Genomic DNA, 144179 nt, shown 5'->3' with positions numbered 1-144179 from the left:
AGATGATGAGACTTACCAAACAAAAGCGCTGGCAGGTCGATAGACACACGAACAAACACAAACATACACACAAAATTCTAGCTTTCGCAACCAACGGTTGCCTCGTCAGGAAAGAGGGAAGGAGAGGGAAAGACAAAAGGATATGGGTTTTAAGGGAGAGGGTAAGGAGTCATTCCAATCCCGGAAGCGGAAAGACTTACCTTAGGGGGAAAAAGGACAGGTATACAATCGCACACATACCCATATCCATCCACATATACACAGACACAAGCAGACATGTCTTATTATATTTCAATTATTTAACAGTTACATTGCAGACCCATATACATTCCCTGATACACTTACACATGGAATAACCTATCTGAAACCTAAAGATCAAGCAGACATAGCAAACTCAGCTAAATATCGCCCCATAACATGCCTACCAACAATCTACAAAATATTAACTTCAGTCATTACACAGAAATTAATGACACATACAACACAGAACAAAATTATAAATGAAGAACAAAAAGGCTGCTGCAAAGGAGCACGAGGATGTAAAGAGCAACTGATAATAGATACAGAGGTGACATATCAAGCTAAAACTAAACAAAGGTCACTACACTACGCATACATTGATTACCAAAAAGCTTTTGATAGTGTACCCCACTCATGGTTACTACAGATATTGGAAATATACGAAGTAGATCCTAAATTGATACAGTTCCTAAACATAGTTATGAAAAACTGGAAAACCACACTTAATATCCAAACAAACTCTAATAATATCACATCACAGCCAATACAGATTAAGCGTGGAATATACCAAGGAGACTCGTTAAGTCCTTTCTGGTTCTGTCTTGCTCTGAACCCACTATCCAACATGCTAAATAATACAAATTATGGATATAATATTGCTGGAACATACCCACACAAAATCACACATTTGCTATACATGGATGATCTAAAACTACTGGCAGCAACCAATCAACAACTCAACCAATTACTAAAGATAACAGAAGTATTCAGCAATGATATAAATATGGCTTTTGGAACAGACAAATGTAAGAAAAATAGCATAGTCAAGGTAAAACACACTAAACAAGAAGATTACATATTGAATAACCACAGTGACTCCATAGAAGCGATGGAAAAAACAGATGCCTATAAATATCTAGGATACAGACAAAAAATAGGAATAGATAATACAAATATTAAAGAAGAACTGAAAGAAAAATATAGACAAAGACTAACAAAAATACTGAAAACAGAATTGACAGCAAGAAACAAGACAAAAGCTATAAATACCTATGCTATACCAATATTGACCTACTCATTTGGAGTAGTGAAATGGAGTAACACAGACCTAGAAGCACTCAATACACTTGCACGTTCACAATGCCACAAATATAGAATACATCACATACATTCAGCAACAGAAAGATTCACATTAAGCAGAAAGGAAGGAGGAAGGGGATTCATCGACATAAAAAACCTACATTATGGACAGGTAGAGAATTTAAGAAAATTCTTTCTAGAACAAGCAGAAACTAGCAAAATACACAAAGCAATCACTCATATAAATACATCGGCTACACCACTGCAATTTCATAACCACTTCTACAACCCTTTAGATCAAATAACATCAACAGATACGAAGAAAGTAAATTGGCAAAAGAAAACACTACATGGCAAGCACCCGTATCATCTAACACAGCCACACATCGATCAAGACGCATCCAACACGTGGCTAAGAAAAGGCAATATATACAGTGAGACGGAAGGATTCATGATTGCAATACAGGATCAAACAATAAGCACCAGATATTACAGCAAGCATATTATTAAAGATCCCAATACCACAACAGATAAATGCAGACTTTGCAAACAACAAATACAAACAGTAGATCACATCACAAGTGGATGTACAATACTAGCAAATACAGAATACCCCACAAGACATGACAATGTAGCAAAAATAATACATCAACAGCTTGCCTTACAACATAAACTTATAAAACAACACGTTCCCACATACAAGTATGCACCACAAAATGTACTGGAGAATGATGAATACAAATTATACTGGAACAGAACCATTATAACAGATAAAACAACACCACATAACAAACCTGACATCATACGTCTTTTTCGGTACCAGACCCCAACAGGTGTCCCTGGTGTTAACATCCATGGCGTGCTCTCTAATGATGCAAACACCATACAGACTTGGGAAGGTGACGTATGGCACCCAATGGTCGACACATATCTCTCCCAACACTCCTGCTTCTGTCGTTTTATAAGCACGCGAACACAGGCACGAAGCTGCTTAAAGGCTACTAGGTGCTCTAGGGAAGGGTGGCACTTATGTCACTGTAGAGCCCACCGACGCTCTTTAATTGCCTCAGTGACTTCCAGCGACCACCAAGGGACTGTCTTTCACCGGGGGAACCCTACAGAATGAGGGATCACGTTTTCTGCTGCAGAAATTATTGTTGTAGTGATCTGCTCATTCACAACATCAATAGCATCACATGGGGAAGATTCAACAGTGACAGCAGAAGTGAAGGCTACCCAGTCTGCCTTGTTTAAAGCCCATCTGCGTAAGCGTCCGTTGACATGACACCGGGGGAATGACAGGAAGATGCGGAAGTGGTCACTACCACACAGGCCATCATCTGCTCTCCAGTGGACAGATGGGAGGAGTTCTGGGCTGCAAATTGATAACTCAATGGCCGAGTAACTACCATGAGCCGCACTGAAATGTGTAACGGCTCCAGTATTTAAGAGGCACAGGTTGAGTTGGCATAGTAATTTTTGACATCTCTGCCACAGCCAGTAAGCATAGTGCTACCCCTCAAGGGCTTATGGGAATTAAAATCTCCCAAAAGTGGGAAAGGTTAAAGGAGTTCATCAATCAGTACAGCCAATACATTCAAGAGTACCACACCATCCTGAGGGAGATAAACGTTGCAGACGGTTACATCCTGTGTCGTCTGTATCCTGACAACCACAGCTTCAAGAGGAGTTTGATGGAGCACAGGTTTACTACAAACCGAGTTCAGGACATAAATGCAAACTCCATCTGACACTCTATTACATTTGCTACGGTTCTTGTAATATCCCCGGTAGCCGCGAAGGGCAGGGGTCCGCATTGCCAGGAACCAGGTTTCCTAGAGGGGAATGCAGAAAGCAGGTGTAAAAGCTTAACAGTTGCTGTAGTTCAGCCAGGTGGTGGAAAAAACCGCAGCAATTCCACTGGAGGATGAAGTGATCATGAGACTGGGAAGGCATGAAACACTCAATGAGGCAGTCTCAGGGTCACCTACTGCCACCAACTTATTTCATGAACAGGTTATATCCATTTTGTCTGAGGGTCTGGTGAGATCTACATCCTCAGCGGACCCCAGAATCTTCACCTCATCCTCAGATGCAGAGCTTGTAGGCAGCGGTGGTGTGGGTGCCACCGCAATTCCCTTGGTCTTGGGGGTCTTCTTTCTGGATTTCTCTCACTGATCCTTGGGTTTCTCTAGCTGGGAGAGCTTCACTGATTCAGTCTCCGGGACTGAGGATGATCGTGAAGCCCTATGACCAGCTGCTTTTGGGCACTTCAGCCACTGACGGGTGTCATCTTTACCACTAGAAGAAACCTGGGAAGGGAATGACCCAAGGGACCCCTTCCTAGTGAGAGGAGCCAAAGAAGACCTTTGCTTCTCCAGCTGAGGTGTGGTTGGGGGAACAGTGCTCCCGAGGTAGGTGGTGTGGGAGCAACAGGGAGGGAAGTGCCCCCCCCCCCCCCACCATCAAGGGGGCAGGTGTAGTCTTCTGGTTCTGAGAGCCAACTGGAACTCGCAGAACTGATTGGGCTACAACTGTTCTCATAGTGGCAGCATAAGAGGAGGTCATAGCCACAGGATGTAGACACTCAAACTTCCTCTTGGCCTCAGTGTAGGTCAGTCAGTCCAGGGTCTTATATTCCATGATTTTCCTTTCTCACTGTAAAATCCTGCAGTCTGGTGAACAAGGGGAATGATGCTTTCTGCAGTTGACACAGATGGGAGGTAGGGCACATGGGGTATTGGGATGGGATGGACGTCCACAATCTCGACATGTGATGCTGGAAGTACAGCGGGAAGACATATGGCCGAACTTCCAGCACTTAAAGCATTGCGTTGGGAGAGGAATATACGGCTTGACATAACAGCGGTACACCATCACCTAGACCTTCTCGGGTAATGTGTCACCCTCGAATGCCAAGATGAAAGCAGCGTTGGCAACCTGATTAACCCTCGGACCCCGATGGATGCACCGGATGAAATAAACACCTCGTCACTCTAAGCTGGCATGCAGCTTGTTGTCAGACTGCAAAGGAGGTTCCCTGTGGAATGTAATACCCTGGACCATACTTAAGCTATTATGAGGCGTGATGGTAACAGAAACATCCTCCAGCTTGTCACAAGCGAGTAATGCCTGTGACTGGCCAGAGGATACCGTTTTCATCAAGACTGACTCTGACTGCATTTTGGACAAGCCCTCCACCTCCCCAAACTTGTCCTCTAAATGCTCTACAATAAACCGAGGCTTCATCAATACAAAGGAGTTCCCATCAGCTCTCGTACATACGAGGTACCGGGGCGAATAAGGTTAGCTGCCACCCTTAGCCTGGCATTCCTTCCATGGTGAGGCCTGGGAGGGGAACAATTTAGGATCATACTTCCTTGCATTGTACGGAGACTTGGAACGCTTAGAGACTGCTGGTGTTTGATCACCAGCAAGTGACGACATGGTATGCTTCATCACGTCATCCACCGTGATGCCATCCACTCCGACACGGGGCCCTCTCCAAGGGCGCCACCCAGCTGCAGCAAATGCCTCCTGGCAGGATGGCCATAGCCGGCAGTCCCAATGCCCCAAGGTGATGGGCATCTACTCCTTAGCGTACGTGGGGAGTTAACGGCGCAGGCATCAGCACAGTGATCCTATGTAGTCATGGGGCTACAACCAACAGGGAACATGGCAGCCCCACCACAACAGACTGGCTACCGTGCTCGATATGAGGTGCAAAGAATTCCAGGTCATTGTCGGCACAGAAAACAAATGGTATCATATGGCGATCAAGTTAAATTCTACAGGCCTGGTTAATGTCAGAAGGGAGAAGTGGATATGAGGCAGATTATTTGTGGGTTACATGATTTACTGGCAATTGGTAGCCTGCTACAAATCAGTGACAAGTTTCTGGGAACCACGTTATCTTGCTGTTAGTTGTGGAGAAGCAACAACTGTTGTGCCTGCACAGTTTGTTTAGCTGTTCAAGACAGTGTCCAGTGATGCTGCTGCCCTTAGATCACACTTGTCTAGTTGCACTGGGATTACTGGCAGTCAGGTAAGCCATAGTCTGGCTGCTTCAGGATTTCAATTGCCTCCTTTACTTAATGAGTACACATCTGTAGCTGTCTTGTAATTATTTGTACTTCTTGAAACCTGTAACTTACTCACAATTGAAATGACACTCCACTAGTGCCGATCTACTGTGTTATCCCAACCAAAAGTAGTGCTCATATTTTGCTATGCTGGTGCTAGCGAGCCTTCTTGTAGGTGGTACCATGCTCACAGTGTATCTTGTACACACCTGTAACTGTCATAAATTAACTCAGTTTTAGAGTTTGCTAACATCTATAATCAACAGCACGTTTTAGGAAACTAGTAATTTCTACTGCAGGTTTGTGTGTTTTCTAAAAAGTCATTTTTGTGTCTGCTACAATTATTGTAGGCAATTAGCAACTTTTTAGTTCAACAGATTGAAAGATAATCGTAGTTTTAATTTAAAGTTCTTTGTTCACTGCCTTGTAATACATTGCACCAGCCAAAATACAGCCCCACTGTGAATGCTCTTCTCAAACACAGAATAAGTTGCTTGAGGTCCATAAGCAACTGGAAATTACCCTGACTGTCAAATGACTGACAGCTGCTGCACATTAGTGCGTGAGAGTCGTGTATCTGTGATACTGGTACCAGAGGTACCTCAAGTACTATCCTCTCCTGTAGATCCTGTCTCCTCTACAGAAAGTACGGGTTCTGTCATTACCTGTCCACTTGACTATGAGTGGTGTGTTAGTGGTAAATCTCTGTATCCTGTACAGATTGGATGGGGACCAGGGAGGACTCAGGGTGTTGTACCAATCCCCGTAACCAATGAGTTTGAAGTGCTGTCTTTCACTGAAACTGAAACTGAGCCTGTGGGACTCGTTTCACCTGTCTTGGGGAAATATGTTTTGTCCAGTGTCAGGAAAAGGCAAACGCAAAAGGGTATGGGTCTATTAATCATTGGCAGTTTATGTTTTGTCCAGTGTCAGGAAAAGGCAAACGAAAAAGGGTATGGGTCTATTAATCATTGGCAGTTCAAATGTATGACAAATGATGGTACCCCTTAGGGAAATGGCAGGAAAGCACGAGGCGCACTCTATGGGGGGGCCTCATTCAACATGTTGAAGAGCTTATTCCAGCAGCCATTGAGGGGAACAGGAGCAACCAACTGCAGATTGTGCTGCACATTGAAACAAATGATGCCTGTCATCCGGGCTCCAATGTCATTCTTTGGTCATTCCAGCGACTGGCAGAGAAGGTTGAGAAGACGAGACTTGTGCATGGAGTTTCAACATGTCTCACAAGTTGCAGCATTGTCCCCAGAACTGATCATGGCCCTTTAGTTCTAAGTAGAGTGGAAGGACTGAACTAGAGACTTCCAAAGTTCTGTGACAACCTAGGCTGTGATTTCCTGAACTTGCACCATAGGTTTGAGAGCTGTAGGGTCCCCCTATATAGGTCAGGTGTGCACTACACATCAAAGGCTGCTGCTGACTGCGTTTGGGGCACACACAAGGTTTTTTTTTTTTTTTTTTTTTTTTTTTTGATAAGATGACTCTCCATTCAATCCCGCTGTAGGAAACCTAGAAGTATCAGTGTAATATCAAAAGAAACACCTCCAACAGGTAATAGTATTAACATACTAATGGTAAACTGCTGAAGCATTTGTAACAATGTGCCATGAACACAATGTGCACTCATGAAAAGCAATGAAGAGTACAGAAAGCTGGTTGATACCTGAAATTGATAACAGTGAGATTTTTAGGAAAATTTTAAGTATTTATTGAAATGATAGGCAAATGTGTAATTGAGGCAGTGTATTTGTCACAGCAGACAAGAAGAAACTCAAGTTCATGAGACAGAAATTGAAGCTGCATTTAGATTGTTTGGGCAAGGCTCAGAATAAGGGCTGGGCATAAAATGATAATTCAATCCTCCTATCGGCCACCAGACTCATCTCCTGATGTAACCCAGAAGTGCAGAGAAAACTTCAGTTCACCTGTACATAAGTTCCCCAATTATACTGTAATCATCAGTGGAGACTTTAATCATCCAACATTTAACCGGGAAAATCACGGTTCTGTTAGTGGTAGGCATGATAAGACATCCTGTGAAACATTACTAAATGCCTTCTCTGAAAACTACCTAGAACAGATAGTTAGGCACCCCATTCATGATGGAAATATATTGGATCTAATGGTTACAAAGAGACTTGACCTCTTTGAGGATGTCTACGTCGAAACAGGTATAAGTGATCATGGCACAGTTGTGGTAACAGTGATCACCAAATTACAAAGGACAACTAAAACAAGCAGAAAGATAAATATGTTCAGTAAACTAGATAAAAAATCAATATTGTCACATCTCAGTGAGGGACTAGAGCAGGAGCACATGCAGGAAGTATGGTTCAAGTTTAAAAGAATAATTGACCATGCACTGGACAGACATGTACCCAGTAGAACAGTTCATAATGGGAGGAACCTCCATGGTATACAGTCACTGTAAAGAAACTTCTAAGGAAACAGAGATTACTGCATAATACATGTAAAACAAAGTGTAGGGCTATAGACAGAGAGATGCTGAATGAAATGCATGATGCCTTCAGACGTCAAGTCCCCCACCACCTCCCAAAGTCTCACCGCCTGGCCACAGAGCAGTATTCCCCTCGTAACCCAGGACCATCCAGGACTGGAGCAACTGAATTACATTCTCTGCCAGGGTTTCAGTTACCCTTTGTTGTGCCCTGAAATGAGAAATGTCCTGCCCACTATCTTTCCCACCCCTCCCACAGTGCTATTCTGCCATCCACCGAAACTACACAATATACTTGCCCATCATTACACAATCCCTGCTCCCAATCCCTTGCCTCTTGGCTCATACCTGTCCCATACACTCTCCTACCACCACCTACTCCAGTCTGGTCACTAACATCACCTATCCCATCAATGGTAGGGCTACCTGTAAAACCAGTCATTTGGTCTACAAGCTAAGCTGCAACCACTGCGCTGCATTCTATGTAGGCATGACTACCATCAAGCTGTCTGTCCACATGAACAGCCACCGACAAACTGTGGCCAAGAAACAAGTGGACCACCCTATTGTTGAAAACGTTGCCAAACATGATATCCTTCATTTCAATGATTGCTTCACAGCCTGTGTCATATGGATCCTTCCCACTAACACCAACTTTTCTGAATGTGGAGGTGCGAACTTTCCCTGCAGTACATCCTACATTCCCGTAACACTCCTGGCCTCAACCTTCATTAGTCACTGTCCTCACTCATCCAGCCCCTTCCCTGTTCCCATTCCAGCACAACAACAACTGTCATTCCATCACCACACCCTGTCTTTTTTTCTCTCCTTTTCCGCTGCTTCCCCTCCTCTTCCCTGCCCTCCGTCTAATCTACAGCATTTCACTGTCCACTACCCCCACCATACTATCCCTCCCCTTCCCTGCCCTGTCAAATACCTTGGCTCAGAAAGTGAAATGTGGCTCTTTCAATTCCTGTTTGACATTGTTTTCTTCAATGATATTGTGGGCTCAGGTGGTCAACATGTGTAGGATGGAACACTTCTGAGCTGGATGATGATGGGATTTGACATGTAGGTATCAGTTGGTGCAGGTACATTCCTGGTAAACTTTGCATCCCAGTTGCCTTTGGCAGTTCTGTAGACCTCCTTGTCCAAGGACAGACTCACTCTGAAACTTCCTGACAGCAAGTGCTCTACTTGCCCATGAAAGGCAAAGGTCCCGAGTTCAATTCTCAGTCCAGCACACAGTTTTAATCTGTCAGGAAGTTTCATATCAGCACACACTCTGCTGCAGAGTGAAAATCTCATTCTGGAAACATCCCCCAGGCTGTGGCTAAGCCAAGTCTCTGCAATATCCTTTCTTCCAGGAGTGCTAGTTCTGCAAGGTTCGCAGGAGAGCTTCTGTGAAGTTTGGAAGGTAGGAGATAAGGTACTGGCAGAATTGAAGTTGTGAGGACAGGTCGTGAATCATGCTTGAGTAGCTCAGTTGGTAGAGCACTTGCCCGCGAAAGGCAAAGGTCCTGTCACTAATATGCCATCCACATATCAGAGCCAACAGTGTGAGTGAAACTGCACAGGATTTCAAGTAGTTTAATCAAATGTTTGCATGAAGTTGTCCTCAGTTATTGGAGGAGACAATCAAATTTTGTTACCCCATCCATTTGCTCATGGTATTTACCATGCCAGGTGAAAAAAATTGATGACAAACATAACTGCACTAAGGCTCAGATATTGGGAGGTATTTGTTCCTGAATGACATTCATTGTTTCTTCTATCAGTATGTTGGTGAAGACCTTGGTGAAGCAGAGCTGCATCAATTCTGTTAGCATATTAACATCTTACATTGGAACATTCAGTTAAGGCTAGAACGGGAATGAAAAGGAATGATTCTGTTCTTGGACATGGAGGTGTGCACGACTGCCATAGGTACATTGGGATGCAAGGTCTACTACAAATGCACCCACACCAACTGATACCTATATGCTGAATTCCACCACTATTCATCTCGGAAGTGTTCCACCCTACAAACATTAACCACCTGGGTGTATCACATCAATGATGAAAACAATATCAAACAAGAACTGAAGGAGCTGCATTTCACCTTCTGAGACAATGTACACTGAAGAGCGAAAGAAACTGGTACACATGCCTCATATCGTGCAGGGCCCCGTGAGCACGCAGAAGTGCCGCAATATGACATAGCATGGACTCAACTAATGTCTGAAGTAGTGCTGGAGGGAATTGACACCATGAAACCTGCAGGGCTGTCCATAAATCCGTAAGAGTACAATGGGGTGGAGATCTCTTCTGAACAGCACATTGCAAGGCATCCCAGATATGCACAATAATGTTCATGTCTGGGGACTCTTGTGTCCAGCAGGAATATTTAAATGCAGAAGAGTGTTCCTGGAGCCACTCTGTAGCAATTCTGGACCTGTGTTGTGTCGCATTGTCCTACAGGAATTGCCCAAATCCGTTGGAAAGCACAATCGACACAAATGGATGAAGGTGATCCGACAGGATGCTTACATATGTGTCACCTATCAAGAGTCGTATCTAGTCATATCAGGGGCCCCATAGCACTCCCAGTGCACATGCCCCGCATTATTACAGAGCCTCCACCAGCTCGAACAGTCCCCTGCTGACAAACAGGGTCCATGGATTCATGAGGTTGTCTCCATACTCGTACACATCCATCCGCTTGATACAATTTGAAACAAGACTCATCCAACCAGGCAACATGTTTCCAGCCATCAAGATTCCATTGTCAGTGTTGATGAGCCCAGTCATCAAGAGTACACGAGTGGGCCTTCAGCTCCGAACACCCATATCAATGATGTTTCACTGAATGGTTTTCACGCTGACACTTGTTGATGGCCCAGCATTGAAATCTGCAGCAATTTGTGGAAGGTTTGCACTTCTGTCACATTGAACAATTCTCTCCAGTTGTCATTGGTCCCATCCTTGCAGGATCTTTTTCCTGTCACAGCCATGTTGGAGATTTGATGTTTTACCGGACTCCTGAAATTCACAGTACACTTGTGAAATGGTCATACAGGAAAATCCCCACTTCATCACTACATCGGAGATGCTGTGTCCCATCACTCATGTGCCGACTATAGCACCACATTCAAGCTCACTTAAATCTTGATATCCTGCCATTGTAGCAGCGCTTCTTCAATGGCATTGATGAAAGATCATATTGGCAATGTCTTTGGAGTGGGGATAAATTTAACCATTTACTTAAGACAGAAAATGTTGCTTTGTACAGATCCTTACATGTCAAATTTACAACAGGATGGCTAACAACAGAGTCCACCTGAGGAGGCTGGTCTACTTGGCAGTACTTGGCAATCTCTTTTGTTGTAGCCTCTTTGTGAACCCAGTCACACTTCACCCATGTCGTGCCATCAATCCAGTTCCATGAATCAGGAGACATATCACCTGCTACCTTCAAATGCAAATGATACAGGTGTTCAGAAACACTGTCCAATCCTTTCTTTAACAATAGCAGAACCAGCCCTATGTAAAGTTCTGTTAACTGCAGCATTCCTGACAAGGTAAACCAACCTAGGAAATTTTAGAACAATTCCATGGCCCCAGCACTTCAGTAAGAAACTCAGAGAACTCAACAGTCTTGCTCTCTGGTGGTGTAATTTCACCAAAGGGTGGACACATAAAACCATCTCGTCCCCAAAGAGGTACCTGGTGGGCGTTTTCAACTTCTCATGGCGTAATGAGTAACCCATTAAATTTCAGGCACGCAGCCATGCAAATACTATTTCTTCCACTGATATTTCAGCCATGTACAGCCCAACCATCCTCAGAGTAAGTCACAAGACTGACAACAAATTGCCATGCATGAACTTACTTATTTTTCCGCACTGGTACTGCACTTGTTGGTCACAAATGCTTGTCGACAGTAGAGAGGTACACTTATCCATGCAGCACCTGTGGTGAAAGCATTCAGATATTCAGTTCACTTATTGATGTATGTTCGGCTAAAATAAAAGGCTAAATTTTGCCTCCACTCCATAGACATTGCTGACATCGTCTATCACCAGTGCCACTGAAGGAGCTGTTCAACTGCTTTCACATGATTCAGCTGAAGAAATCAGGCTTGAAAGCTGCCGAGCAATTATGAAACATCATCCACAAAGAAGTAATATTTCTAAGGAAAATAGATTTGCAATATGAAAGTTGCATGAGGATACTGACATGGTTATACTACGCTACTGTTCTATTGCCTCAGGAAGTCTATAAGGAAAAGATATATACTCTACTAAGATCTGTTGCATACAGGAAAATTAACAAAGATAGTGTCAACAAGGTGACAATAAGGATTGCTGCCTTACTGAATGCTTCATTGCTGTCAAAGGAAGTTATAAGAAGTTTAAAAGTGTGAGGTGCAGTACCAATGAGATTTAATGGGCTTCTGAAAGTTCACAAGATGGATAATGATGAGTGTCAAGAGGATTTGTATGTGGCCAATAATGAGCACTACTGGTTCACCAATGTATCTTTCTGTCATATATTTAGCTTCATTATTAAAGCCACTGATAGGAAAATGTAGTCACCATTACCATAACTCTATTGATTCTATTCAGAGACTTACTAACCTCAGGTTAAATAGTACAGATGTGTATGATGGTTTGGACATTGCCAACATTTTGACAAAAACATCACGGCCTTATTTAAGCTTGTACTACTGTCATCTTATTTTCAATTTAATGGTAAATTTTATGAGCAGATTGATGGAGTTGCTATGGGGAAGTCCCTCTTCCACAGAGAGAGCAGCCATTTGTTCCCTGAGGAATGATGATGATGCAGTTGTTTTACCAGCTGACAAGGTGACCACAGTTGTAATGACATGGGATGATTACATCCTAAAAATGAATTTACTACTCAATGACCTGGCATACAGAAGACTATCTAGTGACCCCACAGAAAGAATTCAGCACAAAAAAAGATACTTTCACCGTTGAAAAAGAGTTCGTTGTCTGAAGATTTATGTAAGAAACTTCATCCTGCCATTCCGCCTAGGCTGTATGGTCTGCCTAAATCACATAAGAAAGGGGTTCCTCTGCGCCCTATTGTTAGTAACTTGGGTGCACCCACTTATAACCTGGCAAGTATTTATCATCTCTTCTCAGTCCATATGTTGGCAAGTGTGAACACCATATCTCCAATTCGGTGGATTTTACTCGACGACTTAAATCTTTAAGGCTGAGTCCTTCAGATCTATTAGTGAGTTTTAATGTGGTATCTCTGTTTACACGAGTCCCTCTGGAAGAGTCCCTTAGTTTGATTAGTGAAATACTGGATGAAGTGTTGGTGAAGCTTTGTCACCATGTGCTGACATCCACATATTTTCTATTTAACAGCAACATTTTTGAACAGAATGACAGATTGGCTATGGGTAGTCCTTAATCACCCATAGTCGCCAATTTATTTTATTGTTTTATTTATTTTCACATCAAGCTCCATAGGATCAAATTGAGCAGCAAATTTCCAAGATCATGGAACATGTCAGTACATGAAGTTACAACATAAAAGTAACAGCAGATAAAATAAAATGTTTATGAATCCATAAGTTTAAGTAAACGCAATCAACAACACAACAAGAATCAGCTTAATTTTTCAAAGAACTCCTTGACAGAATAGGAGTGACTCATGAGGAAACTCTTCAGTTTCGATTTGAAAGTGCGTGGATTATTGCTAAGATTTTTGAATTCAAGTGGTAGCTTATTGAAAATGGATGCAGTAGTATACTGCACACCTTTCTGCACAAGAGTTAAGGAAGTCCGATCTAAATGCAGGTTTGATTTCTGCCGAGTATTAACTGAGTGAAAGCTGCTTATTCTTGGAAATAAACTAATATTGTCGCAGAAGAAGCTGTGTAGTACCATGGTGCAGTGGTTATGATACTCAGAATAATGTCACGTAGAAGAAGGCATAGTTATATGAATGACGAACACTCACTTCACTTAACGAAGGTTTATTCAGCACTTGCACATACAAGAGCGCGGAGCAAACTGCCTCCGGCCAGAACACATACTGTATATATACAGCTACAGAACATTCCAGTACAATGATTCTTGACAGTTGTGGATACTTCTAGAATGTACTTGAACTGAATATAGAAATTAAAATTGTACAGTCCAGGTAAGTTTTGAACTCACAACCCTCCATGCAACAGTTAAGTATCACAACCACTACACCACGATGCTACTCAGCTTCTTCTGCGACAATATTGTTAACAAGAAATGACAGTAAGGAGTACCTATATTGAGAGGCCAATGTCAAAATACCCAGACTCGTGAACAGGGGCCGACAACAAGGTTCGTGAACTTACACCACTTATTGCCCAAACTGCCCATTTCTGAGCCAAAAATATCCCTTTAGAATAGGAAGAGTTGCCCCAAAATATAATACCATACGACATAAGCAAATGAAAATAAGCAAAGTAGACTAATTTTTGCGTCAAACGATCACTCACTTCTGATACCATTCGAATAGTAAAAATGGCAGCTTTTAAGTCTTTGAACAAGATCCTGAATGTGGGCTTTCCACAACAGTTTACTATCGATCTGAAAAGCTAGAAATTTGAAACTGTTCAGTTTCACTAATCATATGCCCACTCTGTGAAATTAAAATGTCAAGTTTTGTTGAACTGTGTGTCAGAAACTGTAAAAACTGAATCTTACTGTGATTAAGCGTTAGTTTATTTTCTACAAGCCATGAACACAGGTCCTGAACCGGGACAATGTTGCGCACAACATCCTTTACTACCAAGCTAGTGTCATCAGCAAACAGAAATATTTTAGAGTTACCCGTAATACTAGAGGGCAAATCATTTATATAAATAAGGAACAGGAGTGGCTCCAGCACTGATCCCTGGAGCACCCCCCACTTGACTGCACCCCACTCAGGCCCCACATTACAGCCATTCTCAACATTGTGAATAACGACCTTTTGCTGTCTGCTGCTAAAGTAGGAGGTGATCCAATTGTGAGCTACTCCCCATATTCCACAATGGGCCAACTTCTGGAGCAATATTTTGGAGGACTTCGAGGATATGGCACTGAGGAGTTTGGCTTTGCAACCAATGTGCTTCTGGAGATATGTGGATGATACCTTTTCATCTGGCCACATGGATGTGATGCTCTTAATAGATTTTTGGACCACTTCAACTCTCTTCATCCCCGCATTAAATTTACCATGGAGGTTGGAAGTGATGGGATGCTTCCATTTTTAGATGTTATGATTCATAAAAACCAGATGGTACTTTGGGCTATAGTGTTCACTGAAAGCCAATGCACACAGATCGGTATCTGCATTCTAAGAGTTGTCATCCACCACACCAACGCAGTGGCGTCCTTAGGACTTTGGTATGCAGAGCATATGCCATTGCTGATGCGGACTGCTTAACCCAAGAACTTGCACATTTGATGGCTGTTTTTAAGGAAAATGGATACTCTGAAAAGCAGATTCATTGGGCTATGGGGACCATCACTGGAGGTGCATGAAGAGGAACATAGATCGGTGGCCTTCATCCCTTATGCTGGAGGCACATCATTTAAGACAGGAAGAATTTTAATGAATTTTAACATTAAGAGGGTGTTCCATCAACCTTCTAAGATTAGGGCACTACTCGGCTCTGTGAAAGCTGATTTGGGGCTTAGGAAACCCGAGGTATACAAAATTCCGTGTCAATGTGGGAAGGCTTACATCAGCCGTTCAATTCACACTGTTCATGACAGGTATGTGGAACATTGCCATCATATGAGGCTATAACAGCTGGAAAAATTGGCAGTAGCAGAACACTGCTTAAATGAGGGACACGGTATTAAATTTGACGAAACTGTGATATTGCCAACACTTTCCAGTTTTGGAACAGTGTCTACAAAAAAGCAATTGAAATTAGGTTGCCAGATAATTTAATTATCATAGACAATGGGTTTCCTCTTAGCAAGACATAGAATCCCGTACTATCCTGCATCAAAACAGAATGTTCTTCAGTGTGGCCAGGCCGAGTATTCGAATATTGTTCCTGTGTGCAATATATCATTGCCCCCATGAACCATGGACCTTGCCGTTGGTGGGGAGGCTTGCGTGCCTCAACAATACAGATAGCCATACCGTAGGTGCAACCACAACGGACGGGTATCTGTTGAAAGGCCAGACAAACGTGTGGTTCCTGAAAAGGGGCAGCAGCCTTTTCAATAGTTGCAGGGGCAACAGTCTGGATGATTTACTGATCTGGCCTTGTGACACTAACCAAAACGGCCTTGCTGTTTTGGTACTGTGAACGGCTGTAAGCAAGGGGAAACTACAGTCGTAATTTTTCCCGAGGGCATGCAGCTTTACTGTATGATTAAATGATTATGGTGTCCTCTTGGGTAAAATATTCCGGAGGTAAAGTAGTCCCCCATTCAGATCTCCGGGCGGGGACTACTCAAGAGGACATCGTTATCAGGAGAAAGAAAACTGGTGTTCCACGGATCGGAGCGTGGAATGTCAGATCCCTTAATCTGGCAGGTAGGTTAGAAAATTTAAAAAGGGAAATGGATAGTTTAAAGTTAGATATAGTGGGAATTAGTGAATTTCGGTGGCAGGAGGAACAAGACTTTTGGTCAGGTGAATACAGGGTTACAAATACAAAATCAAATGGGTAATGCAGGAGTAGGTTTACTAATGAATAAAAAAATAGGAGTGCGGGTAAGCTACTGCAAACAGCATAGTGAACGCATTATTGTGGCCAAGATAGACATGAAGCCCACACCTGCTACAGTAGTACTAGCTCTGCAGATAATGAAGAAATTGATGAAATGTATGGTGAGATAAAAGAAATTATTCAGGTAGTGAAGGGAGACGAAAATTTAATAGTCATGGGTGACTGGAATTCGACATTAGGAAAAGGAAGAGAAGGAAACATAGTAGGTGAATATGGATTGGGGCTAAGAAATGAAAGAGGAAGCCACCTGATAGAATTTTGCACAGAGCATAACTTAATCATAGCTAACACTTGGTTCAAGAATCATGAAAGAAGGTTGTGTACATGGAAGAACCCAGGAGATACTAAGAGGTTTCAGATAGATTATATAATGGTAAGACAGAGATTTAGGAACCAGATTTTAAACTGTAAGACATGTCCAGGGGCAGATGTGGACTCTGACCACAATCTATTGGCTATGAACTGTAGATTAAAACTGAAGAAACTGCAAAAAGGTGGCAATTTAAGGAGATGGGACCTGGATAAACTGAAAGAACCAGAGGTTGTACAGAGTTTCAAGGAGAGCATAAGGGAACAATTGACAGGAATGTGGGAAAGAAATACAGTAGAAGAAGAATGGGTAGTTTCGAGGGATGAAATAGTGAAGAAGCAGACGATAAAGTAGGTAAAAAGACAAGGGCTAGTAGAAATCCTTGGGTAACAGAAGAGATACTGAATTTAACTGATGAAAGGAGAAAATAGAAAAATGCAGTAAATGAAGCAGGCAAAAAGGAATACAAATGTCTCAAAAATGAGATTGACAGGAAATGCAAAATGGCTAAGCAGGGATGGCTAGAGGACAAATGTAAGGATGTAGAGGCTTATGTCATGAGGGGTAAGATAGATACTGCCTACAGGAAAATTAAAGAGACCTTTGGAGAAAAGAGAACCACTTGCATGAATATCAAGAGCTCAGATGGAAATCCAGTTCTAAGCAAAGAAGGGAAAGCAGAAAGGAGGAAGGAGTATATAGAGGTTTTATACAGGGGTGATGTTCTTGAGGACAATATTATGGAAATGGAAGAGGAGGTAGATGAAGATGGAATGGGAGCTATGATACTGCGTGAAGAGTTTGACAGAGCACTGAAAGACCTAAGTCGAAACAAGGCCCTGGGAATAGACAACATTCCTTTAGAACTACTGACAGCCTTGGGAGAGCCAGTCTTGACAAAACTCTACCATCTGGTGAGCAAGATGTATGAGACAGGCGAAATACCCTCAGACATCAAGAAGAATATAATAATTCCAATCCCAAAGAAAGCAGGAGTTGACAGATGTGAAAATTACCGAACAATCAGTTTAATAAGCCACAGCTGCAAAATACTAACACGAATTCTTTACAGACGAATGGAAAAACTGGTAGAAGCCGACCTCGGGGAAGATCAGTTTGGATTCTATAGAAATGTTGGAACATGTGAGGCAATACTGACCTTACAACTTATCTTAGAAGAAAGATTAAGGAAAGGCAAACCTACGTTTCTAGCATTTGTAGACTCAGAGAAAGCTTTCGACAATGTTGACTGGAATACTCTCTTTCAAATTCTGAAAGTGGCAGGCGTAAAATACAGGGAGCAAAAGGCTATTTGCAATTTGCACAGAAACCAGATGGCAGTTATAAGAGTCGAGGGACATGAAAGGGAAGCAGTGGTGGGAAGGGAGTGAGACAGGGTTGTAGCCTCTCCCCGATGCTATTCAATCTGTATATTGAGCAAGCCGTAAAGGAAACGAAAGAAAAGTTTGGAGTAGGTATTAAAATCCATAGAGAAGAAATAAAAACTTTGAGGTTCGCGGATGACATTGTAATTCTGTCAGAGACAGCAAAGGACTTGGAAGAGCAGTTGAATGGAATGGACAGTGTCTTGAAAGGAGAGTATAAGATGAACATCAACAATAACAAAACGAGGATAATGGAATGTAGCCAAATTAAGTCGGGTGATGCTGCGGGAATTAGACTAGGAAATGAGACACTTAATGTAGTAAAGGAGTTTTGCTATTTGGGGAGCAAAATAACTGATGATGGTCGAAGTAGAGGGGATATAAAATGTAGGCTGGCAATGGCAAGGAAAGAGTTTCTGAAGAAGAGAAATTTGTTAACATCGAGTATTGATTTAAGTGTCAGGAAGTCGTTTCTGAAAGTATTTGTATGGAGTGTAGCCATGTATGGAAGTGAAACATGGACGATAAATAGTTTAGACAAGAAGAGAATAGAAGCTTTCGAATGCTGAAGATCAGATGGGTAGATCACATAACTAATGAGGAGGTATTGAGTAGAATTGGGGAGAAGAGGAGTTTGTGGCACAACTTGACTAGAAGAAGGGATCGGTTGGTAGGACATGTTCTGAGGCATCAAGGGATCACCAGTTTAGTACTGGAGGGCAGCATGGAGGGTAAAAATCGTAGAGGGAGACCAAGAGATGAATACACGAAGCAGATTCAGAAGGATGTAGGCTGCAGCAGGTACTGGGAGATGAAGAGGCTTGCACAGGATAGAGTAGCATGGAGAGCTGCATCAAACCAGTCTCAGGACTGAAGACCACAACAACAACAACCAGTGTTCTACTAAGGACGGCACCACCTGCCCAGTCTTGTAGGGCAGCAACTGTGATGGACGGTGCATGCACCGTGTACTGTACAGTGACCTATATAGGACGTCGATTTGCAGCCTGGCATCAGTTCTCAGTGGGACTCTTCAACAGAAGCAGCAGTCTACTTGGATCGCCAAGATATCGAATCAAGTTGATTTTACGAGCTGACAGCAACCTCAAAGAGACTTTCAACATTTTGTCAGCACCATTGAAGAAGCAGCCTGACTGCTTTCACAGGATTCAGCTGAAGAAACCAGACTTGAAAGCAGTACTGTTCTAGTGCTTCAGGAAGTCTGCAAGGAAAATATATATACTCTCTAAGTTCTGATGCATATAGGAAGATTTATTAAGATCCTGTCAGCCAGGTAACAATAAGGAATGCAGCCTTACTGAATGCTTCATTGCTGACAAAGGAAGTTATAAGAAGTTTACAAATCACATGTCAAGGGCTGGTGATCTTGTTCATTTCTTCTGAGAGGAAACATTTTATTCATGACACATCGGGCGACATCTGATGTTTGTTTTTAGTGTAACAAGCGCAGGTTCCTACAGAAGGCAAACATATAGTTTCACCTTTACGCATGTGCCTGCATCCCACAGATCGAACAGAATCTTCAGAGGGCATGGATTTCCAGTTTTAATGACAAATCTTTCACGTGCAAACTGTCCAGTATGCCTACAGTGCTCAGGTAGAGCTTCCTAATCTCCATAATGAGGTTTCAAAAGTACTACGATATTTTGATTGACATAATTTTATGAAACTAAATAAGTCACGATTACATGGCAACTTGAGTGTGAAACTCCGTGAAACTGTCTGCAACCGTCCATGTGTCAACAGTCTGTACCAGAAAAAAATTATATTATGTGTTCAGTGACCAAAAATAAATAAATAATACTGAAAATTTGTTATGTTTGTGACTTATATTGTTGAGAAATGCAAAATATAAAACCACATTGTATGCAGTACAACTGCACTGCCATTTAAATGCAGTGCGTTAACAGTTTTCCCCTCTTCCCCTTCCTCATGCTCAGACCGTGTGGCATGACAGTAGGGGAAACGTGAAGCAAGGCTGAGTGCTTTAGCACTCCCAGACATGTCCTGTGAGTTGAAATCCCATCCACCCCTCCTCTATATGATCTTTTTTCAATGTATGTGAAGTTATACGCTACAAGATCAACAGCAGCATCTGCCATTATTAGAAGGATTCTCAAACATTACATACCAACAGTTGGCAGACCTGTCACATTCCTCACAGACAATGCATTGAGTTTTACAAGCAAGAAAACAATTTACAAAACAATAGTATTAAGCACATTTTGATATCCTGATATCACCCTGAAAGTAACCCTGTAGGGGACACTTTCAGAGAATTCAACTGATTTATAAGAACTTACATCAGTACACAACACACACAATGGATAGAATTTATTGAATCATTTGAAAATACTATAAATAATTTACCTATTTACACAACACCACACACACCTTCAAAACTACTGAATGACAATTAAGAAACCAACGAATCGACAAACCTGTTGCCACATCTGCCTACAGGAGATCCTGCACTGGAGGAAAAGGTAAGAAATATGCTCCTTGCAATCACCGCTCGTGCCAAAACAAGAAAGAACACATATGACAAAAGGTTAGGTCATGTGAAAAAATACTTAGTTGGAGAAAAAGTACTACTAAAATCTCATTCAAAATCTTCTGCATTACATGAAAGAAATAGTAAATGGAAATTATTATACTACTGGACATTGAAATTGCCAAACCAAGAAGAAATGTAGATGATAAACAGGTATTCATTGGACAAATATATTATACTAGAACTGACATGTGATTACATTTTCACGCAATTTGGGTGCATAGATCTTGAGAAATCAGTACCCAGAACAACCACCTATGGCCGTAATAACGGCCTTGATACGCCTGGGCATTGAGTCAAACAGAGCTTGGATGGCATGTACAGGCACAGCTGCCCATGCAGCTTCAACACGATACCACAGTTCATCAAGAGTAGTGACTGACGTATTGTGATGAGCTAGTTGCTCGGCCACCATTGACCAGATGTTTGCAATTGGTGAGAGATGTGGAGAAGGTGCTGGCCAGGGCAGCAGTCGAACATTTTCTGTATCCAGAAAGGCCCATACAGGACCTGCAACATGCGATCGTGAATTATCCTGCTGAAATGTAGGGTTTCGCAGGGATCGAATGAAGGGTAGAGCCACAGGTCATAACACATGTGAAATATAATGTCCACTGTTCAAAGTGCCGTCAATGCGAACAAGAGGTGACCGAGACGTGTAACCAATGGCACTCCATACCATCACGGGTGATATGCCAGTATAGCGATGATGAATACATGCTTCCAATGTGCATTCACTGCGATGTCACCAAACACGGATGCAACCATCATGATGCTGTAAACAAAACCTGGATTCATCCAAAAAAATTATGTTTTGCCATTCGTGCACCCAAGTTCGTTGTTGAGTACACCATCGCAGGCGCTCCTGTTTGTGATGCAGCGCCAAGGGTAACTCCAGCCATGGTCTCCGAGCTGATAGTCCATGCTGCTGCAAATGTCATCGAACTGTTCGTGCAGATGGTTGTTGTCTTGCAAACGTCCCCATCTGTTGACTCAGGGATTGAGACGTGGCTGCACGATCCGTTACAGCTATGCGGATAAGATGCCTGTCATCTCGACTGCTAGTGATACGAGGCCATTGGGATCCAGCACAGCATTCCGTATTACCTTCCTGAACCCACAGATTCCATATTCAGCTAACAGTCATTGGATCTCGACCAACGCGAGCAGCAATGTCGCGATACAATAAACCGCAATTGCGATAGGCTACAAACTGACCTTTATCAAAGTCGGAAACGTGATGGCACGCATTTCTCCTCCTTACTCCCAGGCAATGCCAGTCAACTGCTGTTTGTGTATGAGTAATCGGTTGGAAACGTTCCGCATGTCAGCACGTTGTAGGTGTCGCCACCAGTGCCAACCTTGTGTGAATGCTCTGAAAAGCTAATCATTTGCATATCACAGAATCTTCTTCCTGTCGGTTAAATTTCGCATCTGTAGCACGTCATCTTCATGGTGTAGCAATTTTAATGGCCAGTAGTGTATATGCAGAAACTATAAAATAGTCAATACACCACACAGAGGTAGCGATTGTTTAACCTTTCCTAAATCTGGCAGAATTAAAGGACTTTACTGTCACTAGAATCTGAAAAATATCTACATGTGTAATAGCATTAACTTTGTTCTCTGAACAGAGAAAGCATTAAAGGCACTAATTTTTTGCTAATGAAGTGTACAAGAACTGAGTTAAACAGAACAGGAAACCTATGCTTTTATGTAGTACTATTCATTTTACATTAATCACAAATATGTAAGTAAAGTACAGGAAAGCAGTTCATTATTTAAGATAGTCTCGCAGTAATATGTCCAAATTTTAAGTATACTGAATACTGTCTTTACTGAACAAATTACCATAGGACCAGAGGTTGTGTGAATTATTATATAACACACAACACTGAGGTTACATAAGTCATGGACTACCTCATCATATCATGTCGGGGCTACTTTAGCTCTTCAAAGCACAGTAACTCGACGTAGCATGGACCCCACAAGTCATTGCAAGTACCCTGCAGAAATATTCAGTCATACTGTTTCTATAGCCGTCCATAATTGCAGAAGTGTTGCCGGTGCAGGATTTTGTGCACAAACTGACCTCTTAATTATGTCCCATAAATGTTTTATGAGATTCATATCATAAAATCTGGGTGGCCACAACATTCATTTGAATTGTCCAGAATGGTCTTCAAACCCATCACAAACAATTGTGTGTTGGTGACATGTTGCACTTTCATCCATAAAAATTCCATCATTTTTTGGGAGCATTAAATCTATGAATGGCTGCAAATGGTCTCCAAGTAGCCAAACATGATCATTTCCAGTCAATGGTCAGTTCATTTGGACCGGAGGACCCAGTCTATTCTACGTAAACACAGCCCACACAGACTCATCTGACGAGGTCACAGTTTTCCAGTCATCTAGGCTCCAGCTGATACGATCACAAGCCCAGGAGAGGCACTGCAGGTGATGACGTGCTGTTAGTAAAGGCACTCATGTCGGTCATCTGCCACCGTAGCCCATGAATGCCAAATGTCGCTACACTGTCCTAGTGGATGTGTTTGTTGTACATCCCACAATGACTTTGTGGTTATTTCATGCAGGGTTGCTTATCCGTTAGCAATGACAACTCTACGCAAACACACTGCTCTCGGTCGTTGAGTGAAGGCCATCAATCACTGCATTGCCCATGCTGAGAGATAATGCCTACAATTTGGTATTCTCGATACACTCTTGACACTGTGAATCCTGGAATACTGAATTCCCTTACAATTTCAGAAATGGAAAGTCCCATGTGTCTAGTTCCAACTACCATTCATGTTCAAAGTCTGTCAACTTTCATCGCGCGGACATAATCACTTTGGAAACCTTTCCACATGAATCATCAGAGTATAAAAGGCAGCTTCATAAATGCACTGTCCTTTTACACCATGTGTACGTGATACTACCACCATATGTATGTCTGTATATTGCTATCCCATGATTTTTCTCACCCCTGAGTTTAGCTGTAAAGGAAATTACTTTACAATTCACCTTGCTATGGGTAGTGTGTACTGAAAGGTAGCATGATCAGAAATCTAAGATGAGAAGCACTGAAATGTAAAATCTGAAAATGTATTTAAGAAGAGACTCTTGTTTTCCTTAGACAACATCTGATACGTAATTTTCATTTTCTTAAATGATTATTACCTCATTACAAGCGGACAGTTATTATGAGCATTTGTTTATATTAATCTCTAAGTTCTATTATGCAAAGAAATGGTCAGTTAACCATGATCCTGAACCGATTAAAATCAAAATGTAGTCTCAAGGTGAGTACTGAAAGTGAAATGGAAGTATTTATGTTGGAAATAATAACTTAAGTGTAGACTGCTAAGTTTTACTAATTTATGTTAATGGACAAATAGCCTAGATCCTGATCTGATTAAAGTCAAAATGAGCTCTTAAGAGGAGTGCTGAAAATTAAATGCAAATATTTCTGTAGGAATTAATAGCTAAAGTGCAGTTGTGCTAAGTTTTACTAATTTATGTTCATGAGGTGAAATCCTTGAGCGTACATGAGGCACCGATTAGTTAGTTTTAAGTCTATAAGTATTTGTAAATAATAAGTGATGGGCAAATACTTCAATGAGAAGTTGTATATATGTTGAGACACAGTGCTCTTTTGTCTGAACTATTCTTTATTTCCGGTTTGCTTTACTTGTATTTTCACACGCATGCATGTCCTTGCTCTGCTTTCTGCAGATGGTTCTAATTTTGTGACATATGTAATGCCTGTTTCTCAAATTTCAAAAAACGTGTTGAGCCCGCATAGTAGAAAATTTGAAAGTAGGTCGAAATTTAAATTGTGATAGCATCAGCATAAGATCGAAAGAAATGCCTCCCACAGATGAGACTATTAAAATCCTAATGGTAAACTGCTGAAGCATTGGCAACAAACCATCTGAGTTTGAAGTGGTCATGAAAAGCAATGAAGCCCACATAATACTAGGTAAAGAGAGCTGGTTGAAACCTGAAAATGACAGCAGTGAAATTTTTGGGCAAAATTTAACTGTATTCCAAAATGACAGGCAAATGGAAAATGGAGGTGGTGTATTTCTCACAATAGGCAAGGAGAAACTCAAATTCATGAGATGGAAATTGAAGCTGCATGTGACATTGTTTGGGCAAGGCTCAGAATAAGGGGTGGGCATAATATGTTAAGTGCATCCTTCTATCACCCACCAGATTCATATTCTGGTCTCACTGAAAACTAGAGAGAATCTCAGTTCACTTGTACATGAGTTCCCCAATCATACTGTAATCATCAGTGGAGAATTTAGTCATCCAACAATTAATTGGGAAAATTACAATTTGTTAGTGGTGGCATGATAAGACATCGCGTGAAAGATTACTAAATGTCTTCTCTGAAAACTACCGAGAACAGATAGTTAGGAACCCCACTCATGATGGAAATATATTGGATCTAATGGTAACAAATAGACCTGACTTCTTTGAGGATGTCTGCACTGAAACTGGTATCAGTGATCAGTACAAAGGACAACTAAAACAAGCAGAAAGATAAATGTGTTCAGTAAATTAGATAAAAAATCAGTAGTGTCATATCTTAGAGAGGGACCTTAAACTTTCAACACAGAGCAAGAGCATGTGCAGGGACTATGGCTCAAGTTTAAAAGAATAGTTGACCATACACTGGACAGATATGTACCCAATAGAACAGTTCATAATGGGAGGATCTTTCATGGTATATAGTCAATGTAAATAAACTGCTAAAGAAACAGAGATTACAGTATAATACATGTAAAACAAAGTGTAGGGCTATAATAGGGAGATGCTGAATGAAACACATTTGGCTGTCAAAGGAGCAATGCATGATGCCTTCAATCAATGCAGTAGCAGAATATTGTCAAATGATATTTCACAAAATCCAAAGAAATTCTGGTCTTATGTAAAGGCTGTTAGTGGCACCAAAGTTAGTGTCCAGTCCCTAGCAAATGAGACAGAAACTGAAATAGAGGGTACCAAAGCAAAAGCTGAAATGCTCACCTCAGTTTCCAAATGTTCCTTTAAAAAGGAGAACTCTGGAGATTTGCCCCAATTTAATCCTTGTACCACTGAAAAGATGAATGGAATAAGTAATAATCATTAGTGTCAGTGGTGTTGACAAACAGCTGAAATCGTTAAAATTGAACAAAATTCCAGAACCTGATGGAACACTTGTCAGATTGTATAGTGATTTTGCAGCTGAGTTAGCCCCTCTTCTAACTATAATCTATTGTAGATGCCCAGATAAAAAACTGTAACCAGTTCTTGGAAAAATGGCTCAGGTCACACCCATCTACAAGATGGATAGTAGAAGTGATCCACAAAACTACTGTCTAATATCTTTGACATCAGTTCATTGTAGAATCTTAGAACATATTTTGAGCTCAAACATAATGAGGTATCTTGAACAGAATGATCTCCTCAATGCCAAACAGCATGGATTCTGAAAACCTCCACTTTTCTCACCTGACATACTGAAAGCTTTGGATCAAGGCACTCAGGTAGACGCAGTATTTCTTGATTTCAGAAAAGCATTTGACTCAGTAACATATCTACACTTACTGCCAAAAGTACAATCGTATGGTGTATTAAGCGAAATTTGTTCCTGGATTAAGGACTTTTGGTAGGGAGGACACAGCATTTTATCTTGGATGGAGAGTCATCGTCAGATGCAGAACTAACTGCAGGTGTGTCCCAGGCAAGTGTGTTGGGACTCTTATTGTTCATGTTGTATATTAATGACCTTGCAGACAATGTTAATAGTAACATCAAACTTTTTGCAGATGATGCAGTTATCTATAGTGGTGTACTATCTGGAAGAAGCTGCATAAATATTCAGTCAGATCTCGAAAACATTTCAAAGTGGTGCAAAGATTGGCAAATTGCTTTAAATGTCCAGAAACGTAAAACTGTGCACTTCACAAAACAAAGAAACATAGTGTCCTATGCATATAGTATTAATAAGCCACAGTTAGAGTCTGTAAGCTCATACAAACACTTGGGTGTGGCACTTATTAGGGATATGAAATGCATCCATCACACAGACTCAGTCTTGGGTAAAGGAGGTAGCAGATTTCAGATTCTTGGCAGAGTACTGGGAAATGCAGTCTACAAAGAAGACTGCTTACATATCACTTGTGTGACCTATCCCAGAATATTGCATAAGCTTGTGGGACCCATACCAAGTAGGACTAGCAGGAGATATTGAACATATACAGAGAAAGGCAGCATGAATGGTCACAGATTTGTTCAATCTGTGAGGGAGTGTCACTGAGATGAACTGGCAGACTCTTGAGGATAAATGGAAACTATTCTGAGAAAGTCTACTGACAAAGTTTTAACAACTGGATTTAAGTCATGACTCTAGGAAAACACTATAACTGCCTACACATCACTTCCGTATGGATTGTGAGGATAATATTACAATAATTACTCCATGCACAGAGACACTGTAACAGTCATTCTTCCTGGACTCCATGTGTGAATGGAACAGAACGATACCCTAATAATTGATACAGTGGGACATACCCTCCCACCTCACAGTAGTTTGCAGTGTGTAGACATAGATGTAAATAACAAAGCTTGAATTAAATCTCTTGAATTAAGTTACAACAAAGTTTTAGAGTGTTTAAAGAAGTATTAAGTGTAAGTGATTGAAAGGAGAAGCCAACAAAAGAAATAACCTATGAGTGAAATTCTGTGTTCTGTGAGCATTACCATGTGTAATCGGTACATTTCACCAGTGCACGTACTTGAAAGGAAGGTGAACACTGCTTACCTGGATGTGATGCCCCGTGAGCATCTGCCTGGTTGCTGTTTAATGCGTGGAACAGGGATGTCCTTGGTAGGTCATACAAGGCAATCCATATGGATGTGATCACGCGAATATGTTATCCAGTTTGCACCAGCACTGACAGACTGTTTGCTGCACCCACGTGACACGGACATCACAACAATCCCAGTTGTACAATCCAGACCTGATTGTTGTGGGCAACTGTTGCATGCATGAGGTCATTACAAAAATTTAAATGCTCTGAACAAAACAAGCACAGAATATAAACTCAATGTAGATATGGACTGCATGTGATGTAAATCTTTGTGACCTGTTAAATCATCCAGGCTGTGAGATTATAGGAAACCCACATTCCAGACTGAAATGAGCAGATCTCTTAGGATTTATTAAAATGTATATAAATATGTGTACATATCTATTCTCAAATTTAACAATGAAATTCGCCTGACAGCTGTGTAATCAAGAAGTTGTTTAATTTTATTTCCGCTACCAGTTTCAGCAATTAATTATTCCATCTACAGGCCCCATATGCACCTCTCAAAATGTCGTGATTTGTACCACAAGTGCCTCTTTCAAAGACTTGACTGCAACTGCAGTCAAATATTCGAAGGAAATGCCTGAGGTATGAATTCACTACATCTATTCTCAATTGCACGGTTGTTTGGCAAATTTCACTGTTAACTACTTGACCAGCCATTGTCCCATGCCTACAGTGGATCAAAGGAGACTATCTGTTCTCATGCTGTTCTCATGATGTTCTAAAATGGAAATTCTGTATCCTTGTATTTCAAAAAGTTTACTTCAGAACAACCGTTATGAGTTGTGCAAAGGCTATGCTGATTCTGTTGTATAATTTTTTCATGGTACCAGCCTTTGTGGAAGATTTGACGACTACCTGAATGACCTCCTGGTTGAGTTGTGACATTCATGGACAGTTGTATGGACAGGAAACCCATCTCCTTGATCCTAAATTCCTACACAGAACTGTCCATCATCCTCTGTCATTTCCTGTCACCTGACTTCCTTGGGCACATTATTTACCTTTCACAAATTAGTGATAAGACAGACTGTGTCAGTTGTTTGCATGTACTTGAATACCACACTGCCAGAAGAAATGGCAAAAAACCAAAGAAAGAAAACATTTTCTTATGTATACCAGCGTCCTTTATTTGCGTCAGTGAAGTAAGTGTATTCATTTATTCATGTATATGACCTAATGTGTTACGTATTATGTGGATTCAAATAAATAAGAAGTTAAAAGTGACAGTGTGCATTTACAACAAACTGTTAATACAAGGTGCTATAGAAAATTTTCGGGACTGGTGCTGCCATCTGTTGAAAACCTTACCTTTGGACTAATGTCACCATCACCCTCAAAGTAGTTCCCATCCACATGTACACACCGGTCCCAGTGCTTCTGCCACTAGTCAAATGTTTTCTGGAAGTCCTGTTCTTTGCGGGTGTTTATCACTGCCAGCGATGCTTCTGGAATCCTCTCTAGAGTGATGAACCGACAGCCTTTCCACTTGAGTTTCAGTTTTGGGAATAGCGCAAAGTCGCAAGGTGCCAAATCTGGTGAGTACGGCGGGTGGCGTACAACCGCCATGTTGTTTTTTGCCAAAAAGGTCCTGGTGAGCAAGGACGTGTGACAGGGCGCGTTGTCATGATGCAGCAGCCAGTTCCCTTTGCGCCAAAGTTTGGGCCGTTGCTGCTGCACGTTTTCACGGAGCCATTGCAAAACATCACAGTAGTATGCGGAATTCACTGTTTGGTTGGGTGGGACAAATTCTATGTGCACAATTCCCTTGGTATCAAAGAAAATGATGATCATGCTCTTCACTTTGCTCTTCACCTGTCCTGCTTTTTTGTGTCTTGGAGAACCTGGGCTCTTCCCACTGGGACGATTGTTGCTATGTCTCTGGGTCACAACCGTAAATCCGGCTCTCAACACCGTTGATAACCCGTGACAAGAAGGTTGGATCATCAGATGCGGTATGACGAAGGTCAGTGCACACTTCAACACGTTGTGCCTTCTGATTAGCAGTCAAGAACCTTGGCACAAATTTTGCGGCGACACGATGCATGCCCAATTCATCAGTCAACATACGTTGACATGTCCCGTAACCAATACCCATTTCATCTGCAAGGTCTCGAATGGTTCGATGTTGATCCACACAAACCAATTGTTGAAGTTTGGCAACAAACCAATACCCACTTCATCTGCAAGGTCTTGAATGGTTCGACGTCGATCCACACAAACCAACTGTTGAAGTTCGGCAACAATGTCTGGCGTTGTGCAGCTAATGGGCCTTCCAGAGTGAGCATCACCTTTGACGTCTGTACGGTTGGCCCGGCACCGAGCATGCCACTCAAACACATGCATATGGCTCATGCTCTGTCTCCCAAACACTTGTTGAATCATTGCAAGGGTCTCCATAGCACTTTCCTGAGACTCACACAGAATTTGATACACACACACTGTTCTGTTCGCAGATCCATCATAAAATCATCACACACCAAACACAGAGTATTACGGAAATCACTGTAGACACGCAACACATCCTCCAAGCTGAATGCCACTCCACACACTGACTCATCAGATATGCAGCTCTCGCCACCTAGCAGTGCAAGATCTACTATTCCTACTTTCCAGATGGCAGCACCAGTCCCGAAAATTTTGGATTCCACCTCGTATGATGGACACATGTTAAATAGTGACTTGTTGAATGGCATTGTGAAGTTAGTGGTGCAAAACTATGCCAATGCCATTCAAGGTAGGTGCATAATACAATATTTAACTTTATCCTCACAGCTTCCCATTCTCAAAGATATACTGGATTGCATAGGTATCCATCCTCTGACTGTATTTCATTCTTGATTTTACTAAAAAAAAAAAAAGGACAAATGCTGGTGTCTCACCACCATTTTTTACTCTCTTGCTTCCTAGCCTTCCTCCTGAACAAATGGGCCAAAAGGTGGTATTGTGTACTAATGTACTGACTGAGTCAAATTACACAGATGGGTTTCAGAAAATTGACAGTCAGTATTAATGGAATAAAATGACATACCATTACAATTCTTGCATGGGGGAAAGGTTATATGTTCAAAGTGACCCCCATAGCAGCCAAACAACTTTGTTGCCACTGAACTGTTGACCAAACTACAGCTGTCAGTGTTACCAGTGTAATAGCTGCACAGGACTCCTCAATGGTTTCTCATAGCTTGTTCAGTGTAGCTCGCTTCTGTTGATAAACTTGATTTGTCGAGGTCCCCCATAGGTAGAAGTCAAGAAGTTTAAGGTCTGGAGACCATGGTGGGTACTCAATAGCTCCTCTTCGACCTAGCCATCGTCCAGACAGATTTTCATCCAAATAATGAGGCGGAGTGCCATCTTGTTGTAGATAAAATCTTCCATTTCCAAACACCTCTCAGTTGGCAGGAAAAATTAATATTTGCAGCACATGAAGATACACCTCACCAGTTGCGGTACCTTCAAAGAAGAAAGGGCCAATCAAAGCACATGATAACGACCACACCATACATTAACATGTTTGCCCACATTAATGTGAGGATTTTCTGAAGTCCAGTACATGCAGTTGTAGCAGTTGATAGTACCATTTAGCTTGAATTGTGTCTTGTCTGACCACATAACCATGCCTGCAAACTGATCATCCTCACAAAGCATGCCTTCAAATCACTCTCAGTACTCCATCTTTCAATCAGGGTTGACCTTGTTCATGGCATGCAGTCATCTTGGAATGTACACTTCTGACTCTGCAGCCTTCAGAATTCATCATATGCTTTGGTGGCTTACCTCACTTTCACATGCACCCTCCCTCACATATTTTTGAGGTGACTCAGTAAAATGTTGTAACACAGCAACGCTGGAAGTTGGACTTGATGCATTTGGTCAGCCAGATCCCTCCTTACACACATCCTGAACAGTGCCATTGGCTTCAAATTCATCCTGAATAAACTAAATTGTTGTACATGTTGGTGGCTGAGTTCTGTACATGTTACCCATTGTTGTTGTATCTCCATATTTTTTTCGTTCTTCCAGAAACCACTTCAACACAGCCTTGCATTGCTCAAATGACAATCTTACTTCTTTCATTGCTACACTGTTATCTGCTGGAAAATGATCATCAAGAACTGTTGAGAAAACAATGGACTGCACTACCACACAAAATTGCAATGATATGTCATTTTATTCCAAAGACATTAACTATCAAAGAGCGTTTACATTTTTCTGAACTCCTCGGTATTGTTATGAACATTTACTTTAATCAAGTATGATTATTTTATTTCTTGTCCTCCTCTGATATTTTATTCTTTTTTTAATGTCTTTCAGTACATATTCCTTGTAGTTCGTCTTAATACGATGATGCAATGGGCCGGCCGCCACTGTCACAGCCAGAAGAGCTTACTGCATGTTCCAACAATGAACCTACCTTTATTCAATAGCCACAAACACAGGCTTCAGTGATTTTAATTCCTCATCTCATCAATACAATCACATTCTCTCTTTTTTGCTTATCTTATTCCTTACAACCAATATTTAAAAAATTAACATTCAGAGAAAGGGTGACTATATCCACACTCAGGTCCAAACCAGAGGACCACAATCAATTCTTGGCAGGATACTGCAAATTGTAAGCCCTGCTTGCACCCTATAAGCAAGGCTACCAGTCTTCATGACTTCTACCAGTTACTCGTACAAACTGAGGATGGCCTCAGAAATTATAGGCATCACTGGTGCCAACATCAGCCACAATTCAAAGATGACTGCACAGTACATGCTCTATAGCTGGGTCAATCCAAATGAAGTGGTCCAATAAAAATTAAGTTGGTTGTTTGAGCATTTTTAAATATTTTACTCTTTTTATATGTGAAGTTCAAAACAGTTTTTTAAAAAAATTTACCTTTCACCTTTACTGAATGGTGGCCATTTTCGTTTGTGCGCAATGATGTTTCAGTTTAGAAACATTAGCGAAAATTTTAATATATCTGCACTGGGTTAAGTTACAACATTGCAATTGACATGATTGTTTTTAGAAAAGTGTCCTCTACAACATTGCCTATTACACAAAATACCCTAAATTCAAAAATAACTGTGCAAAAATCATATTTTTGTATTCAGTCCCACCTGACATAACTAACCCCACACTTTACAAAAAAATGAAAATTTTCAAATTTCAAAAATTCATAAAAAATTAAGGAAACATTTGTACGTGTTCTTGCTCTATATAAGGCATGATATCTAACTATAGGAAAAAAATAGACTCTCAGAAATCACTCCTTGTTTGTTATTTTTGGGCCTAAAAAGTGGATTTTTGAAAATTTGGATATGAAACTCTGGAGGTCATTTTGACTGGTTGCTTTTGAATTTAGGGTATTTTGTGTAATAGACAATGTTGTAGAAGACACTTTTCTAAATACAATCATGTCAATTGCAATTTTGTAACTTAACCCAGTGCAGAGATATCCAAATTTTCACTAATGTCTCCAAAATGAAAAATCATCACGCACCTACAAATACCAATGGCCGCCATCTAGTAAAGGTGCAGGATAAATTATTTTAAAAAACTCTTTTGAACTTCTCAAATATACGGCAATCACATATAAAAAATTAAAATATTTAAAAATGGTCAAGCAACCATCCCTGGACCACTTCATATGGATTGACCCAGCTGTAGGCTCCTCCACATCCTGGATGAGCCTCCCCCCCCCCCCCCCCCCTCAAAGCAGACATACAGACTGCCTATTGGACTTCCTTCCTGTTCTGGACACTGTTTCTCTAAGGGACTCCATAATATGCCTAAGACTGAGCTCCCCGTAATTAGCAAACACCTCCCTCCTTGCGTCTGTTTTGATCATGCTGCAGAATCAGCCGCTCACAGGTTGAATGGGTGATGGCATACAGCCAGTTCCCACATTGACTCTCTGCCTCAAACAATGCAAACATGTTATAACATGCCACTCTCTCTGCAGTGAGTGAGGCTTCCCCATGTTGGGTACGCTTTGAAGTTGCCTCGGCCACAGAGCCCGTGGGTGAAACAATCAATACCTGAAGAGCTCTATGCGATGCTCCTCTTTCTCTGCCAATGCTACACATTGAGGTAGCAGCCTGCAGACAGCCAACCATGGCCAAGTGGTGTGCATTCTGCACGCAGAATGAACACTCTCTATCAATCATACTTTTAAAATACGAATGAAAACAATGACTAAAAAAGAAAAAATGAAACTGAGACCTGTGGTCTACTAATAAAAACTAACTCTAATGTCTTTTAGAGAGCACTGTATGCAATACAAATAATCAATGTCAAAAGATGAAAAGTGTACACTGCTACAAACAATAGCTCAATGAACTTGTGTGCACAGCAGACACAAAGCCAAAAATAGAATTTGTTTCTTCTTTGCACCTTGTTGTAACCCGATCCATATGTTATCAAGAACCAACTCCATGTCAACAGCCTTTTCATCTATGATATTTTCTAATAGTATATCTTTTCTGGCACTTCAAAAACTAATGCAATTTTTATTTAATTTTTTGATTTTCTCCTAATTTTCAAAGTTTTGTTTCTCCATATACCTTTTTTTCACTTAGTGAGTGAATTCAGCAACCTAATTCTGAAAGTCATATTTAAAAAAGTCATAGACCAGAAAACATGACCACTAACATACAAATATTTGCAATTTTTGCTGTGACTATACAATTTACGAGGTGCATTCAAGTTCTAAGGCCTCCGATTTTTTTTCTCCGGACTGGAAAGAGATAGAAACATGCGCATTGTTTTAAAATGAGGCCGCGTTCATTGTCAATATGTCCCAGAGATGGCAGCACCGTACGGCAGATGGAATTTTACCGCCAGCCGCGAGAATGAGAACTGTTTTAAATACTTAAAATGGTGACGTTTTCCTTACTTGAACAGCATGCAATCATTCGTTTTCTGAATTTGCGTGGTGTGAAACCAAGACAGTTGAAGGAGACATGTGGTGATGGAGTTATGGATGTGTCGAAAGTGCGTTCGTGGGTGCGACAGTTTAATGAAGGCAGAATATCGTGTGACAACAAACCGAAACAACCTCGGGCTCGCACAAGCCGGTCTGACGACATGATCGAGAAAGTGGACAGAATTGTTTTGGGGGATCGCCGAATGACTGTTGAACAGATCGCCTCCCGAGTTGGCATTTCTGTGGGTTCTGTGCACACAATCCTGCATGACAACCTGAAAATGCGAAAAGTGTCATCCAGGTGGGTGCCACGAATGCTGACAGACGACCACATGGCTGCCCGTGTGGCATGTTGCCAAGCAATTTGACACGCAACGACAGCATGAATAGGACGTTCTTTTCGTCGGTTGTAACAATGGATGAGATGTGGATGCCATTTTTCAATCCAGAAACAAAGCGCCAGTCAGCTCAATGGAAGTACACAGATTCACCGCCACCAAAAAAATTTCAGGTAACCGCCAGTGCTGAAAAAATGATGGTGTCCATGTTCTGGGACAGCGAGGGCATAATCCTTACCCATTGCGTTCCAAAGGGCACTACGGTAACAGGTGCATCCTACGAAAATGTTTTGAAGAACAAATTCCTTCCTGAACTGCAACAAAAACGTCTGGGAAGGGCTGCACGTGTGCTGTTTCACCAAGACAACGCACCCGCACATCGAGCTAACGTTACGCAACAGTTTCTTCATGATAACAACTTTGAAGTGATTCCTCATGCTCCCTACTCACCTGACCTGGCTCCTAGTGACTTTTGGCTTTTTCCAACAATGAAAGACACTCTCCGTGGCCGCACATTCACCAGCCGTGCTGCTATTGCCTCAGCGATTTTCCAGTGGTCAAAACGGACTCCTAAAGAAGCCTTCGCCGCTGCCATGGAATCATGGCGTCAGCGTTGTGAAAAATGTGTACATCTGCAGGGCGATTATGTCGAGAAGTAACGCCAGTTTCATCGATTTTGGGTGAGTAGTTAATTAGAAAAAAAATCGGAGGCCTTAGAACTTGAATACACCTCATATATTAACACTTTTTCCTTAGTTTTAAACAAGATATTATTGGCTGAAGGCCATGATAGAGATAACAAAAGTAATATTTATTTAAAAAATATTATTTATCAAATTAAATCAAACCTACCATCCACCAGCAATACCTCCACATTGAAAGCTGCTACGCATTCCATACGAAGTAGTCTCTGCCATTCAGTCTAGTCACCCAAGGCCGTTGCTTCTGTAGTGGCACGCTGTCTCTCTCAGAATATTCCAAGGATCTCACTGAGGCCTTCACAGACAGAATTTACTCTCCCAACCTTGTACACAAACAGATCTCCCATGCGTTATTTCTCCAGTCATGCACCACCTCCCAAATTCCCACCATCCGGTCACAGAGGAGCATTCCCCTCATGGCTCAGTACTGCCCAGGTCTGCAGCAACTTAATCACACTCTCCACCAGGGTTTCAACTACCTCTCGTCATGCCCTGAAATGAGGAATGTTCTACCCACTACCCTTCCTAACCCTCCAACAGTGGTATTCCACTGCCCACTGAACCCACACGATATCCTCTTCCATCCCTTCTCCAATCCTGCTGCCATCCCATTGCCTCTTGGCTCTGTAATAGACCTACATGCAAGACTTGTCCCATACATCTTCTCACAACGAGTAGTCAAGTGATCTACAAGCTAAGCCACAACTACTGTGCTGCGTTCTACATGGGCAAGACAAACAACAAACTATCTGTCTTCATGAAAGGCCACCGACAAACTGTGGCCAATAAACACCTGGCCCATCCAGTAGCTGAGCACCCTGTCAAACACAACGTTCTTCACTTCAATGACTGCTTCACAGCCTGTGGCATCTGGATCCTTCCTACCAACACCAGCTTTTCTGAATTGTGCAGATGGGAACTTTCCCTGCAATATATCCTACACTGCTGTAACTTCCTGGCCTCAACCTTCATTAGGTACTGTCCTTCAGTCACCTACACCATTTCCTGTTCCCATTTACTTCTTTCCTTTTCGAATCCCCACTCTCTGTCTAACCTCCCAACTGCACCCAGCTGCCCTTCCCTCTCACCACCTCATCCCGTATGCTCCCACAAGCAGCACTTTACCGTCCCCCATCTCCACTCTGCTAGCCCTCCCCCTCCTCGTCCTAACCTTCTTCTTATCCCAGCCACACAAACTGCTTCTCCCATCATGTTCTGTGTTGCTCGCAGTCTGGCCTCAGCTGCCAGCATGAATATATATATATATATATATATATATATATATATATATATATATATATATATATATATATATATATATATATATGGTTATAATAGAAGGAAACATTCCACGAAGGAAAAATATATCTAAAAACAAAGATGATGTGACTTACCAAATGAAAGTGCTGGCAGGTCGACAGACACACAAACGAACACAAACATACACACAAAATTCAAGCTTTCGCAACAAACTGTTGCCTCATCAGGAAAGAGGGAAGGAGAGGGAAAGATGAAAGGATGTGGGTATTAAGGGAGAGGGTAAGGAGTCATTCCAGTCCCGGAAGTCTTTCCGGGCTGTGTATATGCGGATGGATATGTGTGTGTGTGCAAGTGTATACCTGTCCTTTTTTCGCCCTAAGGTAAGTCTTTCCGCTCCCGGGATTGGAATGACTCCTTACCCTCTCCCTTAAAACCCATATCCTTTTGTCTTCCCTTCTCCTTCCCTCTTTCCTGACGAGGCAACCGTTGGTTGGGAAAGCTAGATTTTTGTGTGTATGTTTGTGTTTATTTGTGTGTCTATCAACCTGCCAGCGCTTTTGTTTGGTAAGTCTCATCATCTTTCTTTTTAAATATATTTTTCCCACGTGGAATGTTTCCCTCTATTATATATATATATATATATATATATATATATATATATATATATATATATATATATATAAAGAAAGATGATGAGACTTACCAAACAAAAGCGCTGGCAGGTCGATAGACACACAAACAAACACAAACATACACACACACACATAGATATATTTTTCCTATGTGGAATGTTTCCTTCTATTATATTCATATATATATATATATATATATATATATATATATATATATATATATATATATATATATATATATATATATTGTTACAAATCAAAATAAAATGTTCTTTATATGCCTTATGTGTACTACTTGTATTTATTTACCATTCATTAAATTATTAATACACTGCCCAAAAACCAATGGTCGAAAAACACTGTTCTACAGAATTCTGATAGAACAAACTGTCTGGAAACCTTACCTGGATCCTAAAATTTGATTTCAGTAATTGACTTTCCAATTATAGTGAATAGAGACAGTAGGATCCTAACTGATAGGCCTAATGTTTTCTTTGATGCAGCTCAAAGCAAGAAAATAACAGTCTATTCAGTGACAAATACTCTCTCTGATCATGGTGAACAATTAGTTAGGATAAATAAGATAGTGCATTACAGTATTAATACTCCTCAGTGGAAATCAGTCAGAATAATTAATGACTCCAGAACAAATGTTTTTAAGAATAGTTTACAAGAAATGACCTGCAATAAAATTTGTAGTGAACCACATGTCGACATAAAATGTAATCTAATCCATGAAAACTTCATATTATTATTTGAAAATAGCTTTCCACATAACCTAAACAGAAAGGACATTAAACTGTCAAGTAAAAATCCATGTTCATCAGAGAAACTGAAGTATATAGTGGGAGGAAACGGAAAATGTATCTGTTGGCAAGAACAAGTAGAAATCATGCAGTAGTTGAACATGACAAAAACTACTCAAAATTACAAAAAGAAGTTATTAAAAATAAAGGAACATGCACATTATGTCAGAAATCAGAAATCCTGTCAACAGGCTATATTGAATGTAGTAAACCAAGGGACAGGACAACAAGCCACAGACTGGGATAATATCACTGCTGGATTAAATGGAAGGGCTATAAATGATAGGTCACAAGGAACAAATACATTCAATGATCATTTATTAAATACAGTCAAAAATATAGGGAAAAACATTTCAAGAGAAAAATCATAGCAGTTTGCTGATAAGGCAACTCTCATGAAATTCAATCTTATTAATGTATCACCAACTTCTCCTTCTGAAATTGAAAAATTACATATTTTCACAAAAGTAAAAGCTCACCTGGATTTGATGGTATTTCCAAGAGAGGTCTAATGATTTGTTCCCAGACAATAAGCCCTGTCTTTCCTGTGTGATAAGTAACCAGTAGGACAGTTTATTATGGGAGAGATTCTCCATACAATATAATCACTTTAAACAAATGCCTAAAGAAATAGAGACTACTGCAAAACAGGAAAAAATGATAGAGAGATGCTGAACAAAATGTGTTTGGCAGTCAAGATAGCAATGCTTGAAGCCTTCAATGACTACTGTAGCAGAATATTATCAAATGATCTTACACAAAACCCATACAAATTTTGGTCATATGTAAGGGCTGTAAGAGGTGATAAAGTTTGAGTCCAGTCACTCATGGATGAGACTGGAACTGTAGTTGAGAATAGCAAAGCAAAAAAAAGAAATGCTTGACTCCATTTTCTAATGTTCTTTTACAAAGGAAAATTCAGGAGTAAACTGTTCCCAGCAGTTGGAAGAAACCACAGGTCACACATGTCTACAAGAAGGGTAGCAGAATTTATCCACAAAACCACAGTCTAATTCCTTGATATCATTTGCTGTAGAATGTAGTTGAGACTAGCAAAGTAAAAAAAAAATAAATGCTTGACTCCGTTTTCTAATGTTATTTTGCAAAGGAAAATTCAGGAGTAAACTGTCCCCAGCAGTTGGAAGAAGCCACAGGTCACACATGTCTACAAGAGGGGTAGCAGAATTTATCCACAAAACCACAGTCTAATATCCTTGATATCCATTTGCTGTAGAATGTTAGAACATATTCTGACCTCAAACACAATGAGGTATCTTGAACAGAACAGCCTTCTCCAAGCCAACTAGCATGGATTTCAAAAACATAGATCATATGAAAACAAACTTGCACTTTTCTCACATAACGCACTGAAAGCCATGGATCAAGGCAGTCAGACAGATGCAACAGTTCTCAGTTTCTGAAAAGCATTTGGCTCTGTGCCACACCTACCCCTATTATCAAAATAACTATCATATGGGGTATCAGAAGTAATACATGAATGGACTGAGGACTTTTTGATATGGAGGACACAGCATATTTATTATCTTGGACAGGGAGTCATCAATGGATGTAGAAGTAACTTCTGGCATACTCAGGGAAGCATGTGGGGCCCCTTTCTGTTCATGATGTATATTAATGATTTTGTGGACAATATTAATAGTAACCTCAGGCTTTTTGCAGATGATGCAGTTATTTACAGTTGAATACACTCTGAGCAAAGCTGTACAAATATTTGGTCAAAGTGGTGCAATGATAGGCAGCTTGCTTTGAATGTTCAACAATGTAAAATTGTGCACCTCACAAAACAAAAAGCCACAGTATCCTATGCATATAATATTAAAGAGTTTGTAAACTCAAGCAAATACCTAGGTGTGGCACTTATTAGGGATTTGAAATGGAATGATCACACAGGCTCAGCCGTCGATAAAGCAGGTAGCAGACTTCAGTTTATTGGCAGAATACTGCAAAATGAAATCAGTCTGCAAAGAATATTGCCTACATAAGACTTGTATGGCCCATCCTAGAACACTGCACTTGTGTGTGGTACCCATACCAAATAGAACTGGCAGGGGATATCAAATGTCTGCAGAGAAACAAGTATTGTAGTAGTTCTCTTATATGTTAATTGCCTTCTAATTAAAAAAGCATTTTTTTACAAGGCGTACAACTTTGCTTCTGCCATTTTTTCCCCCAACATTTGAGGCTTTAGTGAAACAAATTGGTTACACATGTATTATTCAAAGTATTTTCTATCGCTGGCCACTACTTTCTCCCATCTTTCAGGCAGTGTACAAATCCCGTGTCGAATAAATTGTTCATCTTTTGAAGCAATCCACGAATCGATCCAATTTGTGACATCTTCATGAGATCGGAAGTATTGGTCAGCCAGGCCATGTGCCACTGATCTAAACAGGTGATAGTCAGAGCCATGTCTGGAGAATATGGCGGTTGGGGTAGGACTTCCCATTTTAACATTTCCAAGTATGTTTTAACCTCTTTCGTAACGTGAGGTTGAGCGTTGTCGTGCTGCAAAATCATTTTATTGCGCCTCTCACTGTATTGTGACCATTTGTCTTTTAATGCTCTGCTCAAATGCATTAATTGCATTCGATAACGAGCACCTCTGATTGTTTCACTCGGTTTTAACACCTCACAGTTCACGACATCTAGCTGGTCCCACCAAATGCAGAGCATGATCTTGGAGCAGTGAATATTTGGTTTGGCTGTCGACGTGGAAGCATGGCCGGAATATTCCGATGATCTTTTACGTTTAGGGTTATCGTAATAAACCCATTTTTCATCCCCGGTCACAATGTGATGCCGAAATCCCTTCCGTTTTTGCCTCTGAAGCAACTGTTCACAAACACACAAACACCATTCAACATCTCTTGGTTTCAGCTCACACGGACCCGAAGTTCCTTTTTTCTGAATCATGCCCAAAGCCTTGAGACATTTTGAAATGGCTTGCTGTGTCACTCCCACTAATCATTCCAATTCTTCTTGAGTTTGATGCGAGTCTTCACTCAGCAATGTCTCCAATTCTGCATCTTCGAAAACATTCTCCCTTCCATCACTAGGCCTGTCTACGACGTTAAAATCACCGTTCTTGAAGTGTTGAAACCACTCACGACACATTCTTTCAATAATACCTTCCTTACCATACATACTTGAGAGCATTCGATGAGACTCAGCCGCTGTTTTCTTCATATTGAAACAAAACAGTAACACCTCCCGCAAATGACAAGAATTAGGCTCGTAAACTGAATTTTCAGTCAAGAACAACTTTATAATGCAGACACAAATCGACTAATGTTTGATTGAAGTAATGTTGACTGAGGTCCAAGCTAACTGCCTGATGTCTGCAATGCGTTTCTTTTGACCGCTACTTACCATTGTGTCCACCTATTGGCAAATGGCAGAAGCAAAGTACATTTTGTAAATTTTAAATTTAGTGCATTAATGCAACCTTAATAAATGAGTGTTGTAAAAAGAAAAAGAAAAAAAAAGAAGGAAAGAAAGAAAGATCATCCTACTTGGGACCTGTGGAAGGTAAAGTAGCTTATTTGTTTTAGCTCTAAATATTTATCATGTATTATTGTTTTTCTGACATGTTCTACATCCTGGAGGACCTCCTCACTATAGATCAATTAGAATGAAAGTAAATCTAATCTAATTTAATGGTTACAGGTTTGTTTGATCTGTGGGGGAGAGCCACTGCAATATTGAAAGATATGAACTGGCAGACTCTTGAGGATAAACAAAAACTATTCCAAGAAAGTCTACTGACAGATTATCAATAACCAGTTTTAAATTATGACTCTAGGAATACACTACAACTGCCCACTCCCATGGGGATCATGAAGATAGGATTAGATTAATTACGGCATGCACAGAGGCATTTAAGCAATAATTTTTCCCAAGCTCCATGCAAGACAGGAACGGGAAAAAGCCCTAATAACTAGTACAGTGGGACATACCCTCTGCCATGTACTTCACATTGTTTCAGAGTATCGATACAGACATAGAAATATGTAATGTGTCACTAACTCAAGGCATTTTTCCAGAGAGACTGAAATGTGCTGTTGTTAAATCTTTCTATAAGAAAGGCTATAGGACAGATGTCACTAGCTCTCAACATGTTTTACTACTAACATCATTCCCTGTAGTCTAGAATAGTATCTCACTTGAATACAATAATATCCTCACCAAATCACAAATTGGATTTCACAAGACTTTCTCTGGCATGCCATTTACACATTCACTCACCACATTTTATAAGCATTAAATAACAAAACCGCTGTGGGTGGTATTTTCTGTGACCTTCAGAATGCATTTGACTGTGTGAATCACAATATTTTCCTAGATAAACTGAGGTTTTATGAGACTGATGGTATTGCCAACCATGTATAATGTCATATCTAATCAAAAGAATGTAGACAGTTGTACTTAGTAATTCAACCAATGTAATGGATTTCCCCAGGACTCAAACTTGGGTCCACTATTGTTACTCATATATATTATAACTGATCTTCCATTTTAAAATACAAGCAGAATTACTTCTTCTTGGGATGCCACTACTACTGTAAGAAATCCCAGAACATGTACGGCAGCAGAAGGAATGGTAAACAATGTTCTTAAAAGTATCATTGACTGGTTTTCTGTGAATGCCCTCACCTTCAATTTTAAAAGGCCACAACACATTTAGTTCCACACATCTAGAAGTGCTATTGAATTTTTTTTATATTGTATTGTTTTTACTGAGTTGTATTACACTGATGATAAGTGTAACACATGCTAAGGAATTAATAAATAGGATGGAAACTTCAAAATTCTTAGTCATCCATACTGACAAGAATCGGAAAAGCACATTCTGAAGGTCCTAGCTCAGTTCAGAGGCATTTGCACTTAGAATCATTGCAATTCTTGAGGAGAGACAAGTCCGTAAGTTGACATAGTTTGCATACTTTAATTGAATAATGCCATATGTCATATTGTTGTGGGGTAACTTATCTTTAAAAAGGAAATCTTCCTTGCTCAAAAATTTACTGTAAGATAATATGTGGTGTTGCCCATGGTCATCTTTTACACATCTGTTTAAGGAGTTAGGCATTTTTACTACTGCTTCACAGTAAATTTATTCTCCATGAAGTTTGTTGTAAACGATCCACTGCAGTTCAAAAGGAACAATTATGTACATAATTAGAATACCAGAAGGGAAAATGACATCCATTATTCCATATTAAGGTTGTATTTTGCACATAAAGGGGTGAACAATTTGAAAACAGCCTGGATAAGTTTCTACTTAACAACTCCTTCTATTCCACAGACTTTACAAAAAAAAGTGAAAATAACAAGAATCATTCCACTTCACTATGATTTATCATGCAAACGAACCATGAAACATGAAACTATCTAATTCTAGTAATATGGACGCAGCTAACCATCTCCATCTGAAAGACTAAGAAGTTCTCTGCATTTGGTTGATATATGAGCCTGCCAGAGCTGCTCACCTGACCTCGACTGCAGCGGAGTAGTTCTCACTCGATCAGAGCTGAGGCAATATTTGTAAGTGGCCTGTAGACTTTTGGATAGTTGCATCCACAGCTTGATGCACTGTCATCATAACACACATTCCTAGACATTGTCTCGATGTTAAAATGCAGCCTGTTGGTTGTGCAGCATCTATACAGTCCTGCTAAAGGTCTACTTTGGTGGATTACTTTCAGTCACTGTATGGTCTACCACATATATCCAGCTGGGAAAGGGTAACTGGAGTGCAAATCATTGACCATTTCCCATTAAGTAGTGTCACTGTGGGTAGGAGGCTGACTCCATGGCAAGTGTGTACTCAGAGGTATAATGCTACTGTGTACATGAGGTTCACAAGAGTTTGACACTGAGTGGTGGTACTAATTACACATTTTTACTTGGCCCCTGAGTGGAGGATGCTGGGAGGGGAAGCTTGCGATTGGCTCATAGCACATTGGCAGCTGAGACAAACCCTGTCTCTTTTTGCCAGAGCAGCTGGCTTACAGTAATAAAAGAAGTGGACGTGTAATAGGTTACTGCATCATGGAAGTCACTACAATGACCAGGTACAGCCCCTTCCCTCTCTTTTGTAAATGATATTAACAATCACCATGAAGGACACAGCACATTAACTAAATCTTCAATAATGGACAAGTATACAATGTATAGTGATATTTTTCCTTCATTTAATCCAAAATATGGCCTTATTTTCTAGAGGTTGATCCCACTGACTATTTCCCCGCGCATGTCATATTTGTGTTGTATGATGAAAGGAAGGGAGATGGTGAAACTCTGTGAGAGGAAATTGACAAATGAGTGAGTAATTTAGAGAAAAAGTGTTTTAATCAGTTTATATGTTATACTCAAAATCTCTTCTAAATGCTATTCCCTGAGATAAAAAATTACATTCAGTTGTCACTCACAAGCAACGTTGCAAGTGCTGCGAAGAAAAAATGTAAGCATTTCAAAAGAAACAGACTCATGGAAAGCATTCGAGTGTTCAGCGATTATAAAACAGAAGCGTTGTAAAAACTGCTGATCTCAGAGCAACTACTCAGCGTTATTTGTGAGAAGATGTTACAACTGGATGACACCATTATAATAAAAACTGATCTCACATAATGATGAACACTTGCGACAAGTTCAAGTCTTGAGCCATAACGGATCCCTGCCTTTGATAGGTACTGCTGTACCCGCTTTGCTAGCCAAGAGGGCCTACTGTACGGGATTATAAAGCTTCAACTGATCCGTGCCCTGCAATTGTGCTCAACACAGTGAAGCCGCTGGCAAAGCATCATCACGACATGTGTCTCATATTGATGTTGTTATATTGCTGTTATGACACAACAGTTATTTAATTCGCCTGTTACGCAAAGGCATAACTATGGTAACACAGAAAGCTGTAGCGCAGTCCAAAGACTAGATTAAGTCGAAGGTGATATTATTTGTTGTGGAAGAAACTCTTACTGGTAAGGTAAACAAGGCAAAAATAATATTTTTTTTCTCGCGGTCGACATGGAATCATCTCATTATTGTACTATTGGGCACGTAAAAACTCTTACTTGGAGAGAACAGCCGATACTCCGTCATCTTATATGCCTAATTACTCGCGGCGGACGCAGTAACACATTCAAATTATGTACGTACGCGCCCACTCTTACCCGTGTTTTAATGGAAGATAGTTCAATCTAAGACTAGTTCGTGAGCATTTAAAGCTACAACGGTAGCGTCATGTATTCTTGGTTGGTTTTCCATAACTAACTATGCCACATCCAGGAAAAGAAAGCCACTAAATAAAATAAAAACGATAGAGTATCTGGTTAAATTCCGCACTCACCTAAAATCGGCCGCAAGCATTCGCGGGATGACTCCAGAAACTATTATCTTTCCTCTCCCAAGAAGAAGATTGTATTTCGCGCTCAGCAAGGATTTATACAACAATGCATCATTTACAATCTCTGATTGCGACGCATTGTCGGAGGGACACACTTTCCATTACACTAATACTGCTCCAAGAATTAAAAGAGCTATCGTAACCCGCATTATGAACTTGCACAGGCAATTAAATAATACAACAGATTGAATAAGCTTTAAAAAAGAAATTGTAATTTCCTGATACAGTTGGTAATACAACAAGACACAAACCTGACATATTATATAGTATCTTTGATTGTGTTTACAACACAGTCTATGAGTCTAATATGTTTACAGTCTAATGTGTTTTACAGTAAGAAGAAACAAGACTGGAAATGTTGAAGACAGCAGTTGTGTTTTTCACGTGTATGCATGTTTTTATCGCTGAGTCGCATGCTGTAAGTAATGAAAATGTAGTTAGAGATTGACCAGCAAAATCGAAGAACCTTAAAAGGCTTCCGGTTGTTATTACTTGGTATCACATCCCGTAGAAACTCTTGAAAACTCAAGACTGTAGACATAGATTATCCGTTTTCTAGAGAATATGACAGAAAACTCGAATTGTCTGAGCTTATGAAATGCTTTTTCACCCTCTTTAGGCTAAAAACAACACACACACACACACAATCACAGGTGCAGTACTGAGTTAAATGCTTTTCAGAAATCACCCCAAATACTGTATCTACCACGTTTTCTTGACCCAAAGCTTTCAGTACGTCGTGAGGAAAGTGCGAGTTGGGTTTCATGTGATTGATGTTTTCGAAATCCACGATGGGTGACACTGAGTAGGTCATTCTGTTCAAGATACATCATTATGTGTGAGCTCAGAATATGTTCTAAGAGTCTACAACAAATTGATGTCGAGGATATTGGATGGTAGTCTTGTGGATCACTTCTACTATCCTTCTTTTAGAAGGGTGTGACGTGTTTTCTCCAAGAAGTGTGCACATTTACTTATTTTCTTCAAAGGGTATATGATAGATTATAGTTATAAGTGGGGCTAACTCAGCCACAAATTCAATATACAATCTCACAGGGTTTCCATCAGGGCTTGGAGTTTTGTTCAGTTTTAATGATTTCAAATGTGGGTCATTCCATGTCAATTCAACGCAGTAAGGTAACATTTTTGGCCTAACCATCTTAGATTTCTTTCAAATTTGGTGCAGTCAATGACCCAGATAAGAGATGGAAAAATACCAATTTTCAGGTTTATGTTACAACTGAGAAGAAACTTATAAGGCTGTAACGTTTTAAATTAGTGCGAAAATTGCATGCATCTGTCATAACATAAATGACTGTAATTCTGGTTCTAATTCAGTTACAGCAATGAAACTGGTACCATTGGAAAGCTAACGAAAAGACCTTTACATTGATATGATACATGGAAATTTTCTGAGATTTTTCATACTTAAGGTCATTGATCTTGAATATCTCAAAACACCACATCTTCAATTTTTTTGAAAAAAAAAAAACATATTTAATTGCTCCAGTATGTTACTGTAAATATTGTAAATATGGTAAATATCAAGATGGCACACCGAAGGCATCAAGCACAAAAAATCAGCACACTATCAAAATGAGGAAGGTAACACACATATCCATAAGTAATATTGTACAAAAATATGGTTTACATTGTTATAGTGGTATTATGAATTGTTTACATTATTTACATGACAGTTGTAATGAAAACGCAAAGAAATGTTATTAGATCTCTCTTCACAATTCTCCAACTAAATTGTTAATGTTTGCCAGATCTGGTGCAGGGAGATTGTATGCCCTTCCAGGTGGTGTCACAGGATCCACTCTTGTGATGATGTTACATTTTCTGATGACACAAGTGTTTGGTTTGGCGAGAAATGCAAATGACTGAGATGGTCCATGTGGATGCAAGAAGTTGATCTTTACTTCATCTGTTTCTTCACATGTTTGTAAGACATATGCAACCCACCAATGACTGTCATACATACAGGAAAAAATCCATGTACACTCCTGGAAATGGAAAAAAGAACACATTGACACTGGTGTGTCAGACCCACCATACTTGCTCCAGACACTGCGAGAGGGCTGTACAAGCAATGATCACACGCACGGCACAGCGGACACACCAGGAACCGCGGTGTTGGCCGTCGAATGGCGCTAGCTGCGCAGCATTTGTGCACCGCCGCCGTCAGTGTCAGCCAGTTTGCCGTGGCATACGGAGCTCCATCGCAGTCTTTAACACTGGTAGCATGCCGCGACAGCGTGGACGTGAACCGTATGTGCAGTTGACGGACTTTGAGCGAGGGCGTATAGTGGGCATGCGGGAGGCCGGGTGGACGTACTGCCGAATTGCTCAACACGTGGGGCGTGAGGTCTCCACAGTACATCGATGTTGTCGCCAGTGGTCGGCAGAAGGTGCACGTGCCCGTCGACCTGGGACCGGACCGCAGCGACGCACGGATGCACGCCAAGACCGTTGGATCCTACGCAGTGCCGTAGGGGACCGCACCGCCACTTCCCAGCAAATTAGGGACACTGTTGCTCCTGGGGTATCGGCGAGGACCATTCGCAACCGTCTCCATGAAGCTGGGCTACGGTCCCGCACACCGTTAGGCCGTCTTCCGCTCACGCCCCAACATCGTGCAGCCCACCTCCGGTGGTGTCGCGACAGGCGTGAATGGAGGGACGAATGGAGACGTGTCGTCTTCAGCGATGAGAGTCGCTTCTGCCTTGGTGCCAATGATGGTCGTATGCGTGTTTGGCGCCGTGCAGGTGAGCGCCACAATCAGGACTGCATACGACCGAGGCACACAGGGCCAACACCCGGCATCATGGTGTGGGGAGCGATCTCCTACACTGGCCGTACACCACTGGTGATCGTCGAGGGGACACTGAATAGTGCACGGTACATCCAAACCGTCATCGAACCCATCGTTCTACCATTCCTAGACCGGCAAGGGAACTTGCTGTTCCAACAGGACAATGCACGTCCGCATGTATCCCGTGGCACCCAACGTGCTGTAGAAGGTGTAAGTCAACTACCCTGGCCAGCAAGATCTCCAGATCTGTCCCCCATTGAGCATGTTTGGGACTGGATGAAGCGTCGTCTCACGCGGTCTGCACGTCCAGCACGAACGCTGGTCCAACTGAGGCGCCAGGTGGAAATGGCATGGCAAGCCGTTCCACAGGACTACATCCAGCATCTCTACGATCGTCTCCATGGGAGAATAGCAGCCTGCATTGCTGCGAAAGGTGGATATACACTGTACTAGTGCCGACATTGTGCATGCTCTGTTGCCTGTGTCTATGTGCCTGTGGTTCTGTCAGTGTGATCATGTGATGTATCTGACCCCAGGAATGTGTCAATAAAGTTTCCCCTTCCTGGGACAATGAATTCACGGTGTTCTTATTTCAATTTCCAGGAGTGTATATTTGTTAACAGCATTTCATTCACCATAGCAGTCACTGACTCTTCTCTACTCACAAAAGAAGCAGAATATGTGTCTGTTTTTACTAAACCTTTCTTAACAGTTATTACACAATGAAGCTTATGGGTACCTGGAATCATCCTTGTATAAAGTTCTTTCTGTTTTTGTATTGGGCAGCACATCCATCTAAGAAGTAATACATGTGCTTTGGATTTGAAAACTGACATTTTAAGAAATTGATGGAATTTGTCTGGAAAGAATACACATACACTGTATCATGCTGAAGGCAGTCAGATATTTCCAAGAATGATACATGTCTTATTTCATTAGTGTTAGAGTATGTGTAGTAAGCTACAAATGGGTGAATTGTAGTCTGTGAATTATTCCAGTGGAATCCTTGTACCTCATCCTGAATGGTGAAGGAGTAATTTTCTGCAAAACTCATTTACTTTGAGATGTTCTTTAGTGATTTTACATGTGACTGCTGCTGGGAGATAAATAAGTTTGGTAGGAGCTGTTGTAACCTCAATGCAAACACTCCAATGAAATCATCTGTTGACTTTGTCATAGCCTCTAGAGAACTACCCTGCTTGTAGTTAACCAACACTTACATGTAATTTTGACAATGCAGTTCTTACCAAACAGACCATACAGATAATTGGATTGGATTGGATTGTTTGGGGGAAGAGACCAAACAGCGAGGTCATCAGTCTCATCAGATTAGGGAAGGACAGGGAAGGAAGTTGGCCGTGCCCTTTCAAAGGAACCATCCCAGCATTTGCCTGGAGCGATTTAGGGAAATCACAGAAAACCTAAATCTGGATGGCCGGACATGGGATTGAACCGTCATCCTCCTGAATGCGAGTCCAGTGTACTAACCACTGCGCTACCTCGCTCGGTGACCATACAGATAATCAGTTAGTCTTGTCATGCCTGGACAATAGGGGCATGAACCTAAGAAACATGCTGGTAGTGCAGGATTACATGTAACAAATGGTACACAGTGCTTGTATGATAGTAATGTGTATTCTTCACTCTTTGTTAGTGCTTTAAGTTTACAGCCTTCAATCATTAACTTGAAATTCTGGTGCAAGACACACACACAAACTGCATGGGTTCCTCTGGCATTGGCAGAAACACAGTACTTTGGCCGCAACTCACAAAATTTGGAGAATCCAATCCACACTGATCAGTTTTCTCACATAATGTCTTACCTAGCTTGGGATTTGGTGTCACCTAATATACCATGTGACCTTGCCATTGGTGGGGAGGCTTGTGTGCCTCAGCGATACAGATAGCTGTACCGTAGGTGCAACCACAACGGAGGGGTATCTGTTGAGAGGCCAGATAAACATGTGGTTCCTGAAGAGGGTTATGACCTGTAGATTAAAACTGAAGAAACTGCAAAAAGGTGGCAATTTAAGGAGATGGGACCTGGATAAACTGAAAGAACCAGAGGTTGTACAGAGTTTCAGGGAGAGCATAAGGGAACAATTGACAGGAATGGGGGAAAGAAATACAGTAGAAGAAGAATGGGTAGCTTTGAGGGATGAAGTAGTGAAGGCAGCAGAGGATCAAGTAGGTAAAAAGACGAGGGCTAGAAGAAATCCTTGGGTGACAGAAGAAATATTGAATTTAATTGATGAAAGGAGAAAATATAAAAATGCAGTAAATGAAGCAGGCAAAAATGAATACAAACGTCTCAAAAATGAGATCGACGGGAAGTGCAAAATGGCTAAGCAGGGATGGCTAGAGGACAAATGTCAGGATGTAGAGGCTTATCTCACTAGGGGTAAGATAGATACTGCCTACAGGAAAATTAGAGAGACCTTTGGCGATAAGAGAACCACTTGTATGAACATCAAGAGCTCAGATGGAAGCCCAGTTCTAAGCAAAGAAGGGAAAGCAGAAAAGTGGAAGGAGTATATAGAGGGTCTATACAAGGGCGATGTACTTGAGGACAATATCATGGAAATGGAAGAGGATGTAGATGAAGATGAAATGGGATATACGATACTGCGTGAAGAGTTTGACAGAGCACTGAAAGACCTGAGTCGAAACAAGGCCCCCGGAGTAGACAACATTCCATTGGAACTACTGACGGCCTTGGGAGAGCCAGTCCTGACAAAACTCTACCATCTGGTGAGCAAGATGTATGAAACAGGCGAAATAACCTCAGACTTCAAAAAGAATATAATAATTTCAATCCCAAAGAAAGCAGGTGTTGACAGATGTGAAAATTACCCAACAATCTGTTTAATATGCCACAGCTGCAAAATATTAACACGAATTCTTTACAGACGAATGGAAAAACTAGTAGAAGCCGACCTCGGGGAAGATCAGTTTGGATTCCGTAGAAATACTGGAACGTGTGAGGCAATACTGACCTTACAACTTATCTTAGAAGAAAAATTAAGGAAAGGCAAACCTACATTTCTAGCATTTGTAGACTTAAGAGAAAGCTTTTGACAATGTTGACTGGAATACTCTCTTTCAAATTCTAAAGATGGCAGGGGTAAAATACAGGGAGCGAAAGGCTATTTACAGGGTTATTACAAATGATTGAAGCGATTTCACAGCTCTACAATAACTTTATTATTTGAGATATTTTCACAATGCTTATCACACACATACAAAAACTCAAAAAGTTTTTTTACGCATTCACAAATGTTTGATATGTGCCCCTTTAGTGATTCGGCAGACATCAAGCCGATAATCAAGTTCCTCCCACACTCGGCGCAGCATGTCCCCATCAATGAGTTCGAAAGCATCGTTGATGCGAGCTCGCAGTTCTGGCACGTTTCTTGGTAGAGGAGGTTTAAACACTGAATCTTTCACATAACCCCACAGAAAGAAATCGCATGGGGTTAAGTCGGGAGAGTGTGCAGGCCATGACATGAATTGCTGATCATGATCTCCACCATGACCGATCCATCGGTTTTCCAATCTCCTGTTTAAGAAATGCCGAACATCATGATGGAAGTGCGGTGGAGCACCATCCTGTTGAAAGCTGAAGTCGGCGCTGTCGGTCTCCAGTTCTGGCATGAGCCAATTTTCCGCGGGCTACGCGTGAAACTTGCCCGCACGCGTTCAACCGTTTCTTCGCTCACTGCAGGCCGACCCGTTGATTTCCCCTTACAGAGGCATCCAGAAGCTTTAAACTGCGCATACCATCGCCGAATGGAGTTAGCAGTTGGTGGATCTTTGTTGAACTTCATCCTAAAGTGTCGTTGCACTGTTATGACTGACTGATGTGAGTGCATTTCAAGCACGACATACGCTTTATCGGCTCCTGTCACCATTTTGTCTCACTGGGCTCTCGAGCGCTCTGACGGCAGAAACCTGAAGTGCAGCTTCAACCGAACAAAACTTTATGAGTTTTTCTACATATCTGTAGTGTGTTGTGACCATATGTCAATGAATGGAGCTACAGTGAATTTATGAAATCGCTTCAATCATTTGTAATAGCCCTGTATAATTTGTACAGAAACCAGATGGCAGTTATAAGAGTCGAGGGACATGAAAGGGAAGCAGTTGTTGGGAAGGGAGTAAGACAGGGTTGTAGCCGCTCCCTGATGTTATTCAATCTGTATATTGAGCAAGCAGTAAAGGAAACAAAAGAAAAATTCGGAGTAGGTATTAAAATCCATGGAGAAGAAATAAAAACTTTGAGGTTCGCTGATGACATTGTAATTCTGTCAGAGACAGCAAAGGACTTGGAAGAGCAGTTGAATGGAATGGATAGTGTCTTGAAAGGAGGATATAAGATGAACATCAACAAAGGCAAAACGAGGATAATGGAATGTAGTCGAATTAAGTCGGGTGGTGCTGAGGGAATTAGATTAGGAAATGAGACACTTAAAGTAGTAAAGGAGTTTTGCTATTTGGGGAGCAAAATAACTGATGATGGTCGAAGTAGAGAGGATATAAAATGTAGACTGGCAATGGCAAGGAAAGCGTTTCTGAAGAAGAGAAATTTGTTAACATCGAGTATTGATTTAAGTGTCAGGAAGTCATTTCTGGAAGTATTTGTATGGAGTGTAGCCATGTATGGAAGTGAAACATGGACGATAAATAGTTTCGACAAGAAGAGAATACAAGCTTTCGAAATGTGGTGCTACAGAAGAATGCTGAAGATTAGATGGGTAGATCACATAACTAATGAGGAAGTATTGAATAGGATTGGGGAGAAGAGAAGTTTGTGGCACAACTTGACCAGAAGAAGGGATCTGTTGGTAGGACATGTTCTGAAGCATCAAGGGATCACCAATTTAGTATTGGAGGGCAGTGTGGAGGGTAAAAATCGTAGAGGGAGACCAAGAGATGAATACACTAAGCAGATTCAGAAGGATGTAGGTTGCAGTAGGTACTGGGAGATGAAGAAGCTTGCACAGGATAGAGTAGCATGGAGAGCTGCATCAAACCAGTCTCAGGACCGAAGACCACAACAACAACAAATATACCATGTTCTTCTACCAACTGTTTTGCTCTCCATACCATGTAATCTGAAGCAGAAAATTCTTTCATAGTTTTTCTTATACTCTAACTCTTTGGAAGTACAGTTAGAATTTGTGTTTTGTTGCACATACAGTCTGAATTGTGAAACTTGTCTTTCAGCTGGGTGATTATTTCACGTTCTCCATTTTCACTCTTCTTTTTCCAGTTGTGCCACATAAGTATGTTCTAACATAGAGGCTATTTTTTTTTTTTCAATTTTTTCTTTGGGTAATTTTTCTCACTCTGAAGCCTCTTTTTTTCTTCACAGGAGATTCACCTAAATACTGTAGGCTACTATTTAAAGCATTGAGTGCCAGATCTGATGCTACTTCATCTTCACTTACATCTTCTCTGCAAGTACGTGGCACAACTGAGGCAATATCTCAGTGATTGTTGGGTTTTGCAATATTTCTTTTTTCTACATTCACTGAATTTTTTTCCACCTAATAATACATTGGGATATTTGTTTATCATCCACTCCTTAACATTTCTTAAATTCTTCTGCATTCATGCATGACCTTCTTCCCTAAATGGATTGCAACAATAAAATTTTGACTTGAGATCCAGTTTTCTGTGAAATGTTACTTTATGACACATTTACACTGCACTTTGTTAAACAAGTGACAGCCATAAAACATATGAAACAAAATTTGCATAATATATAGAGATCAGTGGACTAATGGTGACCACTTGAACTAAGAGTCTCTCTGGCTGTTCACTAAAACAGGCTAAAGTTGTTGTTGTTGTTGTTGTTGTTGTTGTTGTGGTTGTGGTCTTCAGTCCTGAGACTGGTTTGATGCGGCTCTCCATGCTACTCTATTCTGTGCAAGCTTCTTCATCTCCCAGTATCTACTGCAGCCTACATCCTGCTGAATCTGCTTAGTGTATTCATCTCTTGGTCTCCCTCTACGAAATTACCCTCCACGCTGCCCTCCAGTACTAAACTGGTGATTCCTTGATGCCTCGGAACATGTCCTACCAACCGATCCCTTCTAGTCAAGTTGTGCCACAAACTCCTCTTCTCTCTAATTCTATTCAATACCTCCTCATTAGTTATGTGATCTACCCATCTAATCTTCAGCATTCTTCTGTAGCACCACATTTCGAAAGCTTGTATTCTCTTCTTGTCTAAACTATTTATCGTCCATGTTTCACTTCCATACATGGCTACACTCCATACAAATACTTTCAGAAACGACTTCCTGACACTTAAATTAATACTCGATGTTGATTGGTTGAAATAAAAGTGTCTCTCATTGGCTGTTCACAGCTAGAAATATTAACAAACTGGTTGGAATAAAAGTAACTGCTATTGGCTGGTGTTATAGAAAAAAAAGCTGGATACATAGCTGCTTAATGCATGTTGATGGTGTACGTAAATTGACTAAATAATTTTTTGTGTTTGATGCCTTCGGTGTGCCATCTTGATATTTACCATATTTATAGTAAAATACTGAAGCAATCAAATTTTTTTTTCCAAAGAAATTGAAGGTGGGGTGTTTTGAGATATTCAAGATCAAAGGTCGAGGTCAATGACCTTTAGTATGAAAATACTCAGAAACCTGCCATGTAGTATATCAATGTAAAGGTCTACTCGTTAGCTTTCCAATGGTACCATTTTCATCGCTGTAACTGAATTAGAACCAGAATTAGGCTACAGTCATTTATGTTGTGGTGTACACATGTAAATTTAGCGCACGTTCCAAACTTTCCAGACCTGTAACTTTCTTCACAGTTGTAATACACATCTGCAAATTGGTATTTTCCATCTCTTATCTAGATCACTGAATGCACCAAATTTGAAAGAAATCCGAGAGGGTCAGGTTGAGAGGTACGTTGAATTGACACGGAATGACTCATGTTTCTCAACACCACTCACACTAATACTTACTTCATTCATCTTTTCAGTGGAGGATTAAATTGAGGCAGTTGTCCTGCATTTTCCTGTGTAAAGGAACATTTGAAAATGGAGTTAAGCATTTTAGCATGTGCTCTGCTACACTCAGTTTCAGTTCCAGTCTCATTCTCTTTTGCTAGGCACGGAACACTAGCTTTGTGCCAGTAACAGCCTTTACATACGACCAAAATTTCTTTGGGTTCTGTGAAAGATTGCTTGACAATATTCTGCTACAGTAGTCATTGAAGGCATCACGCATTGCTCCCTTGACAGCCAAACACGTTCAATTCAACTTCTCTCTATCCATAGCCCTATGCTTTGTTTTACTGCAATTATGCAGTAATCTCTGTTTCTTTAGAAGTTTCTTTACAGTGACTGTTTACTGTAGAGGTTCCCTTCTATTATGAACTGTTCAACTGGGTACATAGCTATCCAGTGCACGTTCAACTATTCTTTTTGACTTGAGCCACAGTTCTTCTACATGCTTCTTCCCTGTGCAGAAAGTTTCAAGTTCCTCATTGAGATGTGACACTATTGATTTTTTATCCAGTTTACTGAACATATATATTTTTTTCTTGTTTTAGTTGTTTTTTGTACTTTGGTTATCATTGTTGCCATAACCACATCATGGTCGCTGACCACTTTCAGTGAGGACATCCTCAAAGAGGTCAGTTCTATTTGTTGCCATTAGATCCAATATATTTCCATCATGAGTGGGGTTTCTACCTATCTGTTCTAAGTAGTTTTCAGAGAAGGCATTTAGTAATGTTTCACAGAATATCTCATCACACCCACCACTAACAAAACTGTAATTTTCCCAGTTAATTGTTGGATGATTAAAGTCTCCAGTGATGATTACGGTTTAATTGGGGAACTTATGTACAAGTGAACTGATTTTTCTCTAAAGTTTTCGATTATCTCAGGAGACAAGTTTAGTAGGTGATGTAAAACTGTAGAAGTTTCAAGGCTTTGCATTACTCATTTGATCTTATTTTTTGAATTAGCATAAATATCTGCAGGATTGATGTTCCCTTTTGTTGCTCCTGTAATTGAAGCTACTGGACTTATTTTCTATTTCTGACATGTTCCACATCCTGGAGGACCTCCTCACTACGGATCAGTTGGAATGAAAGTAAATCTAATCTAATCTAATCTAGTTTTGAAATAGTTCTGTTAGAAGCTCATTCAGTAGGAATAGGTGATAGTGGGTTGGATAATAGTTGTTGTTGTGGTCTTCAGTCCTGAGACTGGTTTGATGCAGCTCTCCATGCTACTCTATCCTGTGCAAGCTTCTTCATCTCCCAGTACCTATTGCAGCCTACATCCTGCTGAATCCGCTTAGTGTATTCATCTCTTGGTCTCCCTCTACGATTTTTACCCTCCACACTGGATAATAGTATCAACAATTAATTAAGAAACAAATTCGTATATTAATGTGGATTCTCTTCTTAAATTCCATACTTTATTATATCCACAACAAAAATAGGTATTTTGCATGAATTGTTTTATAAATGACTCAAAATAAAAGCACTCAGTGTACTGTCAATTTGTTTATTTCAGAATCCTTACAGGAGGTAATTGGTCCTTGCCTTTTTTTAGTTCACATTGTGTGTTATCGCTACATGTTATAATAAGTTGTAGATCATTCATTTTTTGTGGTTACCAGTATCTGAATAAATTTGCCCATATGTCCAGTAATTTGAATGTACATTGGTGATGCAATGCCCCAGTAACATGGTTTAGCAAAGTGTGTGACCTGACAAGCCATTGCTAGCATGAAAGTTGTGTGGTCACAGTGTTAAATAATAAGCCTTATTGGAACATCTCAAAGTATAATTCCATATATGTAAACTCGCTTTCAGACAGCAGGTAGTAATGTTTGAAGAATATCAAGGTCACTTTGTCCATGGGTATTTCCAGTTACTAACAACTTGTTATTTATAGCAACTTAGAATTGACAGGAGACATTAACTTAGTCTGGAATGATTATAAAATGACAAGTCATAGTATGTCAATCCAAACTATCTAGCTAAGAGGTTGGTGAACTAGTGTTTGTTGGTAAATAAAGGTCGTAACCACTGGGAATGTTGAGGTTGCTAGTATAGTCCATTTCAAGTAACTAATTGTTAACACCATGTACATATAGTTGACAAGTAAGTTGTTAATGAAGATTGTTTTATTTGCCAGTGAGTCTTCCGACTGACAGTAGATATTGGATTGAATTCTGCAGTAAGATGTAATTCTTATATTCCCAGACTACACCTGTCACTCTCTGTCACTTTCCAACTCAGAATGTTTGGGCTGATGTTAAGCAGTCAACCAAAAAGTTTGACATTCATAACTGTGAAGGTGGTTCCTATGCACATTGAGGGTGTATTGCATTAATAACGTGACATCATAATGCCTGAAGCTGTTGGGCAGTGTAACATGGTGGATAGGGACACAGTTTTCCCTTGTATCGCAATTCGCGAAATATTTAATTATCAGTTGGCCACAGATTCAAAAGCAGTGAGCTGCTGTTGTGCCACAGAAGGCATCACCAGGAAACATTAAGGGTAGTCTATCTCAGCCATCTGTCAACAGCCACGCCTTTCAGGGCAGGAGATAAACAGCCTACACTGCCACAGGCTAGCAGTTCAGATTGCCTCACAGATTCTGCACAACTATGCTTGATGGCTAATTATTGATGATAATTTGACTTCTCTCTGGAAATCCGACAAAGTGGATACTTCATTGTACATTTTGGCAATGGAAATTGTCTGTCAACTGGATGTGAATTAGTGACTAGTATTCTAAGTCAAATCAGTATTTATTAAGTGCCTATCAGAGACTGGATTGCATATGTATGAATTTTTCCAATTAAGTTGTAACAGGGGCTGGCATGGATATAAAGGGAACAATTCTTTTGAGAGGGAAAGGGCACAGTCAACTGATGAGAAAATACTGTGTATGAGGGCTCATAAACCTATACAAAAGCAAGTATATTTGCTCTGACGAGGAATGCAATTTTGCAAGCTGATTTAATGTATAATTTTCATTTTTTTTTTTTTTTTTTTTATTTACTTTCTTTTCTCTGTTAAATATTTCATCCATACAATGAGTGACTGTATTTGCTCTGCACTCCTGTTGTATTAATCTTATCACAACTTGGTTTCATCTAGGCACAAGTATTAGATATTTCTAAATGTAGAGGAATTTGAAGGAGTGTCCAGAATGAGATTTTCACTCTGCAGCGGAGTGTGCGCTGATATGAAACTTCCTGGCAGATTAAAACTGTGTGCCCGACCGAGACTCGAACTCGGGACCTTTGCCTTTCGCGGGCAAGTTCGCAGGAGAGCTTCTGTAAAGTTTGGAAGGTAGGAGACGAGGTACTGGCAGAAGTAAAGCTGTGAGTACCGGGCGTGAGTCGTGCTTCGGTAGCTCAGTTGGTAGAGCACTTGCCCGCGAAAGGCAAAGGTCCCGAGTTCGAGTCTCGGTCGGGCACACAGTTTTAATCTGCCAGGAAGTTTCATTGAAGGAGTGTATTTCGTGAAACATAAAAATGCAATCTTCTCAGACTACTTCATTATTGAGGCACATTATAAAATTACAGTGTCTCTGACAAATAATATGTGGCATCATTGTAGAGATTTACAAAATCAAACTTAATGCAAATGTGTTATTCACGTGTCTCACTTCATTTCATACTCACTCACTCACCCAGCCACCCACCCACGCACCCATCCATCCATCCATTAATATACAAATACTTGTAGCAGATGAAGATGTTTTTTAATCAAATTAGTACATCATTCGTGTTTACTGCAGATCTCCTGGGGTGACGTTTTGGATTATTCCATATTTGTATGTGATCTTAGGAATTTCACTTTACAGATAATCTTCTGACACCTAAATTTCATAACAGTTTTCATTTATTTATAAATAATTGCTTTGACTTACCAAATGAAAGTGCTGGCAGGTCGACAGACACACAAACGAACACAAACATACACACAAAATTCAAGCTTTCGCAACAAACTGTTGCCTCATCAGGAAAGAGGGAAGGAGAGGGAAAGACGAAAGGATGTGGGTTTTAAGGGAGAGGGTAAGGAGTCATTCCAGTCCCGGGAGCGGAACGACTTACCTTAGGGGGAAAAAAGGACGGGTATACACTCGCACACATACACATATCCATCCACACATATACAGACACAAGCAGACAGTCTGCTTGTGTCTGTATATGTGTGGATGGATATGTGTGTGTGTGCGAGTGTATACCCGTCCTTTTTTCCCCCTAAGGTAAGTCTTTCCGCTCCCGGGACTGGAATGACTCCTTACCCTCTCCCTTAAAACCCACATCCTTTCGTCTTTCCCTCTCCTTCCCTCTTTCCTGATGAGGCAACAGTTTGTTGCGAAAGCTTGAATTTTGTGTGTATGTTTGTGTTCGTTTGTGTGTCTGTCGACCTGCCAGCACTTTCATTTGGTAAGTCACATCATCTTTGTTTTTAAGTATATTTTTCCTTCGTGGAATGTTTCCTTCTATTATAAATAATTGCTTTGCAACTCATAACACTCTCCATTTCAACAACCCTCAACTACATCCACTAGTTCCACTAACAAACTGCAAACTACCACTTTGGTCTAACACCAGTTCTTACTTGCAGACATGGCACTTTAGACTGTTGTTATAATTAATGTTTCATGTAATGTACAATGGAGAAAAACTTGTATGAAATTAATTATATATGCCAACATAGTCAGCAGAAAATTAAATGTATTTCGAGTAAAATCACTAAAAACACATTGGTATTGTAATTCCATACAATAATGGTACAGTAACTCTAAAGCTACAGCTCAAGAATATCATTCAAAAGACAGTAATTTAAATTGTAATTGAATATTAATAATGTAAAAACTCTTTATATGTTGATCACATAGTTCCGTCACCTTAGAGTGTCTTTTAAAACTTCTTATTTTGTAGATTGTTTCCCAAATATGTGTTTATGCAACACAGTTATAGTGTATCATTATGTTTATTAAAGGGATGTATCATATTCTACACTATGTTAGTCTCAGTCTGTTGCATTACAGTTAGATATATGAGTAAAGGTATTTTTGAATGTATAATATTTCTAATGATTCCCTTAACCAAAGTTATATAAATGACTCGCTCTTTCCTCTGATGTTTTAAAAGAGAGAGTTCTCTGAGTATATTTTGTTTTCTTGTGGTGTTATGGTACTTACAAAATTATCTCAGATTAACTTATAGTAAATGTTTTTCATTTTCCACAGAATTTTGCAAGCTCTGGCCACACGAATAATTGGGCTGTGTTGGTTGATACTTCAAGATTCTGGTTCAATTACAGACATGTTGCCAATGTTCTTTCTATTTATCGTAGTGTGAAGAGACTTGGAATTCCTGATAGGTATGTTTCTTAAAAAACAAAATTCAATTTTAAAATAACAGTAAATGGGCAGCTGTGTTTAGCGTGTGGATTAAAAATTATAGAGGTGTTTAGTTATGTAGTCTTTGCACTGCTGCTGTTGCCACATTTTTTAGACTATCTGTTACAAAGAAGGACTAAAGGTTCATTTCTATTCAACCTGACCAAGCTGTTAAATTCGCATTTTTTTATACTTTTCATCTAACCAGGTGAGGTACTTTCAATTTTTTAACAAGTAAATAAAGACTAATACAATTAGAGTTGTTTTTAACATCATAGTTCTTTACTAGGTGTAGTCATGTGCCAGTTTTTGTATTTGCTTGCCAGCTGATATAGACGGACATACAACTAGACTCCAAACCATGGTGCAACTTGTCATTTTTCACATACTAAAATAAATAGTAGAGATGAAAAACGTGATAAGGGTTGAACCCTTAATTTCTGGGTTTGTAATCTGACACTGTCCTATTCAATCACTGACCTAAGTGCATGGTTAGAGAGAGAATTTTAATTTGGTGGTCTTTTTGGAGTCTGTCCTGTCTGCAGAACAGTAGTGGTTATATGTTTTGTCACATGTCGGTTCTCTGTGGAAAGCTGAAACTTTTTTGTTTTAGAAGCTTAGAAAATGGCATAGTCCTATGCTGCATCTCAAAAAAGTAACAAGCAAGCCATTTAACTATCATTATTTTCAAAAAGCAATGTTTTGTCACACTCCTGTCATCCAGCTTATCTTCTTGTCCAACTTTTTGTAAGTACTTGGGAATAGTGAAATTATGAACAGTCCATAATTGATAATGGCTGTCATTATGCTTGTCTATATGGTCTACTTCTCTATCATTGCAAGGTTTATTCATTTACTCCATCATAATAAAATCTCAGTGGTTGTTCTTTGCTGCTTCTGTTGTGCTATCTTCAGGTTCCAACTTGTACAAGATAAAGCTATAATATTTTATGTTAATGGCTTTTCCCATACATCCACAGCTAATTGCACAAAGAGATAATATTAATTACCATTAGAGTACCAACTTAGTCCTGAGGCAGTATTTTGCGGAGCTTCGCGTCCATCACTGTCTGCAGAAGAGTGGTGTTGTCAGTGTAATACATCTACAGTAGAAATCCTGCATTTGCATATAACTGAGTACCTGCTTATAGCCATGAATTGATGTGGATGTCCTGATATAGTGGTTTAATGTTGGAGTCTGTGAAGCTATCCAATTGATTGTCATTTCTAGACCTAAGATTTTATATCCAGTGACATAACACTTGGCCTACAAGGCTATTGTTACAGTGATAGGCTGAACAGTTGCAGGATACACAATGCACATGTTCCACAGCAAACATCGCTCTCCCAATGGCTCTGTTAACTGTCACCGTAACTTAAGGAAGGTTTTTCATGTGTGTTGCTGTTATTTATAGTACAGTATTCTGGATCTTGTTTACTTAAAATGTTGATTAACTCCTAGCACTATATTTATTATTAAGTGCCTGCTCTTCATAAAGTAAATTTACTAATTTTCTTCATGTTTCTTCTAGTCAAGTAACTGCATTTAAAACAAGCAGGAACCTGTGAGCATACTAAGTAACAGAACCACTCATCTTATGGCATTTCATTGTACAAATTGCCAAACAATATGTGTTATACTGGTACACTTGCTTTAATCCCTTACATATTTGAAACATTAGCTATTTTATTTAATGAACAGGAAGTTCACCATTGATTTCAAATTATGTCAGTACATAAATGGAAAAGAGATATATAGTAAATTTATTACTTCAAGTGACTCTTCAGGCTTCCTAGCAGATATATTCAGTATATGGCTCAGAGCTCTGTTGCCAGATGACGTTATATGTATCCCAGAAAATGTTTTGAGGCAACTGCTTGACACCTTCAGATGGTGGTCATTTGCTGCTGCTAGCTATGAACAGTTACTACTTGCCAGCAGCAACAACAAGCCACCATCTGATAATGTTGAGAAGCTGCCTCGAAGAAACGTTGTGGGATGCACAAAGTATGACCTGTCGGCAGATCTGGGAACCATATATTGAATACTGTACAGTGTAAATTAAATGAAACACTCTTTTCCTTGTTTCATAAAACAAGGCTAAAAAAGTTTTTCATTTAGTTTATACAGTGCTTCACTAAGAACTCACGTGTGAAACAATTAAGATGATATATTGAATATATTACTTGCTTTAAGCACTTTTTAATAGTTCCTTAATCATTATGTAACACAGATAGTATGAAAACAACTATTGAATGTTAGAACCATCCAGATTAAAAATGCCAAGGGAAATTGGGCACAGAAGTGAGCAGGCCAAGAATGTAAAATCATCAGCCATCAAAGGTTGTTGTTGATTAATGTTTCGATCGTGCATGATATGAAACTGGACCTTGTACATAGTTACCTTTTTGTTTTGTGGTACTGACACAATTGTTTTCTTTTTAAAAATCAATAATTCTGAATAGCCAGTGAAGTACATTTTTAAGTTTGAAATTTAATTGTAATATAATTTTGACTTCTTTAGGTACTTTAAAATGAAACAAATAAACATTTCATATATGAGTGTGTTTTTTTCTTTTTCCAGCCAAATCATTTTGATGGTAGCTGATGACATGGCCTGCAACCCGAGAAACCCTAGGCCTGCAACAGTTTTTAACAATATAAATCAGAATATAAATGTGTATGGTGATGATGTAGAAGTTGACTATAGAGGATATGAGGTAATTTTAATAACAGAGAAATTATATACTCTTTTTCTTAATAAGCTTAACCAAATGAACCAACTCCTTTCACATGTGTTGTATTGCTCCACATCATTCTTTCCACCCTCAGCACTTGAATATTATGGGAACTAACCATAACAATTGTACAGTGGGCGGTGGGGCCCGCTGCTGTGCAATTCACCAGTCACTTGCAGAGTATAGATGAAGATATAATACAAGGTGTAACTTTCTTCTCCCCACATCATTTTATACAGCCTTTCTTTTCTAAAAGTTAGTGATTGTTACTGATAGTTTCAAGATAGCTGCTAATCAACTGAGAGTGTTCTCTGATCCGCAAAACCAAAATATATGAAAGCTTCTGGAAATGTAAGTATGTATGGGGTGCTGCATAGGAAACTTGAGACACAGTGTGGTATTGCACAGTAAACTGTTTCCAGAATTCAGATGCTTAACTTGGGGTTGCAGTTTGTGGCAATGAAGTTTGTTCTATAGCTCCTAACATGTTTTAAACTGCCAGAAATGACTTGAAGGTTTTTAAGGAAGTTGTTTGAGAAGAAACATGGATGTATGCTGGAGACACCAAAACAGAGACCTAGTTCTTTGAGTGGGTAATACTTCATTCCCCAAAGTCAAAGAAAGCACTAAAAAATCACAGAGATACAAAAGTCATTGTTGATTATGTACATTGAACATTATAGTGTTATTTACCACAAATATTCTCCACTGGATCACACGGTGGAAAGGTACAGTTATTTACAGGTTTGACATTGAATGATGTGTGCAATAAGGAGAAATAGCCTCATCTGTGATGAAACAGGCAAGCTGTTCACTAGCTTATAATCTGTAACTTGGGTGAAGTTTTTACCAAATCACAATCTAGCAAAGAGTAGCTCCCACTTCATAGTCATAACCTTGCTTCAAGAAATTTGTAGCTGTTGACAAATTAAAGAAAATGCTCATAGGGAAGTAACATCATATTGTCATAGCTCACTGTGGAAAAGTGATTTTCACTAGTTCTTCCAGTCATTGAATGAGATGATACTTTACCACTACTTCACACAGTTGGGCCCAGAGAAACATGCACAGATATGAGGTGGTTCTTCCACTGGATTTGGTTTTGTGCCTTTTGTTGGCAGTGAGCCTCTGTGCCAAACTACAGCAAGTCCTGTGGATTCCATCTCTCCATCATTTCTGTGGTCTTCCTAGTGGGCTTTTTCCACAGGGAATAAAATCCACAGGTTTCAAAGGCCATCAGTGTTTATCCACCCAAGAGACGTGTCTTGCCTATATAAGCTGCTTGCTTCCCCTCATGTTTGGTCTATTGTAGGTTTCATCCAGCTCACAGTTATGCCGGATCCTCTATTCTGTAATGGTCTCATCTTCTACTGAGCTGTAGATCTTTCTTAAGACTTTCACTCGAAAAGGAGAAGATAATTTGTCATTTTTCTGTTCACTCCCAAGTTTTGAAATCACACAGCACTACATGTTGGATCAGTGCTGGAGTTTGAAATTCTTTGAGAGGCTGTGTGCAATTTAAAAAGCTGACTCTGACTGAAGTATGATTGGTTTATGACTTGGATACTCACATTGATTTCTGCCCCATACAGTACATCCTCTGTAAAGGTTGCCCCCAGATATTTAGAATTATGATCCCTTTTGTATTACCAGGTTGTGACTACTGAATGTTGGACTGGGTCTCTTGAATTGGCATGAGTCAGTGTTCATGACCATTTATTCGGTCTTTGATTCATTCACAAGGAGACCAATTCTGTTTGCTGCCACCAAATGTGATGTTATGTGATTTTCTCTGTTTCTGGCTCGATCCCCTTGATATTCTTATAGAAAGCTTCCCTTATTATTTTTCTGAGTGCCAGTTGAACAATATCGGTTACACACCATCTGCTTGTCTCAACCCTGTGTTTATGTAAAAGCTTTCTGTGACTTGCTTCCTGAGTTTCTCTTCACTTTTTGAATCAGTGAGCCAAACATGAACTGAGCTACCAGCTCAAGGCGAGCAGTCAGTCACGTGTCTCACCTATAATGACCTTTTCTTGTCATGTTTTCAAATTTTTGTTCACATTTTCAAACTTTTTTGCTCTTTTAGGAAGAAAATAAGATATGTACTTTTGTTTTTAAGGTTATGCATTTGTATTCATTCATTTAAGTTTTCAAAATGTTCCGATGGTGAAAAAAATCTAACATGGAGGATTCTGAAATGTGAGATAGAGAGTGATTTTTTTTTTGGTGTGTGTGTGTGTGTGTGTGTGTGTGTGTGTGTGTGTGTGTGTGTGTGTGTTATATATAATGGCAAACCACCTCCACTAGGACCTTACCTAGTATGGCGATGTGGGTCTCCCACATCGTCCCCTATGCTCCGTGGAGTATGGGACCTCATCATCGTATAATACAGCTGCGAGCTGCAGAAGAATGCTAGATTGGTACATCACATAACTAATGAGGTGGTACTGAATAGAATTGGGAAGAAGAGGAATTTGTGACATAACTTGACTAGAAAAAGGGATCGATTGGTAGGACATGTTGTGAGGCATCAAGGGATTACCAATTTAGTCTTGGAGGGAAGCGTGGAGGGTAGAAATTGTAGAGGGATACCAAGGCATGAATACACTAAACAGATTCAGAAGGATGTAGGTTGCAGTAGTTGCACAGAGGTGAAGAAGCTTGCACAGGGTAGAGTAGCATGGAGAGCTGCATCAATCCAGTCACTGGACTGAAGACAACAACAACATAAACACATGTACATATAAGAAAATAAGATACTTAGTAACCATATTTCCAGGAATATACATTAGAAACAGCAGGTTCATCATATTGCATGTTGAGTTTTGATGAAACTGCGATTTTAAAGAAAAAAAATTGCAATAACTGTTTTATTTTGGTCAGAGAGGAAGTGTTGCATAGAAAAGCATCACCTAAGAAATTTCTTTATTATCAAAGCAGAAGGTGAAATGTTACATCAGAAATTATGTGACACAGTGTCCTGTCTCTAAATAAATGCCTTATGCGGGGTTTCAGATGGACCTACATCAATAAAAAAAAAGTACTTAGGCTTTTAGACGGTGATGTCCAGCAGACATGAGGCAGGCAACTCATAAACATTGGAACTTGCAACATTCAGACAATGCATAATTCATATTTAAAGGCCTTGGAGCATTTAGGTGAATAAGCAGCTGAATTTCTGGCCAGTATTTACCGTTATGTTGACATTTCACCTGTTCACTGGGAAGAATTCAAAGGAATTCAGTCAGAGTGTAACATTCCATATCACAAGTTTTTGAGGCTTACAACCACAAGATGCCTTACTATAGAGCCTTCGGCCAACAAGATTTTGGAACAATGGGTGGTATTCAGTATTACTTTCTTAAGCATACACCTCTAAAAACGAATTCTGCTACTGTTCAGTCCAAAACCTACAGTGCTATTATGAATGCTTTTTAAAAGCAGAATTTCATTTCGTAATTTCACCTACAGAACTATTCAGTAATCCACACAACATTTTCAGAGCCAAACACATTTGATTCATAAGTTGCTTACAGAAATAGAAAACAAACTTCAAACATTTTTGGCTCATATTTTGAAAGGTTCTGCTTTGAGAGAAATTGAGATCATTTCTGAAGTTCTTCATAATGATTCTACCTTCACCTTGACGTACACGGTGTCATCTTTGTCTAGTGTTCTGAACAGAATCTTACTGACCTCACCCACAAAGTTTGATTCCTCGTTTCTGGGTATGGGATTCATGCTGTGGCAATTGCCCAGTCAGACCCAGTACCTTTTCTGTTTATCTTACGTTAAAGAGGGACGTGTGTTCTTCACTGCATTCTGATGCACTTGTACTACATGCCTCTAACTAGAAAATCTCCTTCAGCCAGTTGGCATAAACTGTGAGATATTTATTTCTTTTCATACAGATTACAACATTAGGCCCCTTTGTTCATTCCACCATGTACAAGTCACCATTGTGTATCTAGCTTATGTGATCTGCCTCACATATGCTCTCATCAAACAACAGAATCTTATTCCCACAATGAAATTCCTTTGGATTTTGAGTCCTATTATAATATTCCTTTTGTTCAACATTGCACATTCTGTATACTTGCACACTGACTCATGCCAATTCAAGAGACCCAGTCCAACATTCAGTAGTCACAACCTGGTAATACAAAAGGGATCATAATTCTAAATATCTGGGGGCAACCTTTACAGAGGATGTACTGTATGGGGCAGAAATCAATGTGAGTATCCAAGTCATAAACCAATCATACTTCAGTCAGAGTCAGCTTTTTAAATTGCACACAGCCTCTCAAAGAATTTCAAACTCCAGCACTGATCCAACATGTAGTGCTGTGTGATTTCAAAACTTCTTGCAAGCACTCCTTTAGCTGTGCCACATAATCATCAAAATCATACTTCACTACAGCCAGTTCTTTCTGTAGTATCCCTGGACCTTTCATGTTCTTCCACAGAACAATTCATGGGGCATGGAACCTGTCGCAGTATACGGTGTTATGTTATACACAAAAACCTTGAATGGAACCTATTGTCTGCGCTCTATTTACATAGTGTCGCAACATCTCTTTTAATGTTTGATGTGATCCCTCTAACACTTAGTTTGTTTGAGTGTGGTAACTTGTTGTCTGTATCTTCTTGGTGCGTGGTAGTTACATACTCTTTTCATAGTCTCACGAAATTACTTCCCATGTCACTTAACAATACTGACTGTATTCCATATCTCAGTATAATGTTCTCTACTAACTCCCTCGCTACTGTCTCAGCATCTTGCCTTCCAATGGATCCATCTACCATAAGCTTTGCCACTGCATCCTGAAATGTAAAGGTACACTTGTTCCCTCTGTCTATCTGGTTTAATGGACCTACTATGCCAATATCATACACTTCGAAAACATGGTCAGACGTCTTCGTAATCTCTAGAGGCACCTTGTGAGCTTATTCTTTTGACAACTTTCGCATTTCCAGATATATTATTCTATATCGTTGTTCAACCTTTCTGTACTCAGTACTTCTTCATTCATTCATAGATTCCTCCTATGTTGTCCTGGTGTTCTCCAGTGGGAGAATCATGAAACTCTTAATATTGCGGCTTTTTCAGTTGCACTTATTTCTTCTGTCTTTCCTGCCTCAGCTGTCTCATGTTACCAGATATACTTTTCTATTTCTTTGGTGCCCTTTTCGCATTCCTGAATAATGTCTTTTACTGTTTTCAGATCAGCAGTTTTGTGTCCTGTGGCCTTGTCACCTGCACCTGCTGCCTGCTCACTTGCACCAACAGCCCTGCTGTCATTGTCTGCTTTTTGGCCTCTGTCTTGCACTACGGCTTCTGTTTCTGCCATATCTTGACCTAGGCCACTGTCACCTTATGGTCACGTACGAGCTGCCCTGACCTCTCTCACTAGCAAGAGTGCATTGGTGATTTGATTTCATTTGCCACACTTGTACAGGATCTGATAGCCATATTCCTCCAGCTTTAACCTGAATATCATCAATTTGGATGACGGATCTGATATACAGCCTACACATGTTAGGGGTTCAGTACATATCAGGAATTTTCTTCTAAATACGTACAGTCTCAAATATTTCACTGCCCAACAAATGGCCAACATCTCCCTCTTAGTTGTACTGTGCCCTCTTTCTGCCTTGTTCAACATTCTCGAAGTGTACATGACTTAAAATCGTTCCAGCACTTGAGAGGCTAGGATCCATCGTAATTATGAAGTCCTTTACAAAGTCCGGGTACTTTACAATAAGCAGACTGATCAGCTTCTCTTTCAAATGCTGAAAAGCATTTTCTTGCGCGATACCTCATGTGTAAGGCACTTCTGTTTTTATAATTCATGTAGCGGCTTCGTGATTTTCTAAAGTTGCGTATAAAATGCTGGTAGTATTCCACAAGGCCTAAATCCACTTTCAATTGTGTGATTGCTTTGGGTTGTGGGTAATCCTTGATCACCTTGACCTTCTGTTGATATGGCCCCAAGCCCTGGGCCAATAAAATATGACCCAGATAGCACACTTCCTTTTGCAAAAACTCGCACTTGTCCACTTGTAGCTTTTAATTGTGGAGTCTAAGCCTTTCGAATACCTTCGTCAGTTACCATGTCATCAGAATAGATGAACAATTTGTCATCTTGTGGCCGTGTCAAGACACAGTTCAGTAATTTCTGAAATGTACTAGGAGCTGTTTTAAGACCCATGGGCATTCGTTTGTACACGAAATGCCTATACGGCATACTGAAAGCTGTCTTTTCTCGATCCTGTTCGTCTAATAAGACTTGATAATATCCTTTCTCAAAGTCACCTATTGTCCGTGACTATTTGGCACTTGTGCTTTCCACTGGCATCCGTCTTTTTTGGAATTAAAATCAAGTGAGAATTCCAATTACTTTTTACTTGGTACTATAATGTCATCCTCTAACATCTTCTCAATTTCCTACTGGAGCATCCCCTTTTGTGCTTGCGGTATTCTGTAGGATCGTGAACATATCACCTTACTTTCTGCTTCTGATAGCAGTTTAATTTCATGCCTGATACTATCCATGTAGGATAATATGTCTCCAGGCAAATGGAGTGCATAATTCTATGATTGCTGTCTTCTCTTCTTCATTCAAATGACTCATGTGAATGTTCTCCTTTAGTACACTTATTCTGGATTTCAGCTGCAACTAGTTTCATTGACACGATTCATACTGAACGACTGCTGCAATAATGTCCACTCCGGAACTGCTTCTGCCATCACCTATGGGCAGTCTACTGACACACTTTCAACTGTAGTAGTGAACACACTCGTTAGGCATTCTCCTGGTTCTGCTTTTACTAATGTCTCAGGTAAATACAAGTCTGTGGTGATTTCCTGTTTCTGAATGATAGCCACTCTCATTCCATTTGCTGAATGATAGCCACTCTCATTCCATTTGCCTTTATTTTTATTCAACAAATCCATTGCTCCTGGGGTCCTCTTCTTAATACTTAAACAATTTGTTTGTGCTCTTTTCACTTCTCTCTAGCTTTACCTGTTGCCTGCTTCCTTTGCATTCCAACAGTAAATGAGTTTCTGTCACTATTCGCACTCACCGTTCCACATGTTTCTTGCTTTGCACATAAGAGTCTCTCGCAAGAGCCCGCTATTTTCTTCTAATGTACTACACAGAGCTCGTCCTGTGACTCCATCTTCCTTTCCTTATACGCCTTTTATTCAGTGTCTGAGGTTTCCCTGAAAGAGCCTTCTCTTTCTTGTACCTGCACAACTGTATTAGCAAGTTTCCAACTTCTAATACCAGTCTGCACCGGGAAAAGCTTACACTCTTGCTCATCTTCATTCTGATCCATTCCCTGTGGATCCACAGGCTTCTGGTGTCATAGTTAATTATGACTCCCTTTTTTTTGAAAAAGTATTGGTCCACCAGTCCGTCAAATGGAAGCTCCACACTTTCCCCAATTGCGTGGAAATGATCCCTCACTTGCATTCTGTTTCTCGTTCTTAATTCGAGAGTCACAGTTCCCTCAGTCCTTGGAACCATATTAGCAATTCTGCAAATCCTAATACAATTGGCTGGATTATAATCTCTGCCATTTTTGAAACTACTTCTCTGAACTAGACTTAACTGTGTACCACTATCTATGAGAAATCTCAGGTGATTAGTAATGCCACCCAGAAACTCCAATTGTATGAACTCATTTTTACTTTCACAGTCAACTGTTAATATCTTTCCAGGTAAGGTGTAAGGTGACTGCTTTCCTATGCCCTTACTTAGTTTTCCTGGCTTTAGCTTCTCGTGTGTGCATCATGTGCACGGCAAACGCTTTCTGGGCTGTCTCTCACATAATGAACATTTGGTTTGCATTTAACACACGTTACACACTTCAAATGCATGCATGAACCTCTATGACTTACCAAATTACATTGCGAGCACCTCACTAATCATGACTGGTCTGTTTCCCTACCTTTTCTTGATACATCTGGCTCCACCTTTCTTATTCTTTTATCTGCATGACACACTCATGCCTTATGGCCTGGCTTCCCACATGTGAAACATTTGGTGGCTTTCTTCTCGGTCCGTGGCACCATACCACCGCCTCGGGCAATCATCTTTTCTCAGATCAGGGCTATTATCTATATCTACGTGATTACTCTGCTATTCACAATAAAGTGCCTGGCAGAGGGTCGAATGAATGTATGTTTCTCTACCGTTCCACTCTCGAAAGGCGTACAGGAAAAACGAGCACTTAAATTTTTCTGTGTGAGCCCTTATTTCTCTTGTTTTATCATGATGATCATTTCTTCCTATGTAGGTGGGTGCCAACAGAAGGGTTTCGCAATTGGAGGAGAAAACTGGTGATTGAAATTTCATGAGAAGATCTCGTTGCAATGAAAAACACTTTTGTTTTAATGATTGGCACTCCAATTCACATGTCATGTCTGTGACATTATCTCCCCTACTTCGCTATAATACAAAACGAGCTGCCCTTCTTTGTACTTTTTCAATGTCATCTGCCAGTCCCATCTGATGTGGATCCCACACCACACAGCAATACTCCAGAATAGGGCAGACAAGCATGGTGTAAGCAGTCTCTTTAGTAGACCTTTTGCACCTTCTAAGTGTTGTGCTAATGAATTGCAGTCTTTGGTTTGCTCTACCCACAACATTATCTATGTGATCGATCGAATTTAGGGTATTTGTAATTGTAATCTCTAAGTATTTGGTTGAATTTACAGCCTTCATATTTGTGTGACTTATCATGTAATCAAAATTTAGTGGATTTCTTTTAGTATTCATGGGAATAACTTCACGCTTTTCTTTATTCAGGCTCAATTGCCACTTTTCACACCGTACAGATATCTTACGTAAATCATTTTGCTATTCATTTTGGTCATCTGATGACAGCATCATCTGCAAACAATCTAAGATAGCTACTCAGATTGTCTCCTATGTCGTTAATATAGATCAGTAACAATAGAGGGCCTATAACACTTCCTTGGGGAACGCCAGATATTATTTATTTTTTACTTGATGACTTTTCATCTATTACTACAAACTGTGACGTTTCTAACAGGAAATCACAAATCCAGTCACACAACTGAGGCGATATTCCATAGGCACACAGTTTGGTTAGAAGACACTTGTGAGGAATGGTGTCGAAAGCCTTCTGGAAATCTAAAAATATGGAATCAATTTTACATCCCCTGTTGATTGCACTCATTACTTCATGAATATAAAGAGCTAGTTGTGTTTCACAAGAACGATATTTTCTGAATCTGTGCTGACTACGTGTCAATAAATCATTTTGTTCGAGGTACTTCATAATGTTCGAATACAGTATATGTTCCAAAACCCTACTGCAAATCGACATTAGTGATATAGGCCTGTAATTCGATGGATTACTCCTACTTCTCTTTTTGGGTATTGGTGTGACTTGAGCAATTTTCCAGTCTTTAGGTACGGATCTTTCTGTGAACGAGTGGTTGTATATAATTGCCAAATATGGAGCTATTGTATCAGCATACTCTGAGAGGAACCTGACTGGTATACAATCTGGACCGGAAGCCTTGCTTTTATTAAGTGATTTAAGCTGCTTTGCAACACCGAGGATATCTATTTCTATGTTTCTCATCTTGGCAGTTGTTGTTGTTTGTAATTCATGAATATTTACTTTGTCATTTTTGGTGAAGGAGTTTCGGAAAATCATGTTTAATAACTCATCATAAATCCCTTGGATAAACACTGCTCAGCCTTATCTCCAAGTGAGAGCAATGCTGCCTTGTAGCTCCAATTCTCACATGGTACCTCTAATTGCTAAACACTGCTCAGCCTTATCTCCAAGTGAGAGCAATGCTGCCTTGTAGCTCCAATTCTCACATGGTACCTCTAATTGCTTCCATGAAATGATGCTGCATGGTATCCAGCCTCGAGGCCCACTGAGCTACACTTTTCCCATATTCTTGCTGACTTGGAAACATCTGATGTGCCTAGAAATGAAGTATTCTTTTAGTAGCATAATGTCCTCCTAATATGGCATTCACAACTTGCTAAGCAGCACTTAGATCTGTGACTAATAACTTGCTACGTGCTGACACACTGCTTTAGATTTTAACAAATATCAAAAGGGAATCGTGCTGCTCTGTATCTGTAAGTTCAAACACTTGGTCACACTTGTCAAGGAACTCATTTAGAGTGGTCGTAGTGCCATCAAATGATTGCGGTATTTATTTTTATCACATCTGACAAACTAAGAAATTACCTACTTTGTGACTCGAACACATCAGAACCTGTGCCCAAAACATTATATCCATCTCATGATATGCCTGCTAGTCTTATAAATCACTAATGGAATTAACACTCCTGCTGTTGCTGTTGTGCACCGTCTGCTGCCTCTGCTGATGTCTGTCTTCTGCTGTCTTACACCTCCATCTGCAACCTTGAGTGTCCATCTGCGCTTTGGCCGCTGCTGGCTGCCCTCACACCGACTGTTACATGTGCCACTGTCTGTCACCACAGGTGCTGCTGTAGTACTACCTGTGCATCATCTACAACCCCGTGCTGCCCAGTGCAGCTGCCATTGCTGTTGCCTACCTCTCACACCATCGTCTGTGACCTCGCGCCGCTGTCCGCAACTGCCGGTGCCGATGCACCACCTCTGCGTGCCATCTGCAATCCCGTGCTACCCTCTGTGACTGCTGGCTGCCCTCACGCCATTGTTCATATCCTTGCAGTGCCATCAGCCACTCCTGGCTACTTTTTGGGGTGTTCTCTTCGATCCCAGATACTGTCCATCCGCTCCTATTGAGGCTGCACTGCCCCCAGCCACTTCCCGGGATGACCACTCCATCCCCAGGTGCCGTCTGTCTGCTGATCTGGTCCTTGCCTCTTCTTGTGTCTTTTCCAGGCGCCGCCCTTTCCTTGGTGCTGGATAGAGCCCATCTTCTTCTTCTTCTTCTTCTTCTTCTGCCACTGGTATGTGTATGGGTTATTCAAGTATTGGAAAAGGAGTTCTCAAAGCCATTCCGTCAATTTGCTTGACGTTGGGCTGAGCAGGTTCAGTATTCCAAAGAGAGGTAACCTGTTCCTATTACTCGTGGTGTAACAGCTCACACTAATCCACAACCAACCCCACACACCTGGCACCAGAAAATAAGGTCCCTAAGTTGCATCCAGTGAACTGTCTAGACCAGGGCTTCACAACATACGTGCTCGCGGAGCAAGCTGTGAGCAGGAAGGCACGAGCACAGAGCAGCGCGAGCACGCTACCCCCACTACCGGACCAGAGCGGAGAGTGGGGAGAGTCACGTGGGGCACGCAACAGCTGCCGCCAGTCAATGTAAATCCCCCCCCCTCGCAAATGAACAACAGTGGTACACTGTGTCCCCACAAGTTAACTTTACAATACATCTTCTGCACCTATTTTCCCCAGAAACCATGTTGAGCCATCTCTGTCACTCTTTTGGCATACATACAGATATACACTCCACTCAGGGTTGAGCAGGCAGTTCTCCATATCTCTTTGAACTGTGCTTTGCCTTGCGCAAAATCTGCAGCTCGAAGCCAGCTCTCCTCGGCCTCTCATCTTTTGGCTAATGCCTTAATGCATTCGTCCCCAAACCAAATCATCTCGCCCCTGTTTTGCTTCTTTATGACTGCATATACCACCTCATTTACTGGATCCTTGACTTTTTTCCACACTTATTCTGGGTTCATCTGTGGATCCTCTTCCTGCAGAATTTGAAAGTGGTTGCTAAGCTGGAGCTGCAATTCATCTTTCTTTGCCTAAATTTGTCACTAGTGCCCATCACAAATCCTATGCTGATCACATGGAGCATGATGTTATTATTCATCTGCCCCTGAATAGGAAAGTGTACGAGAAAGCACTTGAGTGTGAGAATCCGACACTTAAGGATGTGCTCAGTGTAGCACTGTCCTTTGAAGTGTCCCAGGCCACAGACAATCACATTGCTGCATGGCAGGAGGTATCAGAAGTTCCTCAGTCAATCCCTGTTAGGCACACTTTCAGTTTCTCTATTTCTGATGAGGTAAATTTAATGTCAGATCAAGTTCTGTAACAGCAACTGGAGTCCCTCTCCTCTAACTTTTCGTCACTGTTTTTCCCTGGGCCCAGTTGTGCTACCAGATTTCAGGCCCACATTGCCGTGAAAGAGTCTGCCCACCCTTAGTTTTTTCAGGCACAATAAGTGCCAGGCACATTGTGTGACTCTATCAAGGGCGAATTAGTCCATTTGACGTCACTCGATGTCATTGAGCCTCTTTCTTCCAGTGAATGGACCAAGCCACAGGTCATCATTAAGAAGCTGATGGGCAAGCTTTAACTCTGCGGCGACTTCACGGTCACGATTAATGCACAGTCCATGATAGATCCATACCCTTTGCTCCACCATGACAATTGCTTGCAAAATTATCAGGTGGCCAATGCTTTTACGAGATTGATTTATCAGAAGCGTATATCCAAATCCTCGTGGATGAGGCCACTAGGTGCCTTCTTGTTGTCAATACAACTTTCGACCTATACCAATATCAACACTTGCCTTTTGGAATCACTACCGCACTCACAATCTTTCAGCATTTATTTGAACAGCTGACAGCCTCTGTGCCTGGCTGCATCAATTACCTTGACAGTATCATTGTTTCAGGTTCTTTCAACCACCGCATTAAGGCAATTGCAGCTTTTCTGCAGCCAATCTCCATTAAGGAACTGCAGGCCTTTCTAGGCAAAGTTGTGTACTATCCAAGTTTATATTGTACACATCGTCTGTTGTTCAGCCCCTGTGCATACTTTTGCATAAAATGTGCCTTTTTTTTCTGGGCCCAAGCTTATGACAGAACATTCACTTTGCTTAAATCTAAGCTACAATCACGTCTGGTCACTTTTCAGTCACTGTCTTGGCATGGTGTTCATGCAAAAATATGTGGATGGGTCTGAACGACCTATTGCTTATGCTTCTAAGACTTTGAACTCCTGCTCCTCAGTGGTATTCTCAGTTTGAAAAGGGGGCTTTAGTGATTGTGTTTGCCCTCAAGAAATTTCGCATCTTCTTGTATGGTTCTAATTTCCACTTGTCATGGATCACAAGCCCGTTGGTTGCACTTTTTAAGCTTTTGGCTTTCATACTGGACAAGGCATTACATAATTTGCAGCGGTGTGCTCTCTCCCTCTCCCGTTATCATTGTCAGATCCTTTACCGGTTGACGGCGCAACATGTTAATACCGATGCTTTATCTCACCTTCTGATGAGGCCGGACCCAGCGTTCGATCAGCACGAGTTGCTTTGTTTCTGTTTAGATACTGAGAACCAGAATGATAGCATTGGCCATCGCTTTGCATCCTGTGCTTAGTCGGGTCCTCTCTTTTTGGTAGCACTGCCCCACCTTTCTGTGTTTGACAGGATTCTTTTGTTAGCTATGGAGGACGCTGCCCCCTGGGTACACCAAAGCTTTGGCCCACCAGCATCTGTATTGGCCAGGCGTGGATGGAGACTTTACACAGCTTATTGCTACTTACATTCAATGTGTTCAGCAACAGGCAGCACTGCAGGCCTCTTTTTCCCCCTCGCCCAGGCTACAGCGGCCGTGGGAGTGTCCTACATAAGAATTTTGCTGGATGCTTCCTTAAGGAAGAATTTGATCAACACTTTCAAGATCTGACAGCACTAGACAGTGATTTTGATCTGTTCTCCTCCCCATATTCAGCAAATATTGAAGAGATTCGTCCTGAGCTGCAACTAGAAATTATTGACCTGCAGTGTGACAGAGAATACAGAGACAAATTTCAGAGCAAGAAAAACATTTTGGAATTCTACAGACACTTCCCTCAGGATAGATTTCCTCGTTTGCACAAACTGGCGGCTACAATAATATCAATGTTCGGTTCCACGTATGTTTGTGAACAGTATTGGCTCATTGTATTGAACACCTGTTCCAAATTTCCCTATGAGACACTTCATCTGTCCATGTCCATGTGGCCACTATTTTGGCCCTGTCTAAGATTTTTGTGATTGAGGGACTTCATATACCATGGTTACCTATAATAACCCCATCCCCCCTTTGTTTCACAGGAAATTGCATCATTTTCTCAGGCTAGTGGTATTCACCATCTCACAGCTCCCCCATTTCATCCTCAATCTAATGGCGAGGCCGAACAAATGGTTTGGATTCTAATCCGGAAGTATGTATCCGACAGGCCCACTAAGCTGTATTAGACCATTTTTTGAATTCATAGTCTTTCACTCCAGTGTGGGACAAGAGCATGACAGAACTGCTACATGATAGTAACAACAGACCATCCTTCACCTGCTACATCCGACACCATCCACTGGCATCACTGGTTCCACAACAGTTCCGACTGGGTGCACCTGTCTGGGCTCATGATTTCAGTTGCAGGCTGAACTGCGTACGTCACCAGGGCCTGCACCTGTGCATTGTCCACACTCCTGATGGGCGGCCGTCCCCTCATTTTGACAAGCTGTGGCATTCGTGGCGGGGTCTCATCCAGAGAGCCCACCGACTCCCCCCCTACCTGCCAGTGCCTCTTCCTGTGTCACAAATGGTCCAGATCACGCCACAGCGGGGGACACTGCCTGCTGGATCGCTATCTGGGGTCCCTGCCTCCACTCCGACTCCTAGACTGCCATTGCCGTTGCAGCCCCTGCTGCACCTGAGATGCTGCAGCCATCACTGCGTCCTGTATGGCACTCATCTCCGATGTCTCTGGCACTGACCACTGACCTTAACAAGGATGTCATTGGGATGCTCTCCCCAGTCCTGCTGTACGACCTGTCACGAGAGGAAAGACAGCACACCTAACAGCCTCCGCATCACTTCCACCTCTACTCGCTGGTGCCTGCCCTCTGCATGCTGCAGCAGCCACTACCTTCAAGTGATGAAAAGGACATCAGGGTCATCATTGATGTTTTCCATGACTAGTAATCTCAGTGTACTGTGTGACCAGTCCTTTTTTGGTATCAGTACTCTTTTTCAGTACCAGGGCTTTTTTTCTGTGCCTGGTGTATGTTTGTATGTATGTATGTGGTTTTCCCACCCTTTAGAAGGAAGGTGGGATGTACCTTCACTCAGGACACATGTAATTTCATAGATCTCATGTCCACACAGTTAACAGGCGAGCTTATAGAGGCCACCTGGGTCAGCCTCCTTTTGTGCTCTGGTGAGCTGCCAAAGAAACAGTATTATTTAAACAATCATAAACAATGCTCGGCCTATTCTTTGTGCTATATTACTGTTGTCCTGTCAATGTGTTCAGTGCTATGCCTAACCTGTATTTCACTTGCTGCTCTCTCTCTCTCTTTCTCTCTATCTCTCTTCCATAAATCGTGTTTGTGCTAAAACAGTAATATTATGAAAAGGGTAGAGTGCTACTCGCTATATAAACATTTAGTAGTTTTTTTCGTTGTGCCTGTCTGCAACTCAACGTCTCAGCTATATGGTATCAATCTATCCTTTCCATAATATTGTCATTATTCCATCTGAGATTTTCCATTGTTTGTTTCTACTAAGTGGTAAGCATCCTTTGTTTACATTCAATAACTCCACAAAAGTATTGTGGATGTATACATAAATCAGCAGTGGCAAACAACTGAACATATTATATTATTGTAAAAAGACTTCCAGAATTGAAGTTTTATTGCCCAGATCACAGTTGATGTGTGTCCTGATTACTATTTCAGCAAAGTTGTATTGCCATCTTCAGATCATTGGTTACGTGAATTATAAAGCCCCTTTGTGTAGCACATTGCCATCTGGCTACTGAAAACGTGGATGTAAACTCATAGAAAGGTGCTCATTCAACACTAACCACTCTAAAATAACAGCCATAACTGTATCAGCAAGACATAGAAGTGTCAAATACATCAGATTGAACACATCCACTGCTGTCAAACGTGTGTATGTTGATAACTGTTTCCAGTTTGGTACGGAGCCAGTTATCAATGTACATACATCTGACAGCAGTGGATGTGCTCTATCTGAAGCCTTTGATATCTGTATGCCATTCTGATACCATTAGGGCTGTTATTATAGAGTACTCAGTGTTGCATGGGAGTGTCTTTTCTGTGAGTTTACCTCCATGTTTTCGGTAGCCAGATGGCAGTGTGCTACAAGTAAGGTCTTTATAATTCACATACTCGATGATCTGATGATAGCTGTGCTGTAACTAGTAATCAGGATTTGTATCAAACTGTGATCTGGGCTATAAAACTGTTTTTCCAAAATTGAAATTATTTTTGCCTTTTTATATGGACATGAAAATCGCTCACCTTCTGACAATGTCAGGTAATTATAATTTATTATGTTTGGAAACTTATGGCAGCATATCATCAGAGCATGTGATCTAGGTCCCAAGTATGCATGTGTTATTGCGATGGCATTTATTTGCCTCAATTCCTACTGTGATTTTTTCCATCTCCAATTAAGCCAACTTTCCTTTATTTATGTATGTATTTATTTTTATTTTTTCCCACTGAAGGAAATATATTGGCAATTTTTGAAGATCTTCTCTAAAAGTGATATTGCAGTTGCTGACCAAAAATCTATGATACGTGAAACTGTTGACCAGAAGTACTGATCGCTATTGACATTGATTTATTCCGTAGCACAATGTGTGTGAAAATGAAAGGAAAAGTCACAAAGTTTCATACGTGAGGAATTGCATCAACCCTGGGTGTTAGTTTGTAGAATCTTTCATATTTATTCCTTAAAAGTGAGCTTTGATTTGTTAAAAATGAATGTTGTCTTGAAATTTTCATCGAGACTGACAGAGATTTAATTAATAACAGAACTTTCTTGAAGTGGGTTGCTTAATACAGGGATTTACTGTACATATCAAGTGCCAAAAATACAAGAAAGAGCTCTCGATATGGCAAAGGAAAGGGAAGGGTTGGAGAAAATGCCACAAAACTAGAATAAACAAGGGTGCTGTGTTGAGAGAAACCCAGCAGAATAGAATGAGATAAGGATGAATAATGAAACCCGAGCAGTATACTAGAACTGCAAACACAAGAAATTAAAAATGGCTGGTAATATAGTTGTTAGGCCAAATTTAAGATATCACGACCATAGGAATGTACATATGCAACAAAAATCATTAGCATAAGAGAAAACCAAGATAGTGGGTGTAGTATTTGTAAACCCTTCGGAAAATTACTGTAGTGTTCCTACTTGTACTGCTGGATTTAGTTGCTTTTCTTTTATTTCTAGTTTTATTTTAGAGCAGTACTGACATTTTTAAATATGTGAACTGTGTGAACTTTAAATATGTTAACTGTGTCTGATTCCCATTCTTCAGTTATGTTGTGTAACAACTGGTGTTCTTATGCAGTAGAGTAGTCGTGGCAGTCTTACATTATCTCACCTCCTTTGATGATGGATTTACTTTTCTTTAATTTGTTAATTTTATTTCAGTGTTTGTGTACGTGTGATATGTGCCATTTCTCATTGTGTTCATATCACTACTCTGTTTGTAATGCTATTTAGCTATTTTATCAATGAAAATAATCCATTTTTAAAAATATAATACAATTAGATAGATGAAAACCTTGTTCACCTAGGAGCAACAGGAGAAAACACACATGAAAGTTATGGAAAAGTGCAAATTTCTGGAGCCAGTGGCTCCTTCTGGCAGAAGGGTTGAAGGCAAAGGAAGAGGGATGAAGGAAAAGTAGTGGTGAGGCTTATGGGGAGAGTTACTGAAAAGCCATCCAGAACCATGGGTCCAGGGAGACTTAACCGGGCAGGAGGAGAAGGAAAGGAGGCTATTGGGGACTTCACCATATGAGATTTGAAAACCTGAGAGCTTAACAGAAGCTGATAGTAAGCAAGACAGAGATTACTTACAAAACATCGTTCAAGAGATAATAAGAACAGAAAATAAGTGCATTATATGTGGTAGACAGGTGAAATGGGGATGGGGAAAAATAGTCCAAAAATAAAAGATATAGAAAACTAAAAGTGAGTGACAAACAGGAATAATTACCTAAAAGAAATACTGAGACTGAAGAAGTTAACAAAATTTAGATCAGGTTGATGACAAGAATCAAGGACAAATTGTAACACCAGTTCCCACCTTCACGCCTAACCTCTCTACTGCACCCCCCCCCCCTTCCCCCCTCCAGTCCCCCCTTCCCACTGACACAAAATTCTCAGAAACCCGCTGGTGGGAACTGGTGTTACATCATATCCAGGGTTGTCACCACCCTCCTGTTCTAACTGTATGTTAATTTATTCAGTCTCAGCATTTCTCTTCAGTAACTATTGTTTTTCTTTGCTTGCTTTTAGTTTTCTATATCATTTATTTTCTGACCTGTCTATTTTTTTCCCTACCTCCATCTCACCCATCTACCAAGTATAATGCACTTATCTTCCTGCTTTTATTACTACTTGCACAATGTTTTGTTAGTAATCTCTAATTTGTGTGTTACCCTATCTTCCATCTTGTAACCTCTGAGGTTTTAAAATCTCATCTGGTGCAGTTCCCAACAATCAGTCTTTCCTTCACATTCCATACGGTAAATCTCCCCGATTGAAAATTGTTTAACTATTTTGGTTGCTGCTTCTTTTGCTGTGTGATATTCACCTCCTAATATTATTTTCACAATAGTACCATCTAAAACATTATTGTTTCTTAAATCAAAAGTAAAATTCATGTGAGAAAACTGTAAAATTACAGGGAGACAGAATGACTGGCCACTGCTTACCTCCAGAAGACAAAATTCCGGTACTGTTGATAGACACATTTAAAAGTGACAAAAGAAGGTTAGAAAGTTTGAGGAAAGGTGGGAAGGATGGGCAGGTCACTTTGAACCCTAGATGAGAGGGAACCACAGTTGTGAGGACTGTTTCACGGCAGTACTGCAACTTTGCCTCCTAAAAGTAAGTATTGGCTGGCCAGTTTGTCTCTTTGTACTTTGTTTTTAACATTTTATTGGGGCTCTCTTTCTATTAACCACTCCTAAGCTTTAGTCTTCTTTGAATTTTGTTGGTTTATTTTGTTAAAGTAAAACGAATGTATTTTCTTCTTACTTACTTTGCAGCTGTGTGTGATGCTCTATCGTTATTAACAGTAGTATTAAATTTTCCAATTTTTTTCATTATATTTCACTTTTTTTATAGCTAAGTGGCTCTGCTTTCTGTCGTAGTAATGCCTGTCCATCTTTTCTCCTCTGGACTTAGGTGAGATGTGAATTGGGAATAGAACTGAGCAGCAACTAAGTGAAGCTGCAAATATTGCATATGTGAGACTGCAGGAGCTTAGAATCTGTTTATAGGCTGATGGTCATCATGAGATCATATACTTTGTTGTTTTCTCACCATTATTTTCCATTCATTATAATGAAACAATATTTGCAAAACCAGCAATTTTTGTTGGTAATCAATTTAGTTCATTCATTGATTAACAAACTGGACTCATATTCAGTGTGAATGGGATTGTGATTTCCATATAGCCGTACTGGTTAACACTTTGCATGCTTTCTACAAACCAGTTAAGGCTTTTTTGAATAAGTCCACAGCCCTGTCTTGTTCTCTCCAACTGTGCTAATTGTTGATGTCGATAACACCAAGATGTTAAATTGTAACGTTTCTTCCATTTGTGATTGTCCTGGTATGGACACATGTGGCAGCAAGTAATTTGAGGAATCTGATAAGTGCTAACGGATGATGATTTAGAATCAAACATTTATTTCGTCATATTTGCAACAGACAATGAGTTGGAATCCAGGCAACAGATATACTTATAAGGCCATTGCCGGGAGCCTCTGGAGAAGATAATTAGCTCAAATGTCAAATCTTTGTGCTCAAACTGGAGTCATCTTGGCTAGAAACTCAAGAGCATACCAGCACTATATTTTTTTTATTTAATTTTAGATCAAGTCTTAGTTATCTTCATTACAAAAAACTAACAGATTGCTTGCACAGAGAGATTGACTTTTGTGATATTTGATTGCAAAGTACTGTCTTTACTTTTGGGACAGATTAACTGTTTAAAAAGAAAGGATATTTTAACGTATATTTTGCATAAGTTTTGCGAGTTATCATGTTAAAAACAAGTTATTTCATTATTGTTCTTTTTAAAATCCCAGGTGACAGTTGAAAATTTCATAAGGCTTCTGACAGGGCGCCTGCCCCCTGGGACTCCACGATCAAAGCAACTTCTGACAGATGAAGGCAGCAATATACTTGTTTATCTCACTGGGCATGGAGGTGATGGCTTCCTCAAATTCCAGGATTCTGAAGAGGTTACAAGTCAGGAACTTGCAGATGCATTGGAACAGATGTGGCAGAAACGAAGGTAAATAAAAGTTATTTGTAATCAGCTTACTTAATCACTTATAGAAATAAATAGTATGTATTTTTTTAAATATAATCTGCATATGTAATAAAAGAGGATGGACTTGATCTAAAACTGTTTCACTTACATGACATTCCTATGTTCTTTGCCCTAAATACTCTCCAGTAATGGCTTGTGCATAGCACATTTATCACATTTGTTTGTGGTTTTCATGGAAAAATAAGTTTTCACACAATGGTTATGTAGCTTTTCAGACAGCCCATTTATTGGTCTGTGGAAGGTTAAAAATGAAGGGCAGATCGCTCAGACCCCATGATGAGAGGGAACACATCTGTAGTGAGAATAGAGGAGATGAAGTTCATCTTATTCCGTAATATAGTGTGTCATACAGTTTATCAGGATATTGGCTTTATAAGCTACAATGGATCTGATAAATTTGCATAAAACTGTACTAGATCAGTTGAAAGTTTAATATTAGTCAGAAGAAATTAACAGTAAAAGGCTGCTTGTCTAATATATTACTCTACAACATTACATGACTTCTTACAGCAAAAAAAACAGCTACACATTTCAGCCAGAAAAGTCATTATTGGTAAAAGATACACCAACTGCCAAACACTTGTCTCTTCTTGGTGATAAGGATGTATCACTAGTGTGTGTGTGTGTGTGTGTGTGTGTGTGTGTGTGTGTGTGTGTGTGTGTGTGTCAAAATCCAGTGTGGTCTCCTTGATTCAGTTTCCCAGAAAGTGGCTTTTTGATTTTTTTGAGTGTATTGAAGTGGATTGGCCTGCCCATTCCTGTCACTTAGCCCATGACAAGAAGTATTAAGAGTTTGAAGTCTATGGATTGGAGTAGGAGTGCAGAGAAAGCTGGCAGTAACAGTTAAGGCATCATTTTGCAATGCATTTACAAGTTGAACATTCAAAGGAAACAGTCATAATAGATGACCATATTTTTACTGTTTCAACATAGTCAGAATGTTGGAGATTCCTATGAATTGAATGTTTTTGTCAAGAATCATCCAAACAAATTGATTGCATTGCATTGTTTCATTTGTGCAAGTCAAGGCTTTTATACTGCACAAAATTTTAAGGAGGTGTTAATGAATTACACAGAGCTGCAATGGTTCTGCTCTTTATGTGAAAATGGATCTGTTAGAGTGACTTTTTAATGCTCTGCATGAAAATGGAATCTGTTTGCTTCTAACATTTACAATTTTATGTAATCCCTAAAGTTTCCTATCTTTAAATTTCCCACATAATATACACTGCAGGAAACTGTAAAGTGATTCAGCATGGTCGAATGTGAAAAGAATGATACTTCCTGAGTTGTTTAGAAGTACACAAACACATCACCATCATTGAGTATAAATTTGAAGTGAAATTTTTGTTTGTCAATGTTATCAGGTTATTTCAGATCAATATAATAATGGTGACTTCATCAAGAAGTTCTCCTGTGAATGACCCTGACGTGTTTTGTTGCATATGCATATGCTCTCTATCTCCCAAAAGCAGCACAGAGAAAATAACCTCATTTATCATAAAATCATATCTATCTTACTTCGGTATAAAGTTAGGAGACCAGGACAAAACTTTTGCACCACGTACTGTTTGTCAAACATGCATTGCAGGCTTCAGGCAATGGACACAAGGCAAGCAGATGTCTTTACCATTCAGGATTTCAGAGGTATGGAGAGAACAAAAAAACCATGTAGATGACTGGTATTTTTGTATGGTGAAAGTTGGCAGGCATAACAAGAACTGTATGAAATAAATTATTTATGCAAATCTAAAATCAACCATAAGCTACATACTACATGGTCCTAACATGCCCGCACATGAACCACCCACTACTTTAGAATCTTTATCATCACCACCATCACCATCATCATCAAGTGAAACTTCAGATCCTGACTATGACTTCACACCCACAAAAGAACAACCAGAGCAGTTTACACAAGAAGAGCCAAATGACTTGGTAAGAGGTTTAGGTCTCTCTAAAGAAGCAGTACAAGTTTTGGGTTCTCTATTAAAGGATAAACATTTGCTTACCCGAGGCACAACTTTCTAATGGTTTTGGTCAAGAGAATCGGAATTTCTCATGTTTATTGTAAGAACATTGAAGGTGTGTTATCAAGATACAGTGTTACATACAACATCAGTGAATTGAGGTTATTTCTAGATTCTAACAAAAGAAGCCTCAAGACCATACTTTTACACATTGGAAATAAGTATGGCTATGTGTCAGTAGCATGTTCTGTGCAGTTACAAGAAACCTATGAAAATGTTGAGATGCTGCAGAAGACTGTTTAAAACACCAGTGGGTTGTATGTGGACATCCAAAAGTGATAGAAATGCTACTGGTAAAACAGTCAAACTTTACGAAGTTTCACTGTTTCCTGTACCTCTTAGATAGTCATTCCCATGAATCACATTGGAATAAAATAGAATGGCCTACCAGAACAACACTGTATCCTGTAGGAGAAAATGTGATAAGAAAACCTCTGGTGAAATTCGAGAAAATTATCCTACCGCTTCTTCATATTAAACTTGGCATCATGAAACAGTTCATCAAAGCATTTCCTAAGTTCCAAATTTTCTTTTTTGCCTGAGGCTAAACTTCAAGAAGGAATATTTGTGGGACCGAACATTAGAAGTTTGGTGAAAGATGAAATATTTGGAAATGTACTAACACAAGAACAACAACTGGCTTGGACAGGATTTAAGAATGTGGTTGACAATTTCTTAGGTAACAGGAAACTACCAGATTTCAAAGCCATGGTGGAAAAAATATTGATAACTCTGAAAAATTTAGGATGCAATATGAGCCTTAAAATTCATTTTCTTTGTAGCCATCTTGACTTATTCCATGAGACTCTAGGAGGCGTTAACAGAGAACGTGGACAAAGGGCGCATCAAGACATGAAAGGAATACAGTCATCTTATCAAGGCAGGTGGGATGAAGGGATGACGGCTGAGACAATGCTACAGCATTGAAGAAAAGACAATGATTAGGTCTTTAAACAAATGAGTGCTATTTGATTTTGTGTACTGCATATATTTGAAAATAGTTTACAGGTTACTACTGGTGTAGCTGTAAGTGTCTTCTTAATATATTAAAATGTCTTAATGTTATATAAATCTGACAATTCTTTATAACATTATTACAATTCTCTCATATGTGATAGTGAAGATCTAACTTCACATTCTTCAACAGTAGCCAGCAATTAATAAAAATTGTCCTTCAGGATTAAACACCTTGAATAAAAATTTAATTTTTCAGACCAGTGTTATCAAATTATAAAAATTTGCCAGAGTGATGCTGCACTTTTTAATGTTGTGTGCAAAAATCGTCAAGTGCTTTGTCTTAGAATGTAGATCTAAAATCAAACCAAAGTTTTGTTTTTGACTATAGGAGCTGATTGCATATTACCATAACAAACTATATTTAATGATCCAGGTATAAGGTCCTCTTAAACAAACAGCCAATATATTTCTAAAGCTCAAGGTGTGTTTACACCCCACACCTGTGTTTGTCTCACATGGAAGAAGAGGCATGAACATAAGTGCACGTATCTTTTTCAGCACATGCCTAGACAGAACCACTTATGCTGTTGCAATGGTCAAGATGTCTGCTTTGCTGGCAGCATATGTTGCCACACAAGTATACTTTGAAACAAAGATGAGCTTGAAAGAATCTCAAGTACTGGGATGATTAATAGATTTTCCGTAATGCCTGTTTGAATACAGTGGAAGAGATAAAGATGGCAAGGAGTATTGTATTTATAACTGTAACCTTGATTTTGAAATAGTAGTTCATCCTACTAGGCCACTGATAGTGAAAGAAAATGCGAAATCTGCATTGAGCTAGGTTGATGACTGTATAATGTTTCTTTCTCCAGAAAACAAAGCACATATTTCCTGCTTATTGTTTACACTTAGTAGTCCAAGAATATGCAAATATGTATTTATTTCTGAACGTGCGTCACTGCAGAAGTATATTAAAAGGAAGCACAGAAAAATAACACATTTTTGTTTACATATTCTGACCGTCATCACACTCTTGTAACCCAAAGTTGATTTATTAGTTTTGAAATATGTTAATAATTTGGGCAGCTGGTCAGACCTTCACAGCACTTGGCATGCTGAGATTTTGACACACTGCAGAGAGAGGTAGGAACAGTACAATCTGAATGAACAGTTTTCATAATACTCATCTTCTATTCTTCTTCTTCGTTGTAAGTTGTAGGCTCGTAGTGCATTCGGAAATTCAACTTTGAATACTGGTCTAGAGGATGCTTGGCTTCATTTTGTTAAATAATATGAACACTGGTGGACTTTTGTTGTTGAATAGATATATTTTCAGTCGTTTCACTTCACGGTACAAATCTACAGCAGCCATCATGCTAACACAACACACACAGCTTATACTCCTTTCTCACACTTCAAACTCTGCCCAAAGACAAGCATTTACCTCTAACTACACGTAGCAAAGAAAATAGTATCATATATTGATCTATTTGTGCAAAATCATCTTTGAAACATACATTACAAAAATAAAGTACAAATAATTGTTTATCATTGCTTATCTTTTTTAAGACAACCATAATAACCATTGTTATATGTTGACATTTATACATTTTCAAATAGCTATATAGTAGTGGGTTTAAGGTTTTGAGTCTTCAACTTGGGAATCGGTCATTTCATATGATCCAAGATCAGTTATTACATTTACCTCACCATAACCAGTTTTATTAAAATATACAAGATGTTTTGAAACAATTTTCAGCATGTATATTTAAGATATGGGAATAGATGGAAAGGTGCAATTTTTGCCATATACACCTAAAGTTTTAGTAGCTGTTTAATATATTTAAATGTGTGCACCATTTTTAGTGCCCAAGTCTGGTGAAGGACATCCTTCAAAAAGTCCCATAGGAAAAAGTAATAATAATGGGGTTATGTCTGGAGACATTAGGTGCTAGGATATGGGTTTTCCATTGCTAATTCAATGACCTGAAAATTTATCGTCCAAAGTCTTCCTAATGATCGAGGCCCAGTGAGGATGGGCACCTTCCTGCTGCAGCATGGTGTCAGGTAGCAGTGCTTCAACATTTGGAAATGCAAACTGTTCCAACATGTGCAGATAAACAATCAAACTTATTGACACGTCTGTAAAGAAAAACCGTCTCATCACATTGCCACACCACATATTTCCCTTTAGACTGTCACGCACGATTTCTGTGCTTAAGTGGAATTTCCTAGAGCCCAAGATCCTCACATGAAAGCGAGCTTCGTCTGTGACCATCACCTTTTTCAGATAGTTATGGTCATCATTGATGTGGAACAGAATCTCACTTGAAAATGCTTTGGTCTTTGCCCTGTCATCTGATAGTCACATGCACTAAATGCTTTGGTCATTGGCCTGTCATCAGGTGGAGTCACATGCAGAAACTGCATCTTGCAAGCATAAAGATTTAGTCTCTTGTGTAGCACTCTAGGTCACGTAAGACACTGATTGATCTGAACCCTTGCTCTGGCAGGCAAACCCCGTCAGGGAAAGGCGACCAAGCGGTGACAGTGTCACACTCTTGCTTGTGGCATCAATGGCTAGAAGGCACTCAGTCTGATGAATTTGTGGCAACCTTGCTCGACCACAACCAGCCCCAAGTCAAATTCCACTGGCTGTCGTCTGTGCAGTCCATCTGTTTCTGAATGAACTCATCGTGCCAAGTGCATCAACTGTGGAAGGAGCAGAGATGGACAAGCCCTGAACTGAAAATACTCAGATTTCCTCTCAAATATGAAGAAAGGTTACAGGAGTGGATGTTGAATTTAAAGAAATGGAAATGAAAATGAAGTCCCATGCTTCTTGACAGAGCATAGGGGAACAATGTGGGAGGCCTGCACAGCCATACTAGGCAAGGTCCTAATGGAGGTGGTTTGCCATTGCCTTCCTCTGACAACAATGGGGATGAATGATCATGATAAAGAGGATACAACAACACCCAGTCATCTCAGGGCAGGTGAAAATCCCTGACCCCGCCAGGAATCAAACCCGGGACCCCATGCTCGGGAAGCGAGAACGCTACTGCGAGACCATGAGCTGCAGACATGTTGAACTTAGGTTAATGAGTATATTAGCTATGAGTAGGAAATAATAGAGAGCCCTAAGCACTTGATCCTGTTTAAATTTTGTTGATCTTAGTAATTGATGTAGTGCAGCGACTGTGCTTCCTGCTCAGAAACCATATGATTTTATTTTTAAATGAAATCATTGCCGCTATTTTACCATAAGCTTCATTATTTATTCCCTACCAAGGTTTTGGCTGTAGAGAGCCATTTTCAAGAGCAAGCTGAAAACTGGAACTAAAAAGCATGTTGATAACAAAGTACGAGGCATAGTGTGATAACATTTGATAAGCATAATTTAAGGAGCGTACTGCAGTCCTCAGCCAAGGAAAAATTATCAAATGATATCATTTCCATGTTGTAAAATCTGCTCTACACTAGAGTAAACAGTAATAAACATGAGTGAATGACTGTAAAGCTGCATTTACACTATAGTGAACACAAGCAAATGAGCATTCACTACCATTCATTTGTATCTCTGAACAAGCATCTCCCCTGGAGAGAATGGAGGTGAACTCAAGATAGTGAGCATAGCATTCCAGCTCTTTGAATTCTGGGTGGTGTCCACCCCCACTCTCTCCCCCACTCCATCCCTGGTAATGATCCTCAAACATGTTTTACTTGATAACAACCCTAGTTACCACTACAGTGTAAATCTTTGACATTGAGAGTGGGTTATTTTGCCTCCTGCAGAATGGAGTAGCAAAATATGCAGGTGACTGAATTGTACATAAGCTTGAAATGCGTGGAGGTAGTGCACTCAACACTGAATTGGAGCACCAGCCTCCTTTAGCATTATTTCAGCACTATGTACAACCATCCAAACACAAGTGAGAATCAGTAAAAGTGCACCAAACAGTTCTGATTCTCACCCACCATTTACACCAGACAGAATTCTCATTTGTTTATGTTCACTCCAGCGGAAAGCAGGCTTGCATGAGCAATTCGTTAGTGCTCTATGCCATTTCTTTGTATTACTTAGGTGTCTGTTCCACGAGCACTTAACATGGTGTGAATGGAAGAGCACACAACAGAACAGGCATTTCTTGTATATAGTGAGATTATGTGTTTGTTTCTTACATTGTTTCTTGCTGTCAAAAAGCTAAACACTGAAGGGAAAAAATGATGGACACTTAAGAAGTGATTAATGTCACATAGAAGAAGAGATTAGAAATCCTACATTTCTGAACTTTTGCAGAAACATCAGAGGCACAGTGGGCAGAGAATGAAGTCCTACAAACTGAAAATGACTGAATATTGTTTTCTCATACCCATCTACCATTTACATGTGAGACAACGCTTTTTCTTTTACCCCCTGATGTTCATTCACTGATTATTAACTAGGTAAAAATACCCTTGCAGTAGAGACCACATTCCCAGAATTTAAGGACTGAAATGTAATTTAGAACAGCCTCTTGATCTGGAAATTGACATATTTAAAGTATGTTAAATTGCTGGATACGGACCCAGAAAATATGCACAACATACATTTTGAGGAGAAGTCATTATTGAACTGCAGTAAATAACATATTACACATAAAGCACTTCCTCTAAAATTTACAACTGATTCTGGTTCTTCAGCAGTATGTGAGGGATCTGGTGAGAGATTAATATACTGTCCTCTAAACTGAAAGTGAGTCATCATCATCATCATCATCATCATTTAAGACTGATTATGCCTTTCAGCATTCAGTCTGGAGCATAGTCCCCCTTATAAAATTCCTCCATGATCCCCTATTCAGTGCTAACATTGGTGCCTCTTCTGATGTTAAGCCTATTATTTCAAAATCATCCTTAACTGAATCCAGGTACCTTCTCCTTGGTCTACCCCGACTCCTCCTACCCTCTACTGCTGAACCCATGAGTCTCTTGGGTAACCTTGCTTCTCCCATGCATGTAACATGACCCCACCATCTAAGCCTGTTCGCCCTGACTGCTACATCTATAGAGTTCATTCCCAGTTTTTCTTTGATTTCCTCATTGTGGACACCCTCCTGCCATTGTTCCCATCTACTAGTAGCTGCTATCATCCTTGCTACTTTCATATCCGTAACCTCAACCTTATTGATAAGGTAACCTGAATCCACCCAGCTTTCACTCCCATACAACAGAGTTGGTCTTCACTCTCATACAACAGAGTTGGTCGAAAGATTGAACGGTGCACAGATAACTTAGTCTTGGTACTGACTTCCTTCTTGCAGAAGAGAGTAGATCGTAGTTGAGTGCTCACTGCATTAGCTTTGCTACACCTCGCTTCCAGTTCTTTCACTATGTTGCCTTCCTGTGAGAATATGCATCGTAAGTACTTGAAACCATCCACCTGTTCTAACTTTGTTCCTCCTATTTGGCACTCAATCCGTTTATATCTCTTTCCCATCAACATTACTTTCGTTTTGGAAATGCTAATCTTCATATCATAGTCCTTACATTTCTGATCTAGCTCTGAAATATTACTTCGCAAACTTTCAATCGAATCTGCCATCACGACTAAGTCATCCGCATATGCGAGACTGCTTATTTTGTGTTCACATATCTTAATCTCACCCAGCCAGCGTATTGTTTTCAACATATGATCCATAAATAATATGAACAACAGTGGAGACAGCTTGCAGCCTTGTCTTACCCCTGAAACTACTCTGAACCATGAACTCAATTTATCGTCAACTCTAACTGCTGCCTGACTATCTGTGTAAAGAGCTTTAATTACTTGCAAAAGTTTGCCTCCTATTCCATAATCTCGTAGAACAGACAATAACTTCCTCCTAGGAACCCGGTCATATGCCTTTTCTAGATCTGTAAAGCATAGATACAATTCCCTGTACCACTCGTAAAACTTCTCCATTCTTTGCCGTAAGCTAAAGATCTGGTCCTGACAACCTCTAAGAGGCCTAAACCCACACTGATTTTCATCCAATTTGTCCTCAACTAATACTCGCACTTTCCTTACTGAAAGTGAGTACACCAAGAAAATATATAGTAATCTGGTGACCTTTTGGCAGAAACCAGTGCAACACCACAAAGTTGTGGAGCTTCTTCACATGTATGGTGTGTGATTATGTTGTGGATGATGATGATGATGATGATGATGATGATGGTGATGGTGATCCAGGGAAGCAAAACCTGAAACACAAAATTGATAATATGAACAGATCTTAAAATTTAAAACAAAATTAAAAAAAAAACTTCCTTCTTGTCAAAAAATGAAGGGTGGACTGTCACACTGTGGAAGCTCAAATAATATTGCCCATGTTTTCAGCAGTTTCTATTTCCATTCTGATTATTCCAGTGCACTAGCTGAAATGAAGTGAAAAAACACTGGTTCTCTGTTGAGGAAAAAATCTCTCTCTCATGTTATTTTACAAATCTCCAGCAACATATAAATTTTTACAAAAATTGGGTATTGTATTCCCTGGCATGCCTACAGTTAGACAATGGATTGGTGTCACAATATTTGTACTAGGCTTTTACAAAAAGCATTCTAGTCAACTTAGCAAGAAATTTGCAGTACAAACCTCTTTAGAAAGTGCAAGTGTAATATCTTGTGATAATGTGTTGATGACGTGGCATTTGGAATATACAAAAGATCTAAATTTATTAGAAAGTCTAGAGGATTTGGGTAGTAGGGGAAGGAGAACACTTCCTACTCGTAATGCCTTTGTTTCTATAAGTAGAGATACACTACTGGCCATTAAAATTGCTACACCAAGAAGAAATGCAGATGATAAAACGGGTAATCATTGGACAAATATATTATACTAGAACTGACATGTGATTACATTTTCACGCAATTTGGGTGCATAGATCCTGAGAAACCAGTACCCACAACAACCACCTTGGCCGTAATAACGGCCTTGATATGCCTGGGCATTAAGTCAGACAGAACTTGGATGGCGTGTACAGGTACAGCAGCCCATGCAGCTTCAACACGATACCACAGTTCATCAAGATTAGTGACTGGCGTATTGTGATGAGCCAGTTGTTCAGCCACCATTGACCAGACATTTTCAATTGGTGAGAGATCTGGAGAATGTGTTGGTCAGGGCAGCAGTCGAACATTTTCTGTATCCAGAAAGGCCCATACAGGACCTGCAACATGCGGTCGTGCATTATCCTGCTGAAATGTAGGGTTTCGCAGGGATCGAATGAAAGGTAGAGCCATGGGTCGTAACATATCTGAAATGTAACGTCCAGTGTTCAAAGTGCCATCAATGCGAACAAGAGGTGACCGAGACGTGTAACCAATGGCACCCCATACCATCACACCGGGTGATACACCAGTATGGCGATGACGAATACCCGCTTCCAATGTGCGTTCACCGCGATGTCGCCAAACACGGATGCGACCATCATGATGCTGTAAACAGAACCTGGATTCATCCGAAAAAATGACATTTTGCCATTCGTGCACCCAGGATCGTCATTGAGTACACCATCGCAGGCGCTCCTGTCTGTTATGCAGCGTCAAGGGTAACCGCAGCCATGGTCTGTGAGCTGATAGTCCATGCTGCTGCAAACGTCGTCAAACTGTTCGTGCAGATGGTTGTTGTCTTGCAAACGTCCCCATCTGTTGACTCAGGGATCGAGACATGGCTGCACGATCCGTTACAGCCATGCAGATAAGATGCCTGTCATCTCAACTGCTAGTGATATGAGGCCGTTGGGATCCAGCACAGCGTTCCGTATTACCCCCCTGAACCCACCGATTCCGTATTCTGCTAACAGTCATCGGATCTCGACCAACGCGATCAACAATGTCGCGATGCGATAAACTGCAATCGTGATAGGCTACAATCCAACCTTTATCAAAGTCGTAAATGTGATGGTGCGCATTTCTCCTCCTTACACGAAGCATCACAACAATGTTTCACCAGGCAATACCGGTCAACTGCTGTTTGTGTACGAGAAATCGGTTGGAAACTTTCCTCATGTCAGCACGTTGTAGGTGTCGCCACCAGCGCCAACCTTATGTGAATGCTCTGAAAAGCTAACCATTTGCATATCACAGCATCGTCTTCCTGTCAGTTAAATTTCGTGTCTGTAGCACGTCATCTTCGTGGTGTAGCAATTTTAACGGCCAGTAGTGTATCTACAGTAACTAGAAACTGCCTGTTTCCAGTTCAGGTCCTCAGCCACTCTGCTGCAGCAGCTGTCAGAACATGTATAGCAACTAAAATACTATAGAGAGATACAGCAGAGAACACAGCTTGTTTTATGGAAGTTGTAAACACTTTGTTTGACATTTTGTGTAGCAAGACAGCATTTTCCTGTAATACTTATAGATGTGCATTATCAGGACAATACCTGGCAGTAATGGAAACATTAGAATGGGCAGTAGTAGTTTTAAGCACTGTACATAAAACTGACAAAAAGACATGTAAAATTACAACACCACCCCGAATTACACAACTGATACAGACTGTTAATACTATTGTGTAATTTTTCATGTAGTAATGAAGCGTTAGTATTAAGTTTTTACTGACGACTAACAGGTTGAATCAAGATGTCCTAGAGAATTTATTTTCAATGTCAGACAGTTGGCTACAATCAGAACCCAACAGCAAGAACAATAATGTGCTTGTTCCAATCCAGCACTGTTAATTCATTTATGAAACTTTCTGACACTTCTAACTGTGAGAATAAAATTGATCAGATGCTGTTACTGAACAACTGTCAGTTGGAAAATGAATAAAATGGTGACTTTTCAGTGCAAGAACAGTATATAATCAATTGTTTTCTCAATTTTCATGGTGTGATAGATTGAAATTCATCGCCAGTTGACTGGACATGTGATGGTGTTATGGATGTGTCTAATGTGCATTCATGGGTGTGATAGTTCAAAGAAGGTCGAACATTGTGTGACAACACACCAAGGCAATCTTGGCCTCGGACCAGCTGGTCTGATGATATGCTCGAATGAGTAGAGAAAGCTGTTTTGGAGGATTGCAGAATGAGTGTGGAACACAGTGCCTCCAAAGTTGCCATTTTGGTGGAATCTGTGCACACAGTCCTGCATGAAGACTTGAAAATGTAAAAAGTGTCCTCCAGGTGGATGCCACAAAAATGTGAAAAGTGTCCTCCACGAATGCTGATAGATGAGCACAAAAACACACACACACACACACACACACACACACAAACACCACCACCACCACCACCACCCAGAAAGATTTCAGGTAATAAAGAGCCTGTGCTGGAAAAATGATGACCATGTCCTGGAACAGCGATGGTGTAATCCTTTCTCATTGTATTCTAAAGGGCACTATGGTGACAGGTTCATACTACGTACTCAATAGAATTTTTTAAAACTGTGTATAAGGAGTGTGGACGTGTTTGACTGTAGTTAAGTGTAATCGCTGCACGTGAAAGAGAATTAGTGGTAAAAAAGACTGATGTAAAAGTTTATCATAAAAATAGTAAGTTGTCATATTTTTCACTGTTAACAAGCATTATGAGAGTAAAGTAAAATCATTCGACGTTACAGTGAGAGACTGCATTTATAATCTACTGAACAACTAACCATCATCTGCGAATAACTCCAGGGAATGCTGACCGATAACGTAGAAAACCACCGATTCTTGACAAGTAACAGTTACTGTCATTTTTTGGGCCTTATCCAGTTCGTGCCTTGAAAATGACAGGGGTTTACATGTGGAAATATTGGACTACTGACGAATTTATCCAGCTGCATTCTCCTGTGAAATTAGAGGATACAACATGGTGGGAGAAGCTTAACTTCTCCTTGGGCAATATGTTGAACAATATAGTCTGCATAATTCAAAGGGTACAAAGTCCTAATCAAAAAGGCTAGAAGTTGTCATTATTAAATAAACCAAGAGTCTTTAAAACTAAGAAATATTATTACTTTGTTCCAAAGTTTATATCGTAATACCATCATCGCTTCTATTTGGGGCTGTTTCCAAACAATCTAATTGTAAGTTTATGATGATAGGTTCAAGTCTAATATCAATCATCACTTCCCTGTCAAACTATTCTTTCTTAAGCGTTTCAGCATACTGCGCAGACTGTGCCCACCCTACAGGTGGGATATTGTCTATTGCCTCATACACAAGCAATTCATCTACACCTACATGATTACTCGGCTATTCACAATAAAGTGCCTGGCAGAGGGTTCAATGAGCACTTAAATTTTTCTTTGTTAGCACTGATTCCTCTAATTTTAACGTAATGATAATTTCTCCCTATGTGGGTGAATACCAACAGAATGTTTCCGCAATCAGAGGAGAAAACTGGTGATTGAAATTTCATGAGAAGATCCTGTCGCAACGAAAAATGTCTTTGTTTTAATGATTGCCACTCCAATTCACGTATCATGTCTGTGGCACTATCTCCCTTACTTTGCGATAATACAAAATGAGCTGCCCTTCTTTGTACTTTTTTGATGGCATCCATCAGTCCCATCTGTTGCGGATCCCACGCCGCACAGCAGTACTCCAGAATAGCTCCTTCTAGGTGTTCTGCCAATGAATCGCAGTCTTTGGTTTGCTCTTCCCACAACATTATCTACATGATCATTCCAATTTAGGGTGTTTGTAACTGTAATCCCTAAGTATTTAGTTGAATTTACAGCCTTCAGATTTGTGTGACTTATCATGTAATCGAAATTTAGTGGATTTCTTTTAGTACTCATGGGAATAACTTCACACTTTTCTTTATTCAAGGTCAATTGCCACTTTTCACACCATACAAATATCTTATCTAAATCATTTTGCAATTCGTTTTGGTCATCTGATGACTTTACAAGACAGTAAATGACAGCATCATCTGCAAACAATCTAAGACGGGTACTGAGATTTTCTCCTATGTCGTTAATACAGATCAGGAACAATAGAAGGCCTATAACACTTCCTTGGGAAATGCCAAATATGACTTCTGTTTCACTTGATGACTTTCCATCTATTACTACGAACTGTGACCTTTCTGACCGGAAATCACTAATCCAGCGCAAAGCTGAGGCGATATTCCATAGGCATGCAGTTTGGTTAGAAGACACTTGTGAGGAACGGTGTAGAAAGTCTTCTGGAAATCTAAAAATATGGAATCAATTTAACATTCCCTGTCGATAGCACTCCTTACTTCATGAGTATAAAGAGTTAGTTGTGTTTCGCAAGAACGATATTTTCTGAATCCATGCTGACTATGTGTCAATTAATCGTTTTCTTCGAGGCACTTCATAATGTTCTAATACAGTATGTGTTCGAAAACCCTACTGCAAATTGATGTTAATGATATGGGCCTGTAATTCGATGGATTATTCCTACTTCCCTTTTTGGGTATTGGTGTGACTTGAACAATTTTCCAGTCTTTAGATATGGCGTGAGCGGGCGGTTGTCTATAATTGCTAAATATGAAGCTATTGTATCAGCATACTTTGAGAGGAACCTGACCGGTATACAATCTGGATTGAAGCCTTGCCTTTATTAAGTGATTTAAGTTGCTTTGCGACACCGAGGGTATCTGTTTCTATGTTTCTTATCTTGGCAGTTGTTCTTGATTGGAATTCAGGAATATTTACTTCATCATCTTTTGTGAAGGAGTTTCGGAAAACCGTATTTAATAACTCTGCTTTAGTGGCTCTGCAATCAGCAACTTCACCGTAGTTATCGCTCTTCAGTGAAGGTATTGATTGCGTCTTGCCACTGCTGTGCTTTATGTATGACCTGAATCTCTTTGGGTTTTCTGCCAGATTTCAAGACAGAGTTTCGTTGTGGAAATTATTGAAAGCAACTCGCATTGAAGTACGCACTATATTTCGAACTTCTGCAAAACTTTTCCAGTCTTGGGGATTTTGAGTTCTTTTAAATTTGGCAGCAATCTGTCCCTTTTTGTGTACTATGGGAGATCAGTACCATCACTTATTAATTTATGTGGTATATATCTGTCAATTGGTGTCGATACTATGTCTTTGAAATCATTCCACAACTTTTCGAAGCTTACATGATCAGATTGTAAGGAGTACAAACTGTCTCTTAAAAGCGTGTTAAGAGCATTTTTATCAGCTTTTTTACATAGATATACTTTGTGTTTCTTTTTGATAGCTGTAGGTGTTACGGTATTCAGCCTAGCAGCTACTGCCTTGTAGTTGCTAATCCCTGTATCTGTCATGATACTCATTATTTGTCCAGGATTATTTGTTGCTAAGAGGTCAAGTATGCTTTTGCAACCATTTACGTGTCGAGTGGGCTCATGAACTAATTGTTAGAGATAATTTTCTGAGAAAGCATTCAGTACAATTTCAGATGACGTTTTCTGCCTGCCACCGGCTTTAAAAGTATAATTTTTCCAGCATTTGTGTATGTTATCTTGAATGTTTTGGTTTTTTCTCCCACATAGCCTAAACCCTTTGCCCAAATTAATTCCATGAGGCTACACTGACAGTGACACATGGTTAAACACAAAACTGTGTGACCCTATTCATGTGCAAGGAAGTCAAGTTTGTACATTCTGTCACGTGACTTGTACAAATTAACAAGCTCAGGAGATTGGCACAAGTCTAGTTTATGCTGTGCTTAATATTTTTATTTCTAAGCCAGGGAAAAATATCCACTTTTCTAGTGTTAACAGAATTTTCTGTCGGTTTTTGGTAGAACAACATTATAATAAATTAAAAGCACCAATTTGCTTTTTTTGTACAATATTATTTTTATTGTTAAACTGTTTTCGGCTTACAAGGCCATCTTCAGACATTTACTGATTCTTGGCGCCAAAGAAGTTACAATATTTGCAAACATTGTAATTTCTTTGGTGATAATAATCAGTAAATGTCTGAAGACGGCCTTGTAAGCTGTAAACTGGTTAACAATAAAAGTAATATTGTAGAACAAAAGCAAAGTGGTGCTTTTCATTCATCACTTTTCTAGTGTTTGTATGTGGTGTTTTCTCTGTAACAGTTGAATTATAACAGGCAATGACCGACTTTGAAGCAAGGTGTGACAAGTATTGTGAATGAACTCACAAAACTGACAGCGTTCATTTCTGAATGGTGCTCACTGCTTTTTTTCTTAACACGTAAATACAATTTATTCTCAGAAACGAAACCAGGAGAAGAGTCAGCATGCATAATAATTATCCGTGAACCTGTTCCTATGAGAACTTGAAAATTGCCAGTACCATCACTCATTTTCCAGCAGATCTGGAACGATTCTAAGTGGTCCATGTTTCATCAAGGTAATACACTGTTGAACTACCTCCTTCTCTTGTATTGTTAGTCTTCACATGGGATGTAGTTCGTGCTGCATCTGTGTCAGTTCCTTGAACTAAACGCTCTCTTCTTATCACATGTGGAACCAACATCTTTTAAAGTTCTTTACATTGGCAAAGTGCCTACTGTTGAAGCCAATTTTCTCTTGCATTACTGTAACATGTTTTTGTGGTGTCTGGCATTCATCATTCACTGGAGAACTTTAAAACATCGTTGTTAAAACCGTCCATTTGTGTTACAGGCTCCTTGCAATTTCGAAGCTTTCCAGGCGACACGAAACTAACTTTTTCTACTGTTCCTAAAGCTCTGACACTTTTCATTTACAATTGTCTTTACAGTTTTCTTGCTGACGCAACATGGTTCTGGAGTCCATTTTTGTGTCTTCCAATTTCAACAGAAGGTGAACTGCTTTCAAATTCGTGTTTGAAAAAGTTATAAATGCGATAAGTAATCCCCCTCACCTGCTTGTGAAGCACTTCACCCTTTTTTTTGTCACATGCCTTTTTTTTAAAAAAAATTACGCTTATACGTTTATAGATACACATTCACGGCTATACTGATACAAGAAAAAAGAGAAAACAAAGAAATCTGACAGTTGAATGAATTATTTGGTTGTCGCGAAGTACGGCAACAATGCAGCATGCAGGAGCGAGATTCTCACTGTGGATCTGTAACTCGTTGCTAGCCGCTTAGAAAGAGAATGAGTATTATTGAATGCCAGTGGGTAGTGGAGAATGGCTGAAAATTGGGCCACCTTCCTACATGGTACAGACTTCAGTGGATGTAAAGAACCTTCTATGCCTGTTTTATTTGATGCAGTGAAATCTGCATGTTTTGTCATACATTCATTTTAAAGTCAGGTGGGAGCAGTTAGATGAAAAGTAAGTTAGTGCTTGTATTGTTGTGCCAATCACAATGGTGGCACTGCAGATCACTGGTGATTGCTTACATTCGGGTAAATTTTATCGTACTATTGCTAACATCTGATAAGCACGAATTGAGAGAATCACTACAACCATACTGATAAGTGATCAACAACCATAAAAGAGCAAAGCAGGAAACAAATTGCTGAGACAGCTGTAGTCGAATTTTCTATAGGACTTTGAACTCAAAGCCAATCTGCTTTTAATGGTTAGTTATTATTTATTTATAATAGTGTTGGTGCAACAGGTGCTTAACATTTTTCAGTAATCTAATTGATTGAATTCACAGTAATTTAGAAGGGAGCTTTCTAGTGTTATATCTGTATGTGGAGATATTTTTATCGCTATAACCCACATCAAACAAGCTGCAGAACAGAGTAAACATGCAGCTTGAAGGATAATGAGTGCGTAAACTATGCAGTTGCATAATTCCAATAATTTGCCAGAAAGCTTTTATTGCAATACAGCCTGCATTCAAACACTAACTTGTGAGAAATGTTTTTAAGTGTTACTCTTCATTTATTTCATTCATTAATTATGCATATAATTGTAAGAAGTACCTCTTCAGCAGAAATAAATTTTGTTTGTAAAATTATGGGAGTTATTCTGCATTCATTAATGGAATAATGGAGAAAAAGTGCTCAAGACAAACTAACTTTCACTTACAGTCGGGTGTGAGGCCAAATACAAGCGGCTTGCAGCATTCTGGCCGACCTACCCTCATAAACTTCACTGAATGAACAGTGTTGACAATTCCATGACATGTTTGGGTCAACAAACATAGCAGCGTCATCTGCAGTATCTTATGTCCACTGGAAAACTGTTGATGTCGTTGCCTGTTTCAGCATAGGGCAGGCAATCTGTTTCTTATGTTATCTTGGGTAGCACCCTGTGCACCATGTTTGGTGGTTGCTGCAGCTATCAAGAAAGTTAATGGATTAGTTTGGTTGGGCTCTGGATAAATGTCCCTGGATCACTCATGCCTGGATGTCCAAAACTCGTCCTCTTCATGACACTTCTGTATTCTTTGAACCTTGTGCACCACTGTCTGATGGTCAGGTGTGAAGATTGTGTGCTTCTATAATGTGTCCAGATGTTCTGCTGGGCCTGTGCGTCAAATTTGGCCTCTTTCAACCATTCCACGTACTATGTCATCTGATGGTGGTTCCGAAACATGTGTGATCAAAGTTGTAAAGATCATTTTGGAACATCTTGCCAACCTCTATTTCAGTCAGACGCTATCAGCATTGTGTGTGTGGGGCGGGGGGGGGGGGGGGGGGGGGGATTATTTTGTATTTTGTCAAAAGTGTTTAATTAATTATATTTTGTACTTTATATTTATCTTCAGCATCCAAACTGTAGTAGAGAAGAGTTAGTTGGATTTTGAGCAAGATTCTGAAGTGAGTAGAGTTTTGTGTGCTGTTGGGTGGCTTTGGATGGCAAACCTATGGCTCTGCAGTATTCATACAACAGTGGAAGTAACTACTTCAGTTATAAGTGTGATTTTAAATGTTGTTTTATTTGCTCTTGTTGATGCAGACTGTTTGTGAATCAAAGTGGCTCTTAAAGGAACCAGGATAGCATCATCACTCCTAATCATCAACTTGTGTTGATCGGAAGTATGAATGAATGCTTTTTTTTTTGTTTGGGTTTGCTGTTATTGTTCCAAAGTTGTTCTTATTTGTTAGGAGCTGTAGACAGTCATTTTGTTTCACTCTGTCTTTATAATATACAGAATTGACCAGCCATAAACTAGGTTCCATATTCCAAGTGTCCTCTTTAGACCACTTGGCCAAAGTGCCTACATAAAGTTAAATTTCAATACAGGCAGTAAACTGAATCTTTTGACAGTGAGGCATAATAAAACAAAATACCAAACAAGCAGAACTGCAGACAGGTGCACGACTGTTGCAGATGTCTCCTCATCTAAGGTAAAGGTGGGATTCCTATTCCGCGTTTGACGCATGCGGCAGCCGTTGTGAGTCTTACATGTGCGGCTGATGCATAGCTGGTGATTCCTATAGAGCGGCGGCTGCACAGTGTTTGGTTGGTCTGCTGCGTCTGTGCCGAAAGGATGAGTAAGAGCGATTTGTTATTTTATATAATGTTAAACGTTGAAGATGAAGAAATTCAGCTTCAGCCATGTGAGGGAAATGCTGAAACACATCCGATTTACCTCACAAGAACTGAGGAAGGCTGTTTCAAACAACTCATCAATTGGCATTTGTTAAAAAATGACCAGAAATTTAGAGAGTATTTCAGTTTGAACATAGTGCAGTTTAACTATTGTTCTCGATCTCGTCAAAGAAGATATCAGGAAGGATTCGTTTCCCAGATATCCATACCCTATAACACCAGATGAAACACTAGCTTTAACATTGAGGTATGTACAATAAAATTTGTTAATGTGTTATTGCTTTATTAATAATGCGCACAGTGTAAAAAATGAAAGTAGCACAAGACAAAAATATGAAATTAACACTTATCGAAACATTAAATGGGTTCGTAAGCTGGTGTTTCAGTCTCTGTGTTGTCAGATGGTGTCATGGCAGTACTATCCACATTTGATGTCGTTGGAGTATGAGAAAGTACTCAGAGATGAAAGATGCACAGAAGAGTAGTATTCAAATGAACTGCGATCCTCCAAATCAATAAGCATCTGCAAGGATCTCAATTTGGCTTCATTGATCAAATTGTGATTCAATTTTTTTACGCTGGGGGCGATACTTTTAAAAAATAAATCGATGTCATCATCATGCTTTTCTTCAGCCAGTCTTTTCATTACAGTTTCTCTCTCGGCCTGCCGAGAATTCATCAACTCCATGATTTTTTTCATTTTGTCGTGACCTTTTCCTGGGTGGTCTGAACGATGTGATGTCTTCCACGTCTTCAGAAAAAAAATTCTTTTTCTGTCAAAGTTGGCAATGTCTGGCACACCTCACTGTTACTCGGTTCACCATCATATTGTGGGCTTTGCACTTCATCTGCCTCAACATCGGATGTACTTCTTTGAAATATATAAAGGTAATTCAGTGTCAATAATAAAATGAAACAGAATAAAAAATTACGTAAACAGGAAAATTGTATGGCAACCTACACTTGCTTGTGACCCATTTTGTTTAAAAATTTTAACATTTCAGCCAGTGGCCATTTATTTCCTTTACTGGAAGCAGAACTTCCAGTACTTTTTCCTTTTCTCTGCCTTTTTTGATGTGTGTCTTTCATATTCCTCCATCTTTTTTTTGCAGTCTTCAACTATAAAACACAATACAGTCAAATAATTATGTACATTTATATTCATTAGATGTAAAAATAATAGTAATTTTTAAAGTTACACCTATCTTATTTTTATTTTGTTTTTAGGTTTGTGGCAACAGGGAAAACATTCAGATCACTGGCATTTGCATTCAGAATATCTCCTTCTTACTTCGGTAAAATCATACAAGTTGTACTATCAGTTCTACGTAAGAAGTTACTGCCAATCCTTTTGCCACCAATGTCTTCTGACCAGCTGAAATCAAAATGTAAGAAATTTGAAGAAAAATGGCAATTTCCTAACTTTGCTGGTGCCATTGACGGAAAAAATGTGTGAATTTTTTCCCCTGCACTGTCAGGCTCATTGTATTACAATTACAAACATTTTTTTCTCTACCATCCTTCTTGCTGTGGTTGACATGAACTACAAATTCATTTTCATTGATGTCGGATCATACGGGAAAGAAGGTGACAGTGGAATTTTTGATAAAAGTAATATCAGGAAACTGTTTTCAAGTGGTAAGATGTTTCCTCCGCCTACTAAGATGCCGGATTCGGACATAGTATTGCCACATGTTTTTGTAAGCAACGAGGCATTTCAATGCATCCAAACATGATGAGACATTTCTCTCGTCGAGTTCCTAGTACTGACCAAAAAAAGCTATTTTTAACTACCGTCTTTCACGAGCTCGTAGAGTTTCTGAAAATGCCTTTGCTCTGTTAAGTCAAGTATTTCGGATTTTATTTGCCGATCAGTCTGAAGCCAGAAACGACTGATAATTTGATTATTGTTGCTTGCTGTTTACACAATTTACTTAACAAGCCTCGTTTTGAATTAAATAGAAGTGAACCACTACCTACTGAAAATCTTGGACCATTAGCAAGGAGTGGCGGTTATGCACATGCTGATGGATTTTCTGTGTGAGATTCATTTACAGAATACTTCAACAGCCGAGCAGGTGCAGGGATAACACCGTGGCAAAGTGATCACATTAACAGAACTCAGTACGCTTTGAACGCCCTAGTGGTACTGAATAATCATTAAAAATTTGTAGCCACATTATAATAAATTGAACTTTTATAACATACATCAGGTTTTGGTATTCACTTTGTGTACACTTCATTATTACAATAGTAACTGAATATTATGTGGGACAATGCTACTTATTCTTGTTTATTGAAATGTCCATTATTTGCGTGACAACTAAGTTATAAACATTATGAATAAACAGCAAGTTTATAGTACTTTTCTTACGTGTTCTTTCCACGAATTCTGCTCTCTCTCTCTCTCTCTCTCTCTCTCTCTCTCCAAGTATTATCCTTCACAGTTTGGTCCTTGTAGACTGGTAACGATACATCGTAGATACAAGGAAATTTAGAAACAATTTCTACCAGTTTCTCATCTTCCACCTCCGTGAACAGTACTTTTCCCTCGGACATGCTGTCGTGTTCCCCTTTGCGGCTGCATCTAGACTGCTCTCAGACCGGCTGGGCCGCAGCCGCACATGGCCGTAGCGTCAGCTGCATGCAGCTGACGCAACATGGGACACAGTCCCGTTTAATATCATCTGTAGTAGTACAGTGCAGCAGATGCTGCATAGGAATCCCACCTTAAGGAGACTCCTGCACTTGTGGATGGGTGGCCCATGCACACAGATCAGAGGCATGCATGACTTTCCACTATTCCATGCCACCCCCTCTTCCCTCTTCATGCAAAATCTGTCTGCATCTAATGTGCACAGTAAGTTGCACAGGTGTAAACACAACTTCAGGTTATTAAACTGCTTGCAAAAGTTAGAGACTTCGTTTGAATCTAGCTGTGATACCCAGTCTTAATCTGTAAGCATAGAAATGTCTCCAGGTGAAAATCATAGTAAATTACATTTCAAAATGTAAGTAATTAACTGAGAATACTTTGTGTACTTATTTTCAGATATAATGAAATCTTCTTCATGATTGACACCTGTCAGGCAGCCTCCATGTATGAAAAGTTTTATTCGCCAAACATTCTCGCTGTAGCCAGCAGCTTAGTCGGAGAAGATTCACTCTCGGTAGGTATAATACCTAGGTTATATTATATACTTCAGAAATTTAGTTTGCTTTTCCCAACACAGCTAAGTGTGTCTTGCTATCATCAGTACTGAAGTTGGAAACTAATTACATGTTTGTTAAGACATTGAAGTTGTGAAGGGTCACAATCAAATGGGCAGATGCATAAAACTGTAGTGGTTCCAATCTTTGGTTTTGAATAAATTTAAATGGCACACAACTTGTGAAAGAGGTTCACTATGGCAGAAGTGTATTAGATAATATAATATTGGAGGAGGACTATTTTTCTGTTTATATTTGATCATAGTTTCATTTAGGAATGCTTGTAAATTTTCTGGGTACTTTTATATTCCAGCATCATGCTGACCCTGCTATAGGAGTGTACATTATCGATCGGTATACCTACTATGCTCTAGAATTCTTGGAGAAGATTGAACCAGGCAGTTCAAAAACCATGGCACAGTTTGTAAGTATAATTTCTTATCCTGTTAATTGAGCATATTCAAAATTGGACACAATTTCTCTGGGAATATATTTCATTTCTCTTTTATATGCATTGTATAAGTGATATCAAAACAGTAAAAGTCTGTAAAAAGATGCAAAAGTGCTGAAACAACAGTAAATACAGGAAATAAATCCACTGAATAAGGAGTGAAGCTTTGTGTTGGTTATTTCTGCAGTTTGGCTGTTAGAGAACTCAGCCAAAACTTGTATAAATGGAAATGTCTTTTAAGAAGTGTGTATGGTATCAGATTATACTTACAGCTTGCGAGAAAGTGGGGCAAATTACTTGTTTCTGAAAATTGTACTTCCTGATCATTTCACGTAGTTTGCTCTACACTTCAGGTACCGATGCATCCTCTTATACTGTGGTGCCTTCAGTAAGCAGTTTACCTTCTTGGTAAAACCCTGCTGGACTTCTTTATTCTCAGAATCAGTTGCTGTTCATTGGATCCCTTCCTCAGTTTTCCAGACATAAAGCTTGTGACTTTTTCCTTTAGGAACACTTCAGAAATAATCTTTTTTGTGACATCATAACAATAATATTTGTCTGACCAGTGACAACAATGCAGAAGGAGCTCCAAACTACATGGTTGTTAATAGGGCACATAACATGTGTGATCCATTTTGAGTGCTGTACATTTTTGTAATTAAAAAAGTAGACTTATTCAATATCTGTAAACTTCAAAGTATAATTTCATGGAGAAAAAGAATTTCCCAATCTTAAAAGATGACATGTCTGTCTTTTCTCCATTATAAAGACATTGTGAACTTTTATAACTATGCTATGTGCTTAATTTCTTTGCTAGAAATCATACTCTGTAGATTCTTAATTGTACTATTGTTGCACGACATATTCATGAGTAGTATCTAATTTAGATCAGATTCTATTGTCATTACTACCAACAGCTCATTATGTAGGAATACCCTCCACTATTTAATGTGAGGATATATTTCTCTGCAAATAAATAATCTCATTAGAAAATAGTACAACTCTGAAAATATGCTATGAATATTTATAAGAATGTTTGTTGTCATAAACTTAATGTAAAAGTATACAAGACCCTAGCAGATATGATAACAGTACAGTGTAACATACCTGCAGTAGTGTAATTTTTTTAATTTGTGGGGGAGGGCTGTGGTTAACACATTCCCCTCTCCCTCCTTATTCTAAGTTTGTTTTGCAAACCTATACAAGGAACTTATCCACATGAAGCAGCAACTGCTCATCAGTGACACACAATATGCCACTTATTAATAAGTTGTAGTTACAGGAGCAGTTCACAATAATTATTTCTCTGTACCAATGAATTCCTTGATTCAGTCCACACCTCTAAATGTTATCCTCTATTCCCTATTCTATAGATTTAATGTATGAACCAATTAATTGTCTAAATATAATAGGAAAATAAATTCTGTTGGAATGTAAATAACTTCAGACTGAAGGAGCCACTTACCAAATAGCAGAGGTGTTGAGTTGTTGACAGGTGCACACAAAGGTGGCACAAAACTTGCTAGCTTTTGGAATAAATCCTTTCTTGCATTAGAGTACAAATATGTGTGCCCCCCCCCCCCCCCCCACCTGCATATATATATGTGTGTGTGTGTGTGCGTGTGTGTGTGTGTGTGTGTGTGTGTGTGTGTGTGTGTGTGTGTGTGTTTTCTAGCTCAAGAAACGATTGATTCCAAAAGCTAACCAGTTTTCTGACTCTTTTGTGTATACCTTTCGATGACGCAGTGCTCTGCTATTCAGTTAGTCATCTCCTTTACTCCTAAATTACTTACAGCTAAATGTGTCTGAAACAATAAAGGAATTACAGTGATCCACTCACTGGCTTGCAGTCAAGTTTTGTTATACTCCATTTAAAAACTTCAGAATGAGTTAATACATTCCTATAATTAGCTAATGAACATACCGGTAACAGTATAAGTATATAGCAGCAAGTCCACAGCTTTAGAAATGAATGATCAAACTCAGATTTTGGAGCTGGTCCATTTTATTCCATTGTCGTCCTCACAATAAGTATTACCATTTGAATGCCCTACTATTGGGATACCATCAGTTGAGAAAGCATAACCAAAATACTGTTATAGCAGAATTGTCATTTCCAGTCATCTCCACTTGACATACTTGATACTTGGCTATTTTAATTATCTTATTCTTGTGGATAGTTTAATTATTGAATATAATTAGTAATGTGTTGTGATTCCAGCTCGTTGTATGTCCAAGATCGAAATGCATCTCAACAGTTGGCATTCGTAAGGACTTATACAAAAGGGACACCAATGAAGTGCCAATAACAGATTTCTTTGGTTCTGTAAGACCAGTTGAACTCACCTACTCGAAACTGAATATTTCGGTTGTTCCAGCAAAAAATGAGACCCAAAGGTACACACATTTTAAATCCTTGATTTCTTGAGTCACGAATTTCTTGAATGTATTGACATTTAAAAATTTACAACTAGTTTCTGTTTATGTAAAATTGTGAACCAATATTAATGTTTGTTTACTTTTCTTGCTTTTACAGGATAGAAAAAATGCCAAAGAAGAAGTTCTATTATGCAGAACAGTTTCCAACCCATATATTTGATTCATTGGAAAGTGTGTACTGACGTGTGTCTTTTTTTTTTAATTTCCAATTTGTAACAATTTGAAGTATTTATTATTATTGCCAGTTAAAGCCTACAAAGAAATCTAGCCAGTTAAAGCCTACAAAGAAATCTAGTCCTTGCAAATAAATTTGTTTTTGGTTAAAAGTTAATTTGTTAATGAAAGAAAGCAGTGTGTAGAAATGAGCTTTGTCAGTATGCAGACACATTTTCTGTTTTTGCATATGGGAGGACTAACAGTGAGTTAACTGCTTTTACATGGTTTAGTGTAAAGGAAATATGAAATTGCAGTCCAGTGACTCAAAAGAATACTGTCTGTTTTTGTCATATTTAAAAGCTAATTGATAGTCTATTTCTTAAAGCTGGTGATATTCTTATTTCTTGTAAACAAAACAGTAAAAAGGTGTCAGATATTCATTATAGCTTATGTGGAAGTACAAAGTGTACAGGAACTGATATGATAGTAAGTTCATTCTGTGTTGTGAAATGTGGAAAATGTGAAAGCTGCATTTCGGATTGAGAGATTCTACTTTTAGAATAGGATAACTCATAGGTCTCATAACAAAAAATTTCAAGTCATTGACTTAATATACAGGAGACTCATCAAAACAAAACAAAATTGTTTGCAGTTTTTCTTAAAATATCATTAATACAATATACTGCACTGTATACATAATTGATACACAAATGATGACTTTTTTTTTTTTTTCAAACAAATAAAAAGCTATAACATCCAAAGCACGTATTCCCAGATCGTCATTCGTGTACTCTTCAGCTGAATAGTAATATTTCTGCACCAGTGTTTGTCTCTAAATTAATATTGAGTAATTATTTTTCTTTTACTTTGTTTGCAGTTTCCATACCCATATACTTCAGAGTTTGAGCATACAGTTTTAAAAAGTTTGTGCGCAGCAAAAAATTATTTTGATTCATTGTGTTATAATCATGTTGAAATTGATTCACAACAAATAAATCAGGGTTACTATGTACAGAGATAATCATTTCATAAATGAGCAGTGAGGGCACAGTATACTTTGATTTTTCTACACTTTACATTGTGCATATTTCTGTTGATGGTTTTTTGACATTTCAGTATTGGAGACTTATGGTTAGAGTTAAACCAAAATGTAATTCCATACCTTATTTTTGGTTCAAAGTAGCCATGATATACTACTATCCTTATGTTCATGGTGTTAGCTTTGTATAATTTCATCACTGCAAATGCTAGTGTATTTAATTTATTTACAGTATATTGTATATGTGAGCCCCACAATAAATTTTTATCTAATTGCATTCACAGGAATTTCACACAGCTAGCTTCCCACAAATCCTGATTTTTCATGAGAATTTCAACATCATTTAACTTTGCTTGTTTTGTTTAAACTGCATTAACTGAGTTTCTTCCATGTTTAATTTTAGCCCATTTAAATTAAACCAGATGCTATAACCTTGTATGTAATACTTGGATATGTGCTGCTGCACCAAGCCACTAATGTACTACACTTCAGATATTCTGCCAGCGACATCCACGCTGGCCAGCGACCAGAGGCTGCCTGGAGTGGGCCACATGACTTATGCACATGGCATGCCATCCGTTGTGCCATCTTCTTATACCAGAGCCCTCCTTTTTATAAGTGGTGTGTGGGAGGCACTTGCTCTCATATTTTCTTTCTTATTGTCAGCATCTGCTTGTACCAGTATGTGGATTGTTTCTATGTTTGTGTCTATGTTCTCAGCTGTTGTTCGCTTGTCTCTGGAAGAAGAATAAACTTTGATTCATTGTGTCAGTACAGTGTTTGTGTCTTACATAGAGACACCAGTTATCTATTTTTTCTAATGTATTTATGACAGTGAGGAATTTGGTCAATATTTCAATGATTACAAATGTGTCATCTGCAAATAAAACAAACTGACACTCAATATTAAGCGGTAGGTCATTTATGTAAAACAGATTGGGACCTAAGACTGAAGTTGGGGTACTCCTTGTCAAATTGTCTTCCATTGTCAAGCATAATTCCCTCTTTCTGATGATATAACCAGTCCTTGTCTTCAGTTGGTTCATCATCATCATCATCATCATCATCTTGGACAGTTTCCAGCCACTGGCTGGGTCTGTCGGGAACACAAGCCTCTCCATCGTGTTCTGTCTTTCCACCATTCGCCCTCTTCCACCTTCGTCCAGTTCTCTCCTCTTCTCGTCACACATTCCTTCACTCCCTTCACCCATCTATCTCTTGGTCTTCCTCTGGGCCTCTTCCCCTCCAGTTGCAGATCAAACATCCTCTTAGGAATTCTTCCCTCATCCATTCTCTTCATGTGTCCATACCACTGCAGTCTTGATTTTTCTATCCTGTCCTGTACTGGTTCCTCCTTTAGTCTTTCCCTCACATACTCATTTCGCAATCTGTCTCGTCTTGTTACACCCAACCTGCTCCTCTGGAACTTCATTTCGCTAGCCTGTATTCTACTTTTGTCGCTTTTGTGCATTACCCATGTCTCACTTCCGTATGCCAATATGGGGACAAAGTAGGTTCGATATATAATTCCCTTGGATTTCTGTGGCACCTCCTTGCTCCAAATAAGCCCCCTAATGCATTTGTAGAACTGCCCTGCTTTTCTGCACCTTTCATTTATTTCCATTGCGTTTCCCCCCTTACTTTCAATCACGCTTCCCAGGTACTTGAAGTTCTCTACCACTTGTAGTTTTTCCCCTCCACAAGTTATATCCACATTTGGCCTATTCGTCTTCCTTGTTGTGACAATTATTTTACTTTTCTTTGCAGAGAAATGCATTCCATATTGTGCTGCCGTTGCCTCCCATGCATCTAACTGCTCTTGCACCTCCTTCTCGCAATTTCCCCATAACATCAGGTCATCGGCAAAAAGCACTGCTTTCATTTTATGATCTCCAATTGCATCTGACACTTGCTGTAGGATTTCATCCATAACAATAATAAACAATAAAGGCGAAAGTGCACTTCCCTGTCGCAGCCCATTTTCCAGCTTGAACCATGCAGTACATTCCCTCCCCACTTTCACACAACTCTCACTTCCCTCATACATTTTTCTGACTTTTCTTCAGTTGGTTAGTGCTCATAATTCCATATTTTTCCAGTTTAGAGAACAGCTATCAATGGTTCACTGTCAGAGGCATTTGGTAGGCAGCAACAAATTCCCATGGCACAGCAGGGATTTGTCCAGATACGAGCTAATTTTGTCTATAAACTGGTTGATAGCAGATAATGTGCTTTTGCCTTATTGAAACCCACACTGATTTTTTGCGGTTATGTTTTGAGTTTGTATTGTGACAACCTTTTCAAATATTTTTGATAGCGATCGAAGAAGAGAGATAGGTGATACTTTCCTAAGTGTTCTGTTCTGTCCTTTATGAATGATGGTTTAACTATTAAATATTTCAGAGTACCGGGAAAACTGCTTTGTCAAATGACTTATTAACTCTTGTAGATAGTGGCTGCACAGTTATTTTAGAGACTGCCTTTAACACCTTTTGTTGGTATTCCGTCCCATCCTGCTGATGTTTTATGTTTTAGTGTTATTATGGAATTTTCTATACATTTGACAGTAGTTTTGCTGAATATATTGAAAGTTTCACCTTTGAATTCCTCAGTTCCAAAGAAATTCATGTAATCTATGTTATTTTCTACATTAATGTAAGACATGTTCACATTTATAAAAAAAATCATTACACGGTTATGAAATTTGGGAAGGATATACAATACTTTTGTCCTCTTTCTTGATTTTGGAATATGTCCTCTGGTTGTAGTGCCTGTTTCAGCTTTGATCACTGACCATTTGCTTTTGATTTGCTTTCACTATCCACTTCTTTCATTGCCTTTACAACTTTCTTAAAAACATATTTTTAGTCTTTTACATAGGTAACAAAATCAGGACTTACGTTGTGTTCTAGTAACCAGTGTAGCTGTGTCTCCTTTTTCACTAAATATTTTTATTCCTTCAGGGATCCACTTTACTCTTTTCCCTACTTTTTTATGGTATGCTTAAGAGCAAAATTTTCATTAAAAATGTACAAGAAGTTGCCAGGAATTTAGAAAAGAATTCTGACCTTTATATACTATTTTCTGTTGTCCACTCCACCTTATTTCGTCTGTGGTGGAAGAATTTCAAATTTCTGTGTTGAACTGTTGTTTTTGGTAACTCCATAAACTGGGCACAATGATCAGGAAGTCTTGAATCTAAACAAAACTAAAACTTATTTGTCTTTCATTATAGCTATAATTCACAATAATCTATTCATTGTAGATCTTCAGTGCATTATATCTAAGTCATGATGACTTACTGAAAATGTTGTAGCACATGGTACCACTTGACATTGCGTATAAGAGGCAAAGTTAGTTCTCTTTGCTGATGATACAAGTATAGTAATCACACCTGAGAAACAAGAATTATCTGATGAAATTGTCAATACTGTCTTTCAGAAAATTACTAAGTGGTTCCTTGTAAACGGACTCTCACTGAATTTTGATAAGACACAGTACATACAGTTCCGTACAGTGAATGGTATGACGCCATTAATAAATATAGACCTTAATCGGAAGCATATAGCTAAGGTAGAATATTCCAAATTTTTAGGTATGTCCATTGATGAGAGATTAAATTGGAAGAAACACATTGATGATCTGCTGAAACGTTTGAGTTCAGCTACTTATGCAATAAGGGTCATTGCAAATTTTGGTGATAAACATCTTAGTAAATTAGCTTACTACGGCTATTTTCACTCATTGCTTTCATATGGCATCATATTTTGGGGTAATTCATCACTGAGGAATAAAGTATTTATTGCACAAAAGCGTGTAATCAGAATAATAGCTGGAGTCCACCCAAGATCATCCTGCAGACATTTATTTAAGGATCTAGGGATATTCACAGTAGCTTCTCAGTATATATACTCTCTTATGAAATTTGTTATTAACAACCAAACCCAATTCAAAAGTAATAGCAGTGTGCATAACTACAATACTAGGAGAAAGGACGATCTTCACTATTCAAGATTAAATCTAACTTTGGCACAGAAAGGGGTGAATTATACTGGCACTAAAGTCTTTGGTCACTTACCAAATAGTATCAAAAGTCTGACAGATAACCAACAAGTATTTAAGAAGAAATTAAAAGAATTTCTGAATGACAACTCCTTCTACTCCATAGAGGAATTTTTAGATATAAATTAAGAAAAAAAAATTATTAAAAAATAAAAAAAATAAAAATAAAAAATAAAGAAAAATAAAAAACACACAAAAAAATAAAGTTGTTATATTAACTTAAGTATGTTGTTAAATTAACCTAATTATGTCATGTATTGAAAAATTCAACTCGTTCCACATCATTACGAAATATTGTATTCATGATCCATGGAACTAGTATTAATCTAATCTAATCTAATCTAATCTAATCTAACAAACATCAGTTAAACGGCTGTTGTGGATCTCATTAATATTGTCATGGAATACAGTGTACCTGATGGAAACAAACCTGAAGATGACTATAATTGGTTTTAATGTTACCTATACATGTAATTTTCTCTCGTGTGTATTATCTCTTTTGTCATATTTTATCCATTATCAGTTTCTATCTTGTGTTTGTGTGTCCACTTCCTTTGAATATCAGTAATTCAAGTTATTTTCAGCGCAACAATTGCAGCCGCCATTGCAGCCACAGCCGCCATTAGGTGGCAGTTTTAATTTATGAAATTAGCGGAAGCGAATTATTCTCCCGCTTCAGTTATAATACACATTTGTTCCACAGCCGCCAGCCACTGCAACGGAAGACATAGATTTTTATTTTCAGTTTAACAGCAGAGATCCAGAGCCATGACTCAGACTACAATGCATTATGAAAGAAAATGGTAAAAAATTGTTCTCTCGTGCATGTGTGGGCAACTGCAAATAATAATCAAAGATCTCATGTTTGAGCAGGAACGTTTAGCCGAGGCAAGAACCTAAAAAAGTTTATTTCCTTTTTCAGCTTATATGTAATGTGTTACAAGATCAGTGTGTCTTAGTTATTAATGCAATTAATGATTTTGCTAAGGATTAACTTTCATTGAACAAACTGTCTTACAAAAAGCAATTTAATTCAAATCAAAGAAAAAATCAAAATTAAACTAATAACCAAATTAGCAATTAATTTTGAGAAAAGCCCACCACGTAATGATGACATTCATATAAAAAGAAAGAGAAAAATACTTTATATTATCATAAATCACACGAGAGCGGACATACCATTTTTCATAACACAAACAGGCATACTTAGTGCACTGGCTGCCTTTATGTTAGTAAGGTAAATATATATAGGAGCTAAACCATAGTTTAATATTAGTTTACTTAAACATTGATAAAATAAACTTACATAATTTGATGAAACGGTAATGAAATAATCTTTCACTTATCACTCTGTTGCCACGGACAGGTGTTACCTCACAGCAATGACCCACTCAAAGCATTCAACAGTGCAGTTGCATTAGATCCTAACCAACTGCTTATTGAATTACTAATTATCTCATAGGCAAATGCTTCATTGTGGGATTCTGCTGCTAGTTGGTAATCTGGACCGTTTTCTTGCATGGATGGTAAATTTTTTTCTCACGTAGCTTGTTGTTAATTTTATATTATTACTGTTCACTTTGGCTTATGACAACACAGTTTATGACTGTGTTCGCTGAAACAGTAATGAAGGAATAGGTATGGGCTTGTATTTGTGAAACAACAATGGAATAGTGCAAAACAGTTTTATTTGTGGTTGGCGCACTTTATACACAGGCATGCCCGCTCCAGAGTTAAGAGAATTGAAATCATATCTTGCTTGATATTTCATTCACCTTTCCATAAATATGCTTGTTCCTCCCCATGCTACAGTACTCCTGCACAAGCTACTTGCAACATGTAAATTTCCAAGGGTATATATTGACCTTTGTAAGCCAATGTTCATTCGAGCAAACAACTTTGATATTTGCCCTTTCTGGCAGAATGATGTGCAATTCATAAAGTTTTTTCCCTCTGTCATTTGGATAGTTTGAACTTATTTATGTTCAACTGCATTAGGAATGTATTTTTACTTTTTCGAATATCCTTAAGGATGTCTACTGTGAAAAGGTGTTTATGCATTTTCATTTCAACTCTGTTATTAATTGTTAGTAGGCTAGTTTCCCTTATTAAGTACAATCTTACAAATATCACTATACAGACTGCTGAATTTAGCCGAGTCTAACCTCTTTTGATGTAGCCCATCTTGTTGTAAACATTACTAATGAGCTTATTGAAGTCCACAAAAATTTCACCATGTCTGTTGCACTGCACTCTGGTGCAGTTGTTATTCTGTCTCTGTATTTATCACATATTGATCTTCTGTGTAGGATAGCACTTAAAGTTAACATCAATGTTGAGTACTCATTTTTTGCTGCCCGGATCAGATTTTGTGCTTCATTTACACATGTAACCAGAGCTGTACTTCACACACAGGATGCCTTTAATCACAAATGTTTTGCTTTTTAGCCGAGATTGAAGTGTCACTGCAGTGATATACCAGCACCATCTTACTCTGTTTATTTGTCTTCAGATATGTAATCTATTCAGTCAGTTCACACATATACAGTCACAAAGACATGTTGTGAAACTGGAACATACTTAGCAGACAGTTGATAATTCAGAAATGTAGCACTAAAAACTATTTTGAAGATATAAATGACTCCTCAGTTCACACATGTCACTGTCTTAAAAATTCACATACAAATCTGTGTACAGCGATAACTAGTTGCGAACAAAGTATAGACGCTTGAGGGAAGTGCATAAGTAAATTTTGCAACTTCAACTTGTATGTTCGTAGTGTTCTGGTGATGCCAAGGAAAAAGTGATGAAAATCTTCTATCATACCAATGTTGCATCCAATGTTACGGCTCCAACCAAAGCAGTGAAGGTACTGGTAGGAATTCTGATGGTTAAACTGTAGCTGTGCGATTGTCATTATTTGGCTACAGTTTGGCATTGTCTTTAATATGGAATGACTGTTTCAACAGGTGTTTCCATTTTGCCTTAGAATGTTTTTAATGCTGCAAAGGACATTGTCATACTCGGACTCATTGATCAGGACAGAATCTTTAGATAGGGCATGTACCTTTTCAATGCCAACGATTCTACAGTGAACTTTAATCCATATCGTGCTTGTTTTTATTTGTAAACTGATGTGTTTCTTCCAGTATCCTATAAAAAAGATGATTGTTAGTTTTACTATTGGAAAAGAACACGATTGTGGGAGGATCAATATCCTTCAACACATTTTTCATATACATTTCCTGACAAAAAAAGTGAAGCACCCAGAAGACACGGTTCAATGTCAATGTAACTTTATACACTTACACACCATCAGCAAGTACATAAATGATTAGAATTGCAGTTCATTGTGACAAGTAGAACAGCCGTCTGAATGCATTAATGCTTATCAAATTTAGTGTTGTAATCAGGCCTGGTAGGGTACAAAAACGTGAACAATCTCAGATATTGAGTGATTATTGCAAAAAACACAGAGAAGCCATGTACTGTGTCAGACAGTGTTATTGGCACCTGGAAGAGTTTGAAAGGGCCCCCACTGTGGGTCTCTGCTTGCTTGGCTGATTGAATCATGTAATGTCCAGATTTGTGGGGCATTCGGATTTGACAGTGGCCCGATGTTGGACTGCATGGAAATGTGAAGGCAGGCATCAAACTTCCTATCGACCACGTCAGAGCACCACAAAGGAGGATTGCTGTATAGTACACCATGCACATTGTAACCGCTTGACACCTGCACCTTCCATTCAAAACAAATAATGACTCCCAGCAACACTGTGTCATCTTGTATCATTGGTTGGAGACTAGCAGCAGCCAAATTAGAGAATTACTGTCCCATGTGTAGGGTGCTGTTAACACAACAGCACGAGCAGCTGCATTAGGAGTGGTGCTGGACTGGGAAGTATGGACTAAACGGCATCACTTTGTGTCAGATTTGAATTGCAGTTCTGCACTACCACAGGTGACCATCTGTAACCTACCTGGTTTACCTGTAAAGATGTCCACGGTAGCCAGCATCTCCATCGAAAAAGGGCTGAAATTTTGGTGGTGAAAGTAGGCTGTTATCAATAATATAACCCACGCCAAAACATGAAAGTTCAAACACTTTAATACCACTTCAGTGTTGTCTGATCTGCTGTTTGTGACCTGGTCTCATAAATTCAATTTGCTACAGATAAACAGTTAGCTGTGTATTACACGTGGCAATTGTTCTATAGTTGCAGCCCGAGTGCAGTAACCTAAAACTGATTTAATCATTCACAAATGTCTTCATGTAGCAAATTAGCAGTCAACACAGTTACTTAATAGAGCACTCAATATATTGTCCCTATGAGCAAATGAACATATTAAAACGAACACAATGTTCACAGTAAGCATCAGTTTTCATAGGCAATATTGTCATTATAGATCACTGTTAAAGTTTGGCTCAGTTATAAATGCCACTCAAATTTCACTGCAGAAGCTAATTATCAGTTTCAGTCATTACATAGTTATGGAATGAAATCCCAGATGTGAATTCAAACTGAGTATGGTATGTATTTTGGCACGTAATCTGTACTAGACCAACTGTGGTACATTTTCCATTTAGGTGCACATAGGTGTTACCCCTTACAATCTCACCACTGACTGACTCTCTCAAGGTAGGGGTGCCCTTCAACAACAAAAACAGACGAAAATACAAAAAAGTAGATAATGTGATGTGTTCTGACAGTCAGTTGAGTATTTGATCAATTAGCATAGGAATAAACTGTTACTCTGAAAACTTTAGTAATGCATTAAAATTTGGCTAGGTTGGAATTTCCTTTTTTTATTATGGAACTACCATAACCAATAAAATTTTGGATTGCAGAAAATGTTGCTGATTAAACATTTAGAAGAATGCAGGAACACCATTTTTCTTCTACACTGTGAATCTCCACATTTACATGTAAATGTGCCATACTGCAAGATGTAGTAAACCTCAAGATGTTGTTAATTAATTAATTGGTACTGTATGTAAAATGATTAAGAACAAGTCAGGCAATGAAAGTATGTGTTCAAAGTCCAGAACCTCACAGTAGTTATGAGAGAATTTGCAGTGAAAAGTGGCAGCCCGTCTGAACTTCAAATTCAATTAACACAGAAGATAATTAATTTCAGGAAAAACAAAATGTGTTACTGTAAAGTTGGAGCATTGCACTGTTGAATAGTACAGGTGCTTATACTGAAATTTATGTCCTAGCTCCCACGCCACCAAATCTGCTTTCTGGCTGCATGAATGTTTTCAGTCTATGATATTTTCTACACTACTGGCCATTAAAATTGCTACACTAAGAAGAAATGCAGATGATAAACGGGTATTCATTGGACAAATATATTATACTAGAATTGACATGTGATTACATTTTCACGCAATTTGGGTGCATAGATCCTGAGGAATCTGGCCATAATTACGGCCTTGATATGCGTGGGCATTGAGTCAAAAAGAGCTTGGATGGCGTGTACAGGTACAGCTGCCCATGCAGCTTCAACACGATACCACAGTTCATAAAGTGTAGTGACTGGCGTATTGTGACAAGTCAGTTGTTCGGCCACCATTGACCAGACGTTTTCAATTGGTGAAGGAACTGGTGAATGTTCTGGCCAGAGCAGCAGTTGAACATTTACTGTATCCAGAAAGGCCCGTACAGGACCTGCAACATGCGGTCGTGCATTATCCTGCTGAAGTGTAAGGTTTCGCAGGGATCGAATGAAGGGTAGAGCCACGGGTCGTAAAAAATCTGAACTGTAACGTCTACTGTTCAAAGTGCCGTCAATGCGAACAAGAGGTGACTGAGACGTGTAACCAAGGGCACCCCTTACCTTCACGCCAGGTGATACACTAGTATGGCGATGACGAATACACGCTTCCAATGTGCATTCACCGCGATGTCGCCAAACACTGATGCGACCATCATGATGCTGTAAACACAACCTGGATTCATCCGTAAAAATGACGTTTTGCCATTCGTGCACCCAGGTTCGTCGTTAAGTACACCATCGCAGGCGCTCCTGTCTGTGATGCAGCATCAAGGGTGACCGCAGCCATGGTCTGTGAGCTGATAGTCCATGCTGCTGCAAACGTCGTCGAACTGTTCGTGCAGATGGTTGTTGTCTTGAAAACGTCCTCATCTGTTGCCTCAGGGATCGTGACGTGGCTGCACGATCCGTTACAGCCATGTGGATAAGATGCCTGTCATCTCGCCTGCTAGTGATACGAGGCCATTGGGATCCAGCACGGCGTTCATATTACCCTCCTGAACTCACCGATTCCATATCCTGCGAACAGTCATTGGATCTCGACCAACGCGAGCAGCAATGTCGCGATACGATAAACCGCAATCGCGATAGGCTACAATCCAACCATTATCAAAGTTGGAAACGTGATGGTACGCATTTCTCCTCCTTACGTTTCACCAGGCGATGCCTGTCAGCTGCTGTTTGTGTATTAGAAATCAGGTGGAAACTCTCCTCATGTCCGCACGTTGTAGGTGTCGCCACCGGTACCAACCTTGTGTGAATGCTCTGAAAAGCTAATCATTTGCATATCACAGCATCTTCTTCCTGTTGGTTAAGTTTCGTGTCTTTAGCATGTCATCTTCGTGGTGTAGCAATTTTAATGGCCAGTAGGGTAATTGACATGTTCCGTAGCCAAACTAATTAATCAGATGAAATTCAGTAATAAAGTTACATTGATATAGACCTGACCATGAAGTTGAAGTTATCATGTATGTACTATATATTACACAAATGCCTATTTTGGAAATTAATGAATTTGGATAAAAATATTTGGGGAGAGAAACATATCAGATGGGGGTACCCAACTTGCTGCGTCTCACATTATCAGTGAGTGTAGCGGTGGCCTGCATAGAGGCCCTATTCTTCCAGTTTTTTGGAGAGACAGCAGTGTTACTCCTAGCTTCAAGGTGTGGGGTGCAATCAAATATGACTTCGGGCCGTGGCTGGTGGTAATTGAAAGAACTGTGAGGGCCGGTCTTTGAGATGTTGGGGTACTCCGGTGGCCAGCAAGATCCGCAGATCTGTCTCTGATGGAACATTTGTGGGACCAGCCTGGGTGTCAACTCTGTCCCAGTGCCAGTATCCAGGACATCAAGGACTGGGCTGTCTTGCCTAAGGAGAGTATACGAGTATACAATGACCTTGTGACACCCTTCCCAATCAAATCAGTGCATGCATCCAGGACATGGGGGCGTAGTGTCATTCTGATAAGTGAGCTCCCAGCGCAAAGTTCTTTGTAAATTTGAGCCAGTTTTGTAACCACTGAAATAATAACACGCACCGTCTCAACCCTCGAATTTTCATTTTGTTTCCACTTCTGGGTGCTTCGCTTTTTTTGTCAGGCTTCTAAGATAGCAGTGAGCTCAGCTGTCATTATCAATGTCTTGACAGAGCTTAATTTGTCTACACATTTGAATTGTTTCATCAAAGAATGTCCGTAGAGTGGCTTCAGCAGATTGTGAGCAATCTGCATAAATATTATTAGCACTGCATTGAACCATTCAGGTGTACTGGCACCCAATAATTTTCCATTCATCAGCTGCTACCGAAACCAGTCTGTTACTAATACCTAGAAATGTACGGCAAAATGTTTGAGTGGTTCAGGTGTTTCCAAGATGGCCAAGAAGACACTGAAGATGACTCATACCCAGGGTGCCTTTCAACACCAAAAACAGATGGAAATATCAAAAAAGTAGGTAATGCGATTTGTTCTGACAGTCAGTTGAGTACATCCTGACAGTCAGTTGAGTATTCAGTCAGTTTCAGAAACTATAGGAATTGACAAAGGATGCATAAGGCAAATTTTACATATAACCACTTTAACATGAGGAAAGCGTGTGCAAAACTGGTGCCAAAATTCTCATAGTTGAAGTAAAAGGAGTGCATAAAAATGTTTGTACTGACACTGAATATCGTTGAAAATGATCCTGATTTCTTGGAAAGAACAATAATGTGATGAATCTTGGTTTTTCACTTACGATCCAAACACTTAAGTTCCATTCCATGCATTAAGGCCCCAATTTCACTGAGAGCAAAGAAAGCTTGAATAATCAAATCAAGATTCAAAGCAAAGATGATTGTTTTTTTTCTAGTATTCCTGGACTTGTGTATCTTAATTGAGTTTTTTAAAGTCAGACTATTAATCAACATTAGCACCTTGAAGCCCTCACTCAACTTCATGAAAACAAAGACGATCCGAAGACGCCACACTGGCTAATGTCAAATTGCCTGTTAAAAGGTTTCTAGCAAAGTACAGCATCCCAGTGTTAGACCACCCACCTTATCCGCCTGACCTAACATGACGTGACTTTTTCTATTCGCCAAGGTAAAATCTGCATTAAAAGAACAAAAGTTCAGTCCACTGAGGCAATGAAACAAAATGCAGCACACACCATCAAGGAAGTAACAGAGGAAGACTTATAACACTGTTTCGATCAGTGGAAAATTCACAGGGAGCATTGTAGGGAGAGTGGTGGGGAATATGTTGAGGGTGACAATAACTAAATGTGTATGTTTTTGAAATAAAATGTTTCACAGCAATAGTGCCACTGTTTTATTGCCATGCTTCATATGTGTAGCAATTTCTGGAACAAGAATCACACTTAAGTAGTAGTGATTTCTAGTACTTGTTCAGACATTTATTTGCAATGCATGTACCCCTCATATCATGACTGTCATATATTTTTAGGCCACCTTGTAACACCACCTCAAGATCATCATCATCATCATCAGTATCCCTTATGTCATTATCATTATTGAGTACACTCAGAAACAAAACAAAAATCACGTCCTAAGCATTGCTTATAGGTGTGAAGAGTTACTGCAGAAATAAATGAAGCATTACTTATGTATCTGTCCATCTGGATGGGGTGGATCCATCCCTCTGAGCTCATGGAGGAAAATGGGCAGAGACAGATCATCCTGCCTGATGGCTGCTGCTGTGCCCTCAGCACATTCCTCCAGCACTACATCATAACTAATAGCATCTAGAAAAAAGAGTAACATCCCATAAGCAATGTGTGTAACTAAAAATGTGAGTTGTTATTAGCATAGAATAAGAACGACTTGCTACTAGGTACAAAAATTTTCATTAATTTGCACACCCATTCCTGCAAGGCAATGAACAAAAAAGATACCATGACTTGGGCTGGCTCATTTTGAGTATCAATAACACATACAAAGAAGGAGAACAACTCATCATCAATGCATACAGAAGTAATATTAGTAATAACTGTAAGAGAAAATATATATTGCTACAATATATGTGCTCATTGACAGTCACCGAGTGGGGTGGCGCAGTGGTTAGACACTGGACTCGCATTCGGGAGGACGACGGTTCAATCCCTCGTCCGGCCATCCCGATTTAGGTTTTCCGTGATTTCCCTAAATTACTCCAGGCAAATGCCGGGATGGTTCCTCTGAAAGGGCATGGCCGCCTTCCTTCCCCATCCTTCCCTAATCCGATGAGACCGATGACCATGCTGTCTGGTCTCCTTCCCCAAACCAACCAACCAACCAACCAACCATTGACAGTTGTGAGTCCAGCCCTGGGAACCCAAAACTGTGAATGGGGCCATAACCTTCACAAGGTATTTCTATAAAAGGAAAGCGATGGCATTGTATAATCGCCATAAGTAAGAAAAACATAGAAGAAGAAAGATCACATTAGTGGCAGCCACCGAGCCAAGAGGATATGCATCAGCAGCAGCAGTAGTTGCCTGATAAACAGTAAATTAATTTAGTCTTTTTTTTCATGTGTTCTGCAAAGAAGTGAACTATTCCTGTGTATTTTACTAGACTAGTGGTTAGAAAATAATCGTAGTTTTTGTTTTTACATAAATCTTGTGAATATCCTTGAGTAGGGCGGCTTTCTAGTGTAAATTTTCCAATCGCCAGAAACTCTGCCATGCCACAATTTTTTAATTTTGTGCTAGTAGACAGCATACAGTTTAGATCAGTGCATTCTAGTTTGAATATTTGTCTTGTGCAGTAACTTTTTGGTAAACAGGATTCCTAATGACAGGTAGATAATCAACTTCATTAGAGAAATTTATTTCTGTTTAATAGCTTGCTGTCTCAGAGTACAGTGAGAAATCTACACAGCAACTTTTAGTGTTACTTTATTCTCCTTTGGTATATTTTGTATACATTTCAACCTCAGTAGTGCCGTTTGAGCTCTTATATCTATTTTATACACAGTACGATATGGCTAGGGACTGTGCTTGTGGTGAGCGGTCACAAAGAGAGTTGGCTGCTGTCCATAAACAGTTGGAAGCTGTGTTGGCTACCGTCAACAAGCTTCTAGCTAATGCTCAATGTTGCGGTGACGTCGGGCACCAGTGACGAGACCTGCAACTCCTTTGGTGTTACTGGAATCCCCTGGTGACCCGGACGTCGCTGTGGCTCCTGATATGCAACATCTGACCGGTCTGTCCTCACTCCAGAGTGGGTGGCAGACAGTGGTGGGTTCGCATGTCACTGGGTGGAGGGCCATGTGGCTGGCTCCCTATGTCAACAGGTAGGAGGTGCTACACAGTGTTGTTGATAACTCTGAGCCAGCACAGGATGCCTCTCCTGTTGGGCCAGCAGTCAATTCTCCTGTCCAGTCCGGACAAATGCAGAGGATGATGGAGCCCCTCAGGGTTATAGCAGGTGAGGTGGGAGGTCTCATCTGTGATGTGGAGGAGGCACTACCATTGGCTATTGAGCTCAGTGTTGCAACTGGCTGCATGTAGTGGCACATGTCAGCACAAATGAGCCTGCCGCTTGTGTTCTGAGGCCATCCTCAGCTCCTTTCGGCAGCTGGCTGATTTGATGATGGCAACTATCAATGTACACGGGGTGCAGGCAAAACTGTCTATCTGTAGAATTGTACCCAGGGTTGATCGTCGTCCTCTGTTTTGGAGCAGAGTGGAAGGTCTGAACCAGAGACTCAAGTGACTGCAACAGTATTGGATGTGAATTTCTCAACCTCCACTATCGGGTGCAGAATTGTAGCCTTCCCCATAATAGGTCTGGCATGCACTACATGAAGGAAGTGGCTACTAGGGTAGCACAGAACGTGTGAAGCACACGTCAAGCTTTTTTAGGTTAGAGAACCCCTCCCTTGGGATCAAAGACGATTTGCCTGTTAAATCAGCCACAGTGAACTCAAAGAGTCTTGGCCCTTGCAAATCAGAAATAGAAAAGATTAATATGATTTTAGTAAACTGCGGGAGCATCCAAGGAAGGATCCTGGAATTAGTATCGCTTACTGAAGGTTATAAAACAGATAGTATATGGGAACAGTTCAGATTGGAATGTTTATCGTAAGGATAGGTTAGCCACCAGTGCTGGCAGAGAGTTTATTGCAGTAAAAAATTCGATAAAATCTAGCAAGGTTATCATGGATTCCAAATGTAAATTAATATGGGTGAAACTGAGTATCAAAGAACAGCAAAAATGGTGGTAGGGTGCTTTTATAGACCACCTTGGTCAGGATCTGTAGTTGTAGAGCGCCTCAGACAGAACTTGCAGAATAGCATTAGTAATTTTCCTGATCTTGCTGTTATAATATGGGATTAATTCAACTTACCAGATGTAGATATGGAGTGTTATGCCATCAAAGCTGGTGCCAAAGACAGGGATTCATGTGGCGTTGTTCTGGATGTCTTGTCCGAAAATTACCTTGAGCAGATAATTAGAGAACTAACTCATGAGGGTAACGTCTTAGACCTCCTGGCAATAAACAAACCTGAACTTATTGAATCAGTTTACATAGAGGAAGGTATCAGTGATCATAAAGCTGTGACAGCATCTATGATGACGGGTCCTACAAGGAATGTTAAGAAAGGTAGGAAGATATATTTGCTCAGCAAGGGTGACAGAACACAAATTTTGGAATATCTCAGCAGTCAGCATCAAATATTCGGTGATGAGGACAAAGATGTGGAGAACAAATGGAAAAAATTCAATGGCATCGTTTGGTACGCCCTAGACAAGTATGTTCCAAGTAAGGTTTTAAGGGATGGGAAAGATCCACCATGGTTCAATAGCTGTGTCATTAAAGTGCTACGTAAACAAAGAGCACTTCATCTCAGGTTCAAGAGAAGTAAAAATCTAGCTAACAAACAAAAGCTGAATGAAGCAAAAATGAGCATAATGCGAGAATCGTTCAATAATTTTGAAAGTAAGACGTTATCAACCAACCTGAGTAAAAATCCTAAGAGATTCTGCTCATATGTAAAATCAGTAAGTGGGTCAAAATCATCTATTTATTCTCTCAGTGACCACACTGGCACCGAAAGGGAAGATAACAAAGAGAAGGCCGGAATACTGAATTCGGTCTTCCGAAGTTGTTTCACTGTAGAAGATCGTAACACTGTCCCTCCTTTCGATCATTGTACAAACATTGAAATGGCAGATATTGAGATAGCCAATCGCAGAATAGAGAAACAACTACAGTCGCTTAGTAGGGGAAAGGCGCTAGGACCAGATGAGGTACCCGTAATATTCTACAAAGATTATGGGAAAGAATTTGCTCTCTTTGTAGCAGTAATTTATCATAGATCACTAGAGCAACAAAAGGTACTTAACAACTGGAAAAAAGTGCAGGTCATTCCTGTTTTAAGAGAGGCAGTAAGACAGATTCACACAATTATAGATCTTCATCGTTGACATCAATCTATTGTACAATTATGGAACATGTTTTATGCTCAAGAATTATGATGTTTTTGGAAAATGAACACCTCTATAAAAATCAACATGGATTCTGCAAACAGAGATCCTGTGAAACTCAGCTTGAGGTCCACAGTGCCATGTTCCTTGATTTCAGTAAGGCATTTAACACCATCCCACATTGCCATTTAATGGAAAAAATATGAGCTTACAGAGTATCGGAGCAGATTTATGATTGGATTCGAGACTTTCTTGGAGATAGACCTAAACACATCGCTCTTAACAGAACAAAATCAACAGATGTTAAGGTAATATCCGGAATGCCACAGGAAAGTGTGATAGGACTGTTGATTATAATTATAGTTAGACTTTCAAACCACTGTAGAAATAACACCACTTGTCAGAATGATGTCAAATTGCAACAGAATATTGTCAGAGAAGGGGGAAAATGTATGGCAGAATAAAAATAAATAGTTACAAAATGTAGCAATAGATGGTGCTGTAAGCATAATAATTTAATAGTGCTTGACTAAAAATGACAAATGAATCATATAACAATGCCTAAAACATACGTTTGACATTAAACAAACTGTACTACTCAGTGTGCAGGGGTGATTCTGTTAGTTACGTAAACTCATCGACCACGGCAAGGTCACATCACATCGGATGGGAAAAATCAGTTTTTAATTGTCCTGAGTCCAAAACCACATAAAGAGCATGAATCAAAATCAAATTGGATTATTAATTTCCATGTGACTGGCACGAAAAATGTTCAGTATGCTGTCCACCATTTTCTGCAACAAGTTGAAATCGTCCCACAACTGATCGAAGTGTTTCTGGGGTCATGTTCAGAATGTGTCACACAATGCTTGCCTTCAATGCAGCTAAGTTTGCAATCAGAACACTGAACACAACATTCTCCATATAGCCCCACAGCCAGAAGTCACAAGGATTAAGATCAGATGTTCGGGATGGCCAGGCTGTAGGGAAATGGCGGCTGATAATTCTAGCATTTCCGAAATGATGCTTTAACAGCTGCTTAACTGGAATTGCAATGTGTGGAGGTGCGCCATCTTGCATAAAAATGATCCCATCACGCTGTTGGAGAGCTGGAATGGTATGGTTCTGCCAAAGACTCTCATAGTGCTTACCAGTGACAGTACAGGTAACAAGACCGGAAGCACCTGTCTCTTCGAAAAAAATATGGACCTATGACAAATGATGTCGTAAACCTGTACCACACAGTGGACCTTTTCAGAATGAAGTGGTACTGGTTATTTTGCTTGTGGATTTTCTGTTGCCTATATTCAACAATTCTGAGTATTGACGTATCCTGGCGGATGGAAGTGGGCTTTGTCTCTCTACAAAATCTTCCATGGTCAATCATTGTTCACTTCCATCCAAGCAAGAAATTCTAAAGGAAAGTTCTCTCTTAGTGGCAGTTCGACAGGAATCAACTCTGGCACATGGGTAATTTTGAATAGATAGCAAAGAAGAAGGTTTCGTAGGATTTTACGTGCCGTGCTCACAGGTGCGTCCAATGTTCGGTCAATTCTCCTTGCACTACACATTTGCACATCACCATTGTCTCCTCCTGCATTGCTATAGCCACTGCTTCCACTGACGTTGAAGCAATTTGTTTCCTCCCTCTACCAGGTTGCACACCAAAATAACATGTCTTTTCGAATTTCCGAATCATTTTGTCCAGACCCGCAGCAGTCATCGGACCAACATCTTTTTTTCAAACCCTTCAGTGTCCGGAACTTCTGCAGAGTGACATGTGCACAGTCATCATTCTCATAATACAGCTTTACAAGCAGAGCACAATCCTGCATTGAGACAGTCATGGCGAATGCCACAGATGCGAAAGCATGTTTATACCAACTTCAATGGGTCATGTGCATGACAGGTGTTTTCATTTACATATTCTGACACATACACTGCCATCTACTGATCAATTTTCACACTATATTTTTTTCTTCTGCCATACGTTTTCCCCCTTCTCAATAATATTCTGTTGCAATCTGACGTCATTCTGACCAGTGGTGTTATTCCTACAATGTTTTGAAAGTTTAACTTTAATTATAATCACCCTGTATATAAATGATCTAATAGAAATCATTGGATGCTCTTTAAGGCTATTCACAGATGATGCAGTTGTCTATATCAAAGTAGCAACGCCAGTTGTCTATATCAAAGTAGCAACGCCAGAAGATAGTAATAATTTGCAGAATGACCTGCAGAGAATTGATGATTGGTGCAGGTTCCGACAGTTGACCCTGAACATAAATAAATTCTCCCTGCACCCTATATTGTGCATACACAGGAAAAGAAATCCGCTGCTGTACCATAACACTATTGATGACAAACAGCTGGAGACAGTGTCTGCCATAAAATATCTAGGCGTAACTATCCAGAGCAACATTAATTGGAATGACCACATAAAACAGATAGTGAGAAAAGCAGACACCAGACAGATTCATCGGAAGAATCTTAAGGAAATGTAACTCATCCATGAAAGAAGTTGCTTATAAGGTGCTTGTTCGCCCAATTATCAAGTATTGTTCATCTATCTGGGATCCCTGTCAGGTAGGAATGATAGAGGAGATAGAGAAGATCCAACGAAGAGTGGCATGTTTCATCATGGGATCGTTTAGATGGCAAGAGAGAGTTATGGAGATGCTAAACAAGCTCCACTGTCAGACATTACAAGAGAGGCGTTGTGCATCATGGAGAGTTACTTCAGTTTGTTAATTTCAACTTATCTTCGTTCACATCACACATACAAACTTAATTACACAACACATTATTATGGTACAAAACATGCATATAATACATTTATACTTCATGTTATAGACATGATTTTATCACTTATGGGAGCTCATTACTTCCTTATGTAGAGGAGGGAGAAAAACATTCAAAATAGGCCTGAAATATTACACATTGCTGGCCTAACTTCGCTTGGCACTGCCCCCTTTGTTTGGGGGGGAAGAAAGAAAATACTCATTTACTGGTTCAAGGCTTTACGAGAAAATGTTACTCGTACAGTCATGGACTAGTTGCCAAGGAACTCTTATTTCATGGAAATTATGTGTATTGACTAATCATTCATGTGCTATAATGTTGTTTCTTCATGTGCTAGTGCTGTTTACTTCAATTCATACGTAGCCCAATGTTAATTATGAAGGAGTTTCAACCATCATAGACTTATCTTTCTCGAATACATGGAAATGTCATTATTTATGCTTTCATGTGACATGATGAAAATTGTAAATATGTTGTATACAGCTTAGTATTTAATTAAATCTCTGTGTACATATATCAGTAGGTTCCTTTGTTCTTAGACAGTAGATGTAATTGCTTAGTATTTCATTTTATTTTGTATTTTAAGTTAGGTTTTTGTACATATCACATTCCTATTTTGTTGCACCTTCTGCCACTCTGTCGCGCATGCGCACAGGCCAATGCCTCCTCTACTACTACTGGCATCAGCGTGTATTGTTGAGTGCACAGCTGAGCCATAAGCTAATTCTGTTTATAATTTCACTTTGCTTGAATCGGTGTATTACTTCTCATCCCTTTTGATTTTATGCTTATGTGTACAAATAAAAAAAAATTACTTATACCTATACATATTACCTTATTGTAAAATACACTCCAGAAAAAAATTACTTTTAGAGTTTTGTACATTATGTACAATTATCCTGTGATAGAAAGAAAAATGCTACCTTGCTTCATCCTATGAAAGCTTCTATATCTTTTTGAGGGTGGAGACCCTTGTCTCTCCCTGTTTTCTCATAAACTAAACTGTATGTTCCAGGGTAAGTATTTTAGAAATTATATATAGTCCAGAATAGAGTAATTGCCACTTCTTATTCAGTTTGCCAATTTTTGTCAATTTAGGGTGTGTCTGTAAGAGAACTCTTTGCCCTTCAAAAAATTATGTAACACGTTTCAGTTTGTTGTTATAAATTTTGTTTCTGTACTTGGCCCAGTTTTCGAGTGTAATCATAGCTTGTTTGATTTTATCTTGTAGTGTCATTTGTGCAGTGGGTACTGTTTGTATGGGCAACTCCCACTCATTCGTTTGTTTTGTCCGGAACATCAGTTCTTTAGGTGTGAAACATGTTGAAGAATCTGGAAGGTTATTGACAACTTGCATTAAAGCTTACTAATACATGTTTTATGCCCTGTGACGTCATAAATTGTTTTCATTTTTGCCCAACGAAATACCAGTTATTAGTACCACACCTTTCGTCTACCTATTCTTCTCAAATAGTCTTCCTCAATTCTTTTTCTGATATTTGTGGCTGTTTGTTTCATGAAAATATCGTATAGTGCTACTATGTATCTTACATCTCCTTTACTTCTTGGATATTGACTAGCTATGTCCAGGGATATTATATCTAGAGGGTTTTTTTGTGAATACTGGGTGTAGCTCAGTATATTTTGACACATTGGACTGTTTTGATTTTTGACATATTGTACACTTTCTTAATACCTGTAGGACTTGCTTTTGGAAAATAATAAAGCGTTGCAATTTTTTCAGTATGTGTGCCTACTCCATAATGGTCCCATACTTCATGCATGTGTCTTATAAATTCATCGATATAATCTTCAGGAATACACACACACTCACACACACCATTGATCAGATTTTTCATGTTTCCTATGAAACGAAATGCCCTTGTACTCCTGATACCATTTACTTACCTTTCCACCTTCATCTTGCTTAAAGTTTTGCATGACTTTACTCCACCTGCAATCTTGTTGTTGTATAATTTTCGTTTGCTTACAAAACTTATGGTAATCAAACTGTTGTGTTGTACCTTGCATTAATAACATTCTGATTTCTGCATCTTGCTCTGTGAATTCACTAAATTTGTCTAAACCTTGCGGTAACCTAGACAAGGCATCTGCAATAACATTTTGACTTCCTTTAATATAAATGATCTTGAAACTGAATTCTTGTAAATATAGACACCACCTAGCTAATCTACAGTGCAATAGTTTACATGTTTAAAGAAGTGGCAGTGACTGATGGTCACAGTAAACTTAGGTATTTTTACCCCACAAAAAATATTCAAATTTTTTAACTGCCCATATTACAGCTAAACTTTCCAATTCACACATGGAGTAAGATCTTCCTGCTTCTAGTGATGTTTGACTAGCAAAACTGATAACCTTTGGTGCTTCTTTACCTTATTCTTTTCGCATTTGGAGCAAGCATGCCCCTAGCCCCTGAGATAAGGTATCTGTGCATAGACAAAAATCCTTGGACATATCAGGGTGGCTGAGAATGTTTGCATTGACTAATGCCTGCTTAATGTTATTGAAGTCATCCTGCACTTATCATCCCATAACTAAGGCCTTAAAAAAAAAAAAGGAAAAAAAAAATCAAGTTGAGTAATGCATCACTGTTTATCAGTTGCTGAGGTACGAATTTACGAAAAAAGGATGCTAGTTCTAAATAAGCTTTAAGTTGTTTTTTATTCTTTGGAGCTGGACAGTTGTGTATGGCATCAGGTTTTTTCGCATCAGGTAATATACCTTGTTCTGTCACAACTTGTCCTAAAAATCGGGCATGGTCCTTACCAAAACTTGACTTTTTTTTTTTTTTAATTGGCTGTTACTCCGTAATCTGCAAATCATTGAAGTACCTGTTCAGTAAGCCTGATGTGTTCTGGCCAGGTGGCTGTGGCTATTAGCATGTCGTCTAAATAAACAGTGACTTTGCTAAGCAATCCCAGTACTAAGACCTTGTCCAGTGCAGATTTAAACACGCCTGCACTAATGTTCAGTCCAAAAGGTATAACACAGATTTGTAATTTCTGCCACCATAAAAAAATGCTGTATATTTTCAACTTTCTTCGTGGAGCTTTATTTGCCAGTAAATTCCTTGAGGTCGATTGTACTGAAGTATTTGGTATTGTAAAACTTTAAAAGCTGTTTTTCCATGTTGTTTGGTCTTATGCGTACTGGTACTAAAATCTTATTGATATTTCTAGCATCGAGAACTAATCTTACAGATCCATCTGGTTTACTTACAGGTAATATAGGATTACAGTAGGGTGAGAATGAAGGTTGTATAATTCCCCATTTACTCATATGATAAACTTCATATTTATATTCATAGCCTTTGACGACTCCTGGTCTTTACTGAAAACATTTGTGCATACTTAAATAACAGGTTAGAAAGTTCTTGTCATTGCATATCATTTAGTATCTGTGATTCACTTATTTTCTGCTCTACCATTTCATAACTAACAGCAGTGTTTGCTTCTTGTTCAGTATCATATTTGTTTGTGAAACATACAGCAATGCTTAAGTAGGAGCCAAAGGAAAAATACATCTATCATTCAGTGATAATTTTTTATGGTTTCAAGCCAAGAACAAAATAAAAATGTGAAAAACCAGCCTGCTAACTCACAGGTAATTCGCAGCAACATCTTATTTTTAAACATTCAGGGTCTTGAAAGTAAAGTTGAAATTCTGGAGGAGTCATTGCCACAGAATAAGTATTCTTTCTTATGTCTATCTGAACATTGGCTTAAACCAGAACAAATACAATACTATGTACCAGAAGGTTATAAACATGGAAACAGTTTTAGCAGATCTCAGTACTGTAATGGTGGTACTGTTATCTATGTTTCAAATGAAATAGAGTGTAGAGCACTAGATCTTAGTTGGGAATGTGTAGAGAAATACTTTGAAATTACCAGGATCATATGTGATATACTGAAACTTATCATAGTATGTATCTACCATTCCCCTGACTCAGATGATAAAACTTTTGTAGATAATTTAGACAGTGTACTCTGCTACATAACGAAGTGGAAACAATATGTAACTGTAATTGGGGGAGACTTTAATTCAAGCTTAGATGTAACATGTAACAAACTCAGTGTAAATAAGTTATTGAACATGCTAAGGCAGCACAACTTCCATCATGTAAATTCAGAACCAACAAGACTAAAAGTGTGCTTGGATAATGGTTTTGTCAACTGTGCTCATGATATGTACTCCACCAAGGTAAAGGAATTTGTTTTCTCAGACCACTCCATGTTAACAGTAGAGTTAAGACATTTTATAAAAGGGGATGAGAGCAAGGCTGCACAAAAGTTAACAAAACCGTAATACCTTAATATTAACAAAACACAATCTCAGAAAACTAACACACCAGCTGAGCATAACTAACTGGGGCAAATTATTTCAAAACTGTGATTCCAGTGCCCAAACAGTTTATGAAACCTTCCAGAATTACTTAATAGGTACTTTAAAAGGCCATCTTGTTCAAAAGAAATATCGTAAAACAAGAAAGGGTAAATTGTGGTACACCAAAGAACTGGAGAATCTAAAAAAATAAGCTACTGTTGTTGAAGTGCCTTGGCAAAGTAAATAATTCTAATGAAATTAAGGATCTCGCTAAAAACACTAAGAAACTGTATAAGAAAGAGTTATAATTGGCAAAACAAAGATACAACACAAATCTCATAAAAAATAGTAAAAACCAATGCAAAACAGCCTGGTCAGTAATTAATATTGGTAAAGGTGAAGTCAGAAACTTTGACAAGATAGTCCCAATACCAGCAGATACATTCAATAAACATTTTGTAAGCTGAGCTGATGATATCAAAAAGTTGACCAGTAAACCCAATATAACATATATAGATTATCTTAAGAGTGCAAACCTAAATCATAATAGGACCAGATCATCACTGAAACACTTTAAAGAGGTACTCCAACATGAAGTTCCTAAAATAGTCAAAGAAATGAAAAATTCATACAGTACAGTTATTTTTAATATGTCAAACAATCTATTGAAAGAAATCATACATTACATTGCAGCACCATTAGCATATTCTAAAAACCTGTGCCTCATAGAAGGGGTTTTTCCTGGTCCTCTCAAACTATCCATGGTGACTCCAGTCTTTTAAGAAGGGTATCAAATCAGATCCTGCAAACTACAGACCAATTTCACTAATTCCAGTACTAGGAAAAGTTTTTGGAGGCATATCAGCAGATGTATGAATAAATAGAACTAAATTATATGTTAAGTGCATCACAGTTTGGTTACAGAAAAGGAAGGTCAGTTATACACGCCATAGAGCTATTAGTCAGAGACATTTTAGCAGCATTCGAGGACCATGCTCACACACAGGTAACCTTATGTGATCTGAGCAAAGCCTTTGACTGTGTTGACCACTCACTTTTGCTCTCTAAACTTGAGTTCTATGGAGTATGTGATAAAAGTTTAAAACTCATCAAATCATACCTCAATAAAAGGAAACAGGTGGTGAGTTCAGGAAGTCATCTGTCAAACACACTTGAGGTTCAACATGGATTGCCACAGGGATCTAAATTGGGACCACTTCTCTTCCTTGTATACATAAATGACTTACCAGGGAATATAGATGTAAAGACGTATATGTATGCAGATGATACAACTTTTCTATCTGTAAACCATGTATTTGATAACCTTGTAAGTGGTATGATGAAATTGGCAAAAGAAAATGCAACATGATTGTTTAATGCCAATGGACTACTATTAAATCAGGAAAAGACCCAGAATATGTGGTTCAGTCTACCAAAGACTACAAAAATAGAAAAACAAAAGACAAAGTTTTTAGGTATCATACTTGACAACAGTCCAACATGGAACTCTCATGTTGATCACATAGTGGTTTGGATGTCAAGAGTTATATATTTGTTGAAGAGACTGATGTGTTGCGTGACATTTGAATACGTAAGGACAGCATACATTGCCTTTTTTCAGTCTATTTTAAGGTATGAGTTCATACTCTGGGGAAACAGCAGAAAAATAAATGAAATTATGGTAATCCAGAAGAAAGCAATCAGAGTAATGGCTAAGGTAGATAATAGGACACATTGTAAACAATTGTTCATTAAATACAGAATTTTAACAGTTATTAATTTATATATTCTTGACAGCGTTAACTACATACTTGCTGAACTACCTAATTTAAGTGTAACAAATCAAAGGCATGACTGCTATACAAGAACCTGTACTTCTCTGCTGTTGCCTCAAAATAGATTAGCTAAAACTAACAACAGTCATATGTATATGGCAATTAAAATATATAACAAATTGTCTAAGAATGTGTCAATCACTGACAAATTGTTTAAAGAAAATGTACATGACTTCTTGTTAACTAATCCATTCTATTCATTAGAATAATTTTTAGAAATGCCAAATATCAACTTAAATATGTAAAAATTTATTTTGTAAAATTAATAGGTTAAGTGAACTGACAAAGTCTATTGCATGTAAGAATGCTGAATCTGAAAGTGATATTGTACTATTACATTTGACTCTGCTTTGGTTTTGTTACTTTTATCAGGTGTTTTAACTAAATCAATGGATAAAATCTGATCCTTTACATAAAAGTGGCATTTCCATTACCTATGTCAATCTGTGTTTTATATGTTCTAAACGTGTCCATGCCAATAAGACAATTAACTATGTTTGTCAATTATAAGACAATTGCACTTCACTGTAAAATGTTCAATTTGTAGTGGAATAAGTGCCTGATGTTTTACCAATTGTTTGCAGCTTGCAATTTTGGACAAGAAATGTTGGAAATTTGCCTCTCTTCTTCAATGCAAAGAAAATACATTTGACATTAGGTTGGTAAATGAACCTGTATCTAAAATTAATTGTGCATCAATGTTAAATATTTTCACCTTTATGATTGCTTATACTCATTCTACCTGGGTATTATTCATTGTATCAAACTGATGCTGAGACAGATCATCCTTGATATCACCTTGCTTGTCAAGTCTTACGAAACATGTTTGTGTGTTACCGGTTGGGGTTTTCTGGTGGCGCAGTGTGACTTTATTCATTACTTGGAGTAATTTCAGTTAGATGCACGGTGTGGTTACTTCGCCAATTTATGTCTTTAGCTGCTGCGCCATTATTTTGCTGTCCAAAGGTTGGCTGCGGTACGGCATAAGGATGGCATTGTTGCCACACATCGGCCACTGCTATGGCTGACTGTTTCTGTATATGTTCGACATATGGCCTTGTGATGGTGGATTGTAATTCGCTCGTGCATTGAAATTACTACTATTGTGTCAAAAATTTCTTTTAAATCGTTGTTTTTTCCGTTCCTGTTACCTCTGGATATGTAACTTTGCTGATGCTTCTATCATCCCTGCTGTGTGTTTAGGTCACATTTCATTGACTAATTTACATAACTATTTTGCTGTTCTGTTCGGTACAGGTCTTTCCTCATAGTTTAAGTCAATAGAATCAAGCACTGACAAAGTATTCAGTGTCATGCTCTGGCATTGTGACTAATTTTTCTCTAACGTGCAATGATAAATGAATTTTCAAAATTTTTAATACGTTTAGCTGTGATATTGGGTTTGTCCAGTAATATGTCTTGTCCAGGTATATTACCTTGTGTATATCCCACAACAAATCTCATTTTCTGAGCTTCTGTCTAGATGCGTAGAAATACATGACAAAAAGCACTGATAAATGCTACTGGGTTCATTCTTTTACCTTCGGTAGTGAATGTAGGGAACTGTCGATGTCTCAGAAAACCTTCGTCTGCAAAAATAGTTGATAGACACGTGGCATTTTCTGTTATATTTATGTTGTTATTGTAGTTACCTGTAACTCCGGTTGGTAATTGCTCAGGTGTTGGGGTTGTGGGTATGTTTACATTTTGCACTCTACAACTGTCACTGGTACCTATTGTAGGGCTCGTGACAATTCATGGATAAATACCAACAGGTTTTGGTTTGTCCACTGTATCCAGTGTATTATTTATGTGCATATTTTGAGATCCTGTTATATTTTCTTCTAAAAGATTGTGGATCCTACCTTCCATGGCGTGTAGGTTAATGTTTATCTTGTTCACTATTCCATTTTTTTTTTCTGAATAGCTTTTTCTACAACATCTGTGTATAACTTACAATTGGCTACTAACTTCTCTGCAATGGTACTACTCTTATCTAATGTACCGGCTTCAGCTTGACTAATGATATCACTTAGATCTTCTTTGATCCTCTCTCTCCCCTTCTTAGCAAATGATGAGTCAACTTACAATGTTGCTACCCTTAAAGTGAGCTTTTCAACAGCTAGAGGCACACCTTCATAGCCTTTGTTTGGTTTGTTAATGACAGTGGTTACATTGGTTACCTTTTTTACTGTCGAACACAACTGGTTCTGCGTGGCTTCAATGTTTGTGTTCGCGTCCTGTGATTTTCTTTATCTGTTGCTCTACTAGATCATGATGGTCATTAGAAGAATCTACCTTCTGTTTTAACTCCGTAATTTTACTGTTAACTTCAGAAAGTACTTCATGCTTTACTTGTTTTTTCGTACTACTGTGGTTGCTGTCAGCTGGACTTTCCAAGTTAGTGTTTGTGTTGTTAACAAGTGGTGTTTGTAACGTGTTGTCAAGTTTGTATCACTCTCCAATGTTTCATTCATGAGTGGTATAACACTCTGGGAAATGCGTGACATTGTCTTGTCAATTGCAAACATTGTGTCGTCAAAGTTACTGTGTTGTGGAGAGTCGCTATCATTTGTCATACCTGCGACACTCATCTCTGATCTACTTAAACTTCCCACGATAGGCACGCATGGCGCCTGAACTTCAATTTTTAGATCACGCAACTATGCACCAACTTGGGTGATTGCGTTTTCGCTATTGTTATCAACAATGCCCCCCCATAAACCATGGACCTTGACATTGGTGGGGAGGCTTGCGTGCCTCAGAGATACAGATGGCCGCACCGTAGGTGCAACCACAATGGAGGGGTATCTGTTGAGAGGCCAGACAAACGTGTGGTTCCTGAAGAGGGGCAGCAGCCTTTTCAGTAGTTGCAGGGGCAACAGTCTGGATGATTTACTGATATGGCCTTGTAACACTAACCAAAACAGCCTTGCTGTGCTGGTACTGCGAACAGCTGGAAGCAAGGGGAAACTACAGTCGTAATTTTTCCTGAGGGCATGCAGCTTTACTGTATGGTTAAATGATGATGACATCCTCTTGAGTAAAATATTCCAGAGGTAAAATAGTCCCCCATTTGGATCTCCGGGCGGGGACTGCTCAAGAGGACGTCATTATCAGGAAAAAGAAAACTGGCATTCTACAGTCGGAGCATGGAATGTCAGATCCCTTAATCGGGCAGGTAGATTAGAAAATTTAAAAAGGGAAATGGATAGGTTAAAGTTAGATATAGTGGGAATTAGTGAAGTTCGGTGGCAGGAGGAACAAGACTTTTGGTCAGGTGAATACAGGGTTATAAATACAAAATCAAATAGGGGTAATGCAGGAGTAGGTTTGCTAATGAATAAAAAAAATAGGAGTGCGGGTAAGCTACTACAAACAGCTTAGTGATTGCATTATAGTGGCCAAGATAGACACGAAGCGCACGCCTACTACAGTAGTACAAGTTTATATACCAACTTGCTCTGCAGATGATGAAGAAATTGATGAAATGTATGATGAGATAAAAGAAATTATTTAGGTAGTGAAAGGAGACGAAAATTTAATAGTCATGGGTGACTGGAATTCGACAGTAGGAAAAGGAGAGAAGGAAACATACAGGGTGTTTCAAAAATGACCGGTATATTTGAAACAGCAATAAAAACTAAACGAGCAGCGATAGAAATACACCGTTTGTTGCGATATGCTTGGGACAACAGTACATTTTCAGGCAGACAAACTTTCGAAATTACAGTAGTTACAATTTTCAACAACAGATGGCGCTGCGGTCTGGGAAACTATATAGTACGATATTTTCCACATATCCACCATGCGTAGCAATAATATGGCGTAGTCTCTGAATGAAATTACACGAAACCTTTGACAACGTGTCTGGCGGAATTGCTTCACATGCAGATGAGATGTACTGCTTCAGCTGTTCAATTGTTTCTGGATTCTGGCGGTACACCTGGTCTTTCAAGTGTCCACACAGAAAGAAGTCACAGGGGTTCATGTCTGGCGAATAGGGAGGCCAATCCACGCCGCCTCCTGTATGTTTCGGATAGCCCAAAGCAATCACACGATCATCGAAATATTCATTCAGGAAATTAAAGACATCGGCCGTGCGATGTGGCCGGGCACCATCTTGCATAAACCACGAGGTGTTCGCAGTGTCGTCTAAGGCAGTTTGTACCGCCACAAATTCACGAAGAATGTCCAGATAGCGTGATGCAGTAATCGTTTCGGATCTGAAAAATGGGCCAATGATTCCTTTGGAAGAAATGGCGGCCCAGACCAGTACTTTTTGAGGATGCAGGGACGATGGGACTGCAACATGGGGCTTTTCGGTTCCCCATATGCGCCAGTTCTGTTTATTGACGAAGCCGTCCAGGTAAAAATAAGCTTCGTCAGTAAACCAAATGCTGCCCACATGCATATCGCCGTTATCAATCCTGTGCACTATATCGTTAGCGAATGTCTCTCGTGCAGCAATGGTAGCGGCGCTGAGGGGTTGCCGCGTTTGAATTTTGTATGGATAGAGGTGTAAACTCTGGCGCATGAGACGATACCTGGACGTTGGCGTCATTTGGACCGCAGCTGCAACACGCGAACCCGAGGCCGCTGTTGGATCACCTGCTGCACTAGCTGCGCGTTGCCCTCTGTGGTTGCCGTACGCGATCGCCCTACCTTTCCAGCACGTTCATCCGTCACGTTCCCAGTCCGCTGAAATTTTTCAAACAGATCCTTTATTGTATCGCTTTTCGGTCCTTTGGTTACATTAAACCTCCGTTGAAAACTTCGTCTTGTTGCAACAACATTGTGTTCTAGGCGGTGGAATTCCAACACCAGAAAAATCCTCTGTACTAAGGAATAAACCATGTTGTCTACAGCACACTTGCACGTTGTGAACAGCACACGCTTACAGCAGAAAGACGACGTACAGAATGGCGCACCCACAGACTGCGTTGTCTTCTATATCTTTCACATCACTTGAAGCGCCATCTGTTGTTGAAAATTGTAACTACTGTAATTTCGAAAGTTTGTCCGCCTGAAAATGTACTGTTGTCCCAAGCATATTGCAACAAACGGTGTATTTCTATCGCTGCTCGTTTAGTTTTTATTGCCGTTTCAAATATACCGGTCATTTTTGAAACACCATGTAGTAGGTGAATATGGACTGGGGGTAAGAAATGAAAGAGGAAGCCGTCTGGTAGAATTTTGCACAGAGCATAACTTAAGCATAGCTAACACTTGGTTCAAGAATCATGAAAGAAGGTTGTATACTTGGAAGAACCCTGGAGATACTAAAAGGTATCAGATAGATTATATAATGGTAAGACAGAGATTTAGGAACCAGGTTTTAAATTGTAAGACATTTCCAGGGGCAGATGTGGACTCTGACCACAACCTATTGGTTATGAACTGTAGATTAAAACTGAAGAAACTGCAAAAAGGTGGGAATTTAAGAAAATGGGACCTGGATAAACTGAAAGAACCAGAGGTTGTACAGAGTTTCAGGAAGAGCATAAGGGAACAATTGACAGGAATGGGGGAAAGAAGTACAGTAGAAGAAGAATGGGTAGCTTTGAGGGATGAAGTAGTGGAGGCAGCAGAGGATCAAGTAGGTAAAAAGACGGGGGCTAGTAGAACTCCTTGGGTAACAGAAGAAATATTGAATTTAATTGATGAAAGGAGAAAATATAAAAATGCAGTAAATGAGGCAGGCAAAAAGGAATACAAACGTCTCAAAAATGAGATCGACAGGAAGTGCAAAATGGCTAAGCAGGGATGGCTAGAGGACACATGTAAGGATGTAGAGGCTTATCTCACAAGGGGTAAGATGGATACTGCCTAAAGCAAAATTAATGGGACCTTTTGAGAAAAGAGAACCACTTGTATGAATATCAAGAGCTCAGATGGAAACCCAGTTCTAAGCAAAGAAGGGAAAGCAGAAAGGTGGAAGGAGTATATAGAGGGTCTATACTAGGGCGATGTACTTGAAGACAATATTATGTAAATGGAAAAGAATGTAGATGAAGATGAAATGGAAGATCCCAGGATTGGAATGACTCCTTACCTTCTCCCTTAAAACCCACATCCTTTCATCTTTCCCTTTCCTTCCCTCTTTCCTGATGAAGCAACCGTGGGTTGCGAAAGCTTGAATTTTGTGTGTGTGTTTGTGTTTGTTAGTGCGTCTATCAACATACCAACGCTTTCATTTGGTAAGTTACATCATCTTTGTTTTTAGATATAAATTGTGTTATTGTTCATTCAGTTTACCTTTTATTGTTTCTTTTTCTTTGTCCATCACTATATATACTTTAATTGTATTTCTCATCTTCTGAAAGCTTCTCCTTCTGTTAATTTTACGAAAATGTGACCATGGACTTCTTTTCCTCCATTTAAATTGTAGATGCAGACAGTCGACTCCAGGGAACACCAGTGCCTTTCAAGATGATATAAAATATGAAGGAGTTCTTCTTAACTTGGTTCTGTTTCACTTCAATAAAAATACTTAATACTGTTATTAAGTCTTCACTTATTCAGAAACACATATGATGCAAAAGACTCATTGCCCATCATACTCCAAGCAGTACACAATAACAAAACTTCTACATAGAAGAGAGTGAAAGAAAATCATGTACAAAAAAGTTTTTTATGGTCATTTATCTGCACTTTACTGCTCATTCATAGCTAATGTCTTTGCCAACGCTTATATTCGGTCTTTAATTATATCATTATCGGTGTTCCATTTCTAAATAAATTTTAACTTTGTCATATCTTGGGGGGGGGGGGGGGGGGGCGCTCTTTCACCATGTACCTACACACGGATCCAGGTGTAGTATGTATTTCTATTAATTTCGTCGTTTCTACGTGTGATTTCCGTCCCCTGTGTGATGAGAATAAGGTGCTTATGCGACAGGCGAACACAAGTTTCCACTAGTTATACATCATAGGATTGACAGAATGGCGTAAGCTTTTGCAGAATCATTTTTAACGAATACATTGAAATTCCGACTTATCACCAACCAGACGATTGTAAAGAGAGATAGCTTTGCACATGCCACTAGTCAATAATGTACAAAAAAATCTCATTTTTAGGATTCTGTATCTCAATCAGTAAAAAGAGATCCCATTGTTGTCCGTCCCTCTGTCTGTCTGACACTGATGACCACTTTTTTCAGGAACGAGTAGAGGTAAGAAGTTGAAATTTATGTGAGGTACTAAGGTCCCTAGGTAATGTAAACAAGTTAAACTTGTAAGCCAATACAATCAAAAGGTATATATGTATACCAAACGAGAAAGCGCTGGTAGATAGATACAATAAAAAACACACAAATTTCAAGCTTTTGCAATCCAAGGTTGCTTCATCAGGAAAGAGGGAAGGAGAGGGAAAGACGAAAGGATGTGGGTTTTAAGTGAGAGGGTAAGGAGTCATTCCAATCCCGGGAGCAGAAAGACTTACCCTAGGGGGAAAAAGGACAGGTATACCTGCGAAAGCTTGAAATTTGTGTGTGTGTGTTTGTGTGTTTTTTATTGTGTCTATCTACCAGTGCTTTCTCGTTTGGTAAGTCACAGCTTCTTTGTTTTTTATATATATTTTTCCCAAGTTGA

The 144179-nt window shown here is 39.5% G+C and overlaps 1 protein-coding gene across 1 annotated transcript; it reads left to right on the top strand.

Annotated features, from left to right (window-relative positions):
* The first annotated feature begins 46112 nt into the window (after positions 1-46112).
* Positions 46113-111489, top strand: LOC126188088 (putative GPI-anchor transamidase). Its single transcript, XM_049929547.1, has 8 exons — positions 46113-46249; positions 60924-61057; positions 63662-63797; positions 83929-84137; positions 106599-106716; positions 107070-107180; positions 109429-109604; positions 109744-111489. Exons 1-8 carry the CDS (start codon positions 46187-46189, stop codon positions 109826-109828), a joined length of 1032 nt encoding a protein of 343 aa, XP_049785504.1. The 5' UTR covers positions 46113-46186; the 3' UTR covers positions 109829-111489.
* Positions 111490-144179: the final 32690 nt, after the last annotated feature.

The sequence above is a fragment of the Schistocerca cancellata genome, chromosome 5 (assembly GCF_023864275.1).
Source record: "Schistocerca cancellata isolate TAMUIC-IGC-003103 chromosome 5, iqSchCanc2.1, whole genome shotgun sequence".
In the NCBI taxonomy this organism is placed as follows: domain Eukaryota; kingdom Metazoa; phylum Arthropoda; class Insecta; order Orthoptera; family Acrididae; genus Schistocerca; species Schistocerca cancellata.
Note: the sequence above shows the minus strand (reverse complement) of the source record. Positions and strands in the feature narration are given on the sequence as shown.

Bases quoted from the DNA above. Each gene is read 5' to 3' on its own strand.
- LOC126188088 (XM_049929547.1), top strand. From the start codon at position 46,187: ATGTTGAAGACAGCAGTTGTGTTTTTCACGTGTATGCATGTTTTTATC. The intron at 46,250-60,923 runs GTAAGTAATGAA...CATTTTCCACAG, and splicing joins TTATCGCTGAGTCGCATGCT to AATTTTGCAAGCTCTGGCCA. The intron at 63,798-83,928 runs GTAATTTTAATA...TTAAAATCCCAG, and splicing joins TTGACTATAGAGGATATGAG to GTGACAGTTGAAAATTTCAT.